Source organism: the organism of the source record quoted next, unplaced genomic scaffold (assembly GCF_019419815.1).
Source record: "Pyrus x bretschneideri cultivar Hongxiangsu unplaced genomic scaffold, Pyrus_bretschneideri_v1 Contig38, whole genome shotgun sequence".
In the NCBI taxonomy this organism is placed as follows: Eukaryota; Viridiplantae; Streptophyta; class Magnoliopsida; order Rosales; family Rosaceae; genus Pyrus; species Pyrus x bretschneideri.
This window is the reverse complement of record NW_025999701.1, coordinates 4,195,731-4,339,909: the sequence shown is the minus strand read 5'-3', so window position 1 is coordinate 4,339,909 and position 144,179 is coordinate 4,195,731. Positions and strand designations below refer to the sequence as shown.

At 38.2% G+C, this 144,179-nt stretch overlaps 7 protein-coding genes and 1 long non-coding RNA gene across 13 annotated transcripts; 3 read left to right on the top strand and 5 right to left on the bottom strand.

Moving 5' to 3' along the window:
* Window positions 1-63,887: 63,887 nt before the first annotated feature.
* On the bottom strand, window positions 63,888-65,569 carry LOC125468465 (heavy metal-associated isoprenylated plant protein 47-like). The gene is made up of 3 exons (XM_048564245.1): window positions 65,366-65,569; window positions 65,077-65,155; window positions 63,888-64,929 (listed from the first exon to the last, which is right to left on the bottom strand). Exons 1-3 carry the CDS (start codon window positions 65,369-65,371, stop codon window positions 64,790-64,792), a joined length of 225 nt encoding a protein of 74 aa, XP_048420202.1. The 5' UTR covers window positions 65,372-65,569; the 3' UTR covers window positions 63,888-64,789.
* Window positions 65,570-72,369: 6,800 nt separating this feature from the next.
* LOC125468468 lies at window positions 72,370-74,465 on the bottom strand. 2 transcript variants are annotated; one of them, XM_048564251.1, is made up of 2 exons: window positions 73,000-74,465; window positions 72,370-72,826 (listed from the first exon to the last, which is right to left on the bottom strand). In XM_048564251.1, exon 1 carries the CDS (start codon window positions 74,340-74,342, stop codon window positions 73,629-73,631), a length of 714 nt encoding a protein of 237 aa, XP_048420208.1. In that variant the 5' UTR covers window positions 74,343-74,465; the 3' UTR covers window positions 72,370-72,826; window positions 73,000-73,628. The 2 variants fall into 2 exon arrangements, with proteins under 2 accessions (XP_048420208.1, XP_048420209.1); XM_048564252.1 differs by having other exon boundaries at window positions 73,012-74,465.
* A 2,552-nt stretch (window positions 74,466-77,017) lies between these two features.
* Window positions 77,018-80,272, bottom strand: LOC125468476 (transcription termination factor MTERF9, chloroplastic). 3 transcript variants are annotated; one of them, XM_048564277.1, is made up of 6 exons: window positions 79,885-80,272; window positions 79,214-79,405; window positions 78,412-79,104; window positions 77,866-78,275; window positions 77,562-77,708; window positions 77,018-77,336 (listed from the first exon to the last, which is right to left on the bottom strand). In XM_048564277.1, the coding sequence occupies exons 1-4, from the start codon at window positions 80,167-80,169 to the stop codon at window positions 77,958-77,960; spliced, it is 1,488 nt and encodes a 495-aa protein (XP_048420234.1). In that variant the 5' UTR covers window positions 80,170-80,272; the 3' UTR covers window positions 77,018-77,336; window positions 77,562-77,708; window positions 77,866-77,957. The 3 variants fall into 3 exon arrangements, with proteins under 3 accessions (XP_048420234.1, XP_048420235.1, XP_048420233.1); XM_048564278.1 differs by having other exon boundaries at window positions 77,562-77,692; XM_048564276.1 differs by having other exon boundaries at window positions 77,562-78,275.
* A 7,884-nt stretch (window positions 80,273-88,156) lies between these two features.
* LOC103931197 lies at window positions 88,157-89,475 on the top strand. Its single transcript, XM_009340619.3, has 4 exons — window positions 88,157-88,491; window positions 88,610-88,659; window positions 88,780-88,861; window positions 89,162-89,475. Exons 1-4 carry the CDS (start codon window positions 88,254-88,256, stop codon window positions 89,206-89,208), a joined length of 417 nt encoding a protein of 138 aa, XP_009338894.2. The 5' UTR covers window positions 88,157-88,253; the 3' UTR covers window positions 89,209-89,475.
* A 10,788-nt stretch (window positions 89,476-100,263) lies between these two features.
* Window positions 100,264-101,178, top strand: LOC125468385. Its single transcript, XR_007250771.1, has 3 exons — window positions 100,264-100,449; window positions 100,544-100,654; window positions 101,119-101,178. It is a non-coding gene; the product is annotated as an uncharacterized LOC125468385 (long non-coding RNA).
* A 4,511-nt stretch (window positions 101,179-105,689) lies between these two features.
* On the top strand, window positions 105,690-108,520 carry LOC103931203 (scarecrow-like protein 21). Of its 2 annotated transcripts, none has more exons than XM_048564179.1 (2): window positions 105,690-105,851; window positions 106,684-108,520. In XM_048564179.1, exon 2 carries the CDS (start codon window positions 106,689-106,691, stop codon window positions 108,336-108,338), a length of 1,650 nt encoding a protein of 549 aa, XP_048420136.1. In that variant the 5' UTR covers window positions 105,690-105,851; window positions 106,684-106,688; the 3' UTR covers window positions 108,339-108,520. The 2 variants fall into 2 exon arrangements, with proteins under 2 accessions (XP_048420136.1, XP_009338900.2); XM_009340625.3 differs by having other exon boundaries at window positions 105,690-105,854; window positions 106,686-108,520.
* A 5,777-nt stretch (window positions 108,521-114,297) lies between these two features.
* Window positions 114,298-118,943, bottom strand: LOC103931200 (probable WRKY transcription factor 20). 2 transcript variants are annotated; one of them, XM_009340621.3, is made up of 6 exons: window positions 118,520-118,943; window positions 116,842-117,006; window positions 115,839-116,382; window positions 115,579-115,744; window positions 115,338-115,496; window positions 114,298-115,126 (listed from the first exon to the last, which is right to left on the bottom strand). In XM_009340621.3, exons 1-6 carry the CDS (start codon window positions 118,763-118,765, stop codon window positions 114,637-114,639), a joined length of 1,770 nt encoding a protein of 589 aa, XP_009338896.2. In that variant the 5' UTR covers window positions 118,766-118,943; the 3' UTR covers window positions 114,298-114,636. The 2 variants fall into 2 exon arrangements, with proteins under 2 accessions (XP_009338896.2, XP_048420134.1); XM_048564177.1 differs by lacking the exon at window positions 118,520-118,943 and adding an exon at window positions 117,478-117,880.
* Window positions 118,944-121,791: 2,848 nt separating this feature from the next.
* Window positions 121,792-124,733, bottom strand: LOC103931213 (FRIGIDA-like protein 2). Its single transcript, XM_048564178.1, has 3 exons — window positions 123,620-124,733; window positions 122,698-122,873; window positions 121,792-122,608 (listed from the first exon to the last, which is right to left on the bottom strand). Exons 1-3 carry the CDS (start codon window positions 124,614-124,616, stop codon window positions 122,048-122,050), a joined length of 1,734 nt encoding a protein of 577 aa, XP_048420135.1. The 5' UTR covers window positions 124,617-124,733; the 3' UTR covers window positions 121,792-122,047.
* Window positions 124,734-144,179: the final 19,446 nt, after the last annotated feature.

The window sequence follows — 144,179 nt, the reverse complement described above, 5'->3', positions numbered from 1 at the left end:
TTACCTACAATATGGCAATATTATTTATATTATTGTTAACCCTAAAAACTACCAAGCCTACGTGGTGCGCAGCTTGAGTAATTAATAAGCTAACTATGTCATTTGGTTGTGTGCGGGGCGTGCCAACTCATCGGCCGAGTTCGGCCGGGGAGTAAAATATGTTGATGTGGCGTTGGATGCGCTGCTGACTTCTTGATCTTGCGACTACGGCCGAGAAAGGAAGACGTCTCGGCCTTCGGGTTGTAGAGCATGAAGACAGGGCTATTAGTTTTGCGAAGTTCAATACCAAATTCGGCTTTCAATGTGCCGAATGTAGTAACCTGTAACACCTCACTTCGCCGAGAAGGCTAATGAGATGACCTCTGCCAATAAGAATTCGAAAATCCTTCTCGACCAAGACTTAGATAGATAACTAGTCGGCCTTGACGCAGTGCTGTTTATCCAAACTGAAGGAGCTTTGTGGTCGGTTGATTCTACGGCAACAGTACTGTTTATTCAAACTGAAGATGTCACTGGTTGCCTTCACAGTGTTGTTTATCCAAACTGAAGATGAGTTGGCGGAAAAAGAAAATAAAAATCTCAAGGTTGTTGAGAGGTTCGTGTAGAGTGAGAGTTTGTGCATGACAGTTTGTGTGTTGAATTGGAGGGACTCCTAATGTTGTCACTGCCTCTGTATTTATAATTCACCAGTAACCCTAGGATTGCCATCGTAAGTTATGAAATAATAGGAATATTCTCTCAAATATGCATGATCCCGCTTGGCGTGGCCTTGATGATTTCATAGAAACCAACCAAGACTCAAACTCTCAAAAGCCTAAGCCTACTTAGACTTCTTATTGCTAATTATCCCAATTATCCATGTTGAGTGAATCTAGCTCCATGAACAACCACATGCTGACCCACGATGCAAAAGCTTATACCAATATGCTAAATCATTTAGCATAATTAGCAAGATAATTGTTGCCATCTTATCACCACCACGTGTAGAATCATCTTTCAAGCACATCACCATTTTTACTTCACCTTTATCCCATTGTTCCACGTGGTTCTGCATGTGCATCCATTCAAATATAAAACCCATGCAACTAACTAGATACCAAGCTACACAGAACTCTCCTTACTGCCACATTTATTGTAAAGGGTTAGCAAGCAGCCAGCTGTGCAATCTTTTTTAATTTCTCCACGATCCAATAAAACTTTTGATAATCTGCAAAAGAATCCCACGAGTATCTTTGCAAGCTTTAAGGATATTTTCCAAGATAATTACTATGATTAAAATTAATAGTAATTCCAAGAAAAATCTCTTAATTTTCATAATCATCCGATAGCTTCGATCATTTGGGCCGAAAATGTAAAATCGGGTCCAAACAATTACATAAATTAGTAGAGACATTTTTACTATTATATATAAGAGAATAATTTACCTTGAAAAATAATGTTGTCAAGATTTAAGGTAATGCATTAGATTGTTGTAGAGATAAAAAAATACTAAAAAACATGGAAGATTAATCAGATTTTAATGCAAAATTGTAAATAATTTGTAATAGTAGGATACTTACATTATTCTTATGTGGCAATTTATTAGACGTTTGAGTTTTCATTGGATGTTTAATTATAAGTGTGTTTATGTTTAGAAAACATGAGTTGTGAGGACCAATATCTAAACAACCCTAAGAAAAAAAAGTTCTCCCTTGCTCGCAATTTTACCTGCTCACATATTGTGTGCACATGGGTTGTGCATGGCCCCAGGTTAATTTATGATGCCATGACGACACTCTAATAACAACAATCTGCTTCCTACCTAGGCCCCCTGCCTATGCAGACTAGGTGGATTTAAGTGGATATATTATATACCATATAAATAAAGTGCCTTTATATTTAAAAAATTATACTTGTGTTGAGAATTTGGGTTTATTATTATATAACACCTACGTGCAGATTACATTATACACAACTCTTCATGTATAGGTGGCAAAAGTTCTCATTCTCCTTTTGTCCTATCCAATGTGTAATTCTCATTCCCTTAAGTTCAATTACCACTAAATGAGAATTTGAACCATGTTATTGTTAGTCCATTGTGAGGCTAATTCCACCCCTTCCCTTAGTGTACATAATATTGTTTATTCAATATATATATATATATATATATATATATAGAAGTGTTATAAATATGTAAAAGTTAGAGAGATAACCTTTACTAGTGACAAGAGCGAAGCAGGTGTAAAACATCACACTATAATTGTAACACAAGAGAATGATTAATAAAAGTGGGAGAAATAGATACTGATGTTAATTATCTTTCCTTTCTTTCTCTTTTCTATATCTGTTGATAGCAATCAGAGTGCTCAATTTATAGAGCAACTCCTTATTATTACATGTTGAAAATTTACAACACACCTTTTGAAAAATGACCTCCTTCATTTCCAAGTCCACATATCAACACTGCCAATGTTTTCATTCATCTGCCAATGTTGCAAATCCAATCTATATGGGTATTGAAAAAAATCTACCAAGGTTTTCAATATTACTGTGGGCATTCATTAACCCATTAGTATTTTCAACACTTCCCCTTGGATGCCCACATATCAACATCAGTTGCCTCATTAAAACCTTGCTTGGAAAAACCCAGTGGGAAAAAACCATAGCGAAGGAAAAAAGTACAACTTTACATGGATTGTTATGATTATGTTGCCTCGTTAGAACGTTGATAGGAAAAACCAAGTGGGAAAAATCCTAATCGAATGAAAAAGAGTACAACATGCATGTATCATGGATGTTCCCCGGATATATATCTCCCTCTGATTCTGCATTCTCCAAATTTATCTGATTGGTAAGTCGACGTAATCCGATATTTTGCACTATCTTTTGAAACGTGCATTTTGGTAGAGATTTGGTGAATAAGTTTGCCAGATTTTCATTGGAACGGATTTGTTTGACTTCAATAACTTTAGCCTTCTGAAGCTCATGTGCACTGAAAAACTTGGGAGATATGTGTTTAGTCTTATCGCCCTTGATGAATCCTTCCTTCATTTGGGCAACACAGGCTGCATTATCTTCATGGATGACAGTTGGAATGCCTGTCTTTGAAGGTAAACCACATGAATTCTGAGTATGATGGATCATTGATCTTAACCAAGAACATTCACGACTTGCTTTTTGTAAAGCAAGTATTTCTGAATGATTTGAAGATGTAGCAACTAATGTTTGCTTTGTTGAGCACCATGAGATTGCTGTATCTTCATTCTTGAACACATATCCAGTTTGTGAGCGGGCTTTATGGGGATCAGAAAGAAAACCAACATCTGCATATCTAACAAGGATTTGGTTATTTGTGGATTTCTTTGAGTAGAAAAGACCCATGTCTGTTGTCCCACGAAGGTATCGCAATACATCTTTGACTCCCTCTCAATGACGAATTGTTGGAGCAGAGCTATACCTTACTAACAAGTTGATTGAAAAAGCTAAATCTGGTCTAGTACATTGTGCTAAATACAATAAAGCACCTATTGCACTCAAATATGGTATTTTTGGACCAAGGACCAGTTCATCATCTTCTTTTGGATGGAATGGATCTTTCTTAATGTCCAAAGAATGAACGACCATTGGTATGCTGAGTGGATAAGCCTTGTCCATGCCAAATTGTTTTAGGATTTTTTCAATGTAAGTTGATTGGTAGACCAAAATTCCATTAGCACAATGCTTGATTTGCAAGCCGAGACAAAATTTTGTTTTTCCAAGGTCTTTCATTTCAAATTCGCTTTTCAGGTATTTAGCAGTTTTACTGAGCTCTTTAGGGTTTCTAACTAGGTTCATATCATCGACATATACTGCCACTATAGCAAATCCAGAATTGGATTTCTTAAAGGCAAATGACATTGTTGATATATCTTTCTTTAATCAGATACTCACTGAGACGATTATACCACATTCGTCTAGATAGTTTCAGCCCATACAATGATTGCCTTAATTTGATATACCGCATACCTCGTGGTTTGTTAGTTGTTTCAAGCAACTTAAGTCATTATGGGACTTTCATATATATGTTAGCATATAATTCTCCATATAGTTACACGGTGATGACATCCATAAATCGCATGTCAAGTTTTTCTGAAACCACTAAACTTGTTAAGTAACGGAACATAATTGCATCCATTACAGGGGAGTATGTCTCCTCACAATCAATTCCAGGTCTTTGCGAAAAGCCTTGTGCAACGAATCGTGCTTTATATCTTGCAATCTCGTTTTTCTCATTGCGTTTCCTTGTGAATACCCATTTGTAACCTATGGGGTTTACACCAGGCGGGGTTTGGACTACTAGTCCAAAAACATTTCGCCTTTTCAAAGAATTTAATTATGCCTGGATTGCATGTTTCTTCTTAGACCAATCTTGTCTCTGTTTGCATTCATCAACAAAGCGGGGCTCAAGATCATCACTTAATATGATTTCAATGGCTAACGCGAATGCGAACTTGTCATCGATGATTATTTCATTCTGATCCCACAATTCATTAGTACAAGCATAATTTATGGAGATTTCTTTGCTTTCATGTACCTCTGTTTCTTTAGGTACATGTGTCTCATCAAGGACATTTTCTTTTTCAGAAAGTACAAAATCATGAATTGTGGATGTGTCATTCATTTTTTTTTTCTTGAATGATTTCATTTGGATTCAGTTGTGCCCTCGACTTTCTTTTTCAATGGGCTAAATCTTTTGAACCTAGAGGTTTACCATGCTTCAGGCATGCACCAGATGAATCATTTGTTGCCACTTTATTTTGTCCAACAGGGACATCAATTCTTGCAGGTGCATTTGTAATTGTTATATGTGATTTTGTCACTTTCATAGCATCATTAAATGCATCTGGCATTTGATTAGCGATACTTTGAAGATGAACGATCATTTTCACTTCATTTTCACATTGAGTGCTACATGGATCAAAATGAGATAAGGTGGGAACAACCCATGTCAGCTCTTTCCGTTCTTCTGGAATCGTCTTTTCTCCACCTAATGACGGAAAGACTGTCTCATCAAAGTGACAATCAGCAAAATGAGTTTTAAACATATCACCTGTCAAGGGTTCCAAATATTTAAATGATAGATGGTGAATCAAAACTCACGTAAATTTCCAGTCGACTCTGGGGTCCCATTTTAGTGCGTTGTGATGGTGCAATAGGTACATAAACAACACAACCAAAAACTCGTAAATATGAAATGTTTGGCTGATGCCCAAACACAAGTTGTATTGATGAGTATTGGTGGTTGGTTATAGGTCTCAATCGAACCAATGATGTAACATGTAAGATGGCATGTCCCTATGTAAAAATTGGCAATTTTGTTTTCATAAGTAGAGTGCGGGCTATTAACTGAAGTCGCGTGATCAATGTTTCTGCTAAACCATTTTGAGTATGGACATGAGGAACGGGGTGTTCAACATCGATGCCTAATTTCATGCAGTAATCATCAAAGGTTTGAGACGTAAATTCACCAGCGTTATTAAGTCGGATTGACATAATGGGGTAATCTAGGAACTGTGCTCACAACTTAATTATCTGAGCAAGAAGTCTCGCAAAAGCTACATTCCGAGTAGACAAGAGATAAACATGTGACCATCGGGTAGATGCATCAACCAAAACCATAAAATATCGAAATGGTCCACACAATGGTTGAATAGGCCCACAAATATCCCCTTGAATTCTTTGTAGAAATGATTGGGGATTTATCATCAACCTTTAGTTGTGATGGTTTAATTACCAACTTCCCTTGAGAACAAGCTTTGCAAGGGTTATCATTTGAGATAGCAATGTGTCTGCTCAATAATGGATGCCCATTAGAGTTGGTAATGATTCTACGCATCATGGTAGATCCTGGGTGACCCAGATGATCATGCCAAAGCGTGTAAACTTTTGAATCAATGAACTTTTGGTTCATGACAGTATGTGATTCAACTGTCTTTATGTATGTATAATACAATCCACTCGTCAAACAACACAACGTCTCCAATATACGCTTCTGGGTATCATTGGAGGTAATGCATAGATACTTTACATTTTCTGCACTTTTTGTTTCAATGTGGTATCCATTTAAACGTATGTCTTTAAAGCTCAACAAATTTTGAGTAGATCGAGTATCGTACAACGCATTATGTATTGTCAATATTGTTCCATTTGATAACATAATCTGGGCTTTCCCTGAGCCTTCAATCACATCTGATTGCCTTGATATTATTGTTACCCTTACTTTTGTAAGCATCAATCTTGAAAAATACTTTCGATCTCGAAGTATTGTATGCGTGGTTGCGCTGTTTTCAAGACAAATATCTCCGTTATTTCTCATGTTTTGAGAATGACCATAGTTTTTATCCATGCTTTCTAAGTAAGGGAATCACAGTTAAAAGCAATTTATAACAGGAAATTTAAATGCCACTTTTATTGAATCTAAAATGCTAGTTTTTAAATAACAAGTTCAGCATAATAAAAGTACATCAAACATCAATCATTCAATCAGATCGGTATACTTCATTTCCCTTTTCCACCATGAAGTCTGAGACCTCTAGGTGGGTTGTGTTCAACTGCCCTGATAAGTCACACATTGGATCAGGTATATCCATTAGTTTAGCCTGGTCGAGAAAATTGGTCTCGACACCTTTCTCCTTGAGGGAAGCTTGATATAGATCCACTAGATGTTTTGGGGTACGACAGGTACACGCCCAATGTCCATCGCCACCACACATATGGCATGCTCCATCAGAGTTTCTAGGAGCATTGTTCATATGAGCTTTGCCTTTGTGGCGATTTCCATTTTTGAAGCTCGGGCCTGAATTATGCCTCGGAACCTAGTTGTGAAACTGGACACCATGATTATTGCCCTTCCCATTCCATCGTCCTCACCTGTGGCCACATCCTCATTTATGATTATTACCATCAGAGGATGTGGCGTTCACTTCAAAGGAAGCAGCATTCACTTTTGAGAATAATGTAGATCCAGTAGGTCGGGACTGATGATTTTTCATCAGGAGCTCATTGTTTTGTTCATCAACCAGGAGCACAAAGATCAGCTGGTTGTATTCAGTGAAGCCTCGCACTCTATACTGTTGCTGGAGAAGCACGTTAGAGGTATGAAATGTGCTGAAAGTCTTTTCCACCATATCTTTCTTAGTAATGGTATCCCCACAAAGCTTCATCTAAGAGGTAATTCTGAACAACCCAGAATTTACTCAGCCAGACTTGAAATCATGGATCCTTAGGTGAGTCTGTTCATAGTGAGCCCTTGGAAGAATCACCGTTGTCTAGTGATTGTATCTATTTCTCAATGCCTTCTAGAGAGCTAATAGATCTTCAACCGTTAAGTACTCACTCTTTAGTCCCTCATCAAGATGGCGATGAATAAAGACCATGGCCTTCGCCCGATCTTGAGAGGATGAGCTATTTTCTTCCCTAATGGTATCTACAAGATTCCCTGCTTCCAGATGGATCTTGGTATCCAGTACCCAGGTAAGGTAATGTCTAGGGCAGCAAAATCAAGCTTTGCCAAGTTTGCCATTTTCTTTTCTTTCTGAAAGAAAAATGAGATGTGTAGGAACTTGCAATAATATGTATTCCTGGAGGTATATAGTGTTAGAACTTCTAGTTCTTACAATTTTTTCATTTTGATCTTCAGGCCAAAATGATAAGCACTCAAAACTTCTGGCTCGAGATTTACATGATGAATGAGGAGGGTGATTGTATCGCACCATTCTCATTGAAATAACATAACATAGGATGAGCGATTATTCCGCACCACTCAAGTAACAGGAAAATTTAAATATGCAAAGCAGAGTGGTCGATTATACCGCACCAACTAAAATTGCAATGAAATTAAACAGCAGGCAAATTTAAATACGCAGGATAGGGTGGGCGATTATACTGCTTCACCTAAAATTTGCAGTAAAATTACATCTGTAGTCCAAGGTAGGCGATGATACCGCACCATCATGGATTAAATTTGTAATTCAAGATGGGTGATTGTACCGCACCATGTTGGATGCAGTAAAATTAACATAAATAAACACTAGGTTAGTAATCAAGATCTACACCAAACAAGAAATCAAAGATATATGTAACTTTCGGCGAAGAGAAATGATTTCTTTCAGCGAAGAGAAATGAGGAATAGTTATATTTAGAGAGTCGTTCTGATAATGTGTTATAAATAGGTAAAAGTTAGAGAGACAACCTTTACTAGTGACAGGAGCGAAGTAGGTGTAAAATATCACACTATAATTGTAACACAAGGGAATGATTAATAAAAGTGGGAGGAATAGATACTGATGTTATTTATATTTCTTTTCTTGCTCTTTTCTATATCTGTTGATAGCAATCAGAGTGCTCTATTTATAGAGCAACTTCGTATTATTACATATTGAAAATTTACAACACACCTTTTCAAAAATGACCTCCTTCATTTCCAAGTCCACATATCAGCATTGCCAATGTTTTCATTCATCTGCCAATGTTGCAAATTCCATCTGTGTGGGTATTGAAAAAAATCTACCAAAGTTTTCAATATTACTCTGGGCATTCATTAACCCACTAGCATTTTCAACCAGAAGAATATAATTGAGGAGGGTTTCCAAATGGTTTCCTTCTTTAATCGCATATTCTTTCATTCATTTAGAAGTCACGACTTTCTTTCCGTAGATTGGCTTTTATCCAAGCTTCTAAGGGCTGGTTTGGTATTGCTGTGCTTTAAAAAAAAGCTGCTTCTGCTGTGCTGTGAGAATAAGCAGCTGTGAAATAAAGCAGCAGAGTGTTTGGTAAACTTTTTTGTAAAAGTGCTTTTGAAAAAAAAAAGCAGTATTAGAGTGTTTGGTAAACTTTTATGTAAAACAGATGTGAAAAAAAACCGGTTTTTCAAAGCTAGGTTTTGCAGCTTCTTGTTTTTGGCTTTTTTTTCATCCAAAATTGTGAAAAAAAAGCTGAAGCTGAGTGTTTACCAAACATAAAAACAGCTCCCAGCTTTTTTTGATAGCAACTTTTTTCAGAATCACCTCAATACCAAACCAGCTCTAACGCTTTTTTCTCTAGATAGGTAACTTCATGTAGCTTATATATTATATATGTTGTATGAATTTTGCTCTGTTTTCTTTCATATAATATTTACAGGGGTCTAACTAACAACTTGGCAATGTTATTAGAATGTATTTAGTTTTTGAGTTTATTTTATTATTTATTTTTTATACATTTGCCGTCATTGTTAACGGTGTAAATATACACTTGGTCATTGTTACTGTCATTATTGTATGATTGTATTCTTAGAGATGTGAACTGGTGCTAAATGAGAGTTAATGAAGTTAATTTTAGTAATATGTTTACGAAATTGGAGTAAAAGGAAAGATGTGGCAACCTATTGTTTTTTTTTTTTTAGAAAGAATTCTAAACAACAATTACACATTTATTTTTGTAAAAATCAAAATATCTGTTGATGCACAAAATTGGCGGGAACTTTGGTACAACAGAAACTGTCAAGCTTGTGACCTTCGCCAGATTGCTCCGGTCACCAGTGTGGATAAGTATATAAATGGATAGAGACAGGGAAGCAAACAACACAAGATGTACGTGGTTCACCCAGAATGGCTACGTCCATGGAGTAGAGGAGTTCTCATTAGTTGTGAAGGGTTTACACAAATATATAGGTTCAAGCTCTCCTTTAGTGAGTTCTAGTGAATAGTTTAGTACAAATGACATTAGGGATTATTGTGGGAGAATGATCCCCTTTTATAGAAGAGAGTTTCTAGCTTTGTCTTGACATTGACACGTGTCGTGCTATGATTTGCCTCTAATATCGACACGTGTTGCGCTGTGATTGGTCTTTAATATCGACACTTGTCGTGTTGTGATTGGCCTCCTGGTTGGAGGGAAACTCTTGTGGATCCTTGATGGTATGCTGTTGACCGGTGCTCAGTAGTTTCGAGATTGGTCAAGTATGGTACAAACAATGCTCCCCTAAGTTCCCGAGTGAGGGAAGCTCCTCAGTTGGGGACTTGCAAGATCCAAGCCATTAAGTAATTACGAAACTTCTAAGTACCGAAGCATGATAACATTTTCACTTACCTCTGCCTCATAGGTAGATGTGGCCTCTTCTCTGGAAGTACTTTTCCTCCATCCAGGAATGGTATCTTTAGCTGATGTTGATGCAAAAGGTAATGTATCATTTTCATTTGAAGCTTACTTGTAGTTTCGGGCTTGGTCAAGTGCGATACGAACCCTATAGTAGGAGTCCCCCAAGTCTCTGAGAGAGGACATCTGTCGAAAAAGGTGATTGACAAGGTATCAATCAGTGTTCCAAGCAATCAGCCTTAGATCAGAAGCTTGATCTCGGGTTCTGGCTAATTGGTCTCCTTCTTCTTGTCTCTTATTTAGCACTAGGGACAAAGAAAAGGACAAGGAGAAGAGATGATATGAGATACTCTTGTTTTTGGAGAATTAACGGATGAATCGGCACGTGCTTTGGTGTACTTGACTTTCCACAGGTGTATTCTTGAACTGGGTTGAAGGGTTTTCTGATTTCCTTCAAAGGAGCGAGTTGACTCTAGAATTTGAGGGTCAAAACAAGTCCGTCAAATCTGGAGTATGTTCGATCCTGATGATATGGGATACTTCTGCTGTTTGACAAAGTAGTGGATGTGGTATGACGAAGCTTTGTTCTTCGATGACGGTGCTAGCAAAAGGTTGTTGAGGCTTTTCGATCTCTTCAATTAGAGCAATGATGCCGAGCTTGGATTTGACTTAGACTCCTCCGTCTGGATTGTGCAGTTTCACAGGAAGGGCGTCGTGCTGTAGTGATCTGTTCTAACTCGTCGTTGAACCTTCTGCTTCAATCTTTTGTATAACAGAAATGGTGCGTAACCTTTGCATTTAAATGGTCATTCAGAGCACTACTTCTCAGCGATTCATCCATGCTTGGCAGCTTCAGTGTAAAGAGCCAATATCATACTAATTGTTCTAAGGTATTTGCCGAAGGAATTCATAACCTTGACAACAGTTGAGGATGAGTACTCGAGAGCAATGCTAGGCAAGCAGCCAGGCAAAGGTTCTGGGCAATCAGTTCTAGATCGGAAGTTTGATTTTAGGTTCCGACTGATTGCATTATTTCTCTTTGTCCTGTAGGTAAGAGCAAGGGCAAGGGAAAAGACAGGGAAAAAGCATGATATGGGATAGTCTTGCTTTCAACCTTGATGATATGAGATATTCTTGCTCTGATGTGGCTAATTGGTAGGGGTATTATCGAGGGGGAAGCAAATAGAGTATTTCAAGAGACCATATTGGGAGTGCCCTTTCGGATGTGAGGAAGGGTTGAGCATTTTTTGCAAGTCTACCTGGCTATAGAGGATGAAGGTCGACATATATAGGAATTCTTCCAATAGCGAGTAGCGATGCTATTCCTTTAGCCTTCTCGGTCAGAGCAATGTAGTGGTTGCTGCAACATTCACGTGTTTTAACTTTGTCAGAGCACTTTGAAAAAATGGCCCGTGGTATCTAGAAAGCTGATGTTGCGTGTGAACATTATAGACAAATTTTATCCAAGGAAATCTGGCTCTCGAAGTTTGAAGAGCGGTGCCTTTTCAATTTTCAGAACAAACAATCTTGTTGGGGATCTGGTTCTCGAGATTCGGAGAGCGGTGTCTCTTCGATTTTTGAGCAAGCAATCTTGTTGGGGATCTGGTTCTCAAGATTCGGAGAGTGGTGCCTCTTCGATCTCTGATCAAGCAATCTTGTTGGGAGTGCTTTCTCGGATGTGAAGAAAGGTTGGGCATTTTTGCCATGGAGCATGGAGGTTGACACACATAATGATTTTCCAGTTATCAAGCAGTGGTGCTGTTCTTTTACCCTTGTGGGTAATAGTAACATAGCTGGACCTTCAAAATTTACGTGTCTTAACTTTGTTAGAGTTCTTTGGCAAAGTTATTCTTGGTGTCTGAGGAACTGATGTCGCATGTGAAGATTGCTAATAAATCTTACTCAGGAAAATCTGTTTCTCGAAATTCGGAGAGTGGTGCCTCTTTGATTTTGAACAAACAACCCTGTTCCCTTTTCTTTTATAGGGGCACCAATTGTGTTCAAGAAGTACGTTTAGAGAGTTACTGCTTGTAGGAATTCCTCCTTTATTTTCATACTTTTGAGATTTACTGTACCTCATTTTTTCTTCATCATTTCTGAAAATGTCTGGCCCGTCCGACCGTCGTTTGGACTTGAATGCTATGGAAGAGGTAGCCATGTCTCTTTAAGATAACATATGGCGCCCATCCTTCTTATCTCCTACTGGTCCCCTTACTATCGGGGACTCTGTGATGAAGAATGACATGATCACTGCGTTGGTGGCTAAGAATTTTCTCACTCCCAAAGACAACAAACTACTTTCCAAACGGTCCGATGAGTTGGCTGTTAAAGATTCTTTGGCTTTCAGTGTTCAATGTGCGAGTTCAGTGTCTAATATGGCCCAACGCCTATTTGCTCAAACCTGCCAAGTTGAATCGTTGGCTGCTGAATTAATAAGTCTCAAACAGGAGATCAAAGGGCTTAAGCACGAGAATAAACAGTTGCACATGCTCGCACATAGCTATGCTACAAACATGAAGAGAAAGCTTGACCAGTTACAGGAATTCGAGGGTTAGATTTTAAGTGATCATCAGAGGTTCATGAGTTTGTTTGAAAGGCATTTATTGCCTTCGTCCTCTGGGGCTGTACCACGTACTGAAGCTCCAAATGATCAACCTCTGGTGCCTCATCTTTTTGGGGTCCTGCCTAGTACTGAGGCTCTAAATGACCACCCTCCGGTGCCTTCTATTTTTGAGGCTTTGCCGAGTGTTAAGACTTCTTCTAAGCAACCTTTGTGAAGGACCCCTCCTGTTTGTTTGTTTTGATTCATGTGTATGCATGTATTTGTAATTTATCGAGGATATCAATAAATAAGCTTTACTTCATTCAACATGTTGTGTTAAATACACTAAGGCATCATTCACTAAGTTCTTTGAATTTTTTCTTTTGTTGAAGTTTGAATGTTGAAACTTCGTGGGTGGATCCTGTAGGTTGAAATAGTGTTCCCCTAATTTCCTGAGTGAGGAAAACTTCTCGGTTAGGGACTTGAAAGATCTAAGTCACTGAGTAGTCGTGAACCTTTCGAGTATCGAGGTGCAGTAGCATATGGTAGGAGTCCCCCAAGTCTCCGGTCGAGGGAGTTGACGAAGGAGGTGTCTTGCTAGTAGCCAATTTTCCAAACAAAACTTCACCATTTTCCTTTCTAAGTGGTTGCCCAAAACTTCTCATTCATATATACTTGGTATGAAAGTTGTTAGGCCCAAAAAAGGGGAGGCCTAGGCCCCTTTCTTTTTTTTTTTTTTTTTTTTGTTAATAGGCGAAGCTTTGATATTGAAGCTTTGTAGGTGAAGCTTTTGTGTTGAAACTTTGTAGGTGAAGTTTTGGTGTTGAAGCTTTGTAGGTGAAACTTTTGTGTTGAAGCTTTTGTATTGAAACTTTATAGGTGAAGCTTTGGTGTTGAAGCTTTGTAGGTGAAGCTTTTGTTAGGCACCATAAATTGATTTTGCTTCACACTATCTTGATCAAGAGTGTGTGAAGCTTTTGAGAATTGTAGTTGCTCTCCATTGATGAAGCTTTGTAGGTGAAGCTTTTGTTGGGCACCATAAATTGATTTTGCTTCACACTATCTTGATCAAGAGTCTGTGAAGCTTTTGAGAATTGTAGTTGCTCTCCATTGATGAAGCTTTGTTTGATGTTAAAGCTTTGTAGGTGAAGCTTTATGTTGGTCACCATAAATTGATTTTGCTTCACACTAACTTGATGAAGAGTGTGTGAGGCTTTTGACATTTGTTGTTGCCCTTCCATTGATGAAGTTCCTGTGTTCCCCCTCCTATTTTTTTTATTTTTTTTATATTTTATTTGGAGTTGGGGAACTGAAAATTTGAAGTTTGAAACTCCCTAGCTTGTGTTGAAGTTTGAAGACTTTCCGCGTGGGGCTTTCTCATGGTTTGAATTTGAATTTTGCATTTCTTTGGTCCTGTGGAACTTTTATAAGAAGGATAAGTTTCCACTCCTTACCTTGCCTTCATTTTCTCATTTTGTAGTAATTTTTGAAGACAGAGTGTTCTCTAGTTGAGAGGGATTCTGACATTTCTTTGCACCATCTTCAAGTTGGTAGTCTTCTCCACTAGATCGCATGCTTTCATTCTTGTTGAATTGTTTGAGTGTTCATGTATTTTGGTTGAGAACATGATGAACTGGTTGAGCTTTTCTTCATGCCCTAGGAACTTCTTTATGTTTCGGTCTTTCATGTAGTGATAGAGTTTGTTTCTGTTTGTTGTAGATGTCAGAGTCTAGAAGTCCTAATGATGAGGGCTCCCATAGCTCTAGCTCTAGGTTTGAGCTTGCAATGTTGGAGTCTTCAGGGCTTTTGTTGGATTCTTGTACAAAAGAAACGTTGGATGATCTTCACAATTGTCAAACCTTAGCCAATATTGGTTCTAGCTCTTCCATGTTAATGGGTGAGGGGGTTGTTTTTGATGCCATACCTATATTTCGCTCTGAGTTCGTAGGGGACCATTTGGAGAAAAAATTGTTAGATAACGAAAAGCAGCTTGAGGCCCTAAGGCAGTCATATAGTATCCCCCGTATGTAGGAATGCATTTGGTACATCATGAAGAATTGCCCTCTGAACCACCCAAGGGTCATGTTATGTTCTATAGCTAAATATTATTGACCTTAGGGGTGAAGCTGCCTTTGTACCCGTGGTTGCAACGGATGCTATCTTTCCTTGGATATGCACCTGGGTAACTCAATCCTGGTTTTTGGGATACCTTGATTGGGTTTTATATTATTTGGATAGAATGTGGGTTAGGTGAGCCTTCCTTCCATCAATGGCGCTACTGCCATAAGATGCGTCCGGTGAAAGCGTGCCCTGGGTATGCTGAGTGTGAATGTCGGAGTGAGAGAGAGCGTATTGTCTTTGGTAAGAAAAAGGCATACTGCACTTGGAAAAATTGTTAGTGCTTTCTTTATAATGATTGAGAGCATGTTAGGGGTGTCAGACCGTAGGTTGTAATGTATCCATTGTTCACATTGTTTGTTATTTGTTGTGATTTCTTCTTGTGTCTAACATTTTCCTTCATGCAGTGATGCGAGGCAACATCAAATTGTCAGGAAGGGAGTTGGCTGATGTAGAGAAGGTGTTAAGGGTGCCTAAGGATGATAGACATTTGGGTAAGCTACGATCTTTGTTTCGAAAGTACGGTTTCCAGCCTCTAGTGTCGGAGTGCCAGAGATGAGCAAGTAAGTTGTATCTTTCATTTTGCCTTCTCTTTCTTTTACAAAGTTGCATTCCTTACTTTGATTTTTTTTGTTCAGTGGAGAAAGTGAGCAAGAAAGGGGGGACTAGCACTAAGAAAGGGAAAACACCCATGTTAGTTCCCGTAGACGACATTTTGTTTCACAAAGGAGCTCATAAGCACCGGGTGAGGCCAGCCCCTAGACCTAAGTCGCAAGAGGAGGTCCTCAAGATTACTGCCTCAAAGAAAGTTGAAGCTGAGGCCATCGGGTGTGCTGCTGCCATAGTTGCAGAGGCGGAGAGACGACTGTTGCCTCCTCTTCCTACCATCGATCCAATCTTTCCTCCAACCATGGAGGACATTGACCAAGAAGGTGGCATTAGCTTTAGCCGTAAGAGGAAGTATAAGAAAGAGGTTGGCAGCCTCCATTGGAAGGATTTGAAGGTTGCCATGAAGCCAAGAAGTTTTAGTATGTCAATAATTGCTTGGCAGGACACTGATCCACTATTGATGAGCTTAGCGAGCCACTAGATGAGAACGAATCAGATCATGACCGGATGATGAGGCTATCTTCGTATGTAAGTGTTACTCTGTTATTTCTTTACTTTCTCCCCTCTTTTCCTAGTACTGACGATCATCTTTTCATGTAGGTTATGATCGAGTACGATGATAGATTACGAGAGGTCGAGCGGTACAAGGCAAAGTTTAAAAAGAATAAGCAGCTTATGAATGACGCCAGAAAAACAAGCAAAGCTTCGGCTAAGGCCATCTGCCTCAAAGATCAAAACTTTGAGAGTTTGAAGAAGCGGAATGGTGAGAATGTGAGGCTTAAGAAACAATTGGAGGCGACTAAGAAACAGTTAGAGACAAATATCCTCGAAATTTCCAAGGTTAAAGGGGAGTTGGATAGTGCCTTGGTTGAGGTTTCTAGGGTGAAGATGAGTATCCCAACTGAGAGGAACGCTGCTGTGCAGGAGTTCTTAGGTTCTCAGGCCTTTCATAATGCCTTTAAACCTCACTGCATCCAGGCGGCTAAATTTGAGAAAAGTAAATGGATGGTTATCCTTGAGCGTTGCCATAATGGAAGTATTATCCGAAAGTACAGTGATGAGATGTATGAGTATCGACAAAGAGGTGAAGCCTTTATCCTCGCAGTTGATCCTAGTAGTGAGGATGACTCTAATAATGAGGCTAGTGTCGGTGGTTCTGGAGATACCAAGGATGGTGGCGATGGCGATGTGATTGAAACGTAGAGTGATATTGTTAGAGGTTCGGCCTCAGATGAGGATGACTCATAGTGCCCTTTTTTTTCTGCATTTACTTTGAATGTACTAGTTTGTTGTTTGTCTGGCATGTGCCATGTACCCTGGATGTACTAGTTTGTTATAAGCCTAAGGGTTTTTTTGCTTGTGTATGTTTATAACCTTGTACTGTGCACTTTGATGTTAATTGCCAAGTATTTGTACTATCATTGATGAATGTTTGGCTATGTTTGAATAGATCCCTTGTTTGGATATAAGTCATGTTGACATATACTTAGACTTTATTTCATGTTGTAAGCATTCGTGTTGAAGCTTCAAACCTGAGCGTTTTAGTGATAGGGATGTAAGGGAGTTATGGCCAAGTTGTCTAAATCACCTCTTTATTGAATTGATGCCAAATGGCCTTCATTACATAGGATGTCGAATGGCCGTAGCTCAACACTTGTACACTGTGAGTCTACTTGTAATAGTACTTCAAGTGATCAGCATTCCATGGATGGCCAAGGGTCTTGCCATCGGAGTTCCTGAGCTTGTAGGAGCCAGGGCGACTGATGCCAATAACTTCAAATGGTCCATCCCAATTTGGGCTGAGCATACCTTCAATCGGGACTATGTCGCAGAGTAGTCTTTTCTTCAATACCCAGTCCCCCACTTTGAAAGAGTGACGTTTGAATCTTAAGTCGTAGTAGTTGGAGATGCGTTGCTTGTAGGTGACTTTCCTCAAGTGAGCCTGGTTTCTGTGTTCCTCGACTATATCCAAGTTAAGGGTGAGTTGTTTGTCATTTTCACTTTGCATGTAGTTTTGGACTCGAAACATTGCTTGGTCAAGCTCAGCTGGGACAATGACCTCTATATCAAAGGCAAGTGAAAATGGAGTTTCTCCTGTTGAAGTCCGATATGAAGTGCAGTATGACCAAAGAACTTGGGGTACAAATTCTAGCCAACAGCCTTTAGCTTTATCCAAGCTGGTTTTCAAAATGCGCTTGATTATTTTGTTGATGGCCTCGACTTGTCCATTAGATTGGGGATGAGCTGGGGAGGCGAAAGATAAGTTAATGTTAAACTTAGAGTAGAACATCCTGAACTTCTTGTTGTCGAACTGTCGCCCATTATCAGTGACTATCGCATTGGGAATGCCAAATCTGCAAAGAATGTTCTTCCATACAAAGTCTTCTATTTTTGCCTTGGTACTGGTTGCCAAGGGTTTTACTTTGGCCTACTTTATGAAGTAGTCAATTGCAATGATTGTATAGCGGACCTTGCCCTTCCCTGCAGGCATTGGGCCGATCAAATCAAGTCGCTACTGGGTGAAAGGCCAAAGGCTGATCATAGGAGTGAGGGGCTCAGGAGGGGAGTGAAGAATAGTTGCATAGCGTTGACACTTACCACATGAGCGGGATATTCTGATGACATCTTGGTGGAGTGTTGGCCAATAATACCCTTGGCGAAAAACCTTGTGTGCTAAGGATCGAGATCTAGCATGATCTCCGCAGACTCCTTCATATATTTCTCAAAGGACAATTTCCGCTTCCGCAGGTGTAAGGCACTGTAAGTATGGTAGGTTAAAACCTCGCTTGTAAAGTTGGTCATTAATGATCAGGTAGCGGGTAGACTTGTATCGAATTTGCTTAGCTTGGACTTTATCATTTGAGAGGGTGTTATGAGCAAGGAATTTATAAATCGGGGTGATCCAGCTATCCCCCTGTTGCAAGTTACACACTTTTGTGACCTTGGTGCTTGCTGCTGCCAACAATTCGACATGAATTTTTCTCCCAATCTTGTCTTCCACTGCTGAGGTGAGGCGAGCCAAAGCGTCTGCATGACTGTTTACCGCTTGAGGGACTTGGGTGATCTGGTAGTGGAAGTGCTTGAGCAAAAGCTGCGTTTACGCAAGATACGCTGCCATAGAGTTATCCTTAGCGTCAAAGTTGTTTGTGACCTGGTTAACCACCAATTGGGAGTCATTGAAGATATTAATTTGTTTAACTCCAAGGTGTTTGGTCAAACGTAAGCCTGTTAAAATGGCCTCATACTCAGCTTCATTATTTGACACCTTGAATTTGAAGCGAAAAGCATACTCTATTGCCACTTTGTCGGGGGTAGTCAAGACTAGTCTTGCTCCACAACCCTGTTGGTTGGATGAGCCATCAACATATAGAGTACATACTAGAAGTGCTGGTTCTACCTTCTGAGCTTCCGGGAGTAATGAAGCCATTACTTCAGGTGTAGGAGAAATGTCAACAGAATAAGTGAATTCGGCAATGAAATCTGCAACTGCTTAGCCCTTCTCAGCTGGCTTTGGGTAGTAGGAGATGTCAAACTCACCCAGCGCTATCGCCCATTTGATCATTCGCCCCAAAGTGTCAGGACTCTAAAGTATTTGTCGAAGAAGGTGATTGGTAAGCACGATGATGGAGTGTGCTTGGAAGTAAGGGTGAAGTTTCCGAGCAGACATGACTAATGCTAGAGCTAATTTCTCAATGTTGGAGTATCGTGTCTCCGCATCTTATAGAGCTTTGCTAGCGTAGTAGACAGGTCGTTAGATACTATCATATATTCGAATGAGGACGGAACTAACTGCTGAAGCTGAGACAGACAGATAGACAATTAGGGTGTCACCAACTTCAGGTTTGGAGAGCAGACGGGCATTACTCATGTACTCCTTGAGGTTCTTTGATAGGAGCATATTCATGCGACTTAAAAGGCTTGTTCTCGTGCATTTACGTTATGTTTCTCTAGTTATTTTAGTTCTTTATGCTTCTTTTGTGTGTTTTCAGGTTCTAAGGGCAAGGTATGCAAAAGGATGCCTTTTGGAGCATTTTGGAGCAAAATCGGACTTGGATTGGATAGCTTATATTTGGAGCAAAAGGAATGGACGAAATTAAAGACCAAACTATCATAACCACCTATCATTACTTATCATCACTTAACATATCATTCATTTATCACTTAGCATATCATTCATTTATCAATTATCAAACCATTCACTTATCACTCACCACATATCATTCATTTATTACTTAACATATCATTCATTTATCACCACATATCATTCATTTATCACTTATCATAACCATACACTTATCACTTATCATACTCATAATCATCTACACATTTCAACCATTTAAAACATTCCACATGCTTTCACAACTTAATTCACATGCACATTCATCCACCTTTCTCCAAAGAACATCTCACATGCATTTCCACCTTCCTACTTCATCATTTCACCACCTTCTCCATCTTTATTCCACATGCATTTATCATAATTCACCCTAGCTACCACCATTCACACACACATGCACTTATTCTTTCATCATTGAACCACCAATTCAACACATGCATTCACACACCCTTTAATCATCCCCCCTTTAAGTTATGATTTTATTTCCTAACCCTACATGCATTATTTATTAACTCTTCATCATGCATCCACATTCATTCCAACACAAAACACACACATGCACTTATTCTTTCATCATTGCACCACCAATTCACCCACATGCATTTCCAACCATTCACACCCCTTTAATCATTCTCCTAGCTATCATTCACATGCTCTCCCATCCATTCTCTCCCTATATAAACCACACACACTTCATTCATTTGCATCATTCAATTCATCCCACACTTCCATTTCATTCAATTCCATCTCTCCATTCTCTCACCACAAATAAACACTTCCCCTTAGAATCCAAAAACCATCTTCCACTTCCATCACTCCTCATCCATTTCCATAATTTCCACACTTCCATTCCCCCAACCAACTATCCCTTAGTCCTTGTGCCACAATAAAGAGGAAGATAAGAGGGCCTAAACGTTCATACAATTCAAGATTGAGTTGTTGGAATGTTTAGGTGTTTCTTTGATTTCAACGTTTAATTTCAATTCTCTTTGTTTTGTAAGTATGAGGAACTAAACCCCCCTTAGCTAGGGGGTGATTCAAAATATATGTTTATGCTTGCATTATGATTTGAGTACTTCTAATTACGTTTCATAAGTTGTGAATTCAATTTGTTTAACTATTTGATTGATAACCTATTTATGTATGTTTATTGAGAGTCGACGCTTAATTTTCATGCATGAATTTGACGCTAGAATATAAGTGAGTTTCACGTAATAGTTATGAACTTATATTCACAAGTAGTGGAGGTTGCTTATAAACAATCGCGTTAAACAAATTCTTGGCATAAGTTTCATGCAATCATAGTAACGAATGCCTCGTCAACACTTATAGTTTTCATGATGCTTAATGATTCTTGCTTGTATCTCTATTATGCAATTCATGTAGGGAACTTGTGAGGAATGCTTTGGGTTGTCGTATGCAATCATCCAATTCATTAACTTAAGGAAAACTTGACGGTTAATTTAAGCGGACCTAATTAACCCGGGGCGTTGAGAATTCATGGTTTATTGAAAAGCAATTAGAAATCTTTTTATTATGCAAGTGTAACATGTGTGGAGATAAACCCCTTGGCTAGCATCCATTCATTCCATTTCATTAATTTCATATTTACATTATGTTTTAATTGCAATTTGTTCATTTAGTTTAATTCCGTCCAAAACTCAATCCCCCTTTACTTTATTGTTCAATTTAGTTAGAAATCATTTTAGTTTGTGTTTTTAAAGCATTTTGAGTCTTTTGTTTTGTCTTAGTGTTTTAACGTTTAGTTTCACATTCTTTGAGTCTAGTTTAGTGTTTTATATTGTTTTTACGTTTTTGAAGTCAAATCCAAGTGATTAACAATCCCTCCTAATCCCCGGTCCAGAACGATCCCTACTTACACACTTCACTACAATTGACAAAAAGAGGGTTTAATTTGTGCGCGTATAATTCTCGCACCATTCTTAAATGCTTTGGCACATTCATCAGTCCATGTAATGTAGTTCTTACTAAGTGCTTTGAAAAAGGGAGGACATTTGTCTGTGGCCTTAGAGATGAACCTAGTCAAGGTTGCCACCTTGCCAGTAAGGCTTTGGATGTCTTTTGAAGTTACCAGTTCTTTCATGTCAATTATTGCTTTGATCTTCTCGGGGTTATGTTCAATGCCTCGTTGGCTAATTATGAAGCCCAAGAATTTTCCAGAGCCTACGTCGAAGGCGCATTTGTTGGGGTTTGATACTTCTTCAGGATAGAGAATATTTCAGACAAGTTGGTGATATGTTGGTCATTATGTTTTCTTTTTACTAACATATCATCGATATAAACTTCCATGCTCTTCCCAATCTGTTCAGTGAACATCGAATTAACTAATCTCTGGTCAGTCGCCTATCCATTCTTTAGGCCGAATGGCGTGACTTTATAGCAATATAGTCATCTGTCAGTAGTGAAGGCCGTGTGTTCTTGGTTCGAAAGGTTCATGAGGATTTGGTTGTACCCTGAGTACGCATCCATGAAGCTTAAGAGTTCACACCCTGCTGTAGAGTCTATAAGTATATCAATGAGAGGAAGGGGAAAACTATCATTTGTTTAAGTCGGTGTAGTCGAAACACATTCTCCACAAGATCTTTTGAAGCAAGAGACTTTCCTTGGTCTAATTTTTCTTAACAAGGACCACATTTGCTAACCACGTCGGATAATTGACTTTACGAATGAAGCCTATGCTTTTGAGTTTTTCAACTTCTACCTTCATTGCTTTATATCTCTAAGCATCATAAGACCTTCGCTTTTATCTCACCGGCTTGTTCTTGGGATCAATACTCAAGCGATGACAGATGATATAGGAAGAAATGCCTGACATGTCCTCGTATGACCAGGCGAATACTTCAGTGTTCTTTTGCAAAAAAGAGATCAATGCTAACCGAAGGGGTGGTGACAAAGTGGTGTCAATTTTCACTATGTGGTCCGGATAATCTTTTGAGATAGAGACTTTCTCCAACTCTTCAGCAGGTTGTGCTTGCTAGGTGAAAGAATCGTCTCGGGGATCATTGAGTTGACTATTACCACAGTGAAGATCCAAGTTGGCTTTGTTCAAGCTGGTCTTTATAACTTGGTCATGTATAGAAAATGTTTCTTTGGGCACGTGCAAGTGTTGTTGCTTGACTGAAGTGTTGTAACATGATCGTGCACTAAGTTGATCTCCTCTGATGTAACCATTGCCATAGGGGGTTGGAAATTTCATCAATAACATATGTGTGGATACCATGGCCTTGAGATCATTGATGTCTGTGCGCCCAAAGATGTGCCGTTGGGTAGTCAACCACCAGGAAGTTAGTGGTGATGGTGGCTGTGTATGGGCCTATACCGATGGTGAAGGGTAAATGTACACTCCCTAAAGGTTGCACAACATGACCTGAGAAACTTATCAGAGAAGAAATCGAGTGATCGAGCAAGCGTTCAGCTGCATTAAGTGTTTTGAAAGCTTCAGCAAACATAATATTGACTGACGCCCCCGTGTCTACCAGGATCCGTCGTACGTCAAAGTTGGCTATGTGAGCCTCCATAATCGGTGGGTCGTTGTGAGGATAGATGATACCTCTTTCTTCCTCAGGGTAGAAACATATTGGATCCCAGTTAGGCTTTTGATACTTGACTCCCCTGATGTCTTCCACGTGAAACACTTGGTGGCCAGGCTTCAACGTTTGTTCATTGTTATTCATAGTCCTGTTGGAAGATTCAGATACGGGTGTGCCACAACTTATGGAATATATCACATTCACTAGGCGTTGGTTGCGGTTATCCCTTGGATGGTAGAGGAGGAACTGATCAATTTTTCCTTCATGTGCCAAAGTTTCAATATGATAATGAAGGGTGATACACTTCTCGCTGTCATGGCCATTATACTCGTGGTAACCACAAAACATGCCTGTGTTCTTCGTGTACTTGTAATTTGGCTCCCTCGGCCTTGGGTTCAGTATCAAGTGAGCTATACTGGGGTAAATGGCTGTGCATGTGGCATTCAAAGGTGTGTATGTTTCATACCGCGGGGTAGGACCCATCTTGACACATGCTTAGCCCACTGTGTTGACTGGCTAGGGGCGGGCATTATCATGGCGATACCCTTGGTTATTGCTATAGTGCCCCTTACTCTTTTTACTAAAATGAGACTGGTGAGGATGTAAGTATTTCCTCTCACCTTGAGAATGATACGCTTGTTGACTTGATGAGGTATTAGGTAGGGCAGGGGGAAGCGTCGCTGCTGTTTGGAAGGTTGAGGTCTTCTCATTCGGTTTCCATCCCCCATTTGCTGATAAGGGATGGCTGTAGGGAGTTTCCCTTGATATGTCATTGCCTCGGTTGAGGCATGGTTGTAAGCTTGTGCCATCACTTCAGAGTAAATCTTCCAAGTGTTAGCAGTGATCATATACTCGAAGAAGCAGTCGCGTAAGCCTGCTGTGAAAGCTTTAAGGGCGGTATTGTCATCCGTTTCAGCGCAGTGAGAACACTTATGGCTGAAGTGGCGTCATACTTTTGTAGTGACTTGTCCGGCTTCCGGCGAATAGTGTACAAGTTATCTGCAGAATGCAAGCGATCTGTCTGGAAAATGTGTTGAGAAACAAACAGTTTCCTTAGTTCCTCAAATGAGTCTACCATCTCAGGTGGAAGACGGCAATACCAATTCAAAACTCTGCCAGAGAGGGTAGAAGAAAAGACATCGCTCTTCGTCAGTGTACATCCGGTATGCCTTGGTGGACTTAAAGAGGTTAAGGTGTTCAATCGGGTCTTCCCTTCTAGTTTAGAGTTGTAAGCCAAGCTTCTGCTTTGTCTTTGCTTGGAGGGGGTGTCGAGGATCCTCCTTGTAAGAAAACCAGGCCTGGTTTAGTTCCAATCAGGTATTTCGCCCTGACGTTCGGCTTTCAACTTGTTTACTTCCTCAAAGAGCTGTAAGACAAGGGGGTCCTGAGTGGAGTCAGTTACTGCTAGATCCTTCTTCTGTAAGTCTCCATTACCTCTTGGAAGTAGGAAAGCTTGATCAAGAGCATGAGATTTTCCTTTGGACTCACTGTACTGACTTTTAGGGCGAGCCCGTTGAAAACCCCTCGAGTCCCCCGTACCTTCATATTTCTCTGAGACTTGTCGCTCATTCCCTAGATTGGCAGTTGGCTTGGGACATGGGAAGGGACCGAGTTTTTTAGAAGCCCTTGGGTCATTGACCTTCAAGCTTATATGGATGGGGTTCTCTCGACGTTGCCTCAGGAAATCCCAACAATCGAGATAAATGACTTTCGATCCTTTCGCTCCTTCTGCAAAAAGGTGCCTTCCTCTACTTCTCCTGCTTTGGGTCGAAGCAGTTGGGTCAAGAGAGGTCTCATGTTGATCAACACCTTGATGAGTAGCTTGCTCCCCTTTAGGGATATCTATGTTGAAGACAGATGACCCACCGTGTTGGGGGGCACCCAGGTGATGGTTGACTTCCACGGGGGCAATGAGCTCGTGTGTTTGAGTATGCCTAGCTTCATGGAGCATCCCAAAGAGTTTCTCATACTGCTCCTGGAGGATCTCATTCTTTATCGCTATCTTGTTGTTCTGAGCCTCTAGCTCATCAACTTTAGCTTGAAGAGCAAACTTCTTTCATTGCTTCGCACTAAATGCAAGGAGGGTGTCATTTTGCATGCTGTGGCTCCCTTCGCTCCCCATGTTGGAGAAGGGTGCCCGGGCCTATGTCAAAGAAGTACCAAAATTCATTAATGGTCAGATCTAAGTCAAAGAATTAGCTTAGATTGAGGAATCCCACCATCACACAGATTGCATTTGGAGAACATTAAGCGAGGGCACACTTTATGGAGCAAAGCACTTCTTGCAAAAAAACACTGTATGGGAAAATTAAATCCGAACACAAAGTAGTAGGGGTGAAACTTGATGGCTTTCCGAGCCCCACTACATGGCTCACGGCCATTACCTTCCTTGACACGCTTCATATGCACCCCAGACGGAATGGCTTGCCTATATGCTTCAAGGAAATCTCTCAACGAGTCATTGGAGTTAATTTTGAAGAAAACAGCCTTAAAGTAGCCCACTTTACTCAAAAACTCACTTTGGCGATACAACGGCGCCACACCATCATTACTCTTATGGCTTGAAGAAGTCATACTCGAAGAAATTCTACAAAGATACAAGGAAGAATCATTAGACGACTAAAAAAAAAAGGGCAGCACACTAGGCTTTATGGCCTAAGGACCAAGCCACGGCCCAAGATCGCAAAAGCCCAACAGCCGCACCAGGCCCCACAGCTTGGTCCATCTTTATTTTAGCCTGTAAGGCTCTCAGCCCAACCCAATTGGAGGGGAGATTGCGCCCCCGTGCCTCTCTCTCACTTTCTCACTGTCTCATTACTCGCGTGGGTCGAGTCCAATGTCTGTAAGCTAGCCCAAGAAGAACGCCTAAGCCTCTATTCCTCTCTCAAACATGGGCCCAGGCACAATGGACCAGCCCAGTGCCTCAACGCTCTATCAGCTCGGCCGAAGCTGAGCCGTACATGGCCCAGCCAGCCACCACCGCACTAAGCCACCCATGATAGCAGCCATGTCGTGGCTTTCTAACCATTCTGTCACACATCCTTGACCCTCCTTGACCCAAATTTCAAGCCTTGAGGCTCTAAAAAATTAAGAAGACGAGGAAAAAAATAATTTTTTCTTACCTTGGTGCAACATGAAGACTAAGAAAGCAATGAAAGACGGTCCTTTACATGGGCATGATAGAAGATTGTTAGGGGAGGGGGAACAAATATCTTCTAGCTTTCTCTCTCTTGTAGGGTACAATAAATTACTCTATGAAGTTGATTTAATCATCTACTTACGGTAAACTTAAATTGACTTTGGAAATGATTTATTTCCCTTTCCTAGAAGGATCTAATTTCCAATTAATGTGGGAATCTACATCAAAATAGGAAACAATCTTATGTTTCCTAAAGTAAGGGAAAATCTTTACACCTGGTGCTCTTTCCTGCGAGCACCACAACAGGTGTGGTGGCATTTGTGGAGCCAAAAATAATAAAGAAAATTATCGAGGTGACACGTGGACTTTCGGGTAAAAAGGATAAAATTACCCTTGAGGCAGGCCGGGATTCCCACGCATATGCAACAGACAATAATGGCTCAATTAAGGAAGAGTCAAAGGTGATCAAATGGTATTTATTCAAATCCCCCTCATCACTCCTCATCAAATCCTTATTAATTGCCATGTTAATTGCAAGATGTTATTTCACATAATATCTTGCAATTATTCACACAATTTTACCATATATGGCCGGCCACTATTCTCCAAATAAGGTTGGCCACTCTCCGATAAATAGCCCTATTCTTCCACCAAAAAGCTAAGCCATTTGCTACCCACAAACTCCAAAACACATTCTTTTCAGAATTCTAACTTTGGCATTGATTACCATTTTATCAGAGAAAGAGTCCAAAAGAAAGACCTTAGTGTTCACTATATTTCTACAGAGAATCAAGTTACAGATGTTCATACTAAAGGCTTGCACAGCCCTGTTTTTGTTAAACATTGTACCAATCTGAGTCTATGACATCCCAACTGAGATTGAAGGGAGTAATAACCGAAAAAGTTCAGGTGTCACTTGTATCTTGGTTTACTTGATAATTAGTTAGCCATGTATAATGATATGGATTGGATAAGGCTAATAGATAATGCTAGGTTGTTAGGATTGTATAACTACATGTGATAGAAATAAACATCAATATGGCAATTCTTACATTACATGAGAGATTTTGGAGGTCTGATTTGATTATATGTATAGAATCATGCCAATTGATTCAATTACAAAGTAAGTGAGTGGGCTAGAGAGGCAGGAAGAGGAGCAATAGAGGGGTGAGTGTTAACTTTGGGTTTCAAATTTTCATCAGATCAAATTTTGAGGGGATAGAGTCGCTTGAATAAAACTTAGCTAAAAGAACGACAAATTCATATCATCACATTCTAAAATGAGTACGTTTGATTAAAATTTAAAAGTGAATATTTTATATTTAAAAAGGCATATAGTGAGTAGCTTTGCCAATTTCACCTTGGACATCCCCTGTTTGGTTTACGAGAAAGATGGTCAAATAGTAGGGGCAAGAATACAGGTAAACTCCTTCCATCTTCTTCCCCTTTCTCTTCTTCTCCTATCTTATAGCATCATGGGTAAAGAAATTCGAGAGTTAGGTCTTCGATATTGGACTATGGATTTCAAAGGTTTTTAACATACCAATTTATCTTTCCCTAATTTGGTTTTAGGGTTAAATTTGGGTATTAAACTGGTAAGGCTATAATTCTCCAATCCACATCCCTTTCATCTCTGCTAGTTATTCAGGTATGGTTCTTCACCCTTTTCTCTCATTCATTTTTCCTTCTTGTTCTTTTTGAATTCATTCTTTTAATTAATTTTTCCTTCTTACATTTATTCCTGCATCATGGATTGTGGTGTGGATTTTTAACATATGAATTTATGTGCAGATTACAATATACACAAATCTGCATGTATATGGGAAAAAAAATAAAAAAAGTCTGCATGTATAAGTGGCAAAGGTTCTCATCTCAATAAAGGACAAAAAACACTCATGCCAAGGTCTCCTTTTGTCCTGTCCAAAGGTTATCATCTCAATAAAGGACAAAGGACACTCATGCCAAGGTCTCCTTTTGTCCTGTCCAAAGGTTCTCATCTCAATAAAGGAAAAATGACACTCATCCCAATTAATAGCAATTTGTACCCCAGTTCCAAATTGATATCAATTGGGAGGGTGTGACTTGATATTAGGAGTGCAATGGCTGTCCACTGTGAGTCCTGTGCTTTGGGACTTTAGTTGCTTACAATGGAGTTCCAAATTGATATCAATTGGTATCATCCTTCTCGGTCCTTGATTCCCTCTTGTATGCCCTGTCACGCTCCGACGACTCGATTAGCAACCATAGACGCTCGTCTTTCTACTGTCAAGGAAACATTGGTGGATCTTCCCAACTTCATTTGCTCCTCCATTGTAGCCGTGCATCAGGACCTTACGACTACTCACTCCACTCAGTTCAAAGCCAAAATCGCCTTCTCCCTTGAGCAATTTCGGCGTGACCAGTCCTTTGCGGGGGGCACTGGCTCTTCTAATCCAGCACCGATAGTCGCTATTTCGGATCTAAAGACTTCTATGCCGCATCGTCGTGATCAATTTGACACAGGTGGTGGCGCACCGCGACTTCCATGGTCTCAACAAGTGGATTTTCTACGATTCTCAGATGGAGATGATTCGCTTACTTGGATCTATAAGGCTGAGTAATATTTTGCTTTTTACAACTCTCCCAATCATCAGAAGGTCCTTACCGCTTCATTCTCCAAGTAGAATGAAGCGATGCAGTGGTTTAAATGGCGCAATTGCATTCTTACCACTTCAACTTAGGAGGAATTTACTAGTAAGCTCTGTAAGGAGTTTGGGCCCTCTGAATTCGAGGATTGTATCAAGGCACTATTCAAATTACGCCAAATAGGTAGTCTCAAAGACTATGTATCTGAATTTTGTAGGCTTGCTAATCGTGCTCAAGATGTTGGACTTGTGCTCCTCAAGAGTTGTTTCCTTGGTGGTTTAAAAAGGGAATTGATCTATGATGTTAAGTTGTTGCGGCCTGCTACAGTCCATGATGCCATATCGATAGCTATTTAGGTTGACTTGCTTTCTACCATAAGAGCTCTCAATCCTAGAACCCTTCCTTCAGCTAAAATCACTCCACTACCCATACTGCCTCCTAAACCTAAAACCACTATGTTACCATATCGTAAGCTTACTCCCGAAGAGGTTCAACGTAAGAAAGATAAAGGGGAATGTTGGTTTTGCCTTGAAAAATGGGTGACGGGGCATAAATATGGCCACAAACATCTACTTCTGTTAGATGTGAGTGAGGAAGGTGATCTCGGTGAAGAGTTGGATGAAGGAGTGCAGGCTAAATTACAAGGAATGGCACTGAGTGAATGTGCATTTTATGGGGTGCATCACACGTAGCCTTTCCAAACTATGAAGGTTTTGGGCACTGTCAATAACCATTCAATGCGAATACTCCTAGACTCGGGTAGTACTGTCCACTGTGAGTCCTGTGCTTTGGGACTTTTAGTTGCTTACACTAGAGTTCCAAGTGGGCAAGCACAAGTTCAAATTGTCTCACAGTACACCACCACATTTTGCAGTGCATGAAACGTCACTTCAGCAAATGACAAAGAGCTTTCTCAATCCAATTTGGGGGTATTATTGTATTCTTTGGAGTCTAATGCAAATGGTACTGATATTCTTGGTTCTCAACAAGTGGAGGAGTTACAGGCAGTGTTGCAGCAATTTGAGACATTATTTCAAGTACTTACTCAGTTACCTCCGCACAGGACGCATGATCACAAAATTCCATTCATCCCTAGTTCAAAACCCCCTAGTATTCGACCCTACCATTATGGACTTACACGTAAAGATGAGATTGAGAAGGCAGTGCAAGAGCTTTTTAAGTCAGGATTTATAAGGCCTAGTCACAGCCCATTTTCCTTTCCAGTGTTGTTGGTGAAGAAAAAGGAAGAAACATGGAGATTATGCAGGGATTATATAGAATTGAACAGCATCACAGTCAAGGATAAGTATCCTATTCCATTGAATGATGATCTACTGGATGAATTATATGGGGCAAAGTATTTCTCTAAGCTTGATCTCAAGTCCGGGTACCATCAAATTAGGATGCATAAGGATGATAATGAGAAAACAACGTTTAGAACTCATGAAGGACACTATAAGTTTCTCATAATGCCTTTTGGGCTTATTAATGCCCCTGCAACATTTCAAGGCCTCATGAATGACATATTCAAGGCTTATTTGAGAAAGTTTATCCTGGTATTCTTTGATGATATATTAATCTATAATTTTTCTTGGGAGCAACATCTAGTTCACCTACAACAAACAATGGAGTTATTACACAAGCATCAATTATTCCTCAAGAAACAGACATGTTCATTTGGGCAGCAACAAGTGGAGTATTTGGTCACATAGTGTCCAGTAAGGGGGTTTCTGCAGACCCTACCAAAATTAAAGTTATTGTAGAGTGGCCGACCCCTAAGAATGTGAAGGAATTGAAGGGATTTCTGGGTTTAACCGGTTATTACAGGAAGTTTGTTCCTGGGTATGGCAAAATCTGCCAACCTTTGTACAAACTCACGGGTAATGAAGGGTTCCCTTGGACACAAGCCACTGAGGAAGCTTTCCAACAACTGAAACAAGCCATGACTTCACCCCAACTCCCAGCCCTGCCCAACTTTGCAGAACCATTTGTTATTGAGGGTGATGTTTTTGGTTTAGGCATTGGAGCAGTTTTGCAACAAAGGGGCAGACTTATAGCTTTTGCAAGTCAAACACTTGGTCTTAAAAATCAGGCATTGTCCACTTATGAGAGGGAACTTATTGCAATTGTATATGCAGAAAAAATGGCAGAATTATTTCCAAGGGCACCATTTCATCATCAAAACTGACCACAACAGCTTGAAATATTTCTTGAGTCAAAGAGAAAATACCCCATTTCAACAAAAATGGGTATCCAAATTGTTAGGGTTTGATTATGAGGTGCAATATTGACATGGTAAAGAGAACATTGTGGCAGATGGTCTCTCTAGAGCACCTGGGTCAAAATTCCTTCTTGAGCTACCTTTGAAGTATAAGGGAGAAGTGTTAACTATCACATACCCCTATTTTGGGTGGTTGGATGAACTTAGGAGGGAATTAGAACTGGGTTCTTGGGTTAAAGTGAAGAAGCAAGAGGTTAAAGCACAAGCTCAAGGCACTCGACAGAGTGTAGCTGCCTGCAAGTATCACATTGACAATGGATTCTTAAAGTACAAGGGAAGAATTGTCCTTGGTGTGGATTCAGTATGGAGAAGGAAATTATTTGAGGAACATCACTCCACTCCTATGGCTGGCCATGAGGGAGTGCTAGAGACTTATCAAATGATAAAAAGGGGTTTTTATTGGGTAGGAATGAAGAAGGATCTCAAAATTTGGGTAGCCGAGTGCAGAACTTGTCAACAAAACAAGTATGAAACTATCTCACCACCTGCATTATTGCAGCCCCTTCCAATACCTCAGCAAACATGGATAGATATAAGCATAGATTTCATCTGTGGCCTATCCTCTTGCAAGGGGAAATCTGTGATTTTGGTGGTAATGGATAGGCTATCAAAGTATGCACACTTTATAGCTTTGGGACATCCTTTCACTGCTAGCATGGTAGCCCAAGAGTTTGTAGAAAATATCTTTAAGCTACATGGCATGCCTCGGACCATTGTAAGTGACCGGGATACTATCTTCCTCAGTGCCTTTTGGAAGAAGTTTTTTAAACTGCAAAGGTCGAAATTGCGCATGAGCTTCGGGTACCACCCCTAAAGTGATGGACAAACAGAAGTTGTCAATAGGTGCCTTGAAACCTATTTGAGGTGCTTTACTAGTTTTCAACCCAAGAAATGGCTCCAATGGTTTCCGTGGGCTGAATGGAGCTATAACACCTCCTTTCCCATTGCCTCCAAGTTCACTTCATTTGAAATTGTATATGGTTTCCCTCCTCCACACATTGCATCTTATGAACTTGGTTTGGCTAAACTGGAGAGTGTAGAACAAGGCTTGATTGCTAGAGACAGAATCTTGAAAGTGCTTAAAACTAATTTGGTCATCGCACAAAATAGGATGAAAGTGCAAGCTGATAAACACAGAAGTGAGAAAACTTTTGAGGTGGGGGATTTGGTTTATTTAAAGCTCATTCCCTACCAGCGACAGTCACTCACAGCTCATGTCTATCATAAGCTACACCCTAAGTTCTATGGTCCTTTTGAAGTGTTGGAAAAAGTTGGAGAAGTAGCCTACAAGTTAAAACTCCCTAACACCTCCAAGATATACTCAGTTTTCCATGTCAGTTGCTTGAAGAAACATATTGGTCCTGATGTTAACCTAGTGCCATTGTTGCCATTGGTCACTGATGATGGGTTACAAGTTCAAGAGCCTTTGGGTGTGCTACAGAGGAGGGTGTATAAGAAGAACAATGATGCTGGGGTGCAATTGCTTATTCACTGGAAGGACAAGGATGTTGAAGAATCAACCTGGGAGGATTATGATGAATTCACTACAAGATTTCCAGACTTCAAGTTCTAGCTGCAACCTTGAGGACAAGGTTTAATTGAAGGAAGGGGCAATGTTATAGCTGTGATTATCTTAATCACAAGCTTAGTTATTAAATAAGTATTTTGGATTAGTTATGCCAGCTGGCTTGTAGTGTTGGAAAAACAATATATGTAACCAATCGTGGGGAAAATATATTGAAGAAAAATATTGATAGATATCTTTTCTCTTCTCTTCTCTATCTCTTTCCCTAGCTTTCGCCATTTTTGTGCTGCTTGCAGGTTGAGTCGAAGATCTGAGATTTAGTGCATATCAGTGAGATTCCGGTTTCCATGCGTCAAGCACCCTACGATCTAGTCACATAAGGCAGCTGAGCCGCCAAATCAATGGCACCAACCCCCACCCTAAGACCTAGTCGCATAAGGCAAGAGACACAGGTCCGAAACACGCAACGAAGTGGAGTTGCCAGATCCAACGACTGCAGTCAGAACAGCCACAAAATCAGTCATGGTTGCAGGCTATGGTTTTTTTGAAAGGGGAGAAAGATGGCCCAGAAATGGGAGAAAGTCGTGGTTGAAAATTTAGTACTACATTTAAAATACGATTATGACTTCCAAACAGACAGCCTTTTCCCTGAAAATAATACAAGTTCCCCTACAAAATGGTGCAAGCACTCGTTGGTGGTGGCTCATTGATGTAGAATTCCAACTGGTGAGGGTGGTGACAGAAAGTTTTTCTCTTGTACGTATCATATGCATGCACAATTTTGTTTTCTTTTTAAGGTTCACTTTTGTTTTACACTCAGCAAGTCTGCATAGCCAAGCTTCTTCCTTAATGACTTTACCAACCCCACTGCATCAACTTCGTCTCCAGTAATCACCAGTTGATCTCTATTGGCCCTCTTAAAGGCCACTGATGTTACACCTGCAACATTATACACAATTAACAAACCTTTTATCATACAAAATTTAAAAAAATTGATTAATTAGCTTACAATAATTTTCTTTCATTTTGTACTTTGTTGATCAAATAAACATGAACAAATATACTTTAAGGAGTACAAAATGTTAACTACATTGTAATGTTTGGAAATTGAAAGAAAATCAAGAAGAAAGCTGAAGAGAAGAAAGATCAACACAGAGAGTTTTATAGAGAGATAGATTTAGAGAGAGAAGTATGCTTTTGTATTGATTGATAGAATGAAGGTTACACAACTGTTTTTATAAGGGAGAGCCTAACTACTCTAACCAACTTACTAACTGTATTGCTAACTTGTATACTTAATACTCCCCCTCAATCTCAACTGGGGAAACCCAGTTTGTTGGAGGAACATCTACAATCACTGAACACAATGTTGAACCATCTGCAATCTTGCAATCCCACAGCAAAGTCTCATGAGCAACTCTTTTGACACTCCAAATTCTTTATCGAAAACCTTGGTCCCGCCAGTTACAGCCACTTCCAAAGCAGCAACCCTCTCTGTGAACTTATCAACCTAGGCTATGATTCTAGCAATTGCATGAGAATCTTTTGACATCACATTGCTTTTGCCTTCAACTTGTCCATCATTGTTTAGCATCTCTTTGCTATTGACTCCAACTTCTCCAACATTGATTGGCATCACTAAACTGCGCTATTTCATATTGGTTCTTTCCAAAGAATTTCAGCCCCAAAAATTGATGTCTACATCTCTTTAGCTACTGCAAACCAAATAGAAGTTTGCACCTTTTGTAGATACAATTTGTCCATCCAAAAAAAAAAAAATTCAATATTCATCTGCCTCTCGCAGGAGTTTCAATCGAAGAACAGCCTCTTATAAAATTGTAACACACCCTCAGGCCAGTTATAACAATTTCTTGCGAGATTACCCTTCGTGGGATTTACCTTCAACAACTTCATTCAACATTGGCTTCGGCTTTTAAACAGAAAAATAACAAACTATAGTGTGGCATCGGCCTTAACTATAGCACCACGGGATCGCCCTTTGTGGATTTTACCAAAATACAACTACTCTTAACAGTGGCATCGACCTTCACAATTTCAACAATAGAAAATCAACATCTATGTAGGATTACCCTTCATGGGATTTACCGTTTACAACTTCATCAAACTTCATCGTATAACCGGACTTACTGTAGATCCATGCTAACAATTGAGTTGGTTAGACTCGACATTATAAGCTGTAATAAGGAAAATACTGCACCACTCCTCAGTTAGCTGCTGAACAATCTTCTTAGACATTACATTTCTGAATTTTGACACAAACCATAATCGGAACAACCACAAAATTGTACATACCAGAATGAAAGAATTCACACGTATTTTTCCAAATATATCAAGAGTTGCAGAAAGATCAAACCCAATAACCTTGCAGACTATCAGTGAAGCAGAGAAAGAATTGGACACCACCATACAAATTGCACAATCCATCAATGACCAATATTCTTGAATCCAAATATCACAAACATAGAAATTAAGAAGAAGTGGCTGAAAAACTTAACCTTCTCGAAAATTTTGAGCTTGGCATTTCGTCAAACACTTGGGCTGCACATAGGTCTAAACGTTCTTCCATACCAGAGAACAGAGCACAGATCAAAATCCCAGAAAATAGAATTCAGAAAGCTGCACCACCAAGATGAATGAAGAAGCAGATAATCAATAGTGCAAAGAAAGCAAACTTTATTCTCAATCACATCTTGTTTTCAAGCACCAAGAAATCAAAAGATCGACGGTGGAGCAAGATCTTTCAATTTTGGCCAATGAGACCAGAGAAGTTCTCAAATCAATGGCCAAAAAAATGTATAGTCTGAGTACACAAACATTGCAGCATGTATGTTGCCACACTTCGCAGATGTCACATGTCACCATCCTCTGATTATTTGAGCTTGATTCGACAATCTCGAACCATGACTGCGGAGGTTCTCTCACAGCCCAACGACGTCAGGAAGTCGAGAATCCGACCCCTACAACTCCGGCTTTGACCAAATCCTTGACGTCACCGACAACCTACTCGCCGCCAACCGCCAAACCCCACCTGACTGGTACACAGTTCTTCAAAAATCTCGACCCAGATCTGCAAACCCAACTCTCATCCAAACCCAGTTCAAGAAACTCAGGACCGAGTTCGCAAACCCAGCAAGAACTGGAAAAAAATAATCAAAAATCAAAAGCAAAATCTACCTAGAAATTTGGAAAGAAAATAAGCTAGAAACAGAGGGAAAATAATGACAAATGGAACCACCAGAATCAATGGCGTGAGCCTGGTGGCTCTGATACCATGTTAACTACATTGTAATGTTTGGAAATTGAAAGAAAATCAAGAAGAAAGCTGAAGAGAAGAAAGATCAACACAAAGAGTTTTACATAGAGATAGATTTAGAGAGAGAAATATGCTTTTGTATTGATTGATAGAATGAAGGTTCCACAACTGTTTTTATAAGGGAGAGCCTAACTGCGCCTCAATGGTTATCGTTTGCTGTAGGAGATCATGCAACCAACCAAACAAACATGAAGAAAGGGTTAGAATCAAGTTAGGAATATCAACCATATGAACTAGAGATGTAAACTTCCAAGGGATTTGGACCATTAAACCTTTTAAGCGAAAATGAGGAAAGGGTTAATATTTTCCGAGAAAATCATATTAGCTACAAAGTAAAAACAAAATTGTATGTTTCGGGGGAAGTGTATATACGTACCTTCATATTCTCCACCAGTATTAGTACTGAATAAAACCAAGATTTTGGGTTTTCCAAGAAGATCAAATCGTATGGATGGATGTTCTTATTCTGTAAGAATGCGAGTGAAGAGAAAACTGAACAGTGTAGGGTTTTATTTTATTTTTTTATTTTATTTTTTATTTTAATTAATTAATTTTTTTATATATAGGGTTCATCATTCTAGTACAGCTGCATGGAAAGAGATTCTCTCCAGATCCATAATTTGTGATGATTCTAAAGATCTTCACATCCTAACCATTTATTATATATCATACGGTTAGTTTTCATTATATAATATTTGTATTTAATTTTAAATAATAAAATAAAATAATTTTTGATCGCACGATACACAATAAATGACTAAGATATGGGAATCCTAGGATCCAATTCCCAGCTGCATGTGATTCACTTGATGAATGCACCTTGACGAACAAATTGCGATCCAAGTTTTGCGGTTTGTTCACACCGGTGACCTTTCTGACTATGCCACGCGTTTTTGCTTACTCATTTTATGTAATTTGATAAGACGACTTCCAAAGTCAATCGAAACAAGTCAATGAGGAACTTAGCAATACAAGTAATAAATCAACACAGCTATTGCACAAAGAATATAAGGTAAAATACTAGGAAAAAGCATCACATGCTAGGAAATTAGTATAATCAAATGTGTTGGAATGCGATTTAATAACCTAGTGGATATAATGTTCAATTTCTACCCGTGCGTTCCAAGTTTAAATCTTCTTATTTTTCTAAAATATTTTTATAATTTTGAACTCTCCCACTCTCTTTAATCATAATAATTATTTTGTTAAAAAAAATTATAATCAAATGTGTACTAACCCAAGTATTTTTGCCGTTCAATGCGGTGGCTAGGGTGGTCAATGAGAACCCATGTCATTAATGAATGGAATTTGTGACGCATGGTGCTGCAGGAAAGTTTGAGTTTGAATAGGTGATAATTGGACAGGTGCAAATTTTATTTATCATTTATTTTAAATTTTTATTACAAATGGTCTATGAAATTGAGGTAAGTTTTCATTTTAGTTCGTTAATTTCAAAATCAATTAATTTTGTTAAAAAAATTGGTTGTTGCAAATCAATTTGGTCTTTCTGTTACGATTCTGTTTATGATACTAATATGGCACAAATGTAGGGTCTACAAACCCAATAGTAGTATGTGTTGATCCTAAAAATTACAAAGCCTATGTGGCGCGCATGCCTAGTAGCTGTGAGCCAACTACATCATTCTTATGAATATGGGCGTGCCACCGAGCTTGGCCAAGTGAGTAGAATAGATGTGGTGGTGGTGGTGTCGAATGTGTTACTGACTTCCATACTTGAGTGATTACGACTGAGGAAGGAACACATGGTTCGGCAACCTCGACTATATTCGTTAGAATAGAAGTGCACCAAATCGGTATCAAGCTGTAAGGACACATGTATTCAAAGGAGATGAGCGTTTTGATGGTGAACATGGTTCGGCCATCATAATGTCAAACAGCAAAATGCACATGAGAGTAACCAAATTACAGAAAATGACTAATCCTACTGATTGTGGACTATGAAGAACCTAAGGATTTTAGAAGTGCTGCAACTAATTCTCATTGGCAGCAAGTAATGCAAGAAGTGTTTGATGCTTTAAAAACTCAAAGGACATGGATTTTAGTACCTCTACGAACTAATAGATATGTGGTTGGGAGCAAATAAGTTTATAAGATGAAAAAGAACCTAGATGGAAGTGTTGCTAGATTAGTAGCTCAATGATATACACAAGAGCATAGTTTGGACTATTATGAAATATTTAGTCCAATAATGAGGCATACCACAATGAGGTTGATCCTTGCCTTTGCTACATGTCACAAATGGGAGCTTAGGCAACTGGATATAAAGAATGCTTTTCTTCGTGTTGAGTTGCAGGAAAACATCTTCATGAAACAACCACAAGGTTTTGTAGATCCAAAATGTCCTAATTATATTTGTAAGTTGATTAAATCACTGTATGGACACAAACAAGCTCTAAGAGCTTGGAATTCAAAGTTTATAGGAGTATTGCCTTCCTTGGGATTTGTTGCCACTCTATTTGATACAATCTTGTTTGTGAAGTCCGACCGGGTTAATATTATCATTCTACTTTTGTATGTAGATATGATTTTAACTGGTTCAAATACAACAAAGGTTTAGACTATTATAACTCAACTCCGTGAAATTTTTTACTTGAAGGATATAGGCAAATTAACCTATTTTTTGGGGCTACAGATGCAATATAAAGATAATGGCCACTTGTTTGTTAGTCAAGCTAAGTATGTCAAGGAACTTCTAAGAAAAGCTGGTATGGAGACCTGTAAACCAACACCTACACCAACAAAACCTCATACTCAGCTGCTAGTGTCTGAAGGTGAACCTTTATCTGATCCTAGTTTTTACAGAAGTCTTGCTTGAGCTCTTCAGTATTTAACCTTTTCAAGACCTGACATAGCTCATTCAGTCAATGTAGTATGTCAATACATGACTAATCCTACTGAAGCTTATATGTTTCTGGTTAAAAGAATCCTTAGGTACTTGAGAGGGACTATGTCATGTGGCATTACTTATTTTTCTTCTTTGGGTTCACATATTTCAGCCTACTTAGATGCTGATTACGCATCAGACATAAACAAAAGTAGATCAATCACTGGATATGTGGTTTTTCTTGGTTCTAATCCAATTTCTTGACAGCCTAAAAAACAGTTCTATGTTTATAGGAGCTCTACAGAAGCTAAATATAAAGCATTGGCCAATTGTGCTGCTGATTTATGTTGGATCATATCAATTTTAAAAGATTTACATGAATTCTTGGAGTTTCTACCTTCTCTGTATTGTGACAATCTATCTACATTAGCCTTCAGCACTAATCCTATTTCTCACTCAAGGATAAAGCATCTTGATACTGAATACCATTTCATCCGAGAAAGAGTCTAAAAGAAAGACCTCAATGTTCACTATATTTCTACTTTTCTACAGAGAATCAAGTTGCAGGTGTTCATAGTAAAGGCCTGCACAAACCTGTTTTTGTCAGACATTGTACCAATCTTAATCTAGGACATCCCAGCTGAGATTGAGGGGGAGTAGTAAACAAAAGAGTCCAGGTGTCACTTGTATATTGGCTTACTTGATAATTAGTTAGCCATGTATATAGATGTGGATTGGATAAGGCTAACAGACAATGCTAGGTAGTTAACACTATATAACTACATATATACTATTGTAATCTTTCCAATTCAGACTATTCAGTCTCTACTATTTATTTCTTTCTCTCTATTCTACATATTCATATGTGAAAATTAACACTTTCTTGAGTTCTTTTCAATTGTGTTAATATTTCTCTCTTCTATCACTTGTCTAAATCATTGGGTGGTCCTTTGAGATCCTCACTGACATTTCTTCATATTTCTGGTGACATGCCCTGACCCTAATAACATAAGTTATGAAGCTGCGATGTGCTGCCGGACACTAAATTGACCATATGACCCCATCTGGAAATGATGTCACAAGCTAACTTAATGACAAAGCCATGGCAAGATACTTATGATGTGTAAGAATTTAAACCAAAGATGTTCGATAAATAATAAATCCAAATTTGCTACAAGAAAAGTACTTATTATCCTCCCAACTTGGAGGCACAGGTTATTTCAGGTTTAACCTCATTATTATCATATCATGTGAAAGCAGCTAGAAGTTTCACATAATAGTAAATACAACAAAGTGCAGTGTTGTGCATAATCAAAAGTATGATCATGCAAATATTATTACAACTAAGATTAAATTGCAGTAAATGAGCCATCACCCAAAGTCCAGAGGACGAAAGCTTCACTACCAAGCCTACTCATCCTCATCGATGTTCTCCTTAACGTCCTGAAGGGGTCGATAAAACAAAACGTGAGTGGACTAATTTTGTCACAATTATAAAATCATCGCTAAACATAATAATCCCTGTTTTGAAAACATTGTAGCGAAAAACTACATAATATAATACTACAATAATAGTAAAATCTCATTCGTCAATATCATAATAAAACAATTAAGTCAAGTCTAGAAATTATACATTTAGTCAATCAATCATGCTAGCATCCACTAACATAATAGTATAGCAAGCAGGAAATATACTAGCATCAACTAGTTAATCTCAATACCGGTAACAATTATTAACCCTAGCATCTACCAGGATAAATATCACCTGCAAATAAATCTACGACCGAAGATAGCTATACAACATATCACATGATATCCAAGTGGTGAAAATAGATCACGGATGATCTAAAGATATATTCAATATCATCACAAGTCTCGTCAGAGACTAACATATTAATATGCATCCACATATTAAGCATACATATATAATGTAAAAAACGTTTTTGTTTTTCGAAGGGGTCCACTCACAAGTAAGCAGAGTGTCCCTTGCAAATATGCTCCTTGCCTGAATCTTTTCAATCCTCTAACAGTCTTGTGATAATCAACATAAGCTAACATAAGCTTAAAACATCAATTTAATGGAACATTGTTCAATTCCACCTTTTAGGCTTTGAATTTGCACAAACGAGGGCACTATGATTTAGAAGATTGAAAAACCTAAGGTTAGGTCTCGGGTCTGTCACGTGCTGCCGCGACACATCACGCGTTGGGAAACAAGCGTTGCCGTGGGCTGCCTTCGCCAACGAACTCACCGTCATACTCGTTGCCGTGTTTTAGCGAGTAGACGTTATACTTGTCGTCACCTGTACCACATGTTGATGTGGTGAGGGCTTAAAATAGTTAATGGAATATACCTTTGCAGTTACAAGATTCTGTTAAAGTTAATAGAATCTTAGCCTCTACCATGAGAATTAACGGTAACCGTCACATATCACCGTCGCTGGTCGTCGAAATCTGCAAATAGAGCCCAAAGTATAATTCAATCCTAAAAATTACCAGGAACTCACCTAGGATCTTTTTAAGGTGAGGAGAGGTTAAGTCTACCTCGGATTCAACAACTTGAGCTTGGTGCAACTTGCCGGATTCTGGAAATGGGAAAAATAGAGTGCATGCAGGTCAAACTCAATGATTTTTAACCAAAAATCCACATGCAACAAGGTTATTAGTTACTTGGGTTCGATTTCAAAAGGGTCTGTGCACCCACAACTACAAACTTGCTAGAGTTCGTCTATTCATGCTCGTCGAAAACTGGAAAAGAGATATAAATGTGCATGCAAAGGTTAAGGCTTGAATGACAGTTCAACATTTCACCTAATTTATCATAGAGACAAAGAGGGATAAATTTGATGTACTAGAGACACCCACCAACTTCAAACTTGATGGCATTTTGCTGGAGTTCGTCGTCAGGGTTGGGTTCGAAGTACAGAAAATAACAGAGGGTAAAACCCTTGAGTTTTCACATGAAATCAACTTCACAAATCAAGGAACAACAACAATACCCCAGAAATAATAAAAATGAGGCATAATTTCACCTGGGTTCAAGTTTGAAAGATATGAACCTTTCTGTTTCAATGGTGGATCATTACACGATGCCCCAATGATGCATACAAACACATATTCATGTTCCTTGAGTCACATGGATATTCAATATATGGTTTTGCAGTTCGATTCGCAAAGGAATTGAAGTGGGATTAATGGTTGAGCTTTCAGTTTAGAGAGAGAAGAAAAATGTCGAGAGTTAGAGGGATTTCAGGAATGATGAGGGAGAGAGATAATGAGTGGGCTGGATGTGCGTTAAGTGCCACTTAAAATTATTTAAGTGAAATTACCAAATTGCCCTCCAAAGTTGTAAAACTAACAATTTCGTCCTCATGATTTCAATTCGTAAATTTATTTTGACATTGATTAACATACCAAGAATAGTATTATGAAACTTAAGAAAGTATGAGGATATAATTCTTGAGTCGAGGCTTGATAAATTAATTAAGACACTCACTCAGGGGCAAAATAGTAATTTCACAAGTCTCGGGAATAAAATACAATAATTTAGGGTATAGGTTGTAACATCTGGGAGCCTCAAGACCACCCGGATCCATATATGCATCTGTCCCTGGCCATAACAACAACAATCAGACGGCATAATGACACTGTAATGATAGGAGCATATTTATGCGACTTAATTGGCCTGTTCTCGTGCATTTACGTTGTGTTTCTTTAGTTATTTTAGTCCTTTATGCCATTTTCATGTGTTTCTAGGTTCATATGGCTAAGGAGGCAAAAAGGTGCATTTTGGAGCATTTTGGAGCAAAATTGGGCTTAGAATGGATAGCTTATGCTTGGAGCCAAAGTGTTGGACGAAATTGAAGGCCTTGTAGGCACTTGAGGACACAAAACAAAGGGCCTAGCCCAATCAAACAATCCTTTGAGCCATGCAAAACCTCTAGTCCAATCAAACAATCCATCAAAGCCATGCAAAACCACCATTCACACACACTTCACACAAACAACATCCTAGCCGCACTCCCCCTTGCATTTCCAGCCATTCCACTTCATCATTACACCACATTCTCCCTTTTTAATCCACATGCATTCATCGTCATTCAATTCCCATTCAGCCGCAAGCACCACTCCAGCCAATTCTCTCCATTGCCGTGCCTTCCTTCACCATTCCAGCCACCATACAAACCTTCCAACCATCAAACATTCATTCCACACCTCCATTCATACACACCACAACAACACACACACAACAACAAACACTTCCCTTTGCCGTGCAAAACCCTTCATTTCCAGCAACCTTCCCTTCCATTTCTGCACCATATCTCCTCCATTGCAGCCACTCCAACCACTCCCCATCCCTCCAAACCTATCCTTAGACCTTGTGCCACAACGAAGAGGAGGAGAAGAGTGCCTAAACGTTCATACAATTCAAGTTTGAGTTGTTGGAATTTTTAGGTGTTGCTTTTCCTCGATTTCAATGTTTAATTTCAATTTTCTTTGTCTTGTACGTATGAGGAACTAAACCCCCCCTTGGCTAGGGGGGATTCGAAATACATGTTTATGCTTGCAATATGATTTGATTACTTCTAATTACGTTTCGTAAGTTGTGAATTCAATTTACTTATCTATGTTTATTGAGAGTGCACGCTTAATTTTCATGCATGAATATGACGCTAGAATATAAGTGAGTTTCACCTAATAGTTATGAACTTATATTCACAAGTAGTGGAGATTGCTTATAAACAATCGCATTAAGTAAATTCTTGGCATAAGTTTCATGCAATCATAGTAACAAGTGCTTCGTCAATGCTTATGGTTTTCATAGAACGTAATGATTCTTGCTTGTATCTCTATTATGCAATCATGTAAGGGACTTGTGGGGAATGTTTTGGGTTGTCGTTGATAGGAGCATATTTATACGACTTAGTTAGCTTGTTTTCTTGCATTTAATTAGCTAAACTATGTTAATTATAGTGTTTAAAGTTATTTTCGTGCAATTTCAGGTTTTAGTGTCAAAGTATGCAAAAAGAAGCAATTTGGAGCATTCTAGAGCATTTTTGGGCCAAGATTGGATAGTGCAAGCATGGAGGCATGAGGATGGACAAATTTGAAAGGCTTGAATTCAGTTAGGGAGTTGCAAGGGGGCCTAAAAACCTGATTTCTAGAAGGCTACATTAGAGCCATATGCACTTCCATCCTTTAATCCATTGCAGCCACATGCAATTCCAACCTAATCCACATGCATTCATCATCATAACCTAGCTGTCATTCCACCTTTATGCATTCATCATCATAACCTAGTTGTCATTCCACTTCATTGCACATGCATTCCTTTCATAAATCAGCCACATGCATTCCCCTTTTGCATTTCCAGCTTTCCAACAAGTTCCTAGCTGTCATATTCCCTCTTTTTCACCTATAAATAAACATCCATTGCAGCCACAAGGAGGGGGATTCATTCACCATTCACGCCAGAAATTCATCCCCTCTCTATAACACATCCATACTTCACCATTCTTCATATTTTCTGCCCAAAAATAAGCCTTGAAGTCCCCTACATCCATCCCTATCCTAAACACATCATTCTACACCATCCATAACCCCCAAAACCTATCCTTAGACCTTGTGCCGCAACAAAGAGGAGGAGAAGGGCCTAAACGTTCATACAATTCAAGTTTGAGTTGTTGGAATTTTTAGGTGTTTCTTTTCCTTGATTTCAATGTTTAATTTCAATTCTCTTTGTTTTGTGCGTATGAGGAACTAATCCCCCCCTTGGCTAGGGGGGGATTCGAAATATATGTTTATGCTTGCAATATGATTTGATTACTTCTAATTACGTTTCATAAGTTGTGAATTCAATTTGTTTAACTGCTTGATTGATAACTTATGTATGTATCTTTATTGAGAGTGCACGCTTAATTTTCATGCATGAATATGACGCTAGAATATAAGTGAGTTTCACCTAATAGTTATGAACTTATATTCACAAGTAGTGGAGGTTGCTTATAAACAATCGCGTTAGATGAATTCTTGGCAAGAGTATCATGCATTCATAGTTACAATTGCCTCGTCAACACTTATAATTTTCATAGAGCACAATGATCTCTCATTGTATCTCTTCTATGCATTCATGTTGAGAACCATTGGAGAATGATTTGAATTGTCGCATGCATCATCCAATTCAATAACATAAGGAAAATTTGAGAGTTAATCAGTGCATCACGGTTAACTTGGGGTGTTGAGCATCATGGTTTATTGAAAAGCAATTGGAAATCGTTTTATATGCAAGTGTAACATGTGTAGAGATGAACCCCTTAGCAAGCCATTCCATCCATTCTATTCCATCAAATTCGTTTTACAATCTGTTTTGTTTCCAAGTTTCTGTTTTAATTTCAAATTCATGCAAAACCAATCCCCCTTTACTTTATTGTCCAAATTAGTTAGGAAGTGTCTTAGTTTGTGTTTATAAGTGTTTTGATTCAATTTGTTGCACAAATTCGTCCAAATTCACCAAGGTGCTCAAAACTACCCAGAAAGTGTTTTTAAGGCAATTTTGAGTGTTTTGGGTGATGTTTGAGTCTTTTGGTTTGTTTTAGTATTTTAAGCGTTTCGTTTAGCATTCTTTGAGTCTAGTTTAGTGTTTTAAACTTTATTTTACGTTTTTGAGTCAGTTTCCAAGTGATTTGCAATCCCTCCTAATCCCCGATCTAGAACGATCCCTACTTACATACTTACTACAATTGATAAAAAGAGTGTTTAATTTGTGTGCGTATAAATACACGCATCAAATTTTGGCGCCGTTGCCGGGGATTAGCAAATTTGCTAATCCCTTGGATTGTTCGTTTCTGTTATGTATTTTAGTTTTAGTTTTTTTTATTTGTGTTTTGTTTGTTGAATTCAAGTACTAGAGAAGCACAACATGGCACTTGATAATGCTTCTCTATTGTCACAGCTCATGGAAAGGTCCCAAATGCAAAGCGTTGATATATTTGATCTTCAATCAAGGAATAACGTGTTTTCCAATACTTACAATTCAGATTGGAGTGATCATTCAAACTCTATATGGTGGGAACCTCAACATGTTCAAGAAGAAGGATATTGGCAGCCATATGAGGAGTTCTATTCAAAACCTATGCACCCACCACAACCTCATATTCAATATGCCCAACCAAACTCAAGTTCGTCAATAGATTATAATCAAAAGCTTAATGAATTAATTTTTTTGGTGCAGGGCTCACAAAATCAAGCCAATGAGGCTCAACAAGGAGAATATTGGCAGCCATATGAGGAGTTCTATTCAACGCCTATGCAACCACCACAACCTGCCTAAAGCAATGAAATCCAAACTCAAGAAAAATCAATGCAAAATCAAGACAAAAGGTTGGACCACTTGGAAAAGCAAATTGGGCAGATAGCGGAGTTTGTAGGACAATTTTGCGACCAAGGAAAAATCCCTAGTTCAACCATTGTAAATCCAAATGAAGGATTTGAAACCACCAAAGCTATCATGTTAAGAAGTGGCAAGGAGGTTGGAACGGACCCTCAACCATCAAAATCAAATCACGAGGAAGAGACCCAAGCCACGGCTAGGGTGGAAACACCTTTGCCGGAGGCACCTATTGCTCCTACGCCATCTAATTCAAGTAAGGTTGTTCCAAATTTAATTAGTAGTAACCCCATTCCACCTAATGTCCCTATTTCTTGCATATTCATGACTTACAAGGAAGAAGAAAGTGAAAAAGACATCTTGGAAGGCCTTCCAAAGGTGCAAAGCATGGAATATCAAGAATTCATCAAAGAGGACGTTCTTGAGATAAACAACCCCAAAGAAGTTGAATTTTATGACAAAGGACAAGGAACAATCCTCACACATAGTCTGTCCAAGGGCAAGGTTCCTGAAATATTCAAAGATGATGTGTTTATTCTTGAGTTTATGTCGGAGCACACAGGTAAGCCACCTCCCCGAATTTCAATTTTGTTTTATACTAATATGTTGTTAATGATCCAGGCACCCACTCTAGAATTTAAAGCATTACCGGATCATCTCAAGTATCACCCCCCATTCAAAGATAAATTCCATGTCGTGGGTCCTAAGTGAGAAAAGAAGTTCTTCGTCCGGCTGCAAGACGTAAAAGAAAGCGCCACTTGGGAGGCAACCCAATACACTGAATAAAACAAAGCATGAAAAAAAAAAAAAAAAAAAAAAAAAAACATGGTAGAATGATGGAGCCTTCACAAAGGATGTTTACGTGAAGCCCCACTACGTGGCAAAACTCTAGAAGCAGAAGGCATCGGAGCGGAAGGCATCGGAGCAGGAGGCATCGGAGATAAAGCATTCGAGGCCTCAATACTTGGCGGAACGCTGGATGACCCAGGAAAAAGGTGCCTCTGGAAGAAAGACGCAAGCCTTTGACGGTCACTTTGCATTCGACCTTGAGATTCTTGCATCTCATCAAGCTTCCTCTTCATGCCTGTCGAATAATTATTGGCAAGCACGTGCAAAGTTCTATTCTCGTACTTAAGCTGTTTGATCTCTTGCTTAAGACTTTCCACCTCCGCCATCAATGATTCAACCTGACGGGAGCGAGCAAGTAGGCGTTGGCCCATGTTGGACACAGAGCCCGCGCACTGAACATTGAGAGCCGGGGACTCTTGAACGGCCAACTCATCGGACCGTCCTGAAAGCAGCTGACTATCTTTGGGAGTGAGGAGGTTCCGAGCTACTATCGTAGCTACTGTTGCATCCGTCATCACAGAGTCTTCACCTGTAAAAGGGCCATGAGAAGATAAGAAAGACGGGCACCATACCTTACCCTGACGAGGCGCAACCGGATCACTGCTGAGGCTCAAATCTAAGCAAAGGTTAGATGGGTTAGAAGAGTTAGCCATTTTTTCAAGAAGTTAAAAGAGAAGGGTTGGATGGAGTAAAATCTCGACGGGCCGGAGATGATTTTTGGGCAATCTTCAAAGTGTGCATGTTAGAGGTGATCGATCACCTCTATTAAAGGAGAGGCGACACAATCACCGATTCAGAAATGAAGAGACACCACTCTTCAAAGCCGGATTTTCCTGCGTAAAGTTCCCCAGCTCTTCAGACGCAATCCCGGCTTTTCAGATAAAGCGTGCAGCTTTGTCAAAATATTTCTGACAAAGTTGAAGACGCGTGGAGGCCGAGAAAGCAGCTACACACTTTTGCCGACAAACGTGGGTGACAAAAGCCGAAATCCTGGCTTTTCAGAAAACGTGTGCAACTTTGTCAAAAGCTCCCTGCTTTTCAGAAGACGCGTGGAGGACATTGCCGCATCCGCACTGCCACTTGCCATTACAACTCCTATATACATCAACATTCATGGCAAGGCATACACCCAAAAACGCATGACTTCCCTTCTCGGCCAAGAATGTAACTGCAACTAACCCTCTCAAACATGCTCAGTTTTCTTCTTCTCTTGAGAACACATTTTCAACCATTGATGTATCCACCAAAGAAAATACCAGATGCCTGGATTACAGATGAGGCAAGAGGAAACGGTGGATCGAAGCATGTGGAGACAAGCGCAACAAATATATGTGCTGATTCATTCGCTGCTTCTGCAAAAGCAAAAGTATCTCATATCATCAAGGGCGAAAGCAAAGGTATCTCATATCATGATCTTTTCCTGTCCTTTCCTTTGTCCTTGTTATTACTCGCATGGCAAAGTAAAGTGAGCAATCAGCCGGCACTTGGAGTCAGTCTTCCGATCTGGAACCAACTACCTGGAATCTATTCCCTGGTTGCTTACCTAGCGTTGCTCTCGAGTAGTCATCTTCAAAGGTTGAAACACTTCCAGAGAAGGGACCACATCGGCTTGGAGAACAGCTAAGACGAGTGACGAGGAAACATCAATCTTGTGGATAGTCAGCAAACGCAACAACTGCATATGCTGAGTTATCCTCTAACCCTCTTCAATACGAATTGGAAAGATTGAACAAAGAAACCGGTCATCACCTCCACCTCGTGCTTGCCTGCCATGTGTCAGAATCCTCCAGCTCAGTTCAAGATTAGCCTGTGGAAAAACTCACGATCAAGCCTCAATGCAATCACCAAGGAGAAGATGGAATTTACACTCCATAACCAGATTTGCATCCCTAAACTCTTCTCTTTGTTAGATATATTCTGCCATGTTTAGTATGTTTAAGTGCTGTTTGTGTGTTTACTTATGTTTTGTGTGAATCTATGCTTAAAACATTAAGGACAATGTTTGATTTAAGTGTGGGGGGGGGGGGGGTAACTAAGTATATTTGATACAAATTCGTGGGATTTTATCACCCATAACTTCAAATGTTGTTCCTTGCTGTTTTAAGGTGTTTTTAAGATGTTTTAGAGTGTTTTAGTATGTTTTGTTTTATAACTCTGAAAATCACATAAAAATTTGAAAAACATGTTTTGAAAAGCCTAAAAAGAGTGTTTTGAGTCGTTTTTGTGTGTGTTGTGTCTTAGGGTACCTTCCAACACAATGATAAGGATTTGGTTTGTAATTGCATGACTGTTAAAAAGAGTTATAAACATAGAGAAAAGTTTGATTTACTCTTGGTATATGCTTGGTTATAGTTATAATGTATGACTTCACATGCAATCATAAAAGAAAAATTCGTTTTTGTAACATGCTTGAAGGAAGGAACTCAAACAAACGCTACAACCCTGTGAAACTCGAGCCATTACCTTCTTTGGAGAGTTATAATCTGTGATTCTTTGTTTTCTAAAGTTGTTGCATGATCTCATTATTCCTTGCTTGGTTGCTACTTAGAATGCAATTGTATCATGATAGAACTAAATGCTAGAACTTATATCCGTTTCATTCAAAGCATGACATTGAATTGCATAACATATATCAAGATGAAGTTGTGTAGTTGCCACCATAGCCAAATAGCCTTACTTCCCATATTTCATATATGTTGTAAGTTTTAACCCCGTTGAGCCTTGTTAAGCCTTTATTCCTTGTTAACCCACATTATCCTCACCTAGCCTAGTTTAGGACAGTCCACACCCTTGTTCTTAAAAGATAGTGAGCATGACTTAAATGAATTCCTTTTGAGTTACATTATGCAAGAAAATGAGTGTGGGGGAAGGAATGCTTGTTCTTAAGTATGTTTTGAGATTCAAAAGAAAAGAAAAACAGAAAAGAAAAGAAAGAAAGAAAGAAAAAAGAGCTTGAAAAAAAAAAATAAAAGAATGAATGTTGAAGAAGGGTCCAAAACACCAATTCTGGCCCTAAATTGTCTAAATTCTCCCTTTTTGTTCAAAAGTTGAGTTTTCATTCAAAAGTGAATTCTAAGTTGATTCAAGTGCTTTGCTCACTATTTCTTTAAGAACCTTTGTTTTCCATATCCCTTCTTTGTTATCCACACGCCCCAAGCCCCATTACAACCCATGACTTCAATCTTGAGTGTTATGTGTTTCAATTTGTGGAGTTTGAACTTGGTATGAGCATATGGTGTCACTGGTTCTCGCGTCTAAGTAGTAGCATTCCATTCATGAGATCATATCTAAACATGCTTATTAACTCCAGAAATTGCTTTCTTTGTGATACATATATGTGAGTGTTCGTTTTCATGTTTACATCAATCTTCTCACATATGACTAGATTAGGGTGTGTAGTTAGAAAATATGAGTGAAAATTGAGTGCATATCTTGTAAGGAATTGAGCAAATTCTCTAAAGCATGTACTACATTCAAAACATGGTTTTAAATGCTTAATTGTGAACTAGTATGTGGTGACTATGATTAAGAATGTACTTAAGTGTGAAGATGACTAAAATCTGTGGAGATAATGATTTTTTTTAACATGTCATGTGCATTAAAAATCCATGAGACCATTGTTGGAAGGTGTAGGTTGTGTTTTGTTTGTTTTGTTTTGTTTCGTTTTGTTTTGTTTTTCTGTTTTGCTCGAGGACTAGCAAAAGCTAAGTGTGGGGGAATTTGATAGGAGCATATTTATACGACTTAGTTAGCTTGTTTTCTTGCATTTAATTAGCTAAACTATGTTAATTATAGTGTTTAAAGTTATTTTCGTGCAATTTCAGGTTTTAGTGTCAAAGTACGCAAAAAGAAGCAATTTGGAGCATTCTAGAGCATTTTTGGGCCAAGATTGGATAGTGCAAGCATGGAGGCATGAGGATGGACGAATTTGAAAGGCTTGAATTCAGTTACACTATGTTTGGATGAGGGAAATAAACATGGAATTTTGGTAAAAGTCAGAATTTATAAATTAACAGGCACCAATTCTCTTGTTTGGATTCATAAGCATAGAAATTTAGAATTTCCGCATGGAAAAAAAACTTGGAATTTGGGACCTCCAAATCCCAAGTTCAAATTCCATGTAAATAGGTGTCATTTCTCAATTTTTATGATTGAGAGTTTAAAAATAACAAATTCTGTATTCAATTCCATTGTTCTTTTAGGTTAACCAAACAAGAAAATTTACAAATTCTTGAAAATAAAATCTCGTCATTTTAATTTCCGTCATTTTCAAATTCCTTAGTAATCTTAAATTTCTTCACCCAAACATAGTGTTAGGGAGTTGCAAGGGGGCCTAAAAACCTGATTTCTAGAAGGCTACATTAGAGCCACATGCACTTCCATCCTTTAATCCATTGCAGCCACATGCAATTCCAACCTAATCCACATGCATTCATCATCATAACCTAGCTGTCATTCCACCTTTATGCATTCATCATCATAACCTAGCTGTCATTCCACTTCATTGCACATGCATTCCCTTCATAAATCAGCCACATGCATTCCCCTTTTGCATTTCCAGCTTTCCAACAAGTTCCTAGCTGTCATATTCCCTTTTTTTCACCTATAAATAAACATCCATTGCAGCCACAAGGAGGGGGATTCATTCACCATTCACGCCAAAAATTCATCCCCTCTCTATAACACATTCATACTTCACCATTCTTCATATTTTCTGCCCAAAAATAAGCCTTGAAGTCCCCTACATCCATCCCTATCCTAAACACATCATTCTACACCATCCATAACCCCCAAAACCTATCCTTAGACCTTGTGCCGCAACAAAGAGGAGGAGAAGGGCCTAAACGTTCATACAATTCAAGTTTGAGTTGTTGGAATTTTTAGGTGTTTCTTTTCCTTGATTTCAATGTTTAATTTCAATTCTCTTTGTTTTGTGCGTATGAGGAACTAAACCCCCCCTTGGCTAGGGGGGATTCGAAATATATGTTTATGCTTGCAATATGATTTGATTACTTCTAATTACGTTTCATAAGTTGTGAATTCAATTTGTTTAACTGCTTGATTGATAACTTATTTATGTATCTTTATTGAGAGTGCACGCTTAATTTTCATGCATAAATATGCCGCTAGAATATAAGTGAGTTCACCTAATAGTTATGAACTTATATTCACAAGTAGTGGAGGTTGCTTATAAACAATCGCGTTAGATGAATTCTTGGCAAGAGTATCATGCATTCATAGTTACAATTGCCTCGTCAACACTAATAATTTTCATAGAGCACAATGATCTCTCATTGTATCTCTTCTATGCATTCATGTTGAGAACCATTGGAGAATGATTTGAATTGTCGCATGCATCATCCAATTCAATAACATAAGGAAAATTTGAGAGTTAATTAGTGCATCACGGTTAACTTGGGGTGTTGAGCATCATGGTTTATTGAAAAGCAATTGGAAATCGTTTTATATGCAAGTGTAACATGTGTAGAGATGAACCCCTTAGCTAGCCATTCCATCCATTCTATTCCATCAAATTCGTTTTACAATCTGTTTTGTTTCCAAGTTTCTGTTTTAATTTCAAATTCATCCAAAACCAATCCCCCTTTACTTTATTGTCCAAATTAGTTAGGAAGTGTCTTAGTTTGTGTTTATAAGTGTTTTGATTCAATTTGTTGCACAAATTCGTCCAAATTCACCAAGGTGCTCAAAACTGCCCAGAAAGTGTTTTTAAGGTAGTTTTGAGTGTTTTGGGTGATGTTTGAGTCTTTTGGTTTGTTTTAGTATTTTAAGCGTTTCGTTTCACATTCTTTGAGTCTAGTTTAGTGTTTTAAACTTTATTTTACGTTTTTGAGTCAGTTTCCAAGTGATTTGCAATCCCTCCTAATCCCCGGTCCAGAACGATCCCTACTTACATACTTACTACAATTGATAAAAAGAGGGTTTAATTTGTTTGCGTATAAATACACGCATCAGTCGTATGCAATCATCCAATTCAATAACGTTAGGAAAATCTGAGGGTTAATTAGTGCAATTCACGGTTAATCTGGGGCGTTGAGAATTCATGGTTTATTGAAAAGCAATTAGAAATCGTTTTGTGTGCAAGTATAACATGTGTGGAGATGAACCCCTTAGCTAGCTTCCCATCCATTCAATTCCATCAATTTCATATTTAGAATTTGTTTTCTTTACAATCTGTCCATTTTAGTTTAATTTCGTCAAAACCTCAATCCCCCCATATTTTGTTTAGTCTTAGTCTTAATCTATCTTATTTTGAGTTTTGCATTCTTTGAGTCTAGTATAGTGTTTTAAACTTGTTTTTACGTTTTTGAGTCAAATCCAAGTGATTAACAATCCCTCCTAATCCCCAGTCCAGAACGATCCCTACTTACATACTTACTACAATTGATAAAAAGAGGGTTTAATTTGTGTGCGTATAATTAACGCATCATGTAACAACAATAATAAAATCGAGACATATACAATCGCACCCCATAACGGTGTCGTTGGATTGTCATTGAATTGTTAGAGTATCGTTATAATGTTGTTGTAGCATTGTACATTGTTGTTGGACTAGCGTTATTAGATTGAATCGGGTCATGTGAAACCCATGCGCACACGATCTGGTGCAGAGGACAGAACAAACCGATTTTTGTCTTTTTGAATGCTATTTTACAACAAGGGTTTTCAAAAGGTTGTGCTATCAAATGTTTAATATAAAAGAATATAAGGAGGGTTTTCAAATGGTTTCCTTCTACAATTGCATACTCTTTCATTCATTTAGAAGTTGTTTGAGTGGATATTTAATGCTGGGTTTAGTGTGATTGGAGGCCCAAGAATGCAAAGAGTAGAAGAAGGATTGGGCTCGAACAAGTCAACAACCCAGGAAGAATTAAAAATCATTTTTTGCCAAGGAATAGGCAACAAGCCTATGTGAGAAGTGACACTCAGAGGGCAGCTCACCCGCAGCAAAAAGTACTTTTCAAGGGCATGGATAGGTAAATAAACGATGACTCACCATACTCTGAGGCCATCACCAAAAGGGAAGGCTTGGACAGTCGGGCTAGAGAATCTATAAAAGCAATGAAGCCCACATGGAAGAAAGACACTCAACCAATCACTCAAAAGACATCTAACTTTGCATCCAGCAAGCAAGTGACAAGCTCATATTTATATATATTTTATATCAAATTCACTTGTCTTTTCTTAGTTAGTTCCTTATATTTTTGAGCTATTTACTTTGTTTTTGTGTTTTGTAGGATTTGTCAAGCAAAGAAAAGAAAAATAGCCCAAGTGGGATTTTAAGTAACAAATTCGTCAAAACTGCCTGTGCAAGTCAGCTGACTTTGGAAACAAGTTGCAAACAGTTCAGAATGAATTAGAAAATGAGCCTTATATGCTTGGAAAGCTACGGATGTCTATTTTCTGGAGCATTTCACAGATTGTTAATATCATTTTTCTAGAAGAAGTTATGGCCATTTTAACACTAAAAGGTTTCCAAGAGGCTGAGCAGTTTGTAACTGACAAGAAAGCATTGAAAGCAATAAATCCAACAAAACTAGGTGCCAAAACTGATGTAGCCAAGAACAAGCTAGCTGACACCTATTCAAATATCAGAGGAAATGGAATTAAAGATGAGGATTAAGAGGGAGTTATTGGCATAAAGGCTACCCAAGGAGTTACAATTGTTTCACCATTTCCTCTCACTTATTGTCATCACTAAATGGCTATTAGTGGGTGAGTTAAGGAGAAGAAAATGATGCAGCAAGAATTGGTTTAAAAGTAGTGTTGGGGAAGGAAGGAAAGAGAGAGCCTTAGTCAATTTCTTTAGGTTCTATTTTCTCAAATTCATGTCTATCTTTTGTTTTAACTTAAGGATTGTGTAACTAAATTTTTAGTAGTTAGGGGGTGTTTGAAGCCCCGAATATGATTGCAAGTTTGTTATGACATTTCGTTTGAATTACTTTTATGACGAATGAAAATTAATTCACTACTTGTCTCATTGATGAATTCTTTATATATTTTCTACGGATGCATGCTTAGTAAACATATCTAGGATTCTAATGCTATGAATATGTGTGTGCCTGCCCTTGTCAAATGAGGACCTACATATGTTCTAGAGTAATACTTGTTAATTGCGATTAACATGTGAACCAATTTCTAGGATAAGTAAGACAACGCCAGTACTTACGATGCCTTGTGATGACTCAAACTCTTTTCATTCTTAATGATTTCTACTTGTTAAATCTATGAACATGCCATTCTAGATTGCATGTTAGGGACTAAGTTAAGTTGAAAACGCCATTCTCTTAACATACTACATAAGAAAGAGTAATAGGTTAAGTTCTAACATTGAGCCAACTTGAGCATCTTCATCCGGAAATAGAAGGAATTTGAATGAAACTTAAAAATTTTTGCATGATTATTTGGTGGTGGATAGCAATTCCCCTAACTCGTTTTTCTTAATTTGTGAACTACTCAAAATTTGTTTCTGTTATGTCTTTGTTCGATTTAATTTAAACAGCAAATCAACTCCAAAAGTCCCAAACATTTGTGTGAGTGTAGCTCTGTGTGTCTAGTATTTGCATATAAAATTTTGTAGACTTTAGATAAGTGTTAGTCGGTCTAATAATTATTTTTCGGTGGCTGGCTAGTAGGGACAGTAACCCAGTTTTTGTGACATTTTAAGTAGTTAGATAAAACAATCTTCTGCAAGAAAAACCCTTATTTTCATATGCTACAATTGACAAATCTTATTGTTAATAAGGAAAATTAATAGGACATTTGTGTGCTACTTTGTGGTGTGCTTTCAATCCTATCAGCAAGAAACCAGAAACCTTTAGTTTGTCCAAACTTTACCCTTTTAGTCACAGGTCCACCACAGAAAGCCATCTTTTGTCAAGTTTTAGAAGCTCTACTACCTTCACCTATGTTGTAGTATCGATTCCCTCTAGTAAACCCGATTTATATTTCATTCTCCAAAGATTACAACCCCTGTAAAACACAAAGAGAAGTGGTTGCAAGAAGATGAACCTTGCCTAACATGGTCATAATCTTGCCCGAGTCTCTTTTGTTTGTACTTACATAAAGTAAATTTGTTGTTTTATGCATCTTTCGTTGTATCCTTTATCATTTTTGCCTGCTTCTCGTTCAAAGTTTCATCTATGATTAATCTTGCTAAACTAATTAACCTTGCTTCTTCAGTGTTAACCATAATCAAAGAAATAATTTGAAGGGCCCTGAACTCCTTTTAATTGGATGTATGATATTATGAATAAAAGTCCTTGTTTACGAGGCAAGAAAAAGAACTTTATACATACTTAACCCATATGTAAACAATACAATCGAACCAAGAAGTCTAAATAACTTGTGGCGCAAGTAATCAACCCATTTAATAACCAAATAAAGGATAATCTATTATACAATGATAATGGTGGCACACTCAAACTATTGTAGTCAAGGTTCTAAAAAACACTAGGTGCTAGTAGGGCAGCGGGCTGGCGCCTAGCACCTAGGCGGCTAAGCGGGGTTTAGGCGGATTTAGGTAAATTTCTTGTATATCTTGTAAATTTCTTGGGCACTAGGCAGCCGCCTAGGCGGGCTTGGTGGGCCTAGGCGGGCTTGGTGGTGCTAGGCGGCTAGGCCATTTTTTAGAACACTGATTGTAGTACACCAAGCATTAAACCTCGCCCGACAAGCAAGACCTAAGGGAATTGTGCGAGGGACAGATCTAGCCCGAACATAATTTTGGCATGCCCGGTGGGATCCAATTTGTAATATTGTATGCCAAGACGAACGAATGACCAAATGTTCAGGTGGAAGGTGGAATTTGGAAAACCTCTTTGTCCAACAGAAACATGCATGACAGATCACCCAGAGGACTTTCCTTCACCACACGGCCTTGAGATCTTAGAGAGCCCGACCTCTTCTAAGAGTCGGGTGGAAAGGTCACTAATTTGTAAGCCACCATGATGATGCAAGTATTAAGAAGTATGGAAAATACCTCTCTCGAAACCAAATGAGAGGTCAGCAGGTTGTGTTCCTTAACAGAACCGCTACAAAGAAAGATGGTTATGCTAGTGAAAGAATCATGGTGACAAGCCCAGAAAAGGAACTAGCAATTCCTTAGTTTCCCTTACTTAAAGAAAACAAGAACAAAGGGAAAAAGAAGGAAGGGCCTAAAAACAGTTAGCAAGAACACCCTAAAGAAGAGTTCCAAGAGACAAGCTTACCCAATCCTTTGCCACCACCAGATGTTAGAAGGAAAATTGAGCAGCAAAAGATAAAGATTGGTGAATTTAACTCAATGGGAGATGGAAATGGCTTATCCACAACTGGGGGCAAGCCTCTTCCTTACAGGCCACCACCTTTGGTTAATAAAGGAGAAGGAGAAGCTTGATGGAGGCAGCCAGACAACCAGAGGAAAGCTTTCTCAAGCATTAATCATGGCCCGAAGTGGGGGACTTCTTATTCCCTACACAACAATATGGCCAATCAACAACTTAGGTATGAATTAGCAGAATTGAGAATGATGGTGGTACAAAATGCTCAACCTCAAGCCTGCCTGATGTTTAGGATGACATATTAAAAGCCTTATCCTAAGTATATTGATGAGCATAATTCTTTCCCTTTCAATTTCAAAATGCCCACGTTCTCAGCTTTCAACGAGGAAGACTGTAATGTATCTTCCAAAGATCAAATTTTTAAAATTTTCAAATAACCGTGTGGTGTTCGAAGACAACCCCAACTATAAACTGAGATTGTTTAGGAATTCATTGGTGGGCTTGGCTTCCCAATGGTACTCTCTGTTACCCCCTAATTCCATTGCTAACTGGGGGAAAATAGAGATGGCCTTTCATGAGCAGTTATATAGGGTGGAACCTGAGATGATCATTAATGATATAGTGGAAGTGAAGCAGTATGAACATGAGTCTACAGAGGATTTTATGATGAGATTTAGGAAGACCAGGATGACAGTTCCTAATCAACTATGCTCAACTCATAGCCATTGCCCAAAAGGCTTTGAGACTACCTCTGAGAAAGAAGTTATATGATGTGCAGTTTAACAAGCTTTTGGAGCTGGTGATTACAGCCACTAAGTATGAGAAGCTGTTGATAGGAGAGCAGCAAGCAAAGCATTTATCTAAAGTACCTCATTTTTATAAAAATAAAACACCAATACATCAACTGGGGTTTGAAGGCCTAAAGGTAGGAGAAAACCATAATAGCCTGGGAGAATGGATAGAGTTATATGATGTAGAGATAACCATTCATTTCAAACATGTGATGGTGAAAGGATTGGTTCAACCCATCAAAGACTAGAAGATCTTAATGAACGATGGAGGGTTTGTACCTATGAAACCTCGTATCAATTATATTCCTTTGACTTAACTAAGGCCGTAAACATCTATGAAAAACTAGTAAAGGCTTAAGTATTCTTGCCCGACAACACTAAGAAGATGCCTAAACCTAAAAAACTCAAAAGGAAGAAGTATTGCAAGGTCCAATATACCTTTAATCACTCAATTGCTAATTGTGTGCAATTCAGAGATGGGATCCAAGACCTTATAGTCAATGGAAAATTGTTGCTGGAAAAACCCCAGGCCAACATGATGATTGACACAGATCCATTCCTTGAAGCCCCAATCAACATGATAAATCTTAGTTGGGTTGAGAGGGGGGAAGGGAAAAGTTACCCTGGATGAAAAGAGAAAAAAGACAGACATATAGGCCAATAGAAAGCACCAGAAGGTTGCCCAACAAGCCCCAAGCAGCTATGGCCAAATGGGTAGTTTTGTGTAGTATATGTCAATGTGAATGTGAGCTCAAGGTACCACCATTAGGTGGCCTCATTGATCGAGAATTGGTTAGAAGAAAAGAGGTAAAAGAACAAAACGCCCGCAAGAGTATTCTCTAGGCTGTTGAAACAAATAAGGAGACTACTAAGAATGTGTTCCAGAGGTTAAGAGGAGATTCAGAGCCTAAGAGTTTATCTGAAGTGTTTAGAAACTTTGAAGCCTCTGAAGAAGTGGAAGATAAAGATGTGAGGTTACCAAGCTGGGTGGATGTTAAGGCTCCCTAGCCAACCAACCATAGCAACATGAGGCAAGGAAAGGCAAGAAAGAACCATGAGCCCGATACCACCAGTTAGAAAGGTAAATTCAGCCCGACTAGGCTGAAAGTGGTACGTAGTGTGTAAAGACAGAAGGCTTGTCAGGGAAATAGGGGCATCCATGATAAGATGGGTTCAGAGGTAACACAAGGCTCATATGAACTCACTAAAAATTCCTACTATTTTAGAAGCTTTTAAGAATGTTAAGTTCAAGTAGTTTACCTAAGGAGGAGAGAGACGACCTAGTTAGAGAAGCAAGAGAGAAGTAGAAAGGGCTAATAAAAAGGCTGAAGGCGGAATGGATCATGTTCCTTAAACCCCTATTCCAAGGAAATACAGAATGTTAAGAAGAATGCAAGAAAGCATGGTGATGGTACCTACACTAGGTTGGAATCTAGAGCCTATTTGTTTTAGAACCATTTTTCCTGAAAGAAGGATACTCACTTTTGAGCTTCAGAAGCTACATAATTTCAACACAATAGAAGAAAAGGAAATGCCTGAGTTGATGTTAACTAAAGATGCCCAAGCTTGGATGAATCAGTTTCTGTGCCAGATTGGAGAAAAGAAAGAAGGAACACCTGGACCTAGCAACTTCAATGTCAACATGACCTATGTATTGTCTTCCATGTTCTGTGCAAAACCAAATCAAACCAGTAGTAATGGAGGATGATTATTTAGCACAAAAGCCAATGATGGCTCTTGTAAACATTGAAGATGTTAGTAAGGAGGGGTTAAGCTTGGCAGACATGCCTAACCCTACACAAAAAAAAGCCCGAGAGAGTTTATTATGATAAGATGGTATTAAAAAAAAAAAACCAAGTCTGGCCTCAGCAAACCATCTAAAGCCCATATACATGATAGCTTATTTAGAAGGGGTTCTCTTTAAAAGGGTGTTGATAGATGAGTGACAGCAGTTAATGTACTACCACTTAAACAGATAAAGTGACTTTGCAGAGGTGAGGAAGACCTTATTCCTACTGGTCTCACAATGTCTAGTTTTTCGAGGGCCATCACCAAAACACATGGGATACTGCCCTTAGAAGCAGACTTAGGATCCAAGAAGATTATGTTGGCATTTTTTTGTGGTAGACAATAACTTTTCTTATGGGGGCGTTGCTGGAAAGAGACTAGATACACCAGAGTTTGTTTATACCATCTACCTTTCACCAACAAGTTGTTGTTTATCATGAAACCACTACTGCAGAACAAGGATTTGGGGAGATGGTGGAGGTTGAGTCACGGCCATTTCTCCCCACAGCTAATGTTGCTAAGGCTAATTTCTACAATCCTAATGTTGGGATCCTACAATGTCTAAATGTTGATCAAAACGGTCGCCCTACTAAGGTGATGGTCCAAAAGCTCTTAGAACAAGGACTTTCTCTTACTCAAGAGAAATAGGATAGACCTCATATTATCCCTACCCGCCAACTCCAATGATGACAGATCGAAAGAGAAAGGACCAGGTGGTAACAGTCAGGTCCTTAATCAAGAGACTACTGGATTACGGAAGTTAACAAAGAGATATCAAGGAAAGCTCAGCTAAAGAAATGGCAGAGTGGGGAAAGGGAACTTCAGGCACTAAAGATGATCAAGGAAGAGAAATTTTGGAAGAAGAAATGAAGGCAGCCATCCACATGGCAGAATGTATATATGACTTGGATTGGCCAGAGGATGAGCTCGAGGCTCCAAAGCCAGTAGAATTTTTGTCTACAGAGCCCGATAAGCCAGCACCCGAAGTTCAAGATCCCTTAAAAACCATTAATTTGGGAACTGAGGAGGATCCAAGGCCATAGTGGCTTGCTATAAACCGTAGATCGGGCAAAGATAGTTAATCTTTTGCACGGATTCAAAGACTGTTTTCCATGGCATTACACAAAAATACTAGGATTAGACTCCAGCTTAGTAGAACATAGAATGCCTATTAAAGAGAGGTACAGACCTGTAAAACAAGCACCAAGGAGGATGTCAAAAGAAATAGAAGAAAAAGTCAAGAAAGAAATTGAGAAGCTAGTAAAGGCAGGCTTTGTTAGGCTTGCAAAATATGTATTGTGGTTGAGCTGTAACTAATGTCATTTGATGTTGTGTCGATTATAGAAACATTAATGAAGTAACTCCTAAGGATGAATACCCTATGCCTATGGCTAACTTATCCATTGATGCAATTGCAAAACACAAAGTATTATCTTTTACGGATGGAAATGCTGGATATAATCAGATAAAAATGGCTAGGACATGTAGTCATGCCCTTCGAGCTGAAAAATGTTGGTGCTACTTATCAAATGGTGATGAATGCTAATTTGCATGATTTGATCGGGCATAGCATGGAGGTATACATTGATGACATCGTGGTGAAGTCTAGAACTGAAGACCAACACTTAGAAGACCTCAGACAAGCTTTGCGGAGAATGAAAACCCACAAATTGAATATGAATCCTAGAAAGTGTGCCTTCGGGGTTAGATCAGGCAACTTTCTAGGGTTCTTGGTCTATCAAAGAGGTGTGGAAGTGGACAAGAACAAAATTAAGGCTATAATGGAATCACCTACCCCGACTAACAAAGTGCAATTGTAAAAGGAGACAACGTCTTAGATACAAACCGTCTAGAATGTTTCTAATTGTGCCATTTGGACTCCACATTGATTTCAACCCAAACTCCTTCATTCTGGCCTCATCTACAAGGTACGGATATGAGAAAATGAAATTAGATGAGACAACATTTAAATGTCTAGGCAGAGCAGATAGATCATCTTATTGCTAAGGAAAGTATCTGAGTAGCCATAATGTCCATCGTAAAAGATTCAAGGTCCTCGTGATAATACATACAAAACAACATTATAGAAAAGCAAAAACAACTAACCAGGTGCTATTGTAGCACATTACACAGCAACATTTTGCCTAAAAGGCATAAAAGGTTAAAATCAAACATATAGAAGAAGCGAAAAATAACAATTCAAAGGTAAGAAATACAAAGACACTAAACAAATTCTGAATCAAACTACTCACTTAATAGTGGCTTTAACACTCTCTACTGCAAATCTGTCATCGATCGCATCACAATTCAAAATCTCTAAGGCATAGTATTTTATATCCAAGTCCAGATAGGGAAAAATAAGCAGTAATAGCATACAAATGAAAAACTCGGATTAAATCAAATAAATTCTACAACAAAAGCATCAGTAAACTAAAATTCACATTGAAATGTATATCACACTTTGTCCTTAATCGTTTTCTTAATGATCCTCGTCCTTACATCACCTAATTGACAAAATAATACCACAATTAATACAGTACACTGTCACAACAGCCAAAATTACAAAAAAAAAATAGCTCCAATTACAAAAAAATCCACCAAAAATATTAGCAAGTAATGATGAAGTAAAACCACAGAAAAAGGGGAAAACCCCTAAATAACAAGAGAACTTATGGAGAATAGATAGGATGGGAATTTGAAGAAAATTGATGAAACAACACCAACAAAAAACAAATTATTCTACCCGAATGAGAAGAGATGATGTTGAATTCGACTTTCTAGAAGCAAAAAGAAAGAATTGAGAGATGACGAAAAAATTAGGGATAGGGAAAGGGGAGATTTGAGAGAGGGAACAAGAATCATAAACCCTTACCTGGTTCAATTGTGGCTCAGCATCAATGGTTATGGCGAAAGTGGCAGAGAAGGTTTTAAGCTTTTGAAGAGAGGGAGATAGACGCAAAGCAAGAAGGAGAGAGGCAAAGAGCTAGAGGGAGACTCGAGCGTCTGAGTCTCATTTTAATTTTTTCTTTTCTTTTCTCTTTTAGCGCAGAACAAAGCGCCAAATCTAAGCGCGCAGAAAATTTTAGTGAAATTTAATATTTATTGTGAGGGCCGCCTTACACGTCGCACAGAAGGTGTTGCAAATGCCATCTTTTCTTGTAGTGTTAGTTACTTGGTCTGTGCGCCACGTAGGCTTGGTAGTTTTTAGGGTCAACAATTTGTTTATGAAATTGAAGTAAAAGGAAAGATGCAGCAACCCCCATTGTTTTTTCATAAAGAATTCAGAAAAACAATTGCACATTTAAATTTTGTAAAAATCACAATATATGAGCGACGGCAATCACCATGTCGCTAACTATTATGAAAAAGGCGACAGAGCATGATTGCAACAGCTTCTACCGTCACTAATATGTAGCGATGGCTCTCTGCCGCTGCAAAAGAGCATGAACGTTGCTACCTATTTGGTCCCCCAATTGCCGTCGCCATGCCGTCACAAAAGCGTTTGGCGACAGCAGAATGATATTTTGACTGCAATCTGCCATCGCAAATGTAATTTTTGCCCAGTAGTGATATGAAAAGATCAAGATGCATCTCCTATTTCAATGTAACCCTAACCACGCATGCATCAACGAAAATAGGGGCATAAATTGGTACAAGGGCATAATAACTCTGTAGTGTTCTTAACCAAAAGTTGAATAGATTCTTAGTAGCTTAAGTACCCAAGATCTCCCCATATATCACCAATGTGGGATTGAGATATTGCAAGCTAAAAGTCAACCTCCATGTCAAAATGATTCTCTCTTTTTTACAAGGAACAATATAGTGGTATTTCATTATTCATCTCAAGTAAATACAAGGGTGTCATTGGGTACGTTATTCCAGTGACCAATAAATTGATCTGGAGTGAATTTCCACAGTAAACCCTAAAAGGATACCACAAGCACAATTGCTACCAGTACTGATATGTCACAATAAACGATAGACGCAATAGAGTTATACTATCCACATTGGTCATCGCTAAATAGTGAGGCCACATAAAGTTATTGCAGTAGAGTTAGACCACATCAAGTTATCATTGACATACGTTACCACATAACTCATCGCTCAAAGTGGAAGACCAAATCTGGCATCACGACAACACGACCATGACACCAACAAGGCGAGCAAAACACAACTGCACAACTCCGAGAAAGGAACCACTGGTCAGCTCATCTCCATAAAGGAGAAGGACACTCATGCCAAGGCCCCTTGCAACTTCGCCGCTCTAATGAGATTCTGGTTTCCACTGGTCAACTCATCTTAGTGAAGGACAAGGACACTCATGGCAAGAACCCCCTGCAACTTCACCGCTCTAGTGGATTTCGCTTTCCACACGTCAAGCACCCTACAATCTAATCGCATAACGCAGCTAACCACCAAATCCAATGGCACCAGCCCCAACCTTAAGATCTAATCGCATAAGGCAGGAGATGCCAGATCCGAAACGCATAATAAAGTGGAGTTGATAGATCCGAGTGCACTAGTCCGTGCAGCCACAAAATCAGTCAAGGTAGTAGGCTATGGTTTTTTTTTACTTTTTTTCTTTTTTTCTTTTTTCTTTTTTTTTTTTTTTTTTGAAAGGGGAGAGAGAGATTTTTTTTTTTTTTTTTTTGACAAAATATTATGACTTCCCAACAAACAAACTAGTTGGTGTTACATTAAATGTTAAACCACAAATCTAGTACTAAATTTAAAATACGATTATGACTTCCGAACAAACAGTCCTTTCCCCGAAAATGATGCAAGTTATCGTACAAAATGGTTCAAGCACTCGTTCGTGGTGGCTTATTGATGTAGAATTCCAACTGGTGAGGGTGGTGACAGAAAGTTTTTCTCTTGTATCATATGCATGCATGATTTTGTTTTCTTTTTATGGTTCACTTTTCTTCTACACTCAGCAAGTCTGCATGGCCAAGCTTCTTCCTCAATGACTTGGCCAACCCCGCTGCATCAACTCCGTCTCCAGTAATCACCAGTTGATCTCTATTGGCCCCCTTAAAGGCCACTGATGTTACACCTGCAACATTATATACAATTGAAAAACATTTTATCATACAAAAATTTAACAAATTTGATTAATTCGCTTACAATAGTTTTCTTTTGTTTTGCACTTTGTTGATCAAATTAACATGAACACATATACTCTAAAGAGTACAAAACACACCGTCTTCTGCAACAGCTATTTCCATGGCCTTGGACCGACATTTTGCACATCTAAACTGCGCCTCAATGGTTATGGTTTGCTGTAGCACATCATGCAACCAACCCGACAAACATGTCAAAATCAAGTAATGAGTATCAACCATATGAACTAAAGATGTAAACTTTCAAGGGATTTAGACCATTAAACCTTTCAAATGAAAATGAAGAAAAGGTTAATTTTTTCCGGGAAAATCATATTAGCTATGAAGTAAAAACAAAACATACATGTTTCGGGATTAGTATATACATACCTTCATATTCTCCACTAGTATTAGTACTGAACAAAACCAAGATTTTGGGTTTTCCAAGAAGATCTAGTCGTATGTCGTATATGGATGGATGTTCTTCTTCTGTAAGAATGCGAGTGAAGAGAAAACTGATCAGTGTAGGTTTCTTTTATAGGGTCCACCATTCTAGTACAGCTGTTTGTGATTTCGTCTGATGGTGTGAATGCACCTTGACGAACTAATTGCGATCCACGTTTTGCGGTTTGAACGTACACTGGTGACCTTCCAGACTATGCCTCCCGTTTTTGCTTACTCATGTTCTGTAATTTAAGAAGACGACTTCGACCAATAAAGAGAAGACGACTTCGAAAGTCAATTTAAGCAAGTCAATTAGTAACTTAGCATATAAGTAATAAGTCACCAGCTATCGTACAAAGAATATAGAGGTATTTGTTGATTTGCCCCAGGAAATTGTATGCAGCTGCCAATTTCCCCGTTGAACTTTTTTAATTAGCCAATTTCCCCCTTGAATTTGAATTTTAGCCGATTACCCCCTTGAACTTTTATAAATAGCCAATAACCCCCCCCCCTGAAGTTAGATTTTAAAAAACTTTCATTCAGTTTTTCATCCATCCAATTTTTCATCATTTTTGCCCTCATACTGTTTGTCATGTGTTGTTTCCATGATCAAGATGGATGGAAAATTGGATGAAAATTTTTAAAATCTAACACCAGGGGGACATTGGTTATTTATAAAAGTTCAAGGGGGTAATCTGCTAAAATTATAGTTCAAGGGAGAAATTGTCTAACTATATAAGTTCAAGGGAGTAATCAACTAAAATTAAAGTTCAGGGGGCAAATTGGCAGCTCTATACAAGTTAATGGGGTAAATCGACAAATATGCCAAGAATATAAGGTAAAATACTCGGAAACCTAATTATAAAAGTTCAAGGGAGTAATCGACTAAAATAAAGTCCAGGGTGCAAATTGGTATCTCCACACAAGTTCAGGGGTAAATCGACAAATATGCCAAGAATATAAGGTAAAATACTCGGAAAAGGCATCACATGCTAGCCCCAACTTAGCCATATAATGTTAGGTTTCTACTCGTGCATCCCGAGTTTAAATCTATCCCTTCTCTTAAATTATTATAATAGTTTCGAACTAATAAGACGGGCTTCAAAACTTTGAGTTTTAATCAAAAGTCATCCTATAACTTTATTTAATGATAAGGACAAGATAATGAAAAAAAAAACCTTGGTAAAGCACCTACAATACTTCATCATCGCCTCATTATTCTTCATCTCCTTCTCCTCCATCAACTACTCTCCCTAACAGCAACACCTCTCCTCTTTCTCTCTAACAATTTTATATTTTCCAATATTTTCTTCGCATTTGTATTAGACTAGTGCTTGTTCACGAATTTAGTCAAATTCGTCCCTTGTAGATTATATCCACAGAAGTAGGATTAGGAATTTTATATTGTTTTCACACACACATAGAGATATACAAACATATATATATATATATATATATATATTAAATAACTACATATATAATTAATCTTCATCTACAGTTAAGTTTCATAAAAAGTGTGTATGAGGATGCGGGGTCTGCGCGTCATTTTTCTTATAATTTTTTTAATATTAAAATTATATTTTTTTTCATTAAAATTTAAGTTATTTTGTCATTTTTATTAAAATTTAAGAGTTTTTCATTAAAATTTAAGTCTTTTTTATTAAATAAAGTTATAGCATGATTTTTTTATTAAAATAAACTTAGCCCAATCCTTTTTCATAAATTGACAGGCACCAATTCTCTTGTTTGGATTCATAAACATAGAAATTTAGAATTTCCGTGTGGAAAAAAAACTTGTTATTTGAGACCTCCAAATCCCAAGTTCAAATTTCATGTAAATAGGTGTCATTTCTCAATTTCTATGGTTGAGAGTTTAAAAATAACAAATTCTGTATTCAATTCCATTGTTTTTTTAGGTTAACCAAACAAGAAAATTTACAAATTCTAGAAAATAAAATCTCGTCATTTCAATTTCCGTCATTTTTAAATTCCTTAGTAATCTTAAGTACTAAGTCAGCACAGCTATAGTACACAGAATATAAGGTAAAGGTACTTGGAAAAAGCATCACATGCTAGCCCCAACTTAGCTATAGAATGTTAGGTCTCTACTCGTGCGTCCCAAGTTTAAATCTTCCCCTCTCTTAAGTTATTATAATAGTTTCGAACTCTCTCATACTCTTTAATCATAATAATTATTTTTGTTAAAAAAAATTGTATAATCAAATTTGTACTAGCCCCAATATTTTTGCCGCTCAATGCGTTGGCTGGGGTGGTCGATGAGAACCGATGTCATTAATGAACGCCATTTGTGACGCAAGTGCTGCAGGAAAGTTTGAGTTTGAATAGGTGATAATTTTACAGGTGCAAATTTTATTTTATCATTTATTTTAGGTTTTTATGACAAATGGTCTATAACATTGATCTAACTTTTCATTTTAGTTTGTTAATTTCAAGATCAATTAATTTTGTGTGAGAAATTTGTTGTCGCAAATCAATTTGGTCATTCTATTTCAATTTCGTTTATTATATTAATGTGGCACAAATGTAGGGTTCTACAAACCCAATAGTAGTATGTGTTGACCCTAAAAAACACAAAACCTGCATGGCGCACAAGCCGAGTAACTATGACCTAATTATGTCCTTTTTATGAATACAGACATGCCAACTTGCAACCAAGCTCAGCCAAATGAGTAAAATAGATGCGGTGGTGGTGGTAGTTTCGAATGCGCTGCTAACTTCCCTACTCGAGCGATTATGGCCAAGGAAGGAACACGTGGTTTGGCTGCCTCCATCATATTTGTTAGAGTATAGGAGTGCCGAATCAGTTTGAGATAGAAGGACACATGTATTTAAAGGAGATGAGTGTTTTGATGGTGAACATGATTCGGCCGTCTAAATGTCAAACTGAAAAATGCACTTGAGAGTAACCAATCATAGAACACTCCACTTCACTGGGAAGCTAATGAAATGACTTCTTTCAGTGAATAAGCTAAAAGCTTCTTCACCGACCGAGACTTGGATAAATAACCAACCAACTAGAAGCAATTCTATTTGTCTAAACTGAAGATGCTCCTTTGATCGCTTGATTCTACAACTCCAACGTTGTTAGTCCAAACTGAAGATGTCATCAGTTGTCAACACAATCATGTTAACTTATCTGAATTGAAGATGTGTTGACGGAAGGGTTAGGATAGTATTTTTTTTCCTCAAAAAATGTATGAAGGACTTCATGTAGAGCATTTTGAGTTGTTTGTTAAGTTGAAGGGGGTTTTCTACGTTGCAAAACATCTTGTGTTTATAGGGGGTGAATTCCTTGATGGCCAAATCTATCGAATGATATAGTTTTGATAATATATCAATTCTTCGACATATTCTCTGAATATACTCGGAATTATTCTCGATCAAAACTCTACTACCTCCAAATCTCATCGCCTTCAACTAGGATTCTTAACCTAGATTTATTATGCAATTGATTCAATTTTTATCTGAAAACCAATCCTGATTCTTAACGTATGGGCCGAGAGCGTGCAAAGTTGGGTTCAAACATTGCCCCAAGTTTTCGTGACCTTCTGCCTACACGCCAAAAGGTTAAGGAAATGAATCTTGTCTCTAGTTGATCACCGAACACATCACCTTTATTTTCTAGTATCGTCTTGTGAAACAAAATGAAATTTATTGATGTTTAGAGAAACAATAATATGAACCTTTTCACCGAATAAACCAACCCGTCCACATGAAGGTCTAACAACTAAAGTGGATGGCCATTAAAATTGTACTCTTTGTTTTTTTTTTTTTGGCAGACAGCCGCTTGTTGCCTCTTTATTTTCTTAATTATCAATCTAAACAGTAGGATAGTTAAGAAAATAAAAGTTATTATTTTCCTAGCAAACGAAACCAAAAATATGAGCAGAAGTAGTATAGGCACCATCAGCGACAGCAGCTATCTTCATGGCCTTGGCACGACGTCTTCTGCTTCTCATCTGCACCTCAATGACAATCTTTTGCTGCGGAATTAATTCAAACATATGATCATTTTAGTCATATAAAACATACTCTCCTGGTACGACATAACTTAATTGTTTTTTTTTTTTTTTTAATTCTAGGCTTCTAGCCTTGCGTTGAAATAATTAACAAAATTATTTTTAAATTGATCGAAACGTACTCATAAGTCTTTCAATCCATAACGAAAAAATCAAAATTGCTCAATCTTTTATATGGAGAGAGAGAGAGAAGGAAATAGATGGAGAATTTTCAACAAAAAAAAAATATATATATATATATATATAAATATACTTTAGGAAACGATTAGTTAGTTTCTTTAATCATAAATATATAGAAAATAATCAGCAAACTTTTTAACATATGTTGACAAAATATAGGAGAATTGTCAGTTGTCAAACTATAATTAAGATTATTATAACCATCACATAGATCAACAACTGACAGTTAACACGTACACAAGCATGAGTGTCGATTTTGAACTAATCGGTTACTCTTAACAGTATTGAATTAGAATACCAGAAGAACAGAAGTAAAGAGAAGCAGAAAGAATTTAGAGAGAGAGAGAGAGAGAGATTGAGAGAGAAGAAATGAGAGATTGTATTGACAGAGTTGTAGTCGATAAGTACAATGTGTTGCTCACAGCCTTTTTATACACACCTCACACATTTCATTTCTCTAACTAACTCTTTTATACAGTTAGCTTTCTCATAACCTCTGTAACTAACTATTAACTATTTTCTTGATGACATGGCATAGGATGTGGCATCTTCACAGTCGATATGAGTCAACATCCCCCCTCAATCTCAACTAGGGTAACCTAGTTTGAGATTGAAATAATATCTAGTAAACACAAGACTGTGTAATCCCATTATGTACTCTCTCTCCCTTACGAAATGGTTAATGGAACATCAGTTGTCTGTTCATCCGTAGGCAAATATTCAATCACTAAATCACCATTATGTACTCTCTCTCCCTTACGAAATGGTAGTCAGTATCAAGGTGTTTAATCCTTGAATGGTACACTGGATTAGCACTAAGTGCTATGGCAAACATATTGTCACAGTTTATGGTTAATGGAACAGATAACACAACCCTCAAGTCCTTCAAGATTAATCTGATCCAAGCTACATCAACTGCAGTGTGTGCCAATGCCTTGTATTCTACTTCTGTTGAGCTTCTCAAAACAGAAGTTTGCTTCTTAGATTGCCACGAAATAGCATTGTTACCAAGGTAAACAACATAACCAGTTACTGACCTCCTTGTATTTAGATCAGGTGCCCAATCTGCATCCGAGAATGCTGTTAAGTTCACCTCTGTATCAGAAGAATAATTGACTCCACATTCTGCAATCCCTTGTAGATATCTGATAATTCGTTTGACAGCACACAAATGCACATCTGTTGGTGATGTCATGAACTGGCACACTGAATTCACAGCATAGGCTATGTCTAGATGCGTGAATGTTAAGTACTGTAAGGAACCAACCAAGCTTCTGTACAAAGTAGGATCCTGCAACGGTTTGCCCTCATTGAGAAAAACATTCTTTATATCTAATTGCCTCAATTCCCATTTATATATAGCTGCCAAAGATAGTATTAACCTTACTGTAGTGTGTCTCACTACTGGATTGAAGGTTTTTGAATAATCTAGACCCTGTTCTTGTGAATACCCTTGAGCCACTAATCTGGCTTTGTACCTAGAAACACTTCCATCAAGATATTTTTGATTTTATAAACCCATTTACTCCCAATGATTGATCTGTCACGTGGAGGATGAACTAACCACTATGTCCCTTGAGCTTTGAGGGCATCATAATCATCCTACATTGCAGTTTGCCAATGAAGAATGGTAGATGCTTTTCTAAATGTTGAAGGCTTCTGAATCTTTGATTGCAGCATGGAAGAAAATCCACCAGAAAACTCATATTCATCATTCAATTGCAAGGTTTGTAATTCTGGATATGAAGCACTGAAACCAGTGTACGATCTCTTTGTAATTGCACCAGACTTTAATCTTGTAACCATAAGATGACTTGAATCTTCAGGAATAACTGATGATGATGAAGAAGGAGAGAGTGATAGGATTACCTCCAATTGTGAAGCTTCATGGACAAGTAACAATGATATTGTACCTTAAGTAGATGCTGAAGGAGAAGTTGCAGAGGACCCATCAGATGCATTCTGAGAATCTGCCAAAGCTTGAACTAAAGAACTTGACCCCTATGTACTGTACCTGAACTGTTCTCCAACAGTTTCTGGACTTGTGTTTTGTTGCCCTCGAGATTGAGAAGCCTCTACTTGTGAATTTGTACTAGAGGTGGACAACTGAACAACAATAGGAGATATCCTTGTATTCTATGGCATACTTGTATTCCCAGTGAATGTTGTATCTTTATTCTTGTAAGGAAACATATTTTCATCATGAATCACATGTCTAGAAAGAATTAGCTTATTACTACTTCTGTCGTAACAGACAACACCCTTATAAACAGCAGCAAATCCTAAAAACATACACATTTTTTACCTTGATTGAAGCTTATGTTGATTGTATGGCCTTAAGAATGGATATACACCAGATCCAAAAAATTTCAAAGTAAGCAAATCTAGATCTTTTTGAAAGAATAACTGATAAGGTGATTTCATACCCAAGTTTTTACAGGGCATTCTATTGATCATAAAAGTAGCATGATTACAAGCAAAATTCCAAAACTATAACGGAACACTAGCTTCTGTCAATAAGGTTATTGCTATCTCAACCAAGTGCCTATGTTTCCTCTCAGCAAGGCAATATTGCTGAGGAGTGTAAGGACATGACACAGAGTGTACAATGCCTTTTGATGCTAAGAAAGCTTGAAACTTGTTACTCATATATTCAGATCCACCATCAGTTTGTAAACACTTGATTGATATATTGAACTGTGTTGCAACAAATGAATAGAAATTGCCAAATACTTGGAATATGTCTGATTTATTTATAACTGGAAAAATCCACAGAAACCTTGAAAACTCATCGATGAAGCTTACATAGTACCAAAAACCTTCTAGAGACTTAGTTGGAGCTAGCCCCCATATATCAGAATGTACTTTATCAAAGATAGAACTAGCTCTACTTTCTTTTATATAGAATGGTTGTCTACACATTTTTCCAGACATACAAGAAGAACATACTGAAGGTAGAGAATCCTCATTAATAGAATGTCTAAAATTCCTTATCATAGCAGAAAGTACTTCCTCAGATGGGTGCCTGAGTCTCTTGTGCCAAATTGAGACATTCACAAGCTTTTCCAATTAGTGCAACCGCCTTATTTGAACCAGCAACAAATCTCCTTGAAAACACATTCAGTGGAATCTCATATAGCTCTCCTCTACTCCTGCCTTGGTACAATATCATTCCTGTTACCTTATCCTGTATGAAAAACACAATTTCATCACAAATGAACCAACATTCATTATCCTTGCAAAGTTTCTTTACAGATAAAAGATTGATTCCAATAGCTGGAACATGAAATATATTTCTTAAATGCAATGAATGATGTGGAGTAGAAAGAGTTGCATAACCAATGTGTTTAACCGTCAAACCTTCACCATTACCGATAGTGATCTTCTCATCCCCATTATATGTCATTGGTTGATTTAGATTGCCAAGGTTTAGTGTCATGTGATGAGAGGCACCAGTGTCTAGAATCCAAGTATCAGCAGCAGGAATTCCTTGAGCTTGTTGTCCAAATTCAGCTGCAGAGACCTGTGTAGATGCTTGAGCTGAATAGGCAGTGAGTGAAGAAGGTGGAGGTGCACCTTAATAGGAATAGTTATTTCGATGTCTACATTCCAAAGTACTGTGACCCTTTTTCCCACAGATTTGACAAAGGGTCACCTGATAGCCATTATATGATGATCCATTATCACTCCTATTTGGACAGTTTGGAGCCGTATGACCCTTGCGAGAACAAATCTGGCATTCAACCACAGTCCCAGCTTTGAAGTTTGTATTACCATTCCAAGAATTTCTATTTCCAGTATTAGAATAGCCATTATAGTTGTTACTCCCTCTCTGTCTATTCCCATTGTAGTAAGGCCTTGAGTTACTGAATGAGCCATAACCATTTCTATTGTAGAACTGAGAAGTATTGTACCCATTTCTATTCTGAAACCTGTTATTCCCTTGATACCCCTGATTATCAACAGATCTGGATCCTGCATTTGAACTTTCACCTTGTGAATACCTCGAATTTTGGTTGCCACCTTTGGATTGTTCTCCCTGAACATACATCGCAGCCACTTGCCAAAATATTGATCCTTGCTTCTATCACAGATTCAGCACCAATCAGCTGTGCTTGAAAATCTTTCGGAGGAATAGAGGTCTCTCTTGCCAAAACAACAGTCTTCACCATATCAAACTCAGGTGGTAATCCGGACAAAGCAGTTATGACCAAATCATTATCAGTAATTCTCTCCCCTGCAGACAAAAGTTGATCATGAATAGACTTCAGTTTGAGGAAATACTTATCAATAGAGTCACTTCCCTTTTGAATTGTATGGAAATCAATTTTAAGTTGATTTATACTGGCCCTTGACACAGAAGCATATCTTTCCTGTAAATTTTTCCAAGCCTCATGTGATGTTTTACACCTTATTACATATTCCATAGCATCATCTGACAACGTAGCAATCAACAGACTTAACATTGCCATATCCTTCTGAACCCAAGATTTATAAGCTTCTATTATTTCTTTAGTCACTCCACTCTCAGTATCAATTACAAACTTTGGTGGACACAGAGCTTCACTAGTAAAGAACTCCAAGAAATCATAACCTCGTAAAACTGACTGAAACTGATAGTTCCACTTAACAAAATTGTCATCTTGCAATTTCACAGTTAACATGCCAAGCAAATTCTCAATTCGTATTGATTTATCCGACATCTTGATTACTTAATTCTTTTCACACCAATCAACAATCTTCAACAACTGATCACAATATACAAATACCAATTCTTCAACACACACCAATCTTTCAAGAAAAATCACAATTCGAAAAGCAACTTCAACAACTGATCACAATAGACAAATGCCAATCTTTCACCAATTATCAACTTCACAATATACCAACAATCAACAATAATGAGTAATCTTTCAACATCAGTCTTCAACAATGATCAACATCGCAAAGCAACAAGCTCAGGCATTTAGCATTTAACTGTCTTGGCATCGGCCTTCTTGGCTCCATTCTTTACAATTTTCTCAGTAATGACACAAATCAGTGAGTCCATTCCTTATCACAAACACACATACACTTCTTCTACCATCAACAATTCTTGACATCGGCCTTAATCATACACAGAAGAGAACCCAGATACAAACAACCAAACAAAACACCCAAAATCGCCATAACTCTTCACTGATGCAAAAACACAAACACTTGGTGTGCAGAAAATAAGAAAGAAAGGAATCGACCTGATATCCAATTCAGCAACCCAAGAATTAAAGAAATCCAATCAGCAAGTCTCCAAGAACTGCATCGAACTCGTCAGCGGAAGAAATAGCACCAAGGATCGTCCCGGCGATTGATACCATCTTAACAGTTTGAATTAGAATACCAAAAGAACAGAAGTAAAGAGAAGCAGAAAGAATTTAGAGAGAGAGAGAGAGATTGAGAGAGAAGAAATGAGAGATTGCATTGATAGAGATTGTAGTTAATAAGTACAATGCGTTGCTCACAGGCTTTTTATACACACCTCAAACATTTCATTTCTCTAACTCCCTTATACAGTCAGCTTTCTCATAACCTCTCTAACTAACTATTAACTGTTTTCTTGATGACATGGCATATGATGTGGCATCTCACAACCAAAATGGCATATGATGTTGGCATATGTACACCCTAGCCAAATAGCAAAGAATGCTATATATGCTTACGACTCTGTCCTGCTACTTTCTTCGTAACTATCCTTTCTCCGCAGGCACACACTTTATGCACGCGAGAGGCTTTTTTTTTTTTTTGTAAATCACGTACGCAATGCGCAACTTTAGTTTTTAATATAAATTCTGCAATTGTTATTGCAAACACCTTGTTTGGCTAAACCACTTAACCAAACTCATATAAGTTTACAATCCATAAAATACTTGAGATTTAGTTGTGTACATTCCCAGTTCAGTGCCAGTGGCTCTTCCTTATTTGAACAAATAAGACGGATCACTTTCATACATACCTGCATTGTTAAAGACACAATATTTAATTTGCAGAAATTGGCTAAAAGATATTTCCAAAACTATATCAACAAATGAAGGGAAAAAAAAGTGTGCTACAATGATTTCAGTATTTAAACAGATTACAATTGACAATATAGCACAAAAAAAAATTTAATCAAATCTCAGCACCTCGAAGCAGACCAAGGAACTACTTCGGCCTAATTTTACACAAATATCCTAGCTGTCTCATTCTCTTCCCTTAACTGCTAAATATAATTTTCTGAAATTGACTTCACAAAACTAATTAATTATTGGGGGTTTCATAATATGATCTGAATAAGCAAACCGACCCTGGTGTGGACAAGTAAGTTTCTACCCGCAGACTGGATCAAAGGCCCGCAGTTTCGTTAAGACAATTACATTGAAGGACTTCACAACCAAATGACAGTGCAACAAGAGTCATATTTTCAAAACCCTTGCACTAATTGTGTTCGCACTTTTGCTTTGGCTAGATGTGAGTTTTTGTGATTAATAAGTTATGTGGCCGGTCAAGTCTTTTAACGATGATTCTATAGTCTCGCCCTTTGTAATAACTTTATATCTCGTTCTTCAGCGATGACCGATGTGTCCGCTGGTATAAGTTTGTGGCGTCTACCATTTGTAACTGAATCTAAACTAGTGGCGATGGTACGGATGTGTTTCTGGTAGTCATATAAGGGTTTTACTCAGTTTGTGTGTCCTTGTAAATTTACTCCAGATCAATTTTCTTATCACTAGAGCCAAGATGTTATTAACATTTGTATTTATATGCGTTGACCAATAAAATGCTACTCTTATCTTTGCTTGTGAAAAAAATAAAAGGTTTATAAAAAAAGGTATAAGATAATTTGGAAGCCAACTGTGAGATCATGAGCTGAGGTCATCTAATTCTAGGCTTACCAGCCAGCCAAAAGCTTGTCACTCCGTATTAGGTTCCGCAAACCGATGGGAAGGCAATTTAGGCTAATCAAATGACTTGAAATTGTGAACTAGAAACTTGTTGTGTATTAATTGTGTAGGTATTTGGAAGTAGATGTGAATGCTTTTGCATTAGGAATTAATAAGTTTCCTTAACAAGTAATCAATCTTCTAACATTAGGTTCAGACAAAAAATTTCATTTTTCTTCAGTATAAATTCAAAGCACTGATTGGGTGATGCAGACATTGACTGCCTGCGTGGTGAAGGGATTGAGCCAAGTACAGGTGGGGTTTAGGGTTTAGGGTTGCGGGCCTTGCGACAAGATGGTATTGACGCAACGTTGGGGGTGGTGACAGTGTTAGGGGTGGTAGCTGGCCTTACAAAGGCTCTCCTTTTGTTTGAATCTCTAAAGCCTCAACAGTTCAACAGTCAGTCAGAGATCTCAGGTTTCTGCAGAAAGGCAGTCAGAGATCTCAGGTTTTTATATAACCAACCACACATGAAACTTGGACTGGAAATACAGCTCTACATTCTATGCCAAACACATCAACATTTAACAAATGTTATAGCAGTCTGGTTACTAACAATATAAACAGAAACTTCGGAAGTGCATGTTACACGTCCTGGTCTTCGGCGTATCGTTGAGGATGAACAACAAGAATCATCCTACTGACAAAACAAGACTGGCCCTTGTGTTTTAAATCAAAGGCAGTTAGTAAGGCCTCTCGTTTGTCCACCTGAGTGTCGAGAAGATACAAATACACTACAACCTGCAATGAATTGATTCATCATAAGAAACTATGAAATCATATAAAACAACGTAAGGAGAAAATATCTAAAGGCAAGCCAGTCAATGGAACAATGTAACAGAATGTTGTAATTGTTTACTAACATGAAGGAATACAGCAAGGATAAATAAATATGTTAACATTCATATGGCAGACCAATTATTCCTCAAACAACTAATGTTTCTTGTTCAATTAGAAATAAATTACCTTAAAAGTATAAACTCCACGATGAGTGTCTTTTGTCTTTTCCGTCACAAGCAGTTAGAGCCTAAAAATTAATACTCATCTAGATGCTTCGACCTCAGAGCATAACCTTGTACACAAAACTGGAGCAGCTCCTGTATAAACAAATAATGGCACGGGAGTGCCGCAACGACAGCCTATATAATCTATACGAGAAACAAGCTAGCCACCCAAACAAAAAACTGAAAAACCTGGAAATTTTCTTATTCCAGATTCATGATAAGCGGGGACTGTCAACTTCATGGCAACTTTGTTAACAATGTCATACCTTGAAATTCACCGGCAGAAGTTGCTAAGGGAGGATTCTCAGATCATCAAACACGTGTGTCAGTTAACTCACACATACTTTAAGGGAGGGTGTTATCCCTTTCTTTCATATTTTTTTGCAAACTCCTTGAGCAGTAAGCTCTGGCGGAAAGCCATATATTTATCTAAGCTAGTTCCAGCCCATTGTTGACAGAAGCATTCATCAGTTGGGACCAATGAACTTAGAGGAAATGGTCCCTTAGGAGCTTTCTTCAGAGAAACCAAGAATCTATGTCGAGGGCGAATTCTCTGGTCCAATGACAAGCTTAGGTACATAGGATATTTGGTCAAGGAATGCACTTCGTTATGAAGTTCATTTATCAAGTACTTGTACTTCGGCTTTAAATTATCCTCCAGTGATAGGGATAGTACCTGCAAGGATATATGTCAGAAATCGAAAAATTGGTCAAGATTCAGAAATTAACTTGTGAAGTGGGAAGAAGCAAGAAACATCCAAATAGAAAGAATGCATCAATACTTTAATGGGCATAACAGAAAGTAAGCATACCTGCGTTAGACTAGTTAAAACTTTCAAGATGTCAGAATTACACATCCCAATACTCCTAAGGAAATTGATCCTGGGCAGTAGCCCATCATCAATGCTATAGTGGAGGAACTGCGGATGTTTTTTAACCATCTTCACTATACTATCTCTGGGTGCTCCTATCTCCTTAGAAAGAAATAGCAAACGAGTATTCCATGATATATCAATCCTCTGAACCAGAATTTGAGGGCTTAACTGCACAACTTTACCTAAATCTTTTTCCTTAATCCCGACCTCTTCAACTAAGTATCTCACAGTCGGTTTCAACGAGTTCTCAACACTATAGGAGAACAGGGATGGTGTAGCAGCAATAATCTGCCCGACCCTGGAACTTGGAATGCCCAGATTCATCAGGAAAGCAACATGGGACTTCAAATTGTTCTCAACAGTATATTCAAGGATCTGTGGCTGCCTCAAAATCATTCTTCTTACATCTCTCTGTTTGACACCAACACTCAACAAATATTCCAACCTTTCCTTTGCTGAGCACACATTTATTTGAAGAGAAGGCATATGCCTCTCATACATTTGAATAAAGTGCGATTCCTTAAGCCCAAATGTGCTTAGATAATCAATAAGGGGTAACCATTTCTCATCCAATTCGACATCTTCTGACAGCCGAGGGAATCTATCCTCCATAGCCTTCCTTCTTGATAGCTGCAATCAAAGAAAAAAAATCAGCACTTTCGTACCAAATGGTGTACAAATGTTTTAGTACAGTTGATCATAGAATTTGAAATCTCTTCATATCAATCCACAAAGCTACCTTTCCCTTGCGAGGTACATCCCCAGAAGTGACTTCCTTTGTTTTGCTTGGACTATGATAGTAGTCTTCCTTATTACTCTTCTCTAGAGTGCGCTTGCTGTTTCTGCCATCCAAATGACCGTTGGACAATCCTTTGTGGGATTTGGGCCTCTTTCCATTCACATCAAAGTCTGAAATTTCCGCAAAGTCATCCTGGAGAAGCAATACACACAAAAAATTCAGACGATGTGCAAACAAACAAAAAGCAAGGTTCTTGTGTCATATATACAATCATACCAAACTAACATTTCATTCATCAGCGTATCACATATAAACAATTGATCAGTGATCACAACCCAAGAATCAATTTTCCCAACATTGGGTGACGAAATGCGAAATTCTGTCGAACTCATCGTCTTTCATTATACATTTGGCTTGTTATATACATTTTCAAGAACCCACAAAAGCAAACTTTTTGAAAGGACAAAGAAAAACCCCCATAAAACCAGTATTAACCTCAATCCAATAAGCAACAAAATCAATAATTCTAAAAGAAAAAACTTGAATCTACAAATTGACCTATACAAACAAATGGGTACACAAAAGTCAGCATAACTGAAGCAAAAGCGTTCTTGTTATCCATCCCTCAAATTAATGAAAAACAAACAACTGGGGGTGCATAAATTACTCACATTGAGCAACCAATCGTCGTCAGACACGTCAGTAACACGAGAGACCTCGTCGTCGTCGTCTTGGTCGTAGGGGGAGAGAGGCTGGCCATAGCGGGAGCGGCGGTTGGACTTGAGAATTTTGGGGTTGGAGTGGGCGGAGAGCACCACGAAGCGGCAGCTGGAATCGGACCTTCTTTTGTGCCCAGAGAGATTGGAGAGGGTGGTAATGGTGAACTGGGAGCGAGAGAAGAGTTTCAGACAAGAAGAAGAAGAGGAGGAGGAGGAGGAAAGAGAGAAAGATACCATTTTACTAGATAGAGAAAGAGAGACGAAGAATATACTCTAAAACCCTCTACAGAATTATCTACATTATCATTATCTTCTTCTGCTTTCAAAATACATCTTTTTTGGGTTCTGATTTCAGACACAAAATTAAATATCCTCCTCTTTTTTTTGTTTTTTCTTGATCATTTTTAACTTGTAAGATTAACTGATTTTCATGCAAGATTTTTATTTTTTTGACATCTGTTGTTTAAATCGAATACAATTAGCAAATATAATAAAATATGAGTGTATATGAGGAAAATGTCGTAGACCTAATTTACTGAATCATATAAAGAACAAAGAAAAGGGGTGTGGCACATAAAGAGAGAAGAGAGAGATATGTAATTGTGAGGTGTGTGTTATCTCACCCTATTGTGCCTTTATTTATAGTAGTAGGGAAGGTTAGTACTCAAACAAATGGCACATCAAGTCTTCGCAATGAAGTAGATCAGTTGATTAAGTCGTCGGCATAATGAGTGAATGAGAGCCTCAAATCAACAAAAGAATGCATAAAAGGTAAAACTCACAAAACTCCACTATGATAAAACCCAAGGTGGGAGAAAAACCCATAAACAAAAGTGAAAAGTGAGAAGTTGCACTAATTTAAAACTATACGCCTTTTGGACGTAAGTAGAATAGCTCACAAGGATATAACCAGCCCAAGATGGGTGCCTCGTCAAAACCTAGTTAGGTAGCAAAAACCCAGTGGGAAAATGCTCATAATAGTAGGGAAAAAGAGTACATTACAATCAAATAAGTATACTTCTGGATACTTCCCCTAAGTTTGACGGAACATCCAAATGAAAACTACAAGTATTGCATATGAATAGTTAGACATACCAATTCCTCGGACAAGCTTCTGGAAGGTCGACGTCGATAGTGACGTCATGTAGAGGTCGGCAAAGTTGTCTAGGATCAGCTTGCATGACTTTAATCTCCTAATGCTTTGCTGATATAGATGTAGACGCAATTTGTCTTGGCTTGACTTTGTTCATGTATCATCTCTTGGTTGGGTTGATACATGTGGCATAGTCTTCATGGATCGTCGTTGGGACTTAACGATAGATGAAAACAGCAAGTACTTCGAATATACTTAACAGGAGCTCTCAACTATGTCTCACATATGGCGTAGTGAAGTAAGGTGAGTCTTGGAACAATTCAAAAATATCACAATTAAGGTCATATTATGGACCTCCAAGATATTGCGATATCCCTAACGGTAAAGACATAACCATTTGGGGATGTGCCTTGTGCAAGTTTGATAAGTAACATGCGTCAGCATAACAAACAAGGCAAACATTATTTCAAGGATCAAGGGGGATTGGATCCGCTTGGGATGCATTGGGATTAGCCCAATTTCATAGTACCTTTAAGGTAGCGGAAAAATGTCTTTAATAGCAATTCAGTGGTTGCGTGTAGGCGCAGTGCTATTTCTTTACCAATAGATCAACAGTGAAGGAGATGTCCTTTCTAATTGCAATGAGGTAAGTATAACAAAGCGCAAAGTTGAACTCAGATATGGAACTTCGGATTTCATAACTCTTCAAGGGTCTTATTTGCATATAGCGTTGGAAGATCATAGGTATAGTCAAAAGGTAACACCTTCGGGGTGTAGTTCGACTGGTCGACCAAAGTACCGTCAGAACAATGCTTCAACTTCAGGTCAAGGCATAAACAAGTTTTCTCAATATCCTTTATTTCAAAATTTGTCTTTAGGTGCGAGGCAATTTTCTCAAGTTCTTCCAGAGTCTTAGTGAGATTCATGTCATGAACATAAACTATAACTCTAGCAATTCAGAATAAAACTTCATAATTTAACATGTAAGGGCATTCATTCATATCCATGACTGATCAAATAATCACTTAGATAGGTATACCACATCCACTAGATTGCTTCAATCCATAAATGAATGCCTCAAAACGAGTTCAAATGGTGTTCCATGGTTTTGGAATTATTTGAACCAGTCTATGTAATTCTTCGGGAACTTACATGTAATCTTTGTATCTATATCCCTATGGAGAAACACTAACCACATTCGTAATGCTGCAATCAAACATAGGGAGTTTAAGAGATACCTTGCGCCATTAGTAACAAAACAAGGTTACCTTGAGTAATGTAGGAATGATAAGTCGAAACACACATTGGTAAGGATTTTAACCTAGATTATAATTTCGGTTGTCCAATTAGTTCTACGTTGTCACTAATCAAAGAAATACGGTTTGATACCATCTTTTTTCATTTATATCGGTAGCTACCATATAAGTGAAAACATCATCGATGATAATCTAATTCCAATTCCATTATCTCATCCAAACTAGTATACTGGACTAAGAACTTTAAGTCTCGGGAGTAATCTGGATTAATCTCATGAGATGAAAATGATTTGAGATAGCGATCGAGTATAAATTCATGTTGTGCCGTGACCTTCCTCTTTTAAGGAAGTGAATTCTATGAACTGAGTGATCTATCATGCTTCATGCCAAGAAAGATTGATTGGCTATCCATCGGTGTACCGGGTTATCCAACACGGGCGGCCAAACAGTCCTTTAGGGGCGGCGCACACTTCATGGATGTTGACTCAATGTCCATTAAGTACGTTTATTCTTGCAGGCATGTTTGCAGCTGGTATATGATCTCGTCACTTTAGCTTGATTAGAGGAATGTGTCTAGAGTAACATTCTGAAAGCTAGAATTCATCGGATATCGAGATGAGACACAGTAGGCAACATCCACGTAAATTCGCATCGTTCTACAGGAACGTTGACGTTCTTATCTCCCCCTAACGGCGAGAAGACCGTCTCATAGAAGTGACAATTTGAAAATGAGCGATAGAGATATCACTTGCAAGGGGCTCTAAGAGAGCTAGTGTGAAGGAGAATCATATTCAACAAAGATTCACAACCTTCTGTGATGACCCAAATTGGTAAGTTGCAGCAGCACAACTTAGCACAGAAAATGCACACCCAAAACACATAAATATGAAGCAACATGTTTGTACCCAATAACCAACTGTAACGCCAGAAATGGTTGGGTGGCAATGGGCCTCAAAGTGGACCAACATAGATGCATTCAATATTGCATAGCCCTAGGCAGAAACCGAAGGCTTAATGCGTTCACCAACGTCTAGGCAATCATTGAAATTTCACTTTATGATCACTTTGCAAGGCTGTTTTGGGATGAACATAGGAATTTGATGTTCAATTATAAACCCAAAAGACGTGCAGTACTTATCGAAAACCATCAATATAAACTCTTCACCATTATTTAGTCTTCCAGACTTTATGGACTAATTAAGGTGGTGAACCCTTATAGTTGGCCAGGAGATTTGGCAGCAATGTGTATGGACAAATATGCGACAAGTTTGTCAATTCATCAACCAAAGCCATAAGTATTTATATGGTCCGCATTTTGGTCGGATTAGTCCACATATATTCCCTTGAATCCACTGTGAAAAGAGGGTCGTTTCATATCTTTGCTAGGATAATTTAAAAAATCAATTTTCCTAACGAGCAAGCTTGGCAAAGTGTGCTTGTAGGCACAAGATCCTTACTTCGAGTAAGGAGATGCGTCGTGGCATCATTGTTCAACCAAAATGTTTGTTGTGCCAAAGCAAGTAAACTGCTCGAATAACCCGGCTCCAAGCCAGCCACACATGGTGTGTTCCCAGTTGAGAGATAGCCCATTGGCCCCAAAGCAAAGCTTCAAGCTCATTTTTAGAGGTGGTACAAAGATATTCAACTCTATTTTCTTCAATAGTTTCATTTATGATGGTTATCATCTTGAATATCCTTAAAACTCAACGACGTTCTTTCAGAATGAAAAGAATATAAGGTCTCTTAAATGGTAATTTAGTACCATTCATACAATGAGGAGCGTGCCAATGCTTTTAATCAGGTTCGATATACCTGAATTCGTTGCTAGAGATGTGATTTAAGTATAAAGTTAGTGTGCGTAGTATCGTATTCATCCAGACAACTAACTTTCCCACATTCGTACCTAATCCCAAGTTTAATTGAATTTGGTCACATGTATACAAGAAACATGATTCAATTAACTCATATTCGAGAACAATATCGATAAAATTATCCATAACTAAAAGAAACACCAAAGTTGAATCCAAGAACATAGAAAAATGTTCACAAAGTAAACCAAAGTTACTAAGGGGATTCAGCAAACATGACCATTCATGTCAAAATTCTCTTCTTCCAATGGTGTTCGGTGGAGCAAAATTAGTCTCACATATTGACTACTAGAATGGTACTTCTCAATGACATTGGTAGGGGCACACATAGGTGCTTAACCAATGATTTATTTCATCGAGGTAGAAGTAGATTCTGCAGGGTTGAGGTTTGGGAATAATATCCCTTATTATTGAAGTTTTAAGTCTTAGATGCCAAGGATCACACTTTGCGTGTGATGCCACACTTTGGCAGCCCTTGATTCTACCATACGTTGTAAAAACAAACCTTAAAGTAGGTGAAAAAGAGACAAACAGACCCAGACTTAGGTTTGGTAGGCTCCAGGCAAAGTTGGAGAGGTCTATTCGGTAGGCCTCTGCCGAATCAGAGCAATACCGTTCGATGGGCCCTAGTCGAAAATGGGAATCACCATTCGGTATGCCTTGACCGAACTGGGTAGAGCCATTTGGTAAACTCCAGCCGAGCTGAGTCTATGCCGTTTGGTAGACTCCAACCGAAGTTGGGTCTATACCTTTTTCTCACATTTATGGTAGTAATCAGATTCATGAATGTGGTAAACTTTCGCTCTCTACACTATTGCTTCAAGAAAGAGTTAGAAACATGGAAAGACGAGAAAAGTATTCTCTAGTCAAAATTCGATCAGATTTATAAACTTCATAATCGTACTTATTCATGGACGTAATCATGGTGTGCTTCAGGCAATATCTTTCACGATTAAACGGTCCGTAAAAGCAAGCCAAAGAGCCATGGAATCCTCATTCAAGAGGTATTTCCGTTGGTTATGCTTCGGGCATAAGTCTTCGTATGAAGATCATGGCGGAGGCTTATTCAGCTCTTCCATGTCATTGTTAGCTACACTGGCTTCTCAACTTCTTGATAGTCAAGTGAAGATTCACGTCTTGTACTCCACATAAAGTGGTTTCTATTAGAAATGTCCACATCAGTGAAATTGAACTTGTTACGGTTCGACAATCCACTGAATGGAGGGAACAAAATTGTGATTGGTGTTATGGAAAATAAAATATCCATAAGCATCAAAGTTAGAACATTCATGTTCTAAGACATGGTTTACATGAAAAATTCGAGTTTTCATGGGGGTATTATTTTATGAAAACTAGGGGTTTCAAAGGCACTAAATTCGAAACTACAAGTTCGCGTTTAGTTATGAATCTTATGGTTCATAAAATGAGGTACCTGTAAGAACACATAATACAATATACAACTAAGTGTAGTGGATTTGGGTTGCTTTAGGAACTCAAGTGTGAGTGCTTACAAAAAGGAATCAGCGTTCAAAGAAAAGAAATAAAATATTGAATCGTTAATGTCCAAAAGTGGGCTTTAGGCCAATAATTTTGGATGTCTTGTCAGATTAGTGGACTGTTGATCACTTTAATTAATTCAATAAATCGAGACCATTCGGGGTCGATTGTAGAAGTAAAATATATAAAGATTCAAGCCTATGCATAGAAGTCATGTTGGCTGCAGGCCAATTAGAAGGCAGCCCAAAAAAATTTGGGCTCAAATCTGCTGTGGGCAGCCCCAGCCTAAGCAGGGTTGAGGCCCAAATCAAAAGGGAAGCCCAATTGGACTTGGTCTATGAGCCGCTATGGTGGCGACAATATCAATCTAAAACTAAGGTCGGAATCCTTAGAAACATCGATGGGAAAACAATCGTGATGTCGGATAGGTCCAAAAACCTCAAATATTCTTTGGGAATCTTTCAAATCTGTTCGAAGACAAAAATCTACCCACGAAGACAACTACAGGTCGTTGAGTTTTGTGAAAATAATTTATCCATGAACAACTTAAAGAAGTCAGAGATCAAAGGTCTCGTCGGGAAAATCACAAAGCGGAAAGATTGAACAACGTCGTTCAACATGTGCATCTGGGTTATAAGATAGAGTTAGCTTGCCTCAGCTCAGTGGATTGGCTTGACCTTGGCACGAGCGTGTGGCTTCAGTGACTGGCTTGGCTTGGCAACGCAGCTGCAAGCCGCGAAGCAGCCAAGTTTTCCCTTTTTTTTTCTTTTCAATTTTTCTGATTTCTATTATTTAGGGTTTTTAGAACCCCAAAAATTAATAAAAAAAATCATGCTTCTATTTTATTTAGATTCTTTGACTCGCAAATTCCACATAGCTAATTTATAATTGCGTAATGCGTGAACATGTGTGTGTGTGTGTGTGTGTGTGTGTGTGTGTGTATCGGAAGGAAAATATAAATGTAGGGGGTTCATGCATCATGAGAAATGTTTTCATGTTTCACAGTCGTTTCAAATATCTTAATTTATTTTAAAAGAACCTGATTGGCAGAAAACAATTGAGCCTTTGAATTTGTAGAAGATCCTTCTCAGAAAGCTAAAACTGCATCTCCAATGCATTGTATCACATTCAACAAAGAAAAATTAAATCGAATCAATAACATGTAGATCAATTCAATAAAAGAATAAATTAATCATAAAAAGAATGATTGAAGATCAAACTCTCTGTAACGCAACGTCAAGAGCGTGCTGATAACGTGTTGTAGGGCTAATTTACTGAATCATATAAAGGATAGAGAGAGGGGTGCGGCACATAGAGAGATAAGAAATAGATGTGTAATTGTAAGGTGTGTGTTATCTCACCACATTGTGCCTTTATTTATAGTAGTAGGGAAGGTTAAATCCTTACCATTACAACTCTAATAGGACAATATCTAGTCTAAGAGATATGGTAGAATCCTATAAGGATATCCTAGATATATTAGGATTTACATAATCACATTCCTAATCTAATAAGACCGCAACAGAAAATAGTTTTTTCATTTTAATTTTACTGAAATCGAATTCTCTTTTTGTTGGCCGAATTCTTTTGGCCATAGTTTTTACATTTTAATTTTCACTAATTTTTAGCTATGGCTCCTAAAATTCGATTGTAATCTTATTTTGCTTTATGTAACTCAAAAGTTATCACTTTACTCCCTAAAACTCAAAGTTCGCTCCACTTCAACCCCTGGAACTCGATTTTGATCCCACTTTGGCCCCTGAAACTTGAAAATCATCTCTATAAAACTCGAAATTCATTCCATACTGCCTTAGATTTGTTAATTTCTTATGTGAATTTGATTTGAATGCTGTAGACTAATCAATTTCTATTTTATCTTTTTCATCTCTTTAATTCTTTTAAACAAAATATTCTATGATTGTTAAATGTTACGCATAATGGAGATTATAGTCAAATTGTTTATATGTTTCGTGATGGGCTTTAGTTGTTTTTGTATTTTGTTTCTCCTTAAAATGTTTAAAAACTAGTGAAATTGTTTAAAATATATTATATATTTGTCTTTATATGTAAGACTCTCTAATTGAACCAATTCATCTAGCTATAAAAAATAATATACGTGCATTAATAATGAGACATATGAACCATATTATTCCCGTAAGATGTGAAATGTTAAAATACGTTACTTATGTTCCCAATTCTCTCTATTGAAAATTTGAAATAAGACATCCTTAAAAATAAACTGTAGAGTACATTAACCCTAAATTATAGGAAACTTTAACGAAAAGTTTCCGATACTGTTCACTTTAACGAAAAACCATATTTGTATACTAAAAAATCAATCCTGCTATTATTCACTTTACCTTTTATTTTGTCATTATAGTTAAAACTCAAAGTTTTCAAAATCCTTTCATTAATTTTTCTTAAATTACACGTGTGATCCACATTTATTTTCTAATGAGTGGGTGAGTCTGTGTTGAGCAACGTGGCCCAATATGCAGCGGTGGTGACTAGTATCAGCCCATCTCCTCTCTCTCTCTCTCTCTCTCTGTGAAAAGTCGCACCCCCGCCAGTGCCCGTGCCTGAGTGGCATCCTTTCTCGTCGTGGCAATGGAAGCCTCAGTTTCTTCCTCGATACTCATGAAAAATCCAAGCATTTCCAACAGCAATCTATTGTTTGAAAGCAGAAACATTGCAAAGTGTGCAAGCTTTACCAGAAAACCACAGAACCTTGCTATACAAAAACCAAGCACAAAAGCTTGGAGGATTGCAGCAATCGACGATGTTTCAGCTGTAGCTGATCCGACCCCGGTCGTCATCACCTGGCAAATTGTTGTCGGAGCTATAGGTATGTATATATGTGTGTGTGTGTGTGTGTGTGTGTGTGTGTGTGTGTGTTTATTCTTACGTCTTATACAAGTGCTTTATTACTTTTAGTGCTTTAAATTTTGTTAATATTTTTGCAGCTGGAGTTGCACCTTTTGTGGTCGCTGGAATTGAATTCAGCAAAAGAATAGTAAGTTCAGGAATATTACATGAATTCATGTACAAAAATGAGTTTATTATCCAATAAATCATATGTTATTAAGTGAAAATATGTTATTGATTATGATTTATGCAAATGTGGTATTGGTAGATCGCACAGAAAAGATGCGAGGTATGCAGAGGGTCAGGACTTGTTTTGACCAAAGACAACTATGTGAAATGTCCTGAATGTGGTATGCTTCATACTCCATTGATTTGCTTCTATATATTATCAAGGGACCGAAATTCTATATAGGTTCTTTTATTTTTGGGATGTGATTTTCCGGTTTTCTCCTCTTGCGTCCTTTCTCTTGTCTCCGTCTTTTTATTCTTTTTTAAGTTATTCAATCCAAAAGTTAAAAGAAAAAAAATGAAGCGTAGGAGAAGAAAAGGGATGTGCAAATATTTTTACTCTTATTCTTCTTGGACTGAAAATTTAGTGGTTTTTTTGTAAGTTAATTTATTTCCTTTTTGTTTTTGAATTCTTCTTTCAGGTGGATTTCTCCCTTGGCAATCATGGAAAAGATTCTTTTCTGGCTAAGATCCAATAATTTTTAGCATTAACACATTTTCTATAAGTTCGATGGAGGACGTTTGATCCAATTTTATGATGCAACTATTGAAGCATAAGTTGCTTTGTACATGTTGGTGTGTGATTTCGTGGGATAAGACAGCAATGTGAAAGCTTGTAGAATTTGCAGGGGAAAGATCACAATCTGCCAGGCAGAATGGGATCTGTGAACAATGTTTTGTGCCTGTATGCTTGCAGTGCATTGAGCAACTGTTATATAAACAGGTCAATTCCTAAGCCCATGTTCGATGATTTAGGGTACATTATCGTATAGTTTGTTTAAAAAAAATAAAAATAAAAAATTAGGCAATCCAAATACAATTCTGAGCCTATTTGACAAGAAATAAAACATCCAGAAGAATCCCCTTGCTAGTCATAATTTTTTTAGCTCACATTACAAATAAGCTGGTCACTTCATGAAAGCAGAAGGACTCATGAACTACATTATGTCGGAATTTGTAGGGTGGAATATAAATTTTACAAACTCTCTTTAAGATCTTTAATCCTAAGGTTGATGTATTCACTTATATGAGATAGAAACTATACACCTTTTGGGGCACCACCTTTATTTTCATCAAGCTTGGTCGCCCTAAGGTAGGGCCTTCTTCCTTTCCATGCATGCTCCATCTCCAAAGATCGAGAACACCCTTTGTAGATTTCGGTTGCACCTAGCAATCATATGAGTAGATTGTCTACGCACTCTGTTTCCAACAAAGATCAAACCGCGTAGTTCACCTTTAGAACTAAGGTGAAAATGGAGAAGGATGGTTTTGGTGGTGGTAGTGTTTTCTCTCTTCTAGAGAGAGAGAGAAAAAAACTCACTGAAAATATTAATTTTTTCTATTTGGTTATAGAGGATGACCAGTACTTGTCTTTCTTCTAAGGATGTGTGGAAGACAAAGCTCTTACACATGCATGTGTGTCAAGAAGGCCTTGAACTTCTTGTAAAAGTTTCACATCTTTCCACTCTTTCTCTACACACTACCACATAAAGGCAAACTTGAATTTATCATCACTTTTCATGTCACATCCTTTCAAAATGAGTAATGAGCCATCATTACCCATTTTGGACCATTAATGCACTCCAAATCATCTAGGAACTTGTAACAATCCCAATGGGTTTGGGCCTATGGACCTACCAACTCTTAAAAGTATTTCGATGCCCACTTTAGACATATAACAACCACTATAATTAATTAAACAGTTTAATTAATTATTTAACCAAACTAATTAATCTAATTAATTATTTCCATCACCTTAATCCTAGAATAGAGTGTGCGATCTTTTTAAGTTCTTATTAATGATTTTTATTTTTTAATACAACAATATATTTTACACTAGGGGGAGGGGGGGAGTTCGCCTAAACCACATAATGGACAACCTAATTTAGTATCAAATTCGTCATCTATGAGATTCAAACCCAAGACCTCTCACTAACAAGTGAAGAGGAATACCACCAGACTAAGTGACGGTTATGAGATGAATTAGACTCTTTAATTATTTTACCAAGTTTAAAACTCACCTTTGAATCCACCTTTTTGTGAAGACAACAATTATCGTCTTTGAGGATCGCATAGACCATGTCAAGCGCCTGGTCGCATGTCATGTTCTCCTAGTCAATGTACTATATACGGGATAACATATTTAGTTCCAAATTACAATGCAATACAGTCATTTTCTAATACAATTCTCTCGAATACTGTTCAGGCTATTTCATGTCAAGTGCCTAAACGACCAACTCATGATTCAACTGGATAGATTTGAAACTTCATTCCAAATCACAACTTTTTTGCCAAAGACTTCTAATCCATGTCGATGAGCATTCTCCTTCAATTGTGAAGGTTAGAGATTCATTTTTGTACATTCACTGGCCTCCTTGATTAGGTAGTTTAGCCCCAACAATGTCGTGGACACCCTCTCACATCAGAGTGCCTTTAATATAATCAAAGATTAAGGACCTAACCACAAGACAATTGTGATACCTCGGATCAAAGGACTAATTTGCAATATTACAACGATCGAGCTGCTATTACATGACCATGTATCTAGCATGCATACATAAGATCTCGAGGAAATCACGTTCAATGAACTTAATCTTTATTAACACATACACATTTGTCTTAGTGACTCTCACTAATGGCTTAGACTAGCCATGCATCCCGTCTTACAATGTGCAGAATAATGTCTACCAGTTTTACCGGATTAGAAGATATCCACTAGAATAATCCAACGAACAAGAACAATGTTTATCATAAACACATATTAAAAGGGTCTCTTTAACGTTATCTCATAACTTACCTCTTACATATGTTTATAATCATTATCCATGCACTCACTAGTGAGATCGCCTTGAAAATCTACCTACAGTGATCTTGCCAATGATTAGATTATGAACTAATCCCTAAATTACCTAAAGCAATCCACTAACCTTGATTGCTTTTACGGTATACATCCTACACATTGGGCACCATGAAAGTACAATAGATACCAAAAGTTCTTGGCTAAGATCTCACACTACTAGAATTTTGAACTTAATACTAGAGTTAAACTTAAAAGCTTCCACTTATAAGTATGGAAGAATGCTAAAAGACCGTAGTGCTAAATAACTTTAACTGACCTATGTTAAAAAAAAAAAAAATGTCCATCAACCTATACGGAAATATTAAAAATTATTTATTGACCCAAACTAAATGTTTGTAATATAATACTAACAACAACCAACACTTTCAATTTCACCTACATATTTCCATTGATCCAAATTAGCTTCCATTCACTTATAATAATAATATGTCACATCTATGTGAAATAATTGAGGAGAACAAATTTCACACCAATAAGAATTACAACTAGATTCATGCAACTAAGAAAAGAACATACAAGTTAAACTATGTCACACCGATGTAGTAAGTGTCAAGAGCTCTCTGATACTGTAGTATTGGAATCCTTGGAGTTTCCAACAACTAAAAAGTATTATTAAACTAAGGAATTGCTACAGCTAGTATAATGCATTTGTCCTTGAAATCTAAGACTTCCTTTATCTCCGAGTGAGAGTTTTTCTCTCCTATTGAGAGTCTTTCTCACCTTCTGGTGTGAGTCTTCAAAAATCGAGAAATCCCGATGGTATCGACCCTAGCCTTAACCGGGGTCAATCATTGTTCCCTCCCTTCTCTTTTTCTCTCCTCTGCTCTTCACTTCTACTGCTCTCTCTCCATGCTTTCTACCCCGATCCTGTCTATCCCTCTTGCTCAGTTGGTATCCCTCATCTTTGTTCATCAAATTTTTTATTTTCAGCCATGAATATCGTTGAGATCGTGTGTAGAGCTTCGGTGTTTTCACCGGCTTGGGTGTTTTCAACATCACCACCTTCTCCTGGTTATTTGCTTTTACCGGCAGCGTTGTTTGTGGGCTTCCATGAACTTCATCCCAATAGTTGGCTGCCTTCGTTCAGGTGTTGGCTATCTTTTCTTTGTGGCTGTGCTCGTGAAGCTAATCGGAATTGGATGAAACGTCTGAAAAGACGATATTCGATTGTGGATGAGGATTTGGACGGATCGAGGTTTACTGTGTGGCGACGATGGATGTAGTGGATGGTTCTAAAATCTATAATTTTGTTTGTGTGTTTGGGCTTCAACAGTTGGTTGGTCCCGTTGTCCTCTGTTTGTCTTGGCCTACTTTTTGCTTGTCCGTATGTTAGCTTTGGGCCTTTGGTTGTATTTTTGTTTGCTTCTAGTTAGTAATAAAAGTGGCACTTTGACCCAAAAAAAAAAAAAAAAAAAAGGCAAAAAAGGGAAAAAAAAAAGTATTATTAAACTTTATCATGGGTGCTAAAAGTCCCCATTATGATTAGCTTTTCTCCTTTTAATTTGGAGGTCTAATTCGCTGACTTTGGAGGATTCATTTAGGGTACAAAAGCTTCCTTTCCCTCGTGAGAGACTCTCTCTATCTGAGAGTCATTTCTCATTGGTTGTGTGAGTGGACCCCATCTCAACAAATTCCAGAGCTGTCGACCCTAGCTATGGCTAGGGGCAGTGGCAGTCATTTCCTCCTGCCCTTTGTCTCCTCTTTTCTTTCCTGATTTTGCTTTATCCCCCTGCTCCCCACCCCGATTTGGCTTGTCCTTCACACCACAATGGCGTTCATCATCTTCGACCATCTCCACTTCGTTCTGTAGTCACTGTTTCATCGAGAGAGTGTGTTGAGTTTCAATGTTCCCACCAACTCGAGTGTTCACAACACCACCACTTTCTATGGTTGCTGGCTTTGTCGGTAGCGTTGCTTGGGTATTGTGACGAGCTTCTTCCACTTTGTGATTGGTTTTTTCCTTTGTGGCTGTGTTCGAAAAGTTGCTTGCAGCTGGTTGATGCGATTAGAGAGGCGTTCGTCGACTGGAGGCGTGAAAGCTTGCAGATCGTGTTGGTTCACTGTAGTAGAGGCAATGGAAGTAGAAGACTAAGGTTTCTTTTGCAAGTTTCTGGTTTGGGCCTAAATTCTTATTTAGGCTTTTTTTGTTGAACTTTATTGGTCCAATTTTGCTTGTACTTCTTTGACTTTGACTTTGTTGTTTAAACTTGAGTTGTTGGTAATGGAATTGTTTACCTTTGTACCAAAAAAGATAATATTGGCTGACTTTGAATAGCCGAACATTCTTCCAAACCCTCAACTTCAAATAATATTCGCTGACTTTGCTAGATCTTGTACATTTGTCAAAATATATCACCTTCACATATTCTAGTTCTATCAATTTCTAATAAAAGGTCCAAAATTATGTGCTGGTGTTGTTTTTGATTAATTAGTCTGACTTTTTGATCTAGCAAACTAGAAAATGACGGTAGCTACCTAACCATGACCACATTTTTCATTCTTTAATATGTGCATGATATATAATAAGAACAATCTCACTCAAATTTACGGGAACACACATGATCATAACCAAAATAGGGATTTTTTGTGAGGGTTAGAGGTCTATTATCTTTTACATTGACGCGTGTAAGGAAGTGAGGGATCCTAAAATGATTATTTTTGTAATTTTATTTTAATTTTTTTAAATGGTTAAATACGAATAATTGCGCACCTTTAGGGGTGATTGTCACATCCCGACCCGGGCGGGACCACTTCCCGGGCCCGCTCCACCACTGTAGCACGATATTGTCCGCTTTGGACCCCGACTACGCCCTCACGGTTTTGTTTCTGGGAACTCACACGAGAACTTCCCAATAGGTCACCCATCCTTGGAATGCTCTCGCGCGCTACTCGCTTAACTTCGGAGTTCATACGGAACCCGAAGCCAGTGAGCTCCCAAAAGGCCTCGTGCTAGGTAGGGATGAGAATATACATATAAGGATCACTCCCCTAGGCGATGTGGGATATCACAATCCACCCCCCTTAGCGGTCCGATGTCTTCGTCGACACACACGCGACCAGGGTTAGGCTCATCTGAACGACGTGGCTCACTTCAAGGCGGTATAGTTCTGACAGAAGACACAAAGAAATTCTTACGATATACAAGACTGCAACCTAGGCTCTGATACCAAATTGTCACATCCCGACCTGGGCAGGACCACTTCTCAGGCCCGCTCCACCACCGTAGCACGATATTGTCAGCTTTGGGCCCCGACTACACCCTCACGATTTTGTTTCTGGGAACTCACATGAGAACTTCCCAATGGGTCACCCATCCTGGGAATGCTCTCGCGCGCTACTCACTTAAATTCGGAGTTCCTACGGAACTCGAAGCCAGTGAGCTCCCAAAATGCCTCGTGCTAGGTAGGGATGAGAATATACATATAAGGATCACTCATCTGGGTGATTGTGAGATTGTGACATCCCACATCGCTCAGGGGAGTGATCCTTATATGTATATTCCCATCCTTACCTAGCACGATGCCTTTTGGGAGCTCACTGGCTTCGGGTTTCGTAGGAACTCCGAAGTTAAGTGAGTAGCACTCGAGGACATTCCCAGGATGGGTGACCTATTGGGAAGTTCTCATGTGAGTTCCCAGAAACAAAACCGTGAGGGCGTAGTCAGGGCCCAAAACGGACAATATCGTGCTACGATAGTGGAGCGGGCCCGGGCGTGCCAGCACGCCCTCCTTAGGACAGGGTGTGTAAGTGATGCCAAATTATCTCAATACCTTCCTATACCTACCTAACATTTAGAAAGAATGGACACTTGTTAGGTCGCCAATGCTAAGTGATGATGTCATCACCGTTAATTGATAATGCCTTTAATGTTAAGTGATGACATAGACAAACATGGAAGTTGATTTTCACTTACTTATGGAATTTTGAATCCTCAAATGGACAATTCTTAGCCAAGATAAATGTTATATTTGTCTACTTAAAAGGATCAGTTTATAGATTTAGATCTTTATAGATGACGTGAGAATGAAGCACAATTCAATACTTATCCAGGTCATCACTTAATGTTGATGACCTAATGAATGTCCAATTTCCGAAAACATTAGGTTGTCATTGGAACATATTAAAAGGTCGGGACCAATTTGAAATTACCACTTAAGATTGGGTAGTTATTTGTAGTTAACTGCAAAAAAAAATTGTAGCACTTATTAAACATTTCATTTGATATATGGAGAATGTTAGCAGCATTTTTGTCTTTCTTTTTTGTTCTACAATATTGCATGATAATATAACCATTTATTTTTTCACCCTTTAAAGATCATATGTGCAAAACTAAATTTGAATTCGTTTAGTCATCTAATGGTTATCCAATATATAGACATGCATGTTAGTTTCTCAATTAAACAATTTTGACAAACCTTACTTCAACAGTTCAAACAATTTCTAATTTGGCTGATTTTTTTAAGAGTTGGTCTTTAAATGATAATTATACTAATCTCCAAATAACATTGCAAAATGAAAAAAAAAAAAAAAAAAGCAAAAAGGCCAACATTTAATTAATTACTTCATTCCATTTACAAATGAAAACCATGTACACATATCAATGTTTTATAAACGAGACGTAGGTGAGACGTTTCACAGATAGCTTTATCTAAGCGAAAGCCCTGAGGCGTGAAGCGAAGAATTATATATTGAGATAACACTTTTTTAAACATTTCAAATAGCGACAAAAGTTAATACATATGTAAGATGACATAATTAGTACTTTTTTTTGTTTTTTCTGGAGTGTAAATTACAAAAATACTCTCATATTTGAAAAGGTGGAGGCGTATAAATCCTAGCTAGATGAGTGGAGTACGTACAAACTCAGAGCACAAAGAGAGAAAAGATGACCACGATGCAAGAAGAGAGGTGTCAACGCCGGTTACGGTATAGGTAAGCACTGCATACATCCCCGGTGGTCGCGGTAACGCCGGAGGCATGCACCACCACCGGATGCCAAGTATTTCAATAAAGTCAGTATGACATACTTTCACAAGCTTCACAGCAAGTTTTATTGCTCCATCGTCAACGTTGACGAGCTCTGGTCTCTCCTCCCCTAGGAGGCTAAGGAAGACGTGCTACTCATCGATGTGACTCAATACGACTTCTTCAAGGTCTTGGGCAAGGGCATGTTGCCGCAGCACTAGCCCATTACTGAGATCGCCATCATCCTCTGGTACTTCCAGAGAGATAGAGTTGGAGATCGAACGAACTGAGGAAGGGTAGAATTGTAAGAGTTTTGAGACCCCTCTTGTCCCACATCGGGCAACAATGGTTTTTCACTAGCCTTTGTAGGCTTATTCCTTCTTCTTAGTAATTAGAACTTGGACCATTTGGAAACGGATTGAAGGCTTGGGCCTTATGGTTGTGTAGATTAGGCTTGATGATTATACTATAATATTAATATTAATTAATATTAATTAATCAAGACAAGGGCCTTGGGCCTTGGGGCCAAGGAATTAAAATTAATCTGATCAATTAATTTTAATTTCGAAAGTTTTTAATTAAATTAATTAAAAACGTTTTGATCAATAGACACAACTCTTTGGAAAGAGTTGTATAGCTTCAGATACATCCAAAAGGGGTTTGAAAAGGTATGAATGAGCCTATATAACTGGAGTCCTCAGTTCCATCAAAAATCATCTTTTCTTCCTCCTTGTCTCATGTACAAAATTTCCAAAGAGTAAACACACAAAGCAATTTGCTAGAATTCTATAATCGAGTGCGGGTTGTAGAATTAGGTAGTTGTATCCTGGTCGAGCAAACGTTGTAGAACCACAAGCACACGAGTGGGACGGAAATACTGTTCGAAGGACGTAGCGTTTGCACTAGCCTCTACCTTCAGTTCATTCAAGTTAGTATCATTTTAATTTTTTGTAATTATTGTGTAATTGCATTCTGTATTGCAACTATTTTTTGAATAATAAAGTATAAGTATTTCGGTTCAATATTTCTGTTATTTTATTGTTTCTAAATTGTTCTCCAACAAGAATGTGTCGGGATCGGTTCCGAATGGAGGGTTGCTCCATTCATATAGGGTTGCTCCATCCATTCATATAGTTAGTTTTTCATATAGGGTTGCTCCATTCATTTAAGGATTGAGAAAAAAGTTGTCTCTTTTAAATTATAGTTTATATGGTTGTTTCATTTAATGATTGAGAAAAATGTTCTCTTTTGAATTTTTTGTGCTTGTTTGTGAAGTCATTTTTTTGAAACGTGTATTTTTTTTTTCTTTACGTTATGAGATACTTCATGGTTGTATTCTAAATTAAAAAGTAAAAAATAAATTTAAAAAAAAAACCTTTGGTGTCTATTTTGTTTCTTACATATATTTTGAAACTGAATCGGAAAAAAAAAAGGCCGAAGAGGGGTTGAATTGATGACAATTATGTAGTTTTGTGAAAAAAAATACAAACTAATTATACTAAAATGTATACAAAACTGATTCTACAAACATGGAACTGATTCTACAAACATGGTTGAGGAGCGGTTGGACTGATGACATGTATGTAGTTTTGTTGAACATATACAAACGGATTCTACTAAAATTATACAAAATGATTTTATATGTATTTGAAACTGATTCTACAAAAATGGTTGAAGACGGGTTAAACTGTTTCTACAAAACTGGTTAAGAATGGATTGAACTAATTCTGCAAAAATAGTCGAAGATGGGTTGAATTGATTATGCAAAAATGGTCAATGATTGATTTGACTAATTCTACATAAATGGTGGAAGACATGTTGAACTAATTCTACAAAAATGGTCAATGACGGGTTAAACTGCAAAAATGGTTGAAGACGGTTTGAACTGATTTCTGTAGAAATAATGGAGGACGAGATGAAAGCAAAAATGGTATGGTTAAATTGATTTTGCAAAAATGGTCGAGGACAAGCTAAACTGATTCTACAAAAATAGTCAAAGACGAGTTGAACTGATTCAGTAGAAATGGTCGAAGAAGGTTGAATTTAATTCTACAGAAATGATCGAAGATTGGTTGAACTTGATTATGCAGGACGGGTTGAACTTGATTTTGCAAAAATGGTCGAAGACAGGTTGAAACTGATTATGCAAAAAATGGTTGAGGACAGGTTGAACTGATTCTGCAAAAATAGTCGATGACGATTGAACTGATTCTGCAAAAATGGTCGAAGACCAATTGAATTGATTCTGCAAAAATAAAAGAGGATGGTTGAACTGATTCTGTAAAAATGATCGAAAACATGTTGAACTAATTATGCAAAATTGGTCAATGACGGGTTAAACTGATTCTGCAAAATATGGTCGAAGACTAATTGAATTGATTATGTAAAAATGAAATAGGAAGGTTGAATTGATTATGCAAAAATGATTGATAACAGATTGAACTGATTCTGCAAAATTGGTCGAAGATGGGTTGAATTAATTTGGCAAAAGTGGTCAAGGACGGTTAAACTGATTCTGCAAAAATGGTCGAATACGAGTTGAGCTGATTCTACAAAAATTGCAAAAACGGTCGATGATGAGTTGAACTAATTTTGCAAAAATGGTCAAGAACGGGTTGAATTGATTCTATTAATAAATGATACAAACTAATTTTGCATATATTTTCAAAACTAATTCTACAGAAATAGTCGAGGATGTGTTGAGTTTATGGCACATATTAATTTGTTGGAGTTGTGAAGGTTGGATTCTATTAACAACTCTAAGTACTAGTTTGGTATTAAGGTGATTTTATAAAAAGTGGGTATAAAAAAAAGCTGAGCTCAAAAAGGCGTTTGGTAAACACTTAAAAATAGCTTATTTTCACAGTTTTGGGTGAAAAAAAGCTGAAAACGTGAAGCAGTAAAAATGAGCTTATTCTCACAGCATAGCAGATGCAGTTTTTTTTTCAAAGTACAGCAATACCAAACCAACCCTAAACCCTTAGGGGTATGACTGGTATTTTAAAACTTTTTTTTTCCATGTTTTTGGGTTGAGCTTTAGTTATTTTTATGTTTTTGTCTCTTGTTGACATGTTTAAAAAATAATGGAATTCCTTGAAATATAATAAAAGTTTTTGCCTATATATAAAGCACCCAAAAACAAAGATAACATATAATAATAATAAAAACAAACATGGTGTTATCAGTACTTTTTTCGTTCTGGCCACACAATTTTTAGGATCTATAAATAATATTAAAAAGTACAACAGTCTCTTGAGTTTTTTCTTTAAATGAATATTAAAAATACAATTTTTTTTTTTTTGTGTACTTATCTTTTATTTTTGTTGAAGGAGGTTTGTTATTGGATTCTAAAAATCTCATCTTACACTCAAAATTTTTTATAATTAGAAGTCTTCTTCATCTTCTACAAGCTCTAGAACGAAAAAACACAGTAACTACTCCGCAACTAAAATCCCATTTCAACTAAATTTTTTTTTTTTTAAAAAAAAAATTTCGGCAACATTATGCCCAATTGAATGCCTTGAATCGTGCCTCCACGGATCGTAGACAATGTGACATTCCGTCCCAAAATTCATGTTAACGTACGTGTGAAATTACAACTTTGCCCCTAGTTCATTTCGTGTACGTTTAGTGGTTGTTTCGTGTGGCGTGGATATGTGTTGGGCCACACACACACCCACACTCTTACACTCACTCTCTCTGTCCCTTTCCCTGTTTGTCTCTCTCTCTCTCCCGTGTTTCCTTTCCCTTTCCCTTTCTTTTTCTTCCTCTTCCTTAAACTGGTACAGACACACACACAACCATACTTTACACCCACAGATCGAGAGAACTAAAGCCATATTTGAGATCGTGAGGCTCGTACGAGTCCAACCACACCATTTTCAGGTAAGAACTATAACGTTTTCACGTTAATTCCTTAATGGCAGATTCGAGTACTGTTCATGCAAACTTATTCTAGCTTGTTTTTGGACTTTTGAAGCTTGTAATTGTGTTTGTGAGGTTCCCAGAAGCTTGGGAGTGCTTCGTTGGACAAATTTGGACGTCGGGAAAGCTTGGTTCGAAGTTGGCCGAGCTTTGGAGTTTTGGACAAGTGAATTCTCGTAGATTTTAGCCTTTAAAACTTGGTTAGACGTATTCTATTAGTTGTAAGGGTTAAAATGGTGTAAAAATCTTGAAAAACGGTCGAAAAACGAGCGAGAAAACCTAAGTTGCAGGTTTTCCGGCGACGACGACGGCGCCGGCGACGGGGACTGATTGGAGAAGGAGACGAAATATTCCTGACGCCGTTAACAGCATCTGGTTAGGTTTAACGGAATATTCCGTTAGTTCAACGGAATATTCCTGACGGCGTCACTTGACACCGTCAGTGTGCATGGCACGTGACCGCGCGTGAGGGGTCCAAAAATTATTTTAAAAATATGGTTGTGATCCTGAGGTTGTGTAGATCACGTTGGTATATTCATTTGTCCATTTTGAGCAATGTATGAGAAGTTATTTTGAACGGAAGGTTATGTGCTTTAAAGTTAACATTTTTTATAGTTAATTCGCATATAGGTGACACGTATCCCGAGGACGAGCGTGCACACTCAAGGCAGCGGGGCTACGACCCTTCCACATACCAGTGAGTGGGCTTTTGGTTTTCCGTATATACCTATATACATATTAATTCCCAGAAAATTAGTATAAATGCCTATTTCGTTATATGCCATTCCTTTTACATAATTGGTGGTTATGCATGATTAGTTGCATATACGTTTATTTATATATTCAATTATGCATATGTCATATATATATATATATATGTTGGTGCTGTGGAGGCATGGGTAAGTGCCAGGTAAGTGTTGTTTAACATTTGCATTCAATAGTAATTCGAGAGGCTTAGAGAGCTCATAACTTGCACCTCCGGTGTTAGTGCTCCCGCCCAGAGTAGGGCACAGTCTTTCACGTGTTGTTCACCTCCCACACCACACGCTCAGCTTGGATCCAAGTTAGGTGCACAGTCTTGTCGTACAGACCACTTTAGGTGGTTCCGACTCGTAGGTGACCCACGATTATTCGCACAGCCTTCACGTGATCGTAGCACTAGAGCGTTTATATGTTTTACACCCAGGCCTGTCGTACAGACCACTATAGGTGGTTCCGACTCGTGGGCAGGTGTAGTTATTGAGATTGAGATTTGAGCTTTAGATTCAGCCGTACAGGTCACTTAGGGGACTCCGGCTGCCAGATGTTATGCTATTGATGTGATTTATACCTGAGCACTTGCATATCATTATGAGGCTTTGACATGACATACCTTTGAGCATGATTGGCATATTTGTACATACGTATATATGTTTATTTTCTGGGAAGTATACAGGTTTTACGGCGAGGGGTTAGAATGCATTTTATGAAATGGTTTTCAAAGAATTTGTTTTTGCCCACTCACGCTTTTGTTTTGCGCCCTTCCAGGTTCTAGTAGCTTAGCGGGTTTGGTGGTTTTCCCAGAGGACGTCCCGGCATTTCTGACAGACACTCACCTATGTAGGGTCACCTTCGGGTGCACTATTGTTGTATCGTTTCTTTTGGACTGCTGTAGGCTGTAGGCTCTGAATTCAGCGACTTACTTACGCTAGCACATACTTTATCACATTCTATTTGCTAGTTTTTAAATTATTCGTACTTTTATATTATTTCCTTTAGCTTCCGCACTGTGCACATGGCTATGTCACTTCCACGTGACGGCCAGTATGCCCTGGCCTCGGTTGGGGTGTGTCAGATAAGTTTTCGCCGACTCCAACAAAATAGAGGCAATTTTTCTGCCACTACGCCTCTAAAGCCACCTGGTCGCATCAGAGGACGAGTTTTTTTAAAACACTAACATGTATAAGGACATCATGATGTGCTGCAGATGTGATATTTACAGTTTGAACGTTATCTAAATATATAGTGCTCGATCGACAGTATAGTCGAAACCCTAAGTAGATATACCAAATATGAAAATGGAAGGAGTACAGAAATGTTGAACCTACACCATCAAATGGTCTTTTGCTTCCCTAAGAGCAACTCCAGCGTTGGAGCCCTTCCCCCTGGCAATACACTATTCAATCCACCTAATGAACAGTAATTGCCCTTAATGAACAGTAAGTAGCCCTGGCAATAGATTTTGCATCTCCACCGTTACACTTCTATAGCCCTGGCAATAGGCAATAAAATATTAGTATTTTTTTTATTTATAAAATTAATACAAAATAATTTTAAATGTAATATCGGATAAGATTTTTAATCGTTCTCGTTGCGCCACGTGAAATTGTTGTGTAAGGTAGATGATAATGAGAAGGTATTTATAGAAAAGTAAAAACTATTTTTTTTACAATTTTTTTCAGATTTTTCAGATATTTTTTTGAATTTTTTTGAATTTTTTACAATTTTTTTAAAATTTTTATTCAATTAATTAATCTCTGCCGTTGGATATAAAAAAATTTGAATTCCAACGCTCCAGATTGTGCCACGTGTCACAACGGTAACTTTTCAGATTTTTTAAACTATTTTTTCATTTATTTTTTAATTTATAAAGCATTTTAATATCCACCGTTGATCTCAGATCGAACGGTGGATATTAAATCTGACACTTTTTTTTTTTTTTTACCGTTGAGATCTAACGGTCCACATTAAGTGACTGTTACGATCTAACGTACCGTGGGAAGCCACGTGGCTTCCCAACGGTAACAGACAAAACTTTTTTTTTTTCTGATTAAAGTGTCAGGACGCGCCCCCACGCGCGGGTGGGGTGCACGCGCCTGACACAAAAAAAATTAAATAATACGCTGACGCCACCCTGGCGTCAGCCTGGCGTCATCCCCACCCCGGGCTCCAGGCCTGTCAATTTCTCACGAGCCTGGCCCTCGGGCCTCCCCCGTCCCCCCGGCTTCCCCACGCTGGAGCCGATCCACCTTCACTCGGGCCTCCGTTTTGGAGCCCGTCCCCCGAGCTAAACCCCACGCTGGGGATGCTCTAATATATGATGAAATGGCTTTTGGCCTTTTATTCACAAAATCAACACATGCAGGAGGCAGACGGGTCCAGACGACAGGTCCTTATCTTGAATTAATTTTTGAATTTCATATCATACATCATGTCAACACTGCCGATTGGTCTTCAACGTCACCCGTTATTGCAACTAATTTGTTATTTGCATGAAATCTAAAGCAACCGCCTTCGACCTTTCTGTTGAAAATTTTAATTAATTAGCATACTAATTAATTAAGACTAATTTTGATTGAATGGTTTGGTAAATAATTAGCACTTCCATCACCATAAAAATATTCAGCTTTGAGTTTGGAAGCTGTAGAAAATTTTAAGTGTAACCGATTATACAATTATCAATTATATACAATTACATATTTATTTTTCTTCGAAAAGTTAGTTGTGTGATAAATAAGCCTGACGCGTGGTTGTATGTGACATGTAATTGAATCAATGTAAGGACGTCGGTCATCATGCTTGATTGATATGTACAACACCAAATGGAGTAGCAGTGGTTGTTGGTTCTCTCATCTCTCATCTCTGATCTTCGTGGTACAGTGTTTGTTGGTTCTCTTGTCGCTTCTCTGATCTTCGTCCTACAACATTTATTGGATGGTACGACTTGTGAGTAAAGTGGACAAAACAAACGGTTCTGGGCCTTCTTGTATTGTATATTAACTATTCCGTCCAACCTTCAAATTAGCTTTGGTAATTTACTCAATTTATTTGGAAATTCCATACTTCGGTAAAGAAAAATGAGATACACTTAATTATAATTCTATCCAGTAAAATTTGATCTAATGAAACACAGTTCCTATTTTATTTAAGGTTCTAAAATATGCTAGATGTTTGTCAGACAGCGAGGTGGGGCCTAACGGCTAAGTTGGAGCATAGGCGGATTTAAGTAAATATATTACGTATCGTATAAATGTCTGATTATACTTAAAAAATGATATATAATTTTATAGGGATACATAAGTTGCAAAATTGAATGATAGAAATATTATGATGTTTATGACATAATGTAAACATAGGGAACACGTATATGATGTGTGTTCATCTAAAGTATTCAACAAGTCTTTTACAATTTTTTGAAAAAATTATATATTTTTTTGTCAAAGAAAGAGTTACGACCTAAACGGGTATCTAGGTAGGTTTGGGTGGGTTAAGCTGTCTAAACGTCATTTCTTAATTTTTAAACATTTAGAGATTACTCGAGACGGTGGCCCCACCTAAAGGGCGCTAGGTAAGAATTTTTAAAACAATAATCTTATTAGAGGACGTTTTGAATTCATATTTGATATGCGGCTTTTATCGAATCAAATGATAATAAAATAAAGTAAAATCCTCATACGCCTTTCACTACCGAGAACAATTTTCTCTCAAAACTATTACGGCATTTTGCCTTTTCTGTTGTTGTAGAGAGTTGTTTTTCACACTTCTTAAGCTTGTCGTGCACTTCCTTATAGATTTAGTTATTTATTTCAATAAATCGAGCGAACACAAAAATCATGATTAACACGAGTGTGAACAAATTAAGAAAAAAAAAGGTGTTTATCATTTTCCTTCGTGTAAAATCCCAGTCAAACAACATGATTACTCCCTGGTCTGTGGGGTTTAGTTTTGTCAAATTCTTAACTAAGCATGACTAATTGAAGCACATAATTCTTAAATAAATAGAGTAGAATGACATTGACTTTATAAATCCGAAGGAAAAAGATAACCATGTCCAATATTTTATTGTCTTTGTCACTCAATATTACGGTTTAATAGATTTTTTTTTAATTGTAAGTAAAGTTTCAGGCTTGATTATAATCAAAGATGAATTTAAACCACATTATTACATATTTATTATGAAATTAAACTCACTTTCTTACCCCTTAATATAAATTATAACGTTTGATAATATATATATATATATATATATATATATATATATATATATATAACGTTTTCCGTAAAAAGACTTTGACGTCGACCATGACTAAGAGACGACTACAATACAGAGAGATGATGAACGTATGAAACAAGAAATAAATAATGGGAGTGTTTTAGGCGCTGAACCTAAATGTCGTAATGTGTGTGGCAGCGATGTAATTCGTGAAAAGATTGAGGTTTGATGTTAGGACAGCACTGTTATAAGAGGCAGATATTTTCTTAGGCTATGCAGGAGACGATGTTTAGCTAACAGACTTTGGATCGTTGCATTTGAACTCAGAAGCAAAGAAGAACACGAAAGCTGAAGCTCAAAGGTGATCGTCAACCACACATCAATAATCATAAAGGTCTGTCAAAACCCCATCAGAAACTGAAATGGCTTTTCACCAAATTCCGTACTTTTAATTTTTATTTTATTTTATTGTTCTTCAAATTAGATGCTTTTGGGCTATAATGTTTGCTGCAGTTGCATGTGCTTTTTTCCGCTTTTAGTTTCTTATGTGATGAAGGTGAAAACTTGGTGGTCAATTTAGTGGCTTTGAATTTGTTATTTCAAGCATGAATTTATTGTGAGAGTGAGATGTAGTATTTTATCTCGAGTTTTCAATATTTTTTTTTTTTTAACAAACGATGGGATATTCTGCACTAAATTCATTTAAATTACGAGAAGGGAATTCGAGGAGCACGCTGCTCTAGCCAACTGGTTTTGTAGGTTGGCTGATGAGTTGTCGTCAGGAGTGGGATCTTTGGGCTCCCACAAATGCAGGAAAAAGGAGAAACCCTTTTGGTGTTAACTTCTTTTCTGTTTGTTTGAATGAAGATATGGTGGTAGTTTCATAATTCTAAGTGAAACCCTTGTATGTTTGAAGCTTTTCTGATTGTTTCCCGTTTGTAAACCTCAAGGTCTAGATTATTTGTTCAAACCAGAAATGGAATGTCAGATTATTCTGAACATTTTCTTAATATAAACTGAGAGTTATAACTACTGCAGTGATGGAGCTGAAAATTGTTTACAGTTTTTGCTAAAACGCCGCGCAGATAGAAATTATTTTTACAATATTTGCTAGAACATGTGGGCATCTCAAATAGATAGCTTCAATATTTTTCAGTAGGATCTTTGAAATGCAATTTTCTTTGTCCGTCTTGATAACACTTATTGTCTTGATAACATTTGCTAGAACATGTGGGCATCTCAAATAGATCAAACAAACGAATTGGCTTTCCTGAAAATGCGAGAATCTCACAAGCATATAATCCCAAATGTTCCTCGCCAAATTGGAGAACAGCCTGTTGAAGAGCCGGAGTCTTCCTTCCAGAATGTTGAACAACAAGCATCCTCTGATGAGGTTGTCCAAGGAACACAGCTTTCAGTTCAAAGATTTGAACAACACTGTACCCTTGAATCATCCTCGGGAACCAGTGGTTACCCTGGTCGCAGTTCTTCATCAAGTTTGAATTTCTCAGCAAATGGAAGTCCAGCATCACATCCAGATGTGCATTCCTACCACTCTTGTGGCTCTCCTGTCAACCAGTCGTGTATATCAAATGAAACGGATGACCTGGGTCACAAAATTAGGGAACTGGAAAATGCTTTGCTGGGAAATGATTCAGATGCCTTTGACGCGTACAACATCATAGATGAGGTTGGGGCTAATCAAATTTATTCAGAAGCAGAGAACTGGGAACAAATGATGATGATGATCCGCGGAAGTGACTTAAAGGAGGTGCTTTGCGCATGTGCAAAAGCATTGGCAAACAATGATATGTCAACAACTGAACAGTTGTTCTCAAACCTACGTCAGATGGTGTCAGTTTCAGGTGAGCCAATCCAACGTTTAGGAGCTTACATTTTGGAAGGTCTTATTGCAAGGCTGGCCTCGTCGGGGAGTTCTATCTGTGCATCCCTAAGATGCAAGGAGCCTGCCAGTGCTGAACTCCTCTCGTACATGCACATACTTTATGAAGTCTGCCCATACTTCAAGTTCGGATATATGTCAGCAAATGGGGCGATTGCAGAAGCTATGAAGGATGAAAGTAGAGTTCATATAATTGATTTTCAGGTAGCTCAAGGCAGCCAGTGGATTACATTAATCCAGGCCTTAGCTACTCGGCCAGGAGGACCCCCACAGATTAGGATCACAGGCATAGATGATTCCACATCAGCTTATGTTCGGGGAGGGGGCCTTGGTGTTGTGGGACAGAGGTTGTCAAGGCTTGCGGAGTCATGTAAGGTACCCTTTGAGTTCCATGCTGCTGGAATTTTTGGTTCTGAGGTTCAACTTGAGGACCTTGTGATTCGACCTGGCGAGGCTATTGCAGTGAATTTTGCCTTAATGCTGCACCACATACCAGATGAGAGTGTGAATAGTCATAATCACAGGGACCGGCTGTTGAGGCTTGCCAAGAGTTTGTCACCCAAGGTAGTGACTCTTGTTGAACAAGAATCAAACACCAACACAGTCCCTTTCCTTCCTCGTTTCACTGAGACGCTGAGCTATTTTAGCGCTGTCTTTGATTCAATTGATGTTGCTCTGCCAAGGGAGCATAGGGAGCGGATCAATGTCGAGCAGCACTGTCTGGCACGAGAAATTGTTAACATTATAGCATGTGAAGGGGCGGAAAGAGTAGAACGTTACGAGCCTCTCAGTAAGTGGAGGTCACGATTCATTATGGCTGGTTTTTCGCCTTGTCCACTGAGCCCGTTGGTAAACGCAACTATCAAGACTTTACTGCAGAGTTATTCTGAGAAGTACACGCTTGAAGAGATGGGTGGAGCTTTATATCTCGGCTGGATGAATCAACCACTGGTTGTCTCTTGTGCGTGGAGGTAAAAAACATGAAATTTTGTGTTTCTTGATCTTGTATGGAACCCTAAAGTAATCTTCTGCTCGCATTTGAACTCTTCGTGTTTCTTTTTTCGTCGGATAGTTAAGGTGTCTTTGGTAGAGTGATGGTTATTTCATGTTGTAAGGGCTATATGCTTCAGAAGAAATAAATGAGCCTTTTTCATATACATCTTTGTACCTTGAATTTTACATCATCAGAAAACAACTTTTGGAATCAAAATTTTCTTTTAAATCGTCACGTAATGTTTATTCAGGTGAAAACTATAACAAAACAAGGAAGTAGAGCATAGTTATTCCTCACTACCAAATATTCTGCGGTGGAAAGCAGTTTTTGGTTTTCAATTGAATCGGATTCTTCGTAGTCCTCAATCATGCACATTAACAATTCTGCATGCAATTGTCCTGCGGACTATTACAGCCCTTTTTACGTTTTTCCTCCTTGCGATGGAAATGGTTATCATCGCCGAAGTCCTCGCTATTTGTACTCAATAGAATCTCATTCGTCACTCTATATAATGTGTCAAAGTTGTAAGACATATTTTGAAATCACAACCACAAGAGATTACGATCATGAATATAATGAATCAAATCAATATAAAATAGAGATGAACTAATTATATCGAACTTATCTATATAGTATGGAAGACATGGCTCTTGCGGACGACAAAGAAATCGGTGTATGGATAAGAATGTCTTCTACTCTCTCCAAACTATATGTTCTTGATATGAATAGGGTTTAGCACATAATAGAACGACTATTGTAAGAGCAGGGACAATCCTTATATAGTTTCTAGGATATCTCTAAATCAAGCCTATTCTTAAATGAGAGATTCATAATCACAATTACATATTTTATATCCCATCATAATAAGTCTTCACTACTTAGGAATTACTTAATAGGTTAATCAGATGTTAAGACTCTATTATTCTTAACCATATTGGACGATAAGATCACCTCGATAATAAAGTCATCTCTATAATGCGTTATTCAAGAATCAAGTGATTGGTTGACAAAGATATTAATACTCACAGTAATTCTTACATTCTCGCACTTGAGCATCAATAAATTTGTACACAAAATCAGCCAAATATAACCAGAATAATAGTGATCAATGAGTAACAAAGTTCTATAACCAAACCCTTATAACAACTGTTATTATTAATTTAAATGTAGAACTATGAAAACAAGGATAATGTGCACTTATACTAATCCTTCAAAACAAAAGTAGTTCGCAAATTAACTCAACAACGTTGGTAACAAAATCCAACTTTTCTGTCTATTTAAAATTTGATAAGAGAACGAGTAAAATACAACATAGTATTTACAAAATTAGGATCTCTTATTAAAACTTATGAATAAAATTTTACGATTAAACCATCAGCCACTAACTTTTCAATTCAATAATATAAAAGGCAGTTTCTTATTCTCACTGATTAAACGAGACAAAACTACACAGGCAGACTATTGCTCCCACTGATTAAAAGAGTAAAAAAAATCTCAAAGACGCATGTACCTCTTATACGCTTCCACTGATCAAGCATTAGTCAACAGGTTTATAATTACGAGATTTGGGGGTTCAAATACTAATTTTTCAACTTCATCTCTATGTCAGATATTGTAAGGAAGTGAGTAACTAAAACAAAACTATATAAAATCATATGGTTAGTTTTGTCCATTTAACATTGATAGAAACAAAAACATTACTAAATATTTTCTGATTGTAACAAAAGCATATAATTCCATGATCATCTTTGGATAGAAACTAATTATAATAGGTTTTCATAGCCAAAACATAAAACACAAGGGCAAACGTATATAGCTTAAACACTTTTAAGCAGATGAAGTATATACAGTTTTCCTTGCAATTGTCCTGCAAACTATTGCAACCTTTTTACGTTCTTCCTCCTTGAGATGAAAAAGATATCATCGCCAAAGTTCTCACTACTTGTACTCAATTGAATCTGATTCATCACACTATATTCTGTGTCAAAGTTTTAAGACGTATTCTGAAATCACAACAACAAGAGATTAGGATCATGAATATAATGAATCAACTCTATATAAAATAGAGATGGACTAATTATATTGAACTTATTTGTAAAGTATGGAAGATGTGGCTCTTACGGATGACAAAGAAATCGGCGTATGCATAAGAATGTCTTCTACTCTCTCCAAACTATATGTTCTTGCTATGAATAGGGCTTAGTACATAATAAAATGACTATTGTGAGAGCAAGGACAATTCTTACATAGTTGCTAGGATCTCTCTCAATCAAGCCTATTATTAAATGAGAGAGATTCATAATCCCAATTACATAGTTTATATCCGACCATAATAAGTCTTCACCAAATAGGGACCACGTAATAGGTTAATCAGAGGTTAATAATCTACTATTCTAACCATATTGGGCCATAAGATCAATTCGACAACCAAGTCACCTAAATAACAAGTTACTTGAGAATCAAGTAATTGATTGACAAATATATTGATACTCAAAATGAACGGTTCGGATGGTTGAAGTTAAAATCAGCTAGGAAGTTAGCTGTAGTGTATGTGAACAAATATGTGACTAGTGTGTCGATACATCAACCAAAATCATAAATATTTACATGGTTCACATTTTGTTTGGACTAGTCCAAAATTATTCTCTTGAATTCACTGTGAAAAGAGGGTCTTTTAGTATCTTTCCTTGGGGTGATATAGAAATCCAATTTTCCAACACACAGGCTTGTCAAAGTATGCTTGTAGGCACAAAATCCTTATATCGGGTAAAGAGATGCGTCTGTGGTATGAAACGTTATATCTCAACCTAAGTGTCCCAAATGGTCTTGCCAAAGCAAGCAAATTACTTGAATCACTTGGCTCCATGCCGACCACATGTGGCGTGTCCCAATTGGGGGGCAACCCATTGGCCCCAAAACATAGCTTTGGGCTTTCATATTTTGATGGTGTTGCACCCTCTATTTTTTTTTAGCAACTTCAGTCATGATCATTATTCTCCTGGATATCCTTAAAACTCCATGATGTTCTTCCTGGCCAAGGAGAATATAAGGTCCTTTTAATGGTAAGTCATTAACATTCATACAACGGGGGGCGGTGCCAAGGCCCTTAATTAGGTTGGATATACCTAAATTCGTTGTTAGATGGGTGATTTAGATATGAAGTTAGTGTGCGTAATAGCACATTTCATCAAGACAATTAATTGTCCCATATATATACGATTATACCTAATCACATGTTAATTGAATTTGGTCACATGTATAAGAACCATGATCTAATGAAACTCATATTTGAGGACAATATTCATAATGTTATCCAGAACTAAAACAAACACCAAACTTGAATCTGGGAACACAAAAAATTGTTCACAAAGTAAACCAAATTTTACTAAGAGGATTCGGCCAACATGGCAATTCCATGTCAAAATTCTGCTCTTCCAAATGTGTTAGGTGGAGCAAAATTAGTCTCACATATTGACTATGAGAATGTTACTCCTCTCAAGGGGCACAGATAAGTACAAAACCAATGACCTCTTCCTTCAAAACAGAAGTAGATTTTGCAAGGTTGAGGTTTAGGAGTATTGTCCCTTATTCTTAAAATTTTGGGTATTACGTGTTAAGGATCACACTTCTGGCCATGATGCCACCCCTTGACAGGTCTTGATTCTACCATATGTTGTAAAACCAACCCTAAAGTGGTGAGAAGAAAGATAGATTCAAACTTGGGTTCAGAAGGTTCCAATCAAAGCTAGGCGGCTCTGTTTGGTATTCTCCAGCCGAAGCTGGATGAGCAGATTCGGTAGGCGTCTGTCGAAACAGAGACTTCTGCTTGGTACACCTCTGCCGAAGTAGAGCATATCCTTCGATACATCTATGCCATTCATTGGGCTCTAATCAAAACGATAATTTAATGAACTTCCGTTCTCTACATTGCTACTTCAAAAGTATGCTAGAGGCATAAAAGGACAAGAAAAATCTTCTCTAGTCAAAATTCAATCGAATTCGATAAACTTCAAAATTTTACTTATTCATGGATGTAAAAGTTTTAATCATCTTTCATGATTGAACGGTCTGTGGAGCATACCAAAGAGCCATGAAATCGTCTTTATCGAGGTACTTCCATTTGTAATGCTTCCCACATAAGTCTTCGAAAAGATCATGGCGGATTCTTATTCAGATCTTATTCACACCATTGTTGACTTCAATGGTTTCTCAACTTCTCGATAGCCAAGTGGAGCTTCACATCTTGTACCCCACATAAAGTAGTTTCTGTCAGAAACTTCCATGTCAGTGAAATTGAACTTGTGATGGTTCGGCAATCCATTGAATGGAGACAACAAGATTGTGGTTGGTGCTATGGGGAATAAAAACCTCCATAAGCATCAAAGTAAAACATTTGGGTTCTAAAACATGGTTTGGTTTAATTTTCATGAAGAATTTCGAGTTTCACATGGTGTGTTGTTTTATGAAAACTTCAAGTTTCAAAGGCACTAATTTGAAGCTACATGTTCGATTTAAATGAACTTCTAGTTCATCATACGTGCAAGAACACTAGATACAATAATACAACTAGTGTATGAATTTGGGTTGCTTCGGGATCCAGTGTGAGTAAGCTTTGGAACTATGAAATGATGTCGATGGTCCAAACAAAAAAAATACAAAATATTAGATCGTAATTTATAAAGTGGACTGCGCGCCAAAAATATCTTTCTCTGTCTAATTTATCAACTGAAGGTCACTAAATTAATTTAATAGGCCGAGCCTAAACAAGGGTCGACAGTAGAAGCAAGAAATTCCAGCGGTTCGTGCCATATTAGGGCTAGATGGCTCCCAGCCAAACAGGTGGAGGACCCAAATCTGGGATAATCCCAAAAATGGACCTGGACCGAGACAGACAACATCCCAAACAAAATTTGGGTGCAGACTAATGAGGCTGGTTATCCAAAATAGAGGCCTCAATTGTTTGGGACTTGGAAGTCCCTTACTCAAACCCTTTTTTTTATTTTTTATTAAACCGGTATTCTTACTCCAAATTACATCAAGGGAAGGAGGGTTTGAACCCAAAATACAGTGAATTAAAGAGGAAGATCCTAACCACTAAGCCAATTTTGTATGCTATATCTACATGGTTCAAAAGGAGCCAAAAGCTTCCATTTTGCCACAAGCCATGACCTGAGAAGTTGAGAACAAAGCTACAAAGAATTCAATCGTCAATATTCACCTTGTATTTCTTCTGTAATGTTCTGTTAAACTTGTAACATTTGACTCTTGCTTTTCTTCTTTCTTATCTTTCTGGATCCATAAAAATGATTTGAGGGACCATTTCTCCTCATCAAGAAAAAAATCAAGCTACTACTTTGTACTACAGTTTAATGGTATTCATTTTCGACTGTAAGTGAGAGATCTTAGGTTCAATTTTCATCAAAGGTAAATTTGAACTACATTATTGTTAGCTCATTGTGAGGCTAAGCCTACTTCTTCTTCTTTAGTGTAGATAATGTCGTTTGTTGAAAAAAAATAAAAAAATAAATCAAGCTCAATGCAAAAGGGGAAAGCCTCCTCCCAATCTGAAGGGACACTTCCTTTCAAGATCACTCAATCCATAGAACACGACGAGAGACCCTCTTTCGACGGCCAGCTCAGGCATCGATCCTCTCATTCGGACCATCAATTATGAGAGGGCACCACTACAACTCATCTTTGACACCATCACTTTACGATGAATTGTACTTCTTGCATCTACATTTATGAAAACTTTATCTACTGCAGCAACAGACATTATCACAACTTTCAGACGCAAATGACACCAGACTGCATCAGTGCTCCGGCATCTACATTTGCTCGAGTGTTAGCAATAGGACTCACAATGCCGAGCAAACTTAAGGCTCTAAAGCAGCAGCTCAGTAACTACTAATTATACTATTAAGATTCCATCACAAACGCTAAAAGAAACAAAATTTTCTTATAATCATCGAACATTTTAAGCATTTAAATTACAACACATGGTGTCAAAGACGGAGAATATATATATAAGGACTCATTCATATTTGTACATAGTATTCCTGACAAGTTAATGTTACAAATACAGTACTTGGACAGAGAAGGCTTTTTGCAGCAGGCACCTAATCACAATACCACTTTCTTTGAAATAGACAAAGAAGAAGAATACCTCTGTTTCTCTTTTTTATTTTCGGTCTGAAACTGAGATGCCCTTTTGACCTTCGCTTGTGCCAAAAGAAGGGGAGAAGCAGCTTATTTCTGTTGGCTTCATCATAAGAAATTTTACGGACCTGTTAGCACTCTTCCCATGTTCTGTGGATATGGGTATGAGGAATGATTTAAAGGTGGAACCTCGATGCTGCGTGATTCACTTGGGTCTTCCCTAGATCCATACTGATTCGTGCTACCAATAAGAACACCATAGTATGTCGAAATAGGGGTATTTTGAGCAACCCTGAAATTGGAATTAGTGCGAGATTGCCGTTCCACAAGTTCAGAGTGCAGTTGCAGGTGCTCGTTGGATCTATTTTCGCCACCAGAGGTGGTTCCAACACCAAGATCAAGGCTTATGGTGTCACTTTCTTCTGATCTAATCCTCGACGGGACATTCACAGTTGTTGGTCCTGAAGCGTCATGGCTACTAGTCTTTGCAGTTGGGACATCATGATTATGCTTCCCTTCATATGTAGTTATAACTGCTTTTGGATCATGGGATGCCCTCTCCACATGTTTTCTAACAGGGCATCCAGCATTGGTGCACTTGTAATAGCTCCTGCATAACACGTGAGAACATTCAGAAACTGCATAATTCATTTGAGAATTGCAGTTAACAAGGGTAGCTTTGGACGATACGATGATGGTGGTAGAACACCAAATGCCAAAGCAGAGAGATTACTCATAAAGTTACCAAACAAATGTTGAAGTTACATGTTGAAACAGATAAAAATCAGTGAGAATTATCTTCCCCTGATGATAAACCATACCTTGGATTAGGATTTCCCCTCACCACTTTCTGACCATATTTTCTCCAGCGGTATCCATCATCTAATATATCAACCTCACTCAGAGTCTGAACAACAACTCGTGGTTCTCGGATAGGCTTAACAATTGGTGTGACATCAATGCCACCAACATCCGTCCTCCTGCTCAACAAATTTGACACCTTGTTAGTTAGAAAAAAAATGAACACAGGGGAAAACATAAGCATTCCTTGAATATTTATACCTCCTTTTTGAGAACGGGTCATCATCATCAGCCTCATCAGGTATCCTATTTGACAGTGAGCCTGTGCCTTCTACATTATCATCATTGCCTGTGACAGGAGATAGCTCAGGAGTACTACTTGGCTCATTGTTACTAGACATTTGCCCATAAATGCTGGATGGTTTGTCTACCATTAGAGAAGAAAAAGAAAATTAGAAGAGATGATAGAAGAACATTAGTCTATTCGGGAAATAGGTAACATGAATTAGTCTGATGCTTACCATCTCGAACAGTCAAAGATGAAGCCTTGTCAGATCTTTCTTCTTGAGGAGGCATCATAGCACCAGTATTATATCGTCGACTAGGTTGAGGCTTAGGATGATCATGTGTACCCTTGTAGATAATCTCTGTTATCTGGCCATCATGAGAACGCTCAAATAGCTTCTTCACTTCACAATTAGGATGGGTACATTTGTAATAACTGCGAGGAAATTCACACCCTTTAACGTGCTTTTGTCCATATTTTCGCCAGTTATACCCATCATCAGAAGATATTACTGAAGGCCCATTTCCTTTGTTATCACACTGAGATGTTTGGACCCCAGGATTTGGATGTTCCCTCTGTGTTAACTCACCCGAATCACCTTCAGCAGGTGCACTAGCTCCTGCAGTGACCGTGTGAACAGGTGCAGATAAACTAAATTCATTTGAGGAGACTGCCATCTCATTTTTAGCCAAAGGTGGTGACATGTGTGATTGAGGCTGAGCTTGACCTTGGATTTGCAGAGGCTGCTCATTCCCATAGTGGTTATAATCTGTAGTAACCTTGAATAAATGTAAAGCATTAGGCAATTAGTCTTTTACAACCACTTTGGCACACTTGCAGATACATAAAAAAACTCGATCAAGATATATCATTGTTCTACAATTTAGAAAGAAATATGACAGTCCATCTTGACAAGGAGAGTTTATCCCTAGAAAACATTATAAAGCATCTTTAAGAAAAAATATCGAAAAAACCTAATAAAGTAACGAAAGAATAATGGTAAGAGATTAAATAAATCCGTTAATCTTCAGAATGGGAGCTTAAAAGACTTTGTAGCTCAAGTAGATATCCACTGATATTGCAAGTTTAAACTAGAGCACAAGATAGGCCAAAGACCAATCAGCTAAACTTAGGATCAAGGCCACCATTTAATCAGTATCTTCCCCACATAGGTAAAACATATCCATCAAGGATACAACTAATGAAAGGATAATGGACCACTAATTCATAGAAAGTACCATATTTGATCTAGCATGGGGCTTAAACTCGAAGCTTCCAGAATTTCTTTCATCTGAGGTATTGAAATCAGAGCAAACTGTTGTTGCTGAATATGTAGTAGAACTTAGAGATCCGTACACCATTTGAGGCTTCAAAAAGGACCCAGTAGTTGGGGAAGGTTCTGCCTGCAAGACCAGATAAAGTAAAAATTAAGAAATATGTCACAAAATTCCAGATCCAGATACTTTTTAAGCAACGAGGCATGCAGAGAAAAGGAAAATCTTGTAAAAGAACTAGAGCGGAGAAAATAAGACTCTTCATGAAGCAAAAGAAACAAGGAAACTTGACAATGATGCAGCCCCATGAGTTATCCCTGCGATTTAAAGCCCTTTCAATATAGAAATAATTTTCCAGTACTTTGACATGCTGTTACATATCTGTCCAATAACAGGAAACTCGGACAATCACTTGGGCATCATCGTGATAGGCATCACTTAACAGATATGGTATTTGTCCATCCAACATAGACTACCCAAATAATTCTAACAAGCTCATCGATTACCAGGCACAAATGAAACAAATACTAGTAAGGAAGATAAACATATCTTAAAAAAAAATCCACTGAAAATGGAAGAGCAATTATTTAGACCGATTACCCAGACAACTGAAGTTATTGCAACATGCGTTGAACAACGAATATCATCTCCAATCACGATCAGAACATGAAGGGTCATAACCTCTATAAAAACTCATGTCAATCACAACTTTTAACCGCACCTCCTTGACCCACAAACTTTCTAGACTCCCTATACCCCCTTGCTAGTAATGCATTTATTCCTCATTCTACATACAGAAATAGAAACATTTTTGTCGTACTTGCATCCACTGCCACCGATAAATAAATACAAGCAGAAAGGCTAGAACCCACAAAAAATGCAAAAAGAAGAGAAAAAGAATCATTATGTGAGAAAACAACACTGTCGATGGTAATAAACAACAACAAAGTTCAAAGAGTTGTAAGTGAAAGCCTCATTATTCCCGAAAACAATTGCTTTCGAACAAATCTATACGGGCATAAAGAGAAATGACCCCAATAGGCCAGTACAACCATTACATTACTCTAAAACAGCAACAAAGCATCAGAATCTCGGGGTCCCATCCAAAGAACGCACATATAAAAACTCACTGCCATTGGCACAATAAAAATAAAATCAAGCATTCGCAGCGAACACATTTGATTAAATTAATCTGTAATGCAACAAAACAAATGAAATAGTAATCGGAATTTTCGAATTGTGCTGAAAAAAGCATCTTCTTTGCTCACTCGCATCTTCTTCGCTCACTCATCATCAACATCACATCAATTTTTAAGTCCTCAAAATTCCCCACGATAGCATATATACCACGGGGTAAAATCTCAGGCCGTCAAACCCAATTCCATTATCTACCCGTTGTTTGGATACCGAGAAAACTGCCGAGAAAATGTTCAAAATTCAAACTTTTTCACTGGAAAGTGATATGCTCAGTTTCTCCAGGCAGTAGAACAGAGCCTTACTAATTCAAAAATTAATAATGAAACAGAAGAAATTAAGCAGCCAAACGCGGCCTAAGATTCAAAAGGAGCATTTGCTTTTGCTCCCTAGAAAAATAAATTTAATAAAAAAAAGAAAGGGAAAACCGACGTGGAAGCGGGCAGACCTTCATGTTGGAGAGGAGGACGGGGGACTCGAGAAATGACGTCGGACTGAGGCCGTGGGGGATACTGAGGCAGGGGGACCTCGAGATCGGAAGCTTGGCCGGGGACATGAGCTTGTACTTGGCCCCACCGGAAGCAGCAGCAGAAGAAGAGAAAAGGGTCGGGTCGGAGCTGCGTTGGAAGTCGGTTAGACCCTGATCGACGTCGTCGGAAGGTCCGGAGGGGTGCCCGAGTGCGGTCGCGTCCATTGGAGCGCTGGTGGGTTTGGGTGTGGTGTGATGGAGTCAAAGGAAGAGGGACTACTGGGTTCGTTTTTGTTCAGAACAGAGGAAGAGCAAGGAAGGGTAAAATGGTAATTCTGTGTGTTGAAGGTTTTTGCCACAGAGAGAGAGAGAGAGAGAGAGAGAGAGAGAGAGAGAGGTTGACTTGCTGCACTGGATCTGAATTCTTCTGCGGACTGAGCCACTCAGAACTCAATGGAGACGTTTTCTCATTTTGTTACTCCTGGTTAAAATCTTATTGAACTTGGTAAAAAACAATTGGAAAAGTGTAATTCAACTGAATTGCGATCTTTTGTGCAGACGCAGGTTATATTAGTTGATAAGAAGCAGTCTGTTAACTTAACCAGAATGAATATTAAGTTAAGAAAATAATAATTACCTTTTGACATTCAAATTCGAATTCACATTTTTGCATATGCTAGCACTAGTGCTTTAGCATATAGAAAATTCATTATTCAAATTTAAGATTGCATTGAGTTGGCATAAATGAAGTGGCATAAGTTACTTTTTGGTCGACTTGAATTTAGTCAAGTTGATTATAAACAATGTGATCACTTCTCTGTATCCAATTTTGAATCACTCCGATGTAATTTAGATAACTTAATGTATAATATTGTTTGTATAAAAAAAAATATGTAAATCAATTTTTGTCTTTTTACCTACCCCAGCCTATCTTTTGTAAAAAGAAGTTTGGTACAAATATTTAGCCTAACAATGGTTTAATTAATTAAATTTAACTCATCCCATCCCCAAAAGTGCACTCCAAGTCTCCATACCACAACAAAAGAAAATAGTTTAGGCCACCGTTGTATAAATTTTTGGTTCAATGTTTGTGCGTGTCAAAATATAATTTGTAAGTACGATAGATGACTTTTTATGCGCAAAGAGTCAAAGAAAAGTTAAAATTTTATCGTCAACAAATGGCATAATGATTTACCCCCTTCATTAGTCAAGGCTTAATGATCTCTAATCTTCTTTGATCTGCTAAACAAGCAACAATTATTTGACATACATTTAACTAGATGAATTTTCTAGTATGCACTTGCGTGTAATATCCAACGACATATGTGGTCGTCAAATTCTTGATCATTGGATGTTTCGCATTCATACATTAGAGAATAGTAGAACTTTTGTAGTAGCCGGGAAAAAGAAAGGGTTTCGCGAATGAATAACACAACCCTCTCTGCGTACTTAGACTGACTTCCTCGATTTAAGTTGGGAACAGTGGTAGGCTTAAAGGAAGCAATCCAGAACCAGAAGCTGTGCAGCTGAGCCTCCAACCCACTGGAGTAAATTCTATTTATTAACAACAATGATGCAGGAGCTTCATGAACCACCTCCTCCAAACTGCCTGCCTCCGCAACGTTGATTCAGTGTGTTATGTGTTTTCACTTCCCACCACGTTTCTGATTCCGAAACTGTTCGCAACAGCGACTCGCTTTTGGTGACGTCGTATGAATTGACCGTTCCAAGAGCAATCACTGTATCGAGCTACCAGCGGACATCATAATTGAGGAATTAAAAAATCACCAAATGAAACACAATTCGCCACTTAATTAGATTTAATCATTAACTAGAACAAGATTGTACACAAACAATAAACAATTGAAAGAATACACAGGCCGCAACAGAACATCCTTACACCTTAAGAAGAATACACAGAGCCCTAAGAAGTAAGAAGAATGCAGATCACGAAGCAACCGGCCAACCCTAAACAGAGCTTTCTTAAATCATACGCTATACAAGTCCTCCAAACCATATGAGCTTAAGGCCGCGTTCAGTGAATATGATTGGACTGGATAAGTCACTAGATTAAACGTAGCCATGATTGAACTGTATCAAACACTGGATACAAGGCATGTTAAAAGAAATAAAGGCCAACTTTCAAATTTTGTCCAAGTTTGGGGGATTGGAAAGGAATACGTTTTCTTCATGACTAATCCATCTCCTGACTTAACTTTGGGAGTTGGCCTCCATTTCTTCCTTCAATATAACTTGAATCTAGTACGTTATTCAATCTAGTCAAGTCCTAACCACAAAACGTGGCCTAAAGTGAATCAAAAGATTGATGCAAGAAACAGGTAGAACAGAACAACAATAAGTTGACTGCATGGAGAGAATGAAAAGCACAAATGTCAAAGCAAGGAGTGATAAAGCGGAAAGTATCAAGTCCCAGAAAACAATGTTTCTGGGAGAAATCCCCAACCGTGCTTCCCACTTCTCTGCTATGGAAACATAAGCACCAAGTACCCATTTATTATCCAAGAGGCGAACGACTCCTAATGGAGTCAGTCTGAAGATCCCCATCTTGCACAAGGAGGAGACGCCATGCCATTAGGCTACAAGGCCATTGACAAAGGAAACTCATTTCATCAAGATGGCAATGGTACACGTAAGAAAAGAGGAACATCGTAAAGCTTCTATTCTGTTCTGCCCAGCTCTTTCAGAATAAATATATTCAAAGATAGATGTCACACAAAGATGAATGACAAACTGGGAAACCAAACATGTTCCTTCTAATAAAATATTTTAATGGAAGACAGCGCCTTCTCTAAGGCAAAAGAGGATTTAAGGCTTTTAAGCAGCATGTAATATTCAAGAGGAGCAAAAAATTTGTGTCAGTTCCCAAAGAAGTGAAGATGCTGACAAACCAAGCACCTTCAAGAAAAAAAAAATTTATTATTTTGAAAAGTAATCAAGAAAAAACACTACTTTTAGCACGCTTTACAATGATCAACCTCAAAATCAAAGATTAAGTTCCTATTCTATACAAAACTTCATCTATTTCTGGGACAAGAATAGGGGATCGGGAATGCACAGCAAAATCCAGTGGAGAAAGGCAGAGTACTGCTTGCCCTAATTAAACAGCAACACAGAGAGCAAAATCCTAAAACAGTTAAAGCATGAGGATCTTGTTCTCTTTTTATGAAATATTTTCTATGGGAAAGAAAAATGGATCAGTAAGTCCTAGAAGTAGACTACGCCCACAAGAATGAGTGCTAAAAAAATGATATTAAAACAAAGTTATACTACTTTTCAGCGGATTACTTCCCAAATGTCCAGAAAATTAGTGGATAAGACAATCTTCTGGACAGCAAGAAGCTTGTTCAAGTTTGTTTGCTGTGCTACAATCATGGTAAACAAAGAAGCAGACTTGCTTTTCTGATCACCAGCATTGCGGAAATAAAAAACTAAAAATTTGTCATATACCATCCAAAAGTATACTACGTCAACAAAGAGTAGCAATCACTACTGAGGATAGTAAGATGGATGATATTCGGGGGGTGGACCATATCCACCATAGGTAGTTGGCCGGTTATAATAACCTGACGGAACATATAGTTCAGACAAGGATAAGTGGGTACTAGTAGGGGCTGGATGCCCAGGAAAACCCATCTGGCCTCCTGAAAAACCATACAGCCCAGCTGATGAACCCGCATAAGCGGCAGCTTGAGGAGCAGGAGCAATGCCAGACAAGGAATAGGCTCGCAACAAACCTGCGTCATTAACATTAATTGAGACTGCTGCAGATCCATCTGGAGCAGTCATTCTAGGACGCTTGTTTCCATATAGCTGCTGCTTCGGTTTCTTTGCCGGCTCCTTTGCTGTCTGCTGTTTCTGTTGCTGCCGCAGTTGCAGAGGCTTGGCAGCAGGAGCCACAGCATTGCGTTTTCTGTCTGCCTTCTCCTTCTCCAGCTGCTCCAGACGCTTTTGAAGAAAACTAGGTGGATACTCAGATTCGAGCTTGAGGTCTTCAATAACCTTGATTACTGATTTCAAAGCGCCGGATTCTTTCGCTGTGGCTTCATTCTGCAGAAAAAAAAGTTATGAAGTATGTGCAGATGAAGAATTAGATTTTGACAGCTATCAGGTAACATATGAGAGAATGGTGAAAATACCATTGACTGGCGAGAGTTATTTCCATCCTTGCATACTTTCTTAGCAAGCTTTTTAGACTCTTTGACGTAGGATTTTAAGATGGGAACTGGTGGGAACTTATCGGTCAGACCAAATTCAGAAATGAATTTGACAGCCAAAAGATGTTTTCCCTTACTCACAAGTTTCTGAATCAGATCTGCTTGCACAAAACCAAACTTATACAGTTAAAATTAGAATCTACCCTAAGGGAAACAAAACTTTAACGTGTGCAATAGAGAATTAAAATAGCCAAACAAAAAAGGCAAATACTGATCCCGGCGTAAGATGGCCTCAGAGGGACAGTACCCTGCTTGTACATTTATGATAGAGCTCTCTATTAGATTGACACACCTCCTCAACATTTAGCACATGTGAAGTGTTTGCATATTGAGAAAAACTGGATCACTAGCTCTCCCCCAGTGCATTGACCTTCAGCTTACGTGTAGAACCTTCCATTAGGCCTTAGTAACTAAGTAGTGAGACCATGCAGACACTCTGCATCTATTCACACTTCTTACACCTCTTTTTCTGAAGTTTACTCATAGAGGATTAGGTTCCCACAATTAAATCATTGTCTGATAAGTATCAAACAAGTTTTGATAACCAAAAACAAAATTTTTAACTTATTTACCATGCTGCATAAACTACATTATGTGCATGATTAAAAATCAACTCAAGGATTCATTATTCCCACGAAAACTAGTACTAATACGAATTCTGTGACTGAAACATCAAAGAAGCCTTTTTTTATACTAAACCAAAAGACATGTGGCATGTATAAAAAGGTCAGGTATGGCAATCAATATTGGATAACACTAACCATATGAATTGATATCGATTACTAACTAAACGAAATAAACATCAACTTAGTATACAAATGTTTCCACAAAAACAAAGCTTTACCTGCAAGCTTATCCCCCAAACCAATTTTCCGGCATAACTCAACAGCTTGCCTATACCGCGCAACTATAACAAAATGGTCAACAAGCTCATCCATCTTGAATTCGGCCTGCAGTCCATAAGCTGCAACCAAATGCAAGAATCCCAACGCCTCGAACGGGTTTTCGCCATCCATACTCAACTTCCCTTTCCACTCCAATGCTAACTTCTTGGCTCTCTCCCTCACTTCCGATCCTACATTCGGAGAAATCCCCATTAACACTTCCAACAACAGCACAGCACTCCTCCTCACACCAAATAATTGTTGGTCCTTATCGCCCTTATTTCTCCCATTCACGCAATAGAACCCCTCCATTGCATTCAGAACCATGCCAGCAGGGTCCTTGGCACACCGAATTGCCCCCAGGAGCTCACCCCGAATTGTGTTTCGGTTATTCACCGACTCATTCATATAATTCCTCAACCCCATTGCATCCATTCTCTCACAGAACGCCACCAATTCGGGCCGAGGAGGCACGACATCCACTTCACAGTTGATATCTGTTTCAACCACGTTCTGGCTCGAGGGGTTTGATGAGGAAGAAGGGTCTTTTCCAATCTGGGTCGACAAAATTGACGAACAAGGCAGGTCCTTTGGCATCTGGAACGATGATTTGGGGTCTTCCGCCATCTGGGTCGACCCGAGCGACGGCAAAGACGGGTCTTTTGCTACCTGGGTCGGTAAATTCGACGAAGGAGAGGGGTCTTTTGGTATCTGACATGAAGGAGAAGAAGGGTTTGTGGAGGACTGTGACTGGAGGGATTGGAGGAGGTGGAACTTTTGGGTGAGGGAGCTTTGGATGGAGGTGAAGTGGGAATCGAGGTCGGACCAAGAGAGATTGAAGGAGGAGAGGACGGCGGAGTGGGATTGGAGCTCGTCGAAGGCCTTCTTTAGGTTCTGTTTCTTCGTGTTAATCAGTTCCATGGCCGCTGAGATTGTTTCCGCAGTCGTCGTCGCCATTGCTTCGTGAAAGCGAAATTCAGTTGCAATAACCCCCACCTGGGAAAATTCCCAATGCAGAACGGTAAGAAACCCTTTTTGTTGTAAATATGGATGGAATGTGGACGACCACACTTACTTCGTATGAGTAAGTGCTCGTAATAAACAGTAATCGTCTTTTGCTTCTCCATCGTTACATTTCAATAGTTCTGGCAATAGGAAATAAAATATTAGTATTTTTTTATTCATAAAATAATACAAAATAATTATAATTGTAATTTCGGATAAGATTTTTAATCGTTCTCGTTGCGCCACACGTCATTATCCGAAGTATTATTAAATAATACAAAATAATTTTATTTGTAATTTCGGATAAGATTTTTAATCGTTCTCGTTGCGCCACTTGTCATAAAATCCGAAAAAACAATTATTGGGGATGGATTTCTGATAAATTTTTTAATCGTACTCGTTATGCCACGTGTCATTATCCGAAAATACAATTATTGGTGATGGATTTCTGATAAGATTATTAACCAATCACGTCGCACCACGTGTCATAATCTGTTTACAATCTTTGAGGATAGATTTCCATCAGATTTTTAACGAATGACGGCATGCTACGTGGCATTATCTACAACCTAATCCTTTATGAATCCTCCATATAATCCACTATCCATCCTCACAAATCTCACACCAATTTTCTCAAGATCTCTATCATTATTCATAGTTTCTGCTTCCTTCTTCACAAAAATCTGTATCATTATTCATAGTTTCTGCTTCTTTCTTACAATGTCTTCTTCTTCCTCAAGGATGATGTGGGAACTCGATCAGGAAGAGGAAGAATTGTTTAACCAATCAGAAGGAACGTTCAATCACCAGGTGGCAAAAAATGAGAGGGAAGAGGATGAGGAGCGTAGAAGAAGAGATGATGAAGTAAGAATGGGCAGAGCCTCATATTCCCGTCGAGTCATCCAAGTTGTGGCTCAGATCTACAAGCCCAACCGTTCTGGAAACCTTGATAGAAGTAGGCAACGACGAGTTATGGAACTCTTGGACGATCATTTTGTCCCTAATAGTACATTCCCTGATACGTACTTTAGACGTCGTTTTAGAATGGAACGACATTTGTTCAACAAAATCATGATTGCTGTTTGCAACCATGATTCTTACTTTGTGCAAAAGAAGGATGCTTTTTGACACACTCCAACCGAGATCAGGGCATGCTGGCCGTCACGTGGAAGTGACGTAGCCATATGCACAGTGCAGAAGCTAAAGGAAATAATATAAAAGTACGAATAATTTAAAACTAGCATACAAAAAATGACAATACGAGTGCTAGCGTAAGTGAGACACTGAATTCAGAGCTTAAAACCTACAGCAGTCCAAAAGAAACGATACAACAATAGTGCACCCGAAGGTGACCCTACATAGGTGAGTGTCTGTCAAAATGCCGGGACGTCCTCTGGGAAAACCACCGAACCCGCTAAGCTACTAGAACCTGGAGGGGCGCAAAACAAAAGCGTGAGTGGGCAAAAACAAAGCTATTTAAAAACCATTTAGTAAAATACATTCTAACCCCTCGCCGTAAGACCTGTATACTTCCCAGAAAATAAACATACATACGTAAGTATAAATATACCAATCATGCTCAAGGGTATGCCAACATGCTCAAAGCCTCATAATAACATGCAAGTGCTCAGGTATAAATCACATCAATATCATAACGTCTGGCAGCCGGAGTCCCCTAAGTGACCTGTACGGCTGAATCTAGAGCTTAAATCTCAATCTCAATCACTAAACCTGCCCACGAGTCGGAACCACCTATAGTGGTCTGTGCGACAAAACTGGGTGTAATACATATAAACGCTCTAGTGCTACGATCACGTGAAGGCTGTGCGAATAATCGCGGGTCACCTACGAGTCGGAACCACCTAATGTGGTCTGTACGACAAGACTGTGCACCTAACTTGGATCCAAGCTGAGCGTGTGGTGCGGGAGGTGAACAACACGTGAATGACTATGCCCTACTCTGGGCGGGAGCACTAACACCGGGGGTGCAGGTTATGAGCTCTCTAAGCATCTCTAACCACTATTTAATGTAATCGTTAAATAACGCTTACCTGGCACTTACCTATGCCTCCACAGCACCAACATATATATATATATATATATGACATATGCATAATTGAATATATAATTAAACGTATATGCCACTAATCATGCATAACCACCAATTATATAAAAAGAATGGCATATAACGAAGCATTTATACTAATTTCTGGGAATTTATATGTATATAGTTGTATACGGAAACAAAAGCCCACTCACTGATATGTGGAAGGGTCGTAGCCCCCCTGCCTCGAGTGTGCACGCTCGTCCTCGGGATATGTGTCACCTATATGCGAATTAACTATAAAAACGTTAACTTTAAAGCACATAACCGTCCGTTCAAAATAACTTCTCATACATTGCTCAAAATGGACAAATGAATATACCAACGTGATCTACATAACCTCAGGATCACAACCATATTTTTAAAATAATTTTTGGACCTCCCACGCACCCTCACGCGCCGAAATAGGCACGGACCCACGCGCCCCCACGCACCCCCACGTGCCATGCACATTGACGGTGTCAACAGACGCCATCAGGAATATTCCGTTAAACTGACGGAATATTCCGTTAAACCTAACTGACGCCGTCACTGCCATTAGGAATATTCCGTTAAACCTTAACGGAATATTCTCCCTTCTTCTCTGATCAGTCGCCGTCGCCGGAAAACCTGCAACTTGGGTTTTCTCGCTCGTTTTTCAACCGTTTTTCAAGATTTTTACACCATTTTAACCCTTAGGACTAGTAGAACACGTCTAACCAAGTTTTAAAGGCTAAAATCTACGAGAATTCACCTGTCCAAAACTCCAAAACTCGGCCAACTTCGAACCAAGCTTTCCCGACGTCCAAATTCGTCAAATGAGCTACTCCGAGACTCCTTGGGACACCACCAAGCTATCTATGTACCTCAAATTCCCAAAAACGCAAAGAATTAAGTTTGCATGAATAGTACCCTAAACTGCCATTGACGAAACTACGTGAAAACGACGGATTTCTTACCTGAAAATGGTACGGTTGTGCTCCCACAAGCTTCACGATCTTAGCTGTGCCTTTAGTTTCCTTAATCTGGGTCGATTTGGTGTAGTTATGTGTGTGTCCGTACGTTTATGGTGATGGGAAGGAAGAGGGAGACACGGGAGAGAGAGAGACAGGGAAAAGACAGAGGGAAAGGGAAAGTGACAGTGAGGGTGAGTGTGTGTGTGTGGTCCAACCCACGCCACACCACACAAAACAACCAATAACGTGACCAAAACGAACTAGGGGCAAGATCGTAATTTCACACGTACGTTAATAAGAATTTTGGGACGGGATGTTACACTTTTGGTGTTATGGGTCTCCTTCCTTAGCAAAAAATTATTGCTGCCTTGCGGATGCTTGCATATGGAGCATCTGCAGACCAAGTGGATGAGATAACGAGGATGGAGAAATCAACCATTCTTAAGCCCCTGATGAGGTTTTGCGGAACAATCGAATCTATTTACACCGCTAAGTACCTTCGCAAACCTACAAACATGGACTTGGAACGGCTTCTGAAGAAGGCCGAGATGCGTGGTTTTCCTGGAATGATTAGAAGCATTGATTGTATGCATTGGACATGGAAAAATTGTCAAAGTGCATGGCAAGGCGTTTATGAGGACAGAAAAAGAGCAAAAAGTATCATTTTAGAGGTGGTGGCATCTTTTGATACATGGATTTGGCACGTCTTTTTCGGGGTTTCGAGAGCTCAAAATGGCATCAATTTCCTTACCCAATCCCCAGTGTTCAACGATGTCCTGCAAGGAAAGGCATCAAAAGCCACGTATGAGGTCAACGGACGTATGTACGATAGGCCATACTACTTAGCTGACGGCATTTACCCGCAGTGGTTAACATTTGTCAAAACAGTGCCACGTCCGCGAAGTGCAAAGGAAAAACACTTTGCAAGCTGTCAAGAGGGGTGTAGGAAGGATGTAAAGCATTGTTTCGGTATCCTCCAAGCTCGTTGGGCGATCGTTAGGGGTGCTGCCAGATTGTTTGATGTAGAGTCGCTTCGATCCATAATGATGATGTGCATCATTCTTCACAACATGATTGTGGAAGATGAGTACGATTATGAAGCCGTTGATGAATATGAGCCAGACACGATGAAAATTCAAGAACACGTATATATTGTGCTCATGACGTCATCGATGAGCCCGTGCAACATGAGTCATTACAAAGGGATAGACGTTACAATGAAAGGCTCATTCAACGATATACTGCATTTCAAATGCCAGACATGCACAATGCCCTGCAAATTGACTTGATAGAGCACTAGTGGGCATTGAAACAAGTTGAAGATAATTAAGTTCATTTAGTGTGCTTTTTTGAATTTGGTATGTTTATGTTATTTTATTTAGTGTGTTTTATTATTTGGTATGTTTATGTAATTTTATTTGGTGTGTTTTATTATTTGGTATGTTTATGTAATTTTTTTAGTGAGTTTTTTATTATTCAGTATGCTTATGTAATTTTATTTGGTGTGTTTTTGTCATTTCAATAAATATTCTCTTAGTATAAATAACTTACCAAATTCATTTGAATAAATAATCAATAAATTGGAAACAACATAAAGTACTATATTCAATAAATAATAAATTACAACCCAAAGTGATTGGAAAATTATGGGTTCCGATTACAAAAACTACTCTATTCATCATCACTTAAACCAATTTGTGGTGCTAGGATGATCTTCTCTTGTGGTGCTAGGACCATCTTGGCTTGCTCTCGCTTCTCTTGCACGCCTCCTTCGCACCACGTCCGCTTTCTCTGACTTCCAAAAAAATTTAGAATTTGGAGACTTACCTTCTAAAGGCATGTTCATAATCTCACGATCTCGTTGAGCCCGTCTTTCTTCTCTAACATGTTCCCTTTCTTGCCCAAGTAGCTCTCTTTCTCTCTCATTAGCCTGAAATTATCTCTCAATAGCTGTAGCTTTTGCGTCCTCTCTAGCCTTATCAGCCTCATATTTCGCCTGTTCCCTCGCTAAAGTCAATTCACCTTGGCGAGTAAGTTCTTCTATGAACTTTGCATAATCATTCTTAGAAGCACTCCCTTTTCTCTTTGAAGCCTTCTTACCTTCAGGCCTAATTGGATAACGGGTCGAACCCGACGCTTGTTCAGGGAGGGGCGTTTCGGGCACTTCTTCTGCATCATCTTCATGAACATGCGAGACATGATCGGGTGTAGAGTGTAGAGGGGTGCTGTTCATGAAAACTTCTGGACCGACAGGCACAACTCTAAATTTAGGACAATCTTTGACAATATTCCAACATTCCCACCGGTTGAATGATTTATTTTTGCCTTTGGTTTTGGCAGCGTACCAAGCTTATGCTTGAAGTTCCTACACAACGCGGGATAAGAAATAATTATAATGAAAATAGGTAACAAATAAATAATACAAACAAATAATTATAATGTAAGTAGGTAACAAATAAATAATACAAACAAATAATTATAATGTAAATTTGAGTATAGTACAAACAAATAAATAATATATTGTTATCTGATCCGAGTAATTTTCCCCACTTCAAATATTACTACTAGCTTGTGCTAAGGCGTCTCTCCACGTACTAAACGATTGGCTAAGTAATTCCCAACGACTGGATATCGATTCTTTGGTTCTTTTCCTACCAATTTTCTCAAGATAATTGGTATGAATAAGACTCCACATTTCTCGCAATTGCATCTTATTACCCGTTTGCGACCTATGAGTAACTTCAACCCAGCTAGTACACAACGCAACATCTTCAAGAAGTGACCAATTCGTACCTGCATCAGTAGTCATTTTATTGAAAAAAATGGATTAAAACTTTGAGAGAAAGAAAGGAATGTGATTGAAAGTAGTTGAGAAAATATGAAATTGTGGTGTAAGGTAGATGACAATGAGAAGGCATTTGTAGAAAAGTAAAAACAATTTTTTTAAAAAAATTTCAGATTTTTTTTCGAATTTTTTAAAATTTTTTTAAATTTTTTTATTCAACTAATTAATCTCTGCCGTTCGATATAAAAAAATTTGAATTCCAACACTATAGATTATGCCACGTGTCACAACGGTAACTTTTCTTAATTTTAAAACTATTTTTTCTTTTATTTTTTTATTTATAAAGCATATTAATATCCACCGTTGATCTCAGATCGAACGGTGGATATTAAATAAGACTTTTTTTTATTTTATTTACCGTTAAGATCAAACGGTCCATGTTAAAGAGACGTTGATATCGAATGGATCGTGGGAAGCCACGTGGCTTCCCAACGGTAACTGAAAAAGTGACTGTTTTTTTTTATTTTGTGTTGGCGACGCGCCTCCATGCGCGAGTGGGATGCATGCACCTGATAGAAAAAAAATATATAAAAATGCTTGACGCTAGGCTGACGTCAGGCCGGGCGTCACATCCACTCAGGCTTTCGGGCTGGCAATTCCTCACGGGCCCGGAGCTCAGGCTTCCACCTCTACTCGGGCTCCTTCACGCTGAAGCCGATCCACAGGGCCTCAGGCCCCTTTTCTCTGGCCTATCCCCCGAGCACCCAACAACGCTGGAGTTGCTCTAACCTCCTATCTTATTGTTTTGTAATCAATGCCTAATTATTATATTTAGTAATTAAGGGCGTGTTTACACACCCGTAATCGGAATGAAATTTAGGAATCCAATTATGATTATGGATAATTCTTGTGTTTACTACGATTTGAAGGAATCAATAGCATGTGTGACCCACACGAAAAATGGAATTCAATCCCTGAAATTGGAGGAATTGGACTCCCTGAATGAGGTATTTGGATTCCTGGATGGTGAAGGAATCAAGAATGCACTCTACTTTCCTATTATGCCCTCTTATTCATAGATGCTTCAGCTTGGCTTTGGAGTTGGAGGAAGACAACTGGGAAGATGAATTTGGCTAGTCAGCTTGGCGTTGGAGGAAGACAAAAAGATGGCGATTGGAGTGCTCGGAGCGTTGCCTCCGCTGATGCATGCACTCGTGAGGGCGGAGAGTGAGCGGACGCCCAACGACTCGTTAATCAACACAACAAGGTGCCAACTCTATTGGCTAGGTTCTTAAAATGTTAATTTTTTTATTCAGGGAAGATGAATTTGGCTAGGTTAAAAGCAAGAAGTTGTGCTGAGGAGGTGGATGAGGACAATTGTGGATAAAGACAACTGTGGGTTTTAAATGCCCTTCGGAAACTGTTCTTCTTGATCCTAGATGGGGTTGTTTATTGAGTATCCTTCAAGTCCCTGCGATTGATGTATTGTATATAGGAATGCAATTTGGAAATTCGATAAGGAATTGAATGCAATGGGAGTGGTTGTTGATCCTCCTGGAACGATTAAGATGTTTGCTGGTCAGTTTAATTCCCTACTATCTTCTTCTAGCTTGGCTGCCGCTAATGTGATATTGTTAGGTTGCATTAGAGAACTGAGGCAAACTATGTTGTTACAGTGCTCTGAACCGGAGTGGTTGTTGTGTGAGAAGTGGTTGAAAACACGGGATGGTTACAAGACTCCTGCTGAAACAAAAAAAGCATTTTAGTAATCATATTAATTCTTATTCCGATCCAGCTGAATTAGTAAACAACTTCTATGAACTCAAGTTCATTTCAATTCCGATTCCTGAACATTTAAGTAAACAGCTTCAACAGGAATTCGATTCTAATTCCTCTTCATTTCAATTTCTCCTTAATTCAATTCCTCCAATTTTGATTACGGCTACGTAAACGAGCCATAAGTGTTTATCAATGCCTATAGATAAGTGTTTATCAAAGATGAAATATACACGAATTTTGACAAAAAAAAAATACACACGAACTTAAAAAATATTTTACTCTCCTTCTCATATCCCCCCACAATTTCTTTTTAGTTTTATAACCCTAAACCCTAAAATATTTTATAAGACGTTATTAGTTTTAAAACCAAAAGTTTTGATATTAGAACCTATGGTCTTTAAACATAGATTTGTACACTAAACCAGAAGTTATGAATTTAAAAAATTTAGAATATAATTCTTATGTTGTTTTTGCACTAGAAATTCTCGACTATATAACACGTTATCAGAAATAGAAAAATAATTTTCTTTTCACGATCTTTAGAGACTACATTCATATAGATGTCATGATCTTATATCTACACTTAAGAAGAGAATAAAGATCCTTGTAGGATTGAAATGTATTTTTGTTCGTGTCCATAAGTTGTGCTATAGCAGTAAAACATAGCGATCACTTATTTGACATGATCAAGTAACATGATGTTTAAAGTAAGGAGTGTTTTTATATACATCTCATTGACTCTACATTATTACTTGTGCTATAAATAGACAAAAGTTAGAGAGATAACCTTTTTAAGGACAGGAGCGAAGTAGGTGCAAAATATCACACTATGACTTTAGTAGCTATAACACAAAAAGGATGGTAGATAAAGAGAGGGAGGGATATTGATATTATTTCTCTTGCTTTCTTTCGCAGTGCATTTGATAATAGACGGAGTGCTTTATTTATAGAGCGACTCTCGTAACTACAACCATCAAAATACAATAATGATACTTTTGAAAGTATCAAACACTATTACTCACTATTACTAAGTCTTTGGGCATTCTTTTGAGTGGGCATTCACCCACTAATTCTATAACACTCCCCCTTGGATGCCCACACATCAACATCAGTTGCCTCGTTAAAACCTTGCTCAGAAAAACCTAGTGGGAAAAAACTATAGCGAAGGAAAAAGAGTACAACTTTACTTGGATTGTTGATATAGTGTTAAGTATGCTTATGTTGCCTCGTTAAAACCTTGATAAGAAAAACCTTGTGGAAAAAATCCTAGTCGAAGGAAAAAGAGTACAACAAGAATGTATCATGGATGCTTCCCCTGATATTTATCTCTCCCTGATTTCGCATTCTTCAAATTTAGCTGATTGGTAAGTCGACGTAATCTGATACTTTGCACTAACTTCTGAAACGTGCACTTTGGTAGAGACTTGGTCAACAGGTCTGCCAGATTTTCATTGGAATGGATTTGTTTGACTTCAATAACTTTAGCCTTCTGAAGCTCATATGCACTGAAAAACTTTGGCGATATGTGTTTAGTCTTACCGCCCTTAATGAATCATTCCTTCATTTGGACAACACCGACTGCATTATCTTCATGGATGATAGTTGGATTGTCTGTCTTCGAAGGTAGATCACATGAATTCTGGATATGATGGATCATTGATCTTAACCAGGAACATTCATGACTTGCTTCATGTAAAACAAGTATTTCTGAATGATTTGAAGATGTAGCAACTAATGTTTGCTTTGTTAAGCGCCATGAGATTGTTGTATCTCCATTAGTGAACACATATCCAATTTGTGAGCGGGCTTTATGCGGATCAGAGAAGAAACCAGCATTTGCATATCCAGCAAGGATTTTGTCATTTGTGGATTTTCCTGAGTAGAAGAGACCCATTTCTGTTGTACCATGAAGGTATCGCAAAACATCTTTGACTCCTTTCCAATGACGCATTGTTGGAGTAGAGCTATACCTTGCTAACAAGTTAACTGAAAAAGCTATATCTGGTCTAGTACTTGCGCTAAGTACAATAAAGCACCTATTACACTCAGATATGGTACTTATGGACCAAGGACCATTTTATCATCTTCTTTTGGATGGAATGGATCTTTCTTAATGTCGAAAGAATGAACGACCATTGACGTGCTGAGTGGATAAGCCTTGTCCATGCCAAATCGCTTCAGGATTTTTTCAATGTAAGCTGATTGGTGGACCAAAATTCCATTAGCACAATGCTCGATTTGCAGGCCGAGACAATATTTTGTTTTCTCGAGGTCTTTCATTTCAAATTTGCTTTTCAGATATTCAGTAGTTTTATTAAGCTTTTCCGGAGTTCCAACTAGATTCATATCATGAACATATACTGCTACTATAGTAAATCCAGAATTGGATTTCTTAATGAACACACAAGGGCGAATGACATTGTTGATATATCCTTCTTTGATCAAATATTCACTGAGACGATTATACCACATTCGTCCAGATTGTTTCAGCCCATACAATGATCGTTTTAATTTGATTGAGAGCATACCACGTGGTTTGTTAGCTGTTTCAAGCAACTTAAGTCCTTCTGGGACCTTTATGTATATGTCAGTATCTAATTCTCCATGTAGACACGCAATGACGACATCCATAAGTCGCATGTCAAGCTTTTCTGAAACCACTAAACTTATTAAGTAACAGAACGTAATTGTGTCCATTACAGGAGAATATGTCTTCTCATAATCAATTCTAGGTCTTTGTGAAAAGCCTTGTACAATGAGTTGTGTTTTGTATCTTGCAATCTCATCAGGTGGAGTTTGGACTACCAATCCAAAAACACTTCACCTTTCCAAGGAATTTAATTCTGTCTGGATTGCATCTTTCCACTTAGGCCAATCTTGTCTTTGTTTGCATTCATCAACAGAGTGGGGCTCAATATATTATCACTTAATATGATTTTAGTGGCTACTGCGAATGCAACATTCTAATCCCACAATTCATTTGTACATGCATAATTTATGGAGATTTCTTTGCTTTCATGTATTGCTATCTCTTCAGGGACATGTCTCTCATTAAGAACATTTTTTTTTCTGGAAGTACAGAATCATGAATTACGAATTTTTCATTCATTTTCTCTTCTAGAATGATTTCATTTGGATTCAGCTGTGCCCTTGTCTTTCTCTTTCGAGGGGCTGAATCTTTTGAACCTGAGGGTCTACCACACTTTAGGTGTGCACCAGATGAATCATTCGCTACCACTTTATTTTGTCCAACAGGGACATCAATTCTTGCAGGTGCATTTGTAGCTGGTATATGTGATTTTGTCATTTTCATAGCATCATTAAATGCATTTGGCATTTGATTGGCAATACTTTGAAGATGAACGATCCTTTTCACTTCATTTTCACATTGAGTGCTACGTGGATGAAAATGAGACAAGGTGGGTACAACTCATGCTAGCTTTTGCCGTTCTTCTGGAACAGTCTTTTCTCCCCCTAACGATGGGAAGACTGTCTCATCAAAGTGACAATTAGCAAAACGAGCTATAAACATATCACCTGTCAGGGTTCCAAATATCTAATTATAGATGGTAAATCAAAACCCGCATAAATTCCCAGTCTATGCTAAGGTCCCATTTTAGTGCGTTGCGGCAGTGTAACAGGCACATAAACAGCACAACCAAAAACTCGTAAATGTGAAATGTTTAGCTGATGTCCAAACACGAGTTGTACTGAGGAGTATTGATGGTTGGCTATAGGACTCAATCGAACCAATGATGCAGCATGTAAGATGGCATGTCCCCATGCAGAAACTAACAATTTTGTTTTCATAAGCAGAGTGCGAGCTATTAACTGAAGCCGCTTGATCAATGCTTATGCTAAACCATTTTGATTATGGACATAAGGAACAGGGTGTTCAACATCAATGCCCAATGGCATGTGGTAATCATCAAAGGTTTGAGACGTAAATTCACCAGCGTTATCAAGTCGAATTGACTTAATGGGATAATCTGGGAACTGTGCTCGCAACTTGATTATCTGAGCAAGAAGTCTCGCAAAAGCTACATTCCGAGTAGATAAAAGACAAACATGTGACTATCGGGTAGATGCATCAACCAAAACCATAAAATATCGAAATGGTCCACAAGATGGCTGAATAGGTCCACAAATATCCCCTTGAATTCTTTGCAAAAATGATGGGGATTCAGCATCAACCTTTAGTTGTGATGGTCTAATTACCAACTTCCCTTGAGAACAAGCCTTGCAAGGGTTATCATTTGAGATAACAATGTCTCTGCTTAATAATGGATGTCCATTAGAGTTGGTAATGATCCTACGCATCATGGTGGATCCTGGATGACCTAAACGGTCATGCCAAAGCATGTAATCTTTTGAAACATTGAACTTCTGGTTCATGACAACATCTGATTCAATTGTCTTTATGTATGTATAATACAATCCACTTGACAAACCACGTAACTTCTCCAATATATGCTTCTGGGTACCATTGGAGGTAATGCATAGATACTCCACATTTTCTACACTTTTCATTTCAATGTGGTATCCATTTAAACGTATGTCTTTGAAACTCAACAAATTTCAAGTAGATCGAGTAGCATACAATGAATTCTGTATGAACAATATTGTTCCATTTGGTAGCATAATTTGGACTTTTCCTGAGCCTTCAATTACATCTGATTGACCTGATATTGTTGTTACCCTTACTCTTGTAAGCATCAAGCTTGAGAAATACTTTTGATCACGAAGTATTGTAAGTGTGGTTGCGCTGTCTGCAAGACAAATATCTCTGCCATTTCTCATGTTTTGAGAATAACCATAGCTTTTATCCATGCTTTCTGAGTAAAGGGGATCATGGTTAAAAACAACTTAGAAATTTAAATGCCTTTTTTTTTATATTGAAATGCTAGTTTTTAAACTACAAGTTCAGAATAATAAAAGTACATCATGATTCAGTCGAATTGATACACTTCATTCCCCCTTTCCACAATGAAGTCCGAGACATCTAAGTATGTTATGTTCAACTGTCCTGATAAGTCGCACACTGGATTAGGTATATCCATTGGTTTAGCCTGGTCGAGGAAATTAGTCTCGACACCCGTCTCCTTAAGGGAGGCTTGATATAGATCCACCAGATGTTTTGGGGTACGACAGGTACGCGCCCAGTGCCCATCATCACCACACTTATGGCATACTCCATCAGAGTTTCTAGGGGCATTGTTCATATGAGCTTTGCCTTTGTGGAGATTTCCATTTTTAAAGCTCGGGCCGGAATTTTTCCTTGGAATATGGTTGTGAAACTGACCACCATGATTCTTGCTTGTCCTGTTCCACCAGGCTCGCTTATGGCCACATCCTCGTTTATGATTATCGCCACAAAAGGATGTGGCGTTCACTTCAAGGGAAACAACATTCACTTCTGGGAATAGTGTAGATCCAATAGGTCGGGATTGATGATTTTTCATCAGGAGCTCATTATTTTGTTCAACTACCAAGAGCACAGATATCAACTGGTTGTATTCAGTGAATCATCACGCTCTATACTGCTGCTGCATGAGCATGTTAGAGGCATGAAATATGCTGAAAGTCTTTTCCAGCATTTCTTCCTCAGTAATGGTATCCCCGCAGAGCTACATCTAAGAGGTAATTCTGAACACGCAGAATTGTACTCAGCCACTAACTTGAAATTTTGGATCCTTAGATGAGTTCATTCATAGTGAGCCCTTGGAAGAATCACCGTTGTCTGGTGATTGTATCTGTTTCTCAATGCCTTCCAAAGAGCTAATGGATCTTCAACTGTTAAGTACTCGTTGTTTAGTCCCTCATCAAGATGGCAACGAATAAAGATCATGGTCTTCGCTCGATCTTGAGAGAATGAGTTATTTTCTTTCCTAATGGTATCTCCAAGATTCCCTACTTCCAGATGGATCTTGGTATCCAGTACTCAGGTAAGGTAATTCTTCCCAGTAATGTCCAGGGCAGCAAATTCAAGCTTTGCCAAGTTCGCCATTTTCTTTTCTTTCTAAAAGAAAAATAAGATGCGTAAGAACTTGCAATAATATGTATTCCTGGAGGAATATAACGTTAGAACTTCTGGTTCTTACAAATTTTTCATTTTGATCTTCAAGCCAAAAATGATAAGCACTTGAAACTTCAGGCTCGAGATTTTCATGATTAATGAAAAGGGCGATTACACCATACCATTCTCATCGAAACAAGCATAGGATGGGCGATTATTCCGCACCACTTGAATAGGACAAAAATTTTAATATGCAGAGCAAGATATAATCGATTTAAATATGTAGAGTAAGGTGGATGATTATACTGCACCACCTAAAATTGCAGTAAAATTAAATTTGCAGCTCAAGATAGACGATTGTACTGCACCATCTTTAATCGCAGTGAAAATTAAATTTTTAGTTCAAGATGAGCGATTATACTGCACCATCTTTGATTACAGTAAAATTAACATAAATAAACACTGGGTTAGAAACCAGAAACTACACCAAACAAGAAATCAAATATATAAGTAACTGTTAAATTTAGAATGACAAGCAGGCATGGTACTAGTAGTTTATCGCGAGGGTGCATCATGCAGATGAAGTAGAAGAAGAAGAAAAACAGGAAAAACCTTAAAGGAAGCATTTTTTTGTTTTTTCTTTCGGTGAAGGGAGATGTGAACTATTTAAGGTTAGAGAGTCGTGCTGATAACGTGTTATAAATAGATAAAAGTTAGAGAGATAACATTTCTAAGGACAGGAGTGAAGCAGGTACAAAATATTACACTATGACTTTAGTAGCTATAACACAAAAAGGATGGCAGATAAAGAGAGGGAGGGATACTGATATTATTTCTTTTGCTTTCTTTCGTAGTGCATTTGATAACAGACGGAGTGCTCTATTTATGGAGCGACTCTCATAACTACAACCATCAAAGTACAATGATGATACTTTTGAAAGTATCAAACACTATTACTCACTATTACTAAGTCTTTGGACATTCTTTTGAGTGGGCATTCACCCACTAATTCTATAACAACTTGAAGAGAATGCAAATTATTTTTTTTTCTTTGAAGTGAATGATGATCCTACATTAGTGAATATAACAAATGTCACTTACACATTACCACCAGAATTGAAATGTTTTTTTTTAATTTTTTTAATTTTAATTTTATTTTTTAAATTGGATGAGGTGGATGGAGCATATATTATATATTAAAGCACTACGTACTTAAAGTTATGTACTAATAATGATAAATCTTAAGGAAAACTTGATAAGTCCAATTTTTTGAGTAAATAGTAGAAATAGTCCAATTTATTAAAATAAGTTTAATTTTTTAAATTTAATTATTTTATTATCAATAATTATCTCTTCAATGATAAGATTTATTATAAAAATTAACTTTTTTCCTAATTATCATTTTGATTATTGTTTTTATTTATTTATTTATTTATTTTGTTATTTCTTGTTCTTTCTCCTGCTTCAAACCCCATTTATAAATTTTATTTTTAATTTTTATAATCAACCTATGTCACAAGTTAATTATATTTATCTACCTATATAATAGATTCTTTTTTATAATCAACTTGTCACATGCAAATTAATGTGTCTTGCTCATCCGTATATTATGTTTCTTCTACCTTTTAGTTAGGTTTCATATCTCGCTTCTAGGTATAACATACATTCATTGTGACATCCCAAATCGCCCAAGGGAGCGATCCTTATATGTTCCCATCTCTACCTAGCACGAGGCCTTTTGGGAGCTCACTGACTTCGGGTTCCATGGGAACTCCGAAGTTAAGCGAGTAGCGCACGAGAGCACTCCCAGGATGGGTGACCCATTAGGAAGTTCTCGTGTGAGTTCCCATAAACAAAACCGTGAGGGCGTGGTCGGGGCCCAAAGCGGACAATATCGTGCTACGGTGGTGGAGCGGGGCTCAGGAAGTGGTCCCTCCCGGGCCGGGATGTGACAATTTGGTATCAGAACCTAACCTTGGCCGTGGTGTGCCGATGAGGACGTCGGGCCCCTAAGGGGGGTGGATTGTGACATCCCAAATCGCCCAGGGGAGCGATCTTTATATGTATATTCCCATCTCTACCTAGCACGAGGCTTTTTGGGAGCTCATTGACTTCGGGTTCCATGGGAACTCTGAAGTTAAGCGAGTAGCGCACGAGAGCACTCCCAGGATGGGTGACCCATTGGGAAGTTCTCGTGTGAGTTCCCAGAAACAAAACCGTGAGGGCGTGGTCGGGGCCCAAATCGGACAATATCGTGCTACGGTGATGGAGCGGGGCTCAGGAAGTGGTCCCTCCCGGGCCGGGATGTGACAATTTGGTATCAGAACCTAACCCTGGCCGTGGTGTGCCGATAAGGACGTCGGACCCCTAAGGGGGGTGGATTGTGACATCCCAAATTGCCTAGGGGAGCGATCCTTATATGTATATTCCCATCTCTACCTAGCACGAGGCCTTTTGGGAGCTCATTGACTTCGGGTTCCATGGGAACTCCGAAGTTAAGCGAGTAGCGCACGAGAGTACTCCCAGGATGGGTGACCCATTGGGAAGTTCTCGTGTGAGTTCCCAGAAACAAAACTGTGAGGGCGTGGTCGGGACCCAAAGCAGACAATATCGTGCTACGGTGGTGAAGCAGGGCCCGGGAAGTGGTCCCTCCCGGGCCGGGATGTGACATTCATATATTTGTTACTTGAGTTAGTGTAGAATGTTTTGCAAATAGATTTATGTTAGTATATTAGTTTTTTTGTTATAAGATATTAATTAGATTTTTTTGGAATTGGAAAATGTATAATATTAGAAGATTTTAATTGATTTTTAATATTTTTAGAAAATATAAAATGAGTATAAAAGAGTAAAAACAAGTAATTAGATAACTGGACTCACTCCTAAACACCATCTATGTTTTTGGACCTGGATCTAAAAGCCCCTAAATCTTATATATCGTTCAGCAAACCTAGTTAAGGGACTGGAAGAGATAATTAAAAGGCCATCATATTACAACTATACTAAAACTCATTTTAAAGACATTGTGGTGTTCACCAATGGTGTTTTGATCATTTTGTCCATGTATCACTATTTCATTTCCTTTTCAATTTTCATCATGTAAAGTAAAATTACTAAAATGCCCCTGTGGGACACATTTGGGTTACGTGGACGCAAAATATTTCCAGTACGTCTGATGTTCTTCCCTCTTTTCGATAACTCTCACCTTCTTTAACCAAAACCAACAATTCAATCCCCTTCTGATTTGGTGAAAACTCTCGCAAAAGGTCCAAAACCTCTCCAGCCTTTCTCCATTTTCTTGAACTCTCTCTGTCGTGCAAAGGATTAGTTCTTTTTTTCTTTCCATTTTTTTAATTTTTTGGTCGTTTTTCAATTGAAACCCTTACTATCACGATATCGAAGAAATCTTAGCTCTTTGTCTCATCCCTTATGGTTAAGAAAAAGTGAAAATTTTCAGCAAATATCGAAATTAATTTCAAAATTTGGAGAATTATATTAGGGTTTCAAATTAGGAGGTGAAGATTTAAACCTTAATTCATGATTTGTGTTCGTGATCTTTGCATTTCGTTCAAGGAACTGATGTTTTGTCGTTTGGTGGTGAAGGTACACGTGCAATTGAGTTGATTAATTTGAAATTTGATGTGATTTTTTTTTTGTTTCTACTAAAAGTGTGAATACGTGGAGGAATAGGGTGTGATCATTTGATTTTATTTTATTTTTGGACATTTTTGTGAATTTTTACATTGTTTTTGGTGTAACATATTTGAAAAATGTGTAGGAACATGTATGATGGAAGTGTATTTGTAAGATCCCACATTGCCCAGGGGTGAGGATCATGTAAGTCTTATATGTATATTCTCATCTCTACCTAGCACGAGGCATTTTGGGAGCTCACTGACTTCGACTTCCATCAGAACTCTGAAGTTAAGCGAGTTCGCGCTAGAGCAATCCCAGGATGGGTGATCCACTGGGAAGTTCTTATGTGAGTTCCTATAAACAAAACCGTGAGGGCGTGGTCGGGGCCTAAAGCGGACAATATCGTGCTACGGTGGAGTCGAGCCCGAGATGTGGTGGGGGCTCGAGGCGAGATGTGACAGTATTTGCTTAAAAGGATATTAATCATACATAGATATACAGATCATATGTCAATTCTAGAAAGTTCTCATAAAGTGTCCATCCAAAAAGATTCATATATACATGTTTTCTACAGTTGGATATTGAAATAAATCTTTTGAGTTTAGTTTTTTAGTTTTCTCGTGGAACTGTTATTTTAGTTGTACGTTTTAAACAACTAATAACATGAAAATTTGGTAACATATTTATGTATTCATTTTGGTTTCTTGGAAAATTATTAATTGTTGTACAACCTGAAATTGGTAATAATGTGGACAACCAGCCTAAGACCTAATATGACAATCAAACAGTGGGAATCTTAGAATACTGTGTCATATGTTGTAAAGAAGGAATAGTGTATGATGTAATGTAAAGTAAAGTTGAGTTTGACATAAAGAAAGATTCATTTCTATTATTGTAAGGAAGGGACAAAAGAGGATGATGCCTCTTGTCTCCTGATTTTTCTAAGCAAGGTTCTGGAAACTTCCTTTCAGGCCTATAAATAGGGGTGTGTGTGTGTGTTCTTTGTATTTCTTAGAGTTGGTTACCAAGAGGAAAAATAGCATTACCTATTTGAAATCGAAAGGGTGTGAAGGAAAAGATTTTTGAAAGTCATAGGAAATATATCCCCAAGAGCATAATCAATTTTGCTTCAAACCATATCCCAGGGTTGTCTAAGCTGATAGGAAAAAGTCCAAAATATTTAAGAAATAATGTTGAAAGCATATAATCAATTATGCTTCAAACCATATCCCAGGGTTGTTTAAGCTGATAGGAAAACTTCCAAAACATTTGAGAAATAATGTTGAAAGTTGGTCACCACAAGTTGTCAAAGAACTTAAGCAATGGTGCAAGAAACTTCTTCCATTGGAGATTCCTAGTGAATGTGAGGCATGGACATGACGTAACTTGACAACAAAAAATTGGGAATCATAGAATAGTGTTTGACATGTTGTAAAGTAAGGAATAATGTTTGGTGTAATGTAAAGTTGAGTGTGCATAAAGTAAGATTCATTCCTATTATTGTAAGAAAATGACAAAAGAGGATGATGTCTTTTGTCTCTTGATTTTTCTAGGTGAGGTTTGGGAGACTTCCTTCCAGGCCTATAAATAGGTATGTGTATGGTTTGTATTCCTCAGAGTTGGTTTCCAAGAGTTGTATACGACTTGGATGAGATATCAATAAAGAATACTTGTTTATGTAAAGCTTCCTTGGTTGAATCTTTGTTCTATATTCTAGTTTGAGTCATCCTAAAAAATAGAGATCCTTAGAGTAAAGCTTAGATCCTTATTTAGTATCAAAGCCAAACCTCTTGTAGGTGGCTCAAGCTTCTTGATCTTTCAAAGTTTGTGTATTTCTTGTTACTTTGATTCTTAGTATCCTCCGCAGTTGCAGCATAAGCCTAATCTTCTTTATAAGAACTGAATCTCAGTAAAGTTCTTTCCAAGAGTCTCTTTAAACACAAGAGCAGTAGCAAAGGGTTGGCGTTATAAGTCCCGACGAGTTGTTTCGAGTCTTCCTATTCGTGGTCACATCGATGTAATTCCTATTAAGGTATCTAGTGTTGGTAGAAGTCATGGTAGAAAGAACACCAGCTAAGATAGTTGCTTTAGAGTCTCAAGAATCTTATCAGGAGTTGTACTAAACTATCATTATGAGCTTGATTGGAATCCAAAACCTTTTGGTCCATCTTCTCATCCTTTCAAGTTCTTAGAGTGTGGTGTTCTGTCAGTAGCATTTGCAAGAATGAACCTATAAAATGTTTGCTAGTAGATGATCTAT

Bases quoted from the DNA above. Each gene is read 5' to 3' on its own strand.
- LOC125468465 (XM_048564245.1), bottom strand. The intron at 64,930-65,076 runs GTGTGTTTTGTA...ATAATGTTGCAG, and splicing joins AATAGCTGTTGCAGAAGACG to GTGTAACATCAGTGGCCTTT.
- LOC103931213 (XM_048564178.1), bottom strand. From the start codon at position 124,616: ATGGCGACGACGACTGCGGAAACAATCTCAGCGGCCATGGAACTGATT. The intron at 122,874-123,619 runs GTAAAGCTTTGT...TTGTGCAAGCAG, and splicing joins TTTGGGGGATAAGCTTGCAG to ATCTGATTCAGAAACTTGTG. The intron at 122,609-122,697 runs GTATTTTCACCA...TTTTTTCTGCAG, and splicing joins ATAACTCTCGCCAGTCAATG to AATGAAGCCACAGCGAAAGA.
- LOC103931200 (XM_009340621.3), bottom strand. From the start codon at position 118,765: ATGGACGCGACCGCACTCGGGCACCCCTCCGGACCTTCCGACGACGTC. The intron at 117,007-118,519 runs GTCTGCCCGCTT...CTGGTCTTGCAG, and splicing joins TCCTCCTCTCCAACATGAAG to GCAGAACCTTCCCCAACTAC. The intron at 116,383-116,841 runs GTACTTTCTATG...CATTTATTCAAG, and splicing joins CCCATGCTAGATCAAATATG to GTTACTACAGATTATAACCA.
- LOC125468468 (XM_048564251.1), bottom strand. From the start codon at position 74,342: ATGTCGGATAAATCAATACGAATTGAGAATTTGCTTGGCATGTTAACT.
- LOC103931203 (XM_048564179.1), top strand. From the start codon at position 106,689: ATGTGGGCATCTCAAATAGATCAAACAAACGAATTGGCTTTCCTGAAA.
- LOC125468476 (XM_048564276.1), bottom strand. From the start codon at position 80,169: ATGGTATCTTTCTCTCTTTCCTCCTCCTCCTCCTCTTCTTCTTCTTGT. The intron at 79,406-79,884 runs GTGAGTAATTTA...TTGCTTCTCCAG, and splicing joins ACGACGATTGGTTGCTCAAT to GATGACTTTGCGGAAATTTC. The intron at 79,105-79,213 runs GTAGCTTTGTGG...CTTTGATTGCAG, and splicing joins ATGTACCTCGCAAGGGAAAG to CTATCAAGAAGGAAGGCTAT.
- LOC103931197 (XM_009340619.3), top strand. From the start codon at position 88,254: ATGGAAGCCTCAGTTTCTTCCTCGATACTCATGAAAAATCCAAGCATT. The intron at 88,492-88,609 runs GTATGTATATAT...ATATTTTTGCAG, and splicing joins AATTGTTGTCGGAGCTATAG to CTGGAGTTGCACCTTTTGTG. The intron at 88,660-88,779 runs GTAAGTTCAGGA...TGGTATTGGTAG, and splicing joins TTGAATTCAGCAAAAGAATA to ATCGCACAGAAAAGATGCGA.